This window comes from Phycodurus eques, chromosome 4 (assembly GCF_024500275.1).
Source record: "Phycodurus eques isolate BA_2022a chromosome 4, UOR_Pequ_1.1, whole genome shotgun sequence".
NCBI lineage: Eukaryota > Metazoa > Chordata > Actinopteri > Syngnathiformes > Syngnathidae > Phycodurus > Phycodurus eques.
Window position 1 is genome coordinate 3,117,272 of NC_084528.1, and position 144,179 is coordinate 3,261,450.

Here is a 144,179-nt window from a genome sequence, read left to right on the forward strand (position 1 = left end):
AGATCACGTACCAGCATTTCACCTTAGCTTGCTCAATCACATATTGTACAATTTCCAGACTTTATTTGATTTTGCATTGCCAAATATCAGAAGATAAGTCAGATTTACCTTATCTTTAAAGAAGAGCAGTTGAAAATTGCAGCTGACAAAACACTGACAAGGCACATTTACTGTATGAAGTGTGTCAGAAAGGTTCCAGTACTGGTGTCACAAAAGATATATTTCAAATCCAAACTGAAAACTACATGTTTAACTACACAAAATATTAAAATATTCCCCTTGGAGTCTAACTTTCGCACGCTTTCCCAACCTTCTCTGCCATGCCTTCATGCACATCGGGAAGGATTCTTCCGGGATCCTCCGAAGCACCGTCATCACGGCCACATTTTTGTGAATATGCTGGTTGATCAGCACATTAAAGGGGGAAACCCGTAGTTTAGGGTTTGAAATACAATATATCTTTTGTGAGACCAGTCTGGAACCTTTATGACACACCCTTACCGACCATTCACTGACGGGATGTGCATTTGGTAACTGGGTCATCAATGAGGACTTACTTGATGTAATCCACCTCTTATTACCACCACTATCATGTCTCAATTATAGAAGCCAACAACACAATACAAAACTGCAATATAACGCCATGCAACTGTGGAGCAGTTCAGGATTTATATGTATCTATTAACATGACAAAAACATTATATAAAAAATGGTAATAAAATACATCATACTCACCAGAGATGCTGATCATTTATAGACAAAATCCATTGCTACAGATGTGTTTTGCTAGTCAAAACATGGGCGGCTGTAGCTCCCAAGGTAGAACAGGTCGTGCAGTGACCTGAAGGGTCGTTGGTTCGAATCCCGTCTCTGACTGTCCACATGTCGAAGTGTCCTTGGGTAAGACACTGAACTCAAATTTGCTCCCAGTGGGCCTGGCAGCACCTTCTTTGTAAATGTAGGTCAGTGCTTTTGAGAGTGTTTTGCAAGCAGAGAAGGCCTTGCACGCCCTGACAGTTCACCACTGCTAACTTTCAGACCTTTGATTGTCCATCCATTAATGGACAATCAATTTTTTTTACCGCTTATCCTCACTAGGGTCATGAGCTGTTGGAGCCTAACCTAGCTATGTTCGGGTGGGAGGCGGGGTACACCCTGAACTGGTCGCCAGCCAATCGCAGGGCACATCGAAACAAACAACCATTCGCACTCAAATTCATGGACAATTTAGAGTCTTCAATCAACCTACCACGCATGTTTTTGGGACGTGGGAGGAAACCGGAGTGCCCGAAGAAAACCCACCCAGGCACGTGAAGAACATGCAAACTCCACACAGGCGGGGCCGGGATTTGAACCCCGGTCCCCAGAACTGTGAGACCAACTGTGCCAACTAGTCGTGCCAGCCCTTTGATTGTAATTAACTGTAATTGTAATGCCACATCTACTTTCCATTTCATGATAAATTTATTTTTTGGGCTCACTGAAATTATATAATACTATTCAAATATAACAGGTTCACAGAGGTGCTACAGGCTGAACATAAGCTGTATTTTTAACAGTTTAATTAAGTTGTTAATTTCATTAACACAAACCTCAATACTTTCAACGGCATACTTGCTTCCTTCACAGTTATTAATCTTGCATATAGCATAAAATAAGAGAAAACAAACTTCACGAATGGCACCTCACAGAAGTAGTTTGCTGATTCATACACTGATCTTTCACAATGTTAAGTGGCCATAATGATTGGATACAGACAATGCTGTCCATATTTTAAGAAAAAAAATTGGTGGTTATTTTGAGCCGATTGACTGAGCAACTAAAGAAAATTATAGACAATTTCCTTCCCATTTAATTTCTCCAACAAACATAGCCCACTCGCTCCAAATTTGTTGGTTGTATTTTATGTGGAAATTAGGGGCTTTGATAGTGTTTCTGCTGAACATTGTTAAGCCTAAAACTTGATACAGCAAAGTGAAGTAACATGGATGCCTTTTGTCCATATCAAAAATTTTTTGGCAGGGTTGTGATATCCCTGTGGGTGCCTTGTAATACGGAAGACTGTGCATGTCTTCTAACTGACAAGCCTATCATTACTGTGCCACTGGGCACACACAATTTCCTGAAACCAGTGTTTTCCTTGTTAAAGTGCCACCCACGCAAAATGGAGCTCCACCGATTTAGATTCAAATTTATGGTTGCCTTTTTAGGCAAATTAGTTCGAGTTCTCTGAGCTGCTGTAGATGGAAATAATTTGAGTTTTTTAAAAGCTTTGTAGTTTGCTATCTTAGCACTAGTCTGCCCCTGTTGCCCTGAGATCCCAAGCAGCTGGGAAACCAGGGAGGCTAGGTGAATGTTCAACAAGGATGCATGCTCGCGTTTGCTGTTCGTTCACTCCACCCATCTAACAATTGACAGATCTTCAGAGGTATCCATCACATGCTCTCCTTTCTAGAGAAAAAGCAGATTTTGACAGCACGTCTCCGTAACTGTAACTACAACGGTAGTTCTATACACGCGTATTTGATGACTTCCTAAATCCTTTGATTTACTACTAGATGACTACACGCTAGTCTGTGAATATTCTCATTCATCCATTCATGTCATTCTCAGGGCATTGAATCGATCACAGCTGGGCTATTCTGGTTGTCCTAGAAGAACTTCCACCTCTCCTCTGAGCATGCTTCATCAGTTCAAGGCACAAGGCTAGTTAAGGCAGCACTAACCTGTGGTGTTGGAGGGAAATCCAACTATTTCTCCTCCTAATTAGAAGTTCAGCATACCCTAAAACAAAGAACGGTATCACTCTTTTGGGATACAAAATAATTGTCGTTAAAATGCTTTGCAGAGAGGCCTTAGCACTCGTTGGGTGGAAACTCCCTCATTAATATTCCATTCAGTTATATATATATATTTTTAAAAAGGCGTGGAAGCCACCTCAAGGCCAATTAAGGCCGTGCTGTTTGTTATTTTTCTGAGGCTGCATCACTGAATCTCTGTGGAAGGGATGGAAGGATAGCATTGTCTTTGGGATATGAGTGGAGTCTTAAGCCTCCTCCTCTGTTTCTAGATGGTCTTTCGGCCTTAACATAAATGGCCTCTCTCACTTCTCTTTCTGAGTTTCTCGGACAGACCTGATATATACGGAATGGCAATATTGTTCCATCTGTCACCCTTTTTTTCTCATCCATCTTTTTCCTGTATTTTCCGGAACTAGGTGTTTTTACAAATGATCAGCTAGGGAACAAATTTTGTAGCACAACTGGTCCATATCTGGGCCAGTTAGATTTTTCTATCTGGAACAGCGGTTGAGGCCCTCCCTCAGGTGCCTATGCGCTTTCTCTTTGGCCTGTAGGCTTGCTGGAATCAGTTATGTGTTGCAGGGTCCTGATAACGCCCAGTTTGTGTTCCAGTGGGTGGTGTGAGTCAAAATGTATTAGTATTAGTATTGGTCAGTGCGTGGGGGTTTTCAGAAAACCTCAACCTGGAGGTCCCTGTCATATTCAATGTGGACATCACAATTCAAAAAAGGCTACTTATAGTTCTTGACATCCTCATGTGTGAACTTGATGGGTTTTTTTCTCAGTGAAGTCTTGCACTTCTTGGATTCTGCGTTTAACCCATGTGTCATCCACATATCTTTATATATATATTATTTGCCAAGTATGTCCAAACAACACACAAGGAATTTGTCTCCGGTCGTTGGAGCCGCTCTAGTACGACAACAGTCAATTGACAGAGAGTTCAGGGTGTACCCCGACTCCTACCCGAAGATAGCTGGGATAGGCTCCAGCACTCCCGCGACCCTTGTGAGGATAAGCGACTCAGAAAATGGATGGATGGATGTAGTTCGGAGCACTCGTTTCCATGTCCTCCATGTAAAAGAGTCATACAGTAGTTCCAGTAGGGACAAGATGAGATGATGAAATGGATGAGAAAGAAAAGAGTGACAGATGAAACTATATTGTCATTCCATATTTATAAGGTCTATCTGAGAAACTCAAGGATTTTCAACCAAACATCATTCTGGTACATTTATAACCTGGTAACAGAGATACAGATGAACGTCCTCTTTTCAATCGACAAGAAACTGTCAATTGCACTTGATTTGCTTTGCGAGGAGATCACCGAACTCAGAAAGAGCTTGGAATTCATGCAACAACAAGTGAACGAGCTAAGATTAGATAATACTGCGCTTCGATCAAACATGAATGCCAGCAGAACGACAAACTCTTAGACTGGAATATAAACTCATGAAAGAAACTACGTTGGACATTCAATCAAGAAGCATGCGTGACAACCTCATTTTCTCAGGCATTCCAGACAATGCTCCGGAAGACCCTGAGGTGCAGATTAAAAAGTTTATGATGTCCGTGCTCAAGATACAGCAAGATACAGTACGACAAGATTACTTTTCACCGTGTCCACCGATTGGGAGGCTCTCGTCCAGGAAACCAACCACGTCCCATCATTGCAAAGTTTGAACACTTTCAGAAAACGTGTTTGTAAAATCCAAAGGTCGGGATCTTAAAGGGACTTCGTTTGGAATGAACGACCAGTTCCCCAAGGAGATTAATGAGAGGCGTAGAGTTTTGTACTCGTTGATGAAGGAGTTCCGCAACAAAGGCAAACGAGATGGTTTGTTGTCGACAAGCTGTATGTCTTTGCAGTACTCAAATATAGCATCTCTATCACCCTCTCTAAATAACATTCGTCAACACAATACCAAAAAATCTCCCGAAATCTGTCAAAAAAACAACAAAGAATGCATAGTACCAAATCTATTTAAAATTATGATACACACATACTGTCTTGGAATGTCAATGGCATTCGATCACAGGCAAAGAGAATTAAGGTTATGGATTATATCACTAAACTTAAAACAGACCTCCTCCTATTACAAGAAACGCACCTTACTAAGTCAGAAGAAAAATGCCTCATTGACTCTAATTTCACTCAGGTTATCTCGGCCTTTTATAACTGTAGACAAAGAGGACTCTCAATACTAGTCCATAAAAGACTACTTTTCACAATAAATAGTACAGTAGTAGATCCAGAAGGCCGATATATAATTATATAGGCTACAATATTTGACAAGCTTTATACAATTGTCAAGATATACGCTCCAAATAAAGGTGATCCAGCCTTTTTTCACATGCTCTTTTCACACTTGTTAAACTTGTCAGCCACTTCTACAATTATTATGGGAGTTGATTTTAACCTTACGCTAAATCCCCTAATAGATCGCTCAAATCTCAAAAATAGTAATCAGCTACAATGCTCCAATATACTAGGGCAGTATATGGATGACTTTAGTCTCGTTGACATATGGAGGCTGAAAAACCGTACAAAAAGAGAATACACATTTTTCTCTTCAGTTAACCGCTCTTTCTCGAGAATAGATTTCTTTCTTTCAAACAATTCGGCAGCTCAAAGAATTGCTCCCAAAATACATCCAATCATCATCAGCGACCACACACCGATTTCTTTCAATCTAAAAATTTAATCAAATTTGGGATCCCCACCAACATGGCGCTTCCACACGTCCGTATTGAAGGACCCAGAGTTTGATTCTTTTGTGAGGAAGGAAAGGGATGAGTTTCTGAAATTCAACGACTCCCCAACCATATTCCCATCTCTGTAGTGGGAAACCGGTAAAGCTGTTTTGAGAGGTTTGTTTTCCACAACAACAGTTAACATACATTAACTTTGAGTACAATAATAAATCGGGAAAATTCCATGCAAACCAACTTCAGTGCAATAAAGAAAAAACATTAATTACAGCCATTCAAGATTCAAATGCCAACTGTACACAGTCCCCGTTAGAAATAAATTTAAAAAATTAAAATTTTTATAGCAGCTTATACGCATCTTCGAACAACCCAGATCAAAAAGAAATTGAAACTTTTATTAAGGATCTAAACATCACTCAATTAAATACACAAATTAAAGACAGCCTTGATGTTCCTTTAACCATCACAGAATTACATAACGCATTAAAAAATATGCAACCGAGACGGGCGCCTGGTCCGGACGGAATCCCTGTTGAATTCTCTATTTTTCAGAACAGTCAATGAGATAAAGGATAAAGGTAGAATTAGTAGCCACATGAACACAGCTTCAATTAAGTTATTACTAAAGCCTGGTAAAGACACCACTCTCCCGGCTAAATATCAGCCCTTATCACTGATTAATGTAGATATCAAGATTATATCGAAAGCCCTCGCAGGGAGATTTGAAAAGGTACTTCTGTCGATAATCCACTACGACCAGACAGTCTTCATTAAAGGTAGAAGTTCCACAAATAATGTCAGACGTCTGTTGAATTTAATACGCATGTCACAGCGTAAAAATCTAAACGCAATCATCATGTCACTTGACACAGAGAAAGCTTTCGATAAAGTTAACTGGGCTTTCCTGTTTGCAGTACTTCGCAAATTTGGCTTTGGAGATTCATTTATACATTGGATAGCAACACTATACAATTCGCCGAAAGCGAGAGTCACCACAAATCGGATCACTTCACAAAGTTCTACATTACAAAGAGGAACCAGACAAGGATGTCCACTCTCACCAATGCTATTTGCAATATTTATCGAACCTCTTGCTGCTGCTATATGTCAGAATGCTGATATTAAAGGTATCTGCTCGCCAGTGACAGAACACAAAATCAATCTATATGCTGATGATATTCTTCTTTACTGACAGGAACCCAAGTATTCTCTTCAGGCAGTCTTCAATCTCATTAAAACATTTTCACAAATATCAGACTACTCTATTAACTGGACAAAATCAACAATACTCCCAATAACAGCAAGCTCATGGACTCCTGCAGAACAAATCCCAGAGTACCCTATGCCTATAGGAAACATTAAGTACTTAGGTATCAATATTTCGTTAAAACTCACAACCAATTTAAATTACACACCGCTTCTGGAAAAAATCTTGTTGGATTTAAGACGCTGGAATAACTTGGCTATATCATTACTGGGAAGAATAGCTACAATTATTCAATTTAAGCCCACATTTAAATGGTTTCAAACCTTAGATTCTGCTCTAATACATAATTATTCAAAAAATGTATATAAAGAAAAAAAAGATTGCTGTTGGTAAATACCTGGAGTCACTTTCTTTAAAAACCAAAGACGAAGTCCGAAACCTTGGTGTTCTGATAGATTACGACCTGACTTTCAACAGTCATATCAAATCAATTCCTAAAACTGTCTTCCACCATCTGAAGAACATATCCAGAGTGAAGGCTTGCATGTGCCAAGCAGACCAGTAGAAGCTCATCCATGCTTTTATCTCAAGTAAACTTGACTATTGTTATGGTCTTCGGACTGGACTCCCCAAAAAGAGCATTAAACAGCTGCAGCTCGTTCAGAATAGATTTTAAAGTTCTGCTACTGGTCTGTAAATCACTAAATGGTTTAAGGTCCTGAATACATGAAAGAAATGCTAATGGAATATAAACCCAGCAGGGCTCTGGGATCGACAGACTCAGGTCAAATAGTGGAGCACAGAGTCCAAAGCAAACATGGTGAAGCAGCATTTAGTGGAGGAAAACCCTTAGTTCTAGAATTGGCCGTTGTTGTTTACTGGCTCAATCAATAGAAAGAGACTGGTAGTTTCAGCTTCTGGGAAAAGCTGCTGTTATCACAAATATGAAGACAAATAGATACACTCGTGCGTTATAGCAGCCCGGCTGCCCGATGTGGCTGCCACATTGGCAGGGGTGACGTTCCTGTCAAAGGCAACGCATGGAGATGAGCTTAGTGTTGCCGTAGGCACACAGTTTTCAAGGGGAGTGTTGTATCTAGTAACTAGTCATATCTATGGCTTTGTGTTTTGCTTAAGCGCTCATTGTGTCTCGTTTCTCGAACATTATATACTGATTTTGATGCTTCACTATGGCATCCAGTTGTAACAAAGGTGTGAAAAGAGCACACTTTAAACCTTAACACTGTTGAAAAATTTGAACTTATTAAGAAGTTGATGTCAGGCGTTTCCATGGGCAGAGTATGTGGGGATTATGCCGTGACAAAGCAAACTGTAAGAGACATGCAGTGTATGTGGGAGTAAGGAACAAACTACAAGCTTTCACCCTGGACCCTACCAAAGATAAGAAAGGTGTTGTAGATAAGCATAAACAAATGATAGTGTGTCAAAGGAGGTACCTGGAGGAAGCTGTTTACAAGTGGTAATGTGCAACAGCACTTTCATAACAGCAACCTTTAAAGGTCAGATATATAAAAATACATTTCTGGGATAATTATTGATGATAGAATTTCTTGGAACACTCATATAAAACACATACAAACCAAACTGTCGAGAAGCATTTCATTTCTGTCCAAAGCCAAGTACCGGTACATCTGAATAATAAAACATGCCATATCCTTTATAAGTCATTAATATTACCATATCTGAATTACTGTTCAGCGATCTGGGGAAACAGATACAAAAGCACTTTACAACCATTGCGCAGTCTTCAAAAATGAGCCATCAGAATAATACATAATGTAACTTTTTATGAACACACAAATAAATTATTTATACAGTCCAAAACTATTACATTTCCTGACCTGATTGAATTCAAAACTGCCCAAACAATCTACAAAGCTAGAAATAATATGGAACCGGCAAATATTACAGGCTATGTTAACTGAAAGGGAGGGGATTAAAAGTTAAAGGGATGGCTAATCAATAAGGTCCGTCGCACACACACAACCAAAAGAGCTTTTCTATCAGTATTTATGGAGTTAAACTGTGACATAAGTTAAATGTAGACATACAGAACAGCCCAAACAGTTTGACAACAAATATAAAGACATCATCTTCACAAAGTACATAAATCTAGAAAATCCTCTGTAAATGTACATATACTGTACATTGTATTGTATTAATATTTATTTGTATAAGATGCATATAAAGAGGCGGCACAGTGGCCGACTGGTTAGAGCGTCTACCTCAGAGTTCTGAGGACGGAGGTTCAATCCCCGGCCCCGCCTGTGTGGAGTTTGCATGTTCTCCCGTGCTTGCGTGGGTTTTCTCCGGGCACTCCGGTTTCTTCCCACATCCCAAAAACATGCATTGTCGACTCTAAATTGCCCGTAGGTGTGAATGTGAGAGCAAATGGTTGTTTGTATGTGCCCTGCGATTGGCTGGCAACCAGTTCAGGGTTTACTCCGCCTCTTGCCCAATGATTGCTGGGATAGGCTCCAGCACGGGGGTAGGCTCCCTAGTGAGGAGAAGCGGCTCAGAAAATGGATGGATGGATGCATATAAAGAAATATATTGTTTTGTAATATACATGGTAACATTTCTGTTTTATAATACCTATAGATAATCGTTTTTGTTATTTGTGTATTCCGTAGTTGCTTTAAATATTATTTATAAATATAGCTATTATTCATATCTGTATATTTTGAAAGTATTGTATAATTATAGTTATAGCCTTTTACAATACTGACATGAGACTTTGTAGATTAAAGTACCGGTCCGCGGCCCGGTGGCTGGGGACCCCTGTCTTACTAGATGTCTTTCAGATGATAAAGTCGGAAAATATACTGTAAGCCATCTTCGATTCAATGCCATGTATCCACATGTAACCACAACTCAAGACTAGTCTTAGTCCTGCTCAAATGATGAACTTGCTGAGAACTATCAATTCAGATAGTAATAATAATAATAAGACCAAGATAGATCATTTAAAAAAAATCCACCATTAATGTGACCTTTAACCTGTACAACACAAATGAAAAAATAAAAATGCTTTTGAGAGGTGTAGTAAAATTAAACAACAGTGATAATGTGGTTGCACAAGTGTGCACACCCACTTATTACTAGGGATGTGACCGTGTTCAGAATTAACAAATCACATTCAAATCGATGTTAAATGGGAGTCAGCTAACACCTCCCAATATATAAAGTGCCTCTGATTAAACCCACAAAATGTTCAGCTGTTTAAGTAGCCTTACATTCATTATTTGTAGAAGTCTGCGTAATAGTCAGCAATAGCCCTGTTGATAGTACACCTCAATAGCATATATACTAACAGCACAGTTATCGCTATTATTATATGCTGCATTGTCTCATCCCTTTTTATATGGTATGTTAATCACCTGTCTCTCAACTTCTTTTCTTCTTTCCTCTTTCTTCTCCCGTAGTATATTCATGGGCTTTCAGAGGTGCGTCCAACAACAGCAATGCCATTACATCTGCTATAATTAATTTATCAGTTACCACCATACCATTAATAGTTAATGTAAAAAAAAATGGTGCTGCCTCATACAGAATCTCGTCTGTTGTGCTGCGCTATACCATATTAAAAAAACTGAATTGACTTAAAGTTTAATAGTTTGTTTGTCATGCCCTGTATCTTTCTTAATAACATAACTGGATTCTGATGTCAGTTTGTAAGAGTTAAGCAATGACGACTGAGTTAACGTTCTTCTTGTGACTTCATATGCTCTCAAAAGCTCACTCAATGTTCTTGAGCTTATTGTATCATGACCGCAGACGAACACTGCATTCCAGATGTACTAATGGTTCCCATCACAGAAAGTAGACTCAGTTGTATCTTCCTCAGATGGCAGACTCCTCTCCTACCCAAGTAGAATCAAAACAATTATTTTTAATAAAACTTAAAGTTTGTGCTGCTCAGGTTTTAAGTTGCCCCCCCCCCAAAGTAATTGTGAACATCATCACTTGTGCTTCTTTGTGATTATTACTTCAAAATGAGACCAGAATGCTCTCCAAAAGTCATTCACACAAAAAAGCTAATTTAGACTAATGTCTTCCAAGCCTATTCTTACTAAGAAAGTTTAACTTTTGCCATCTAAATATGCAACCCCTCATCAAATTTTGTGAAAAATAAATTTCAAATATCTTAATCTAGAAACTGGAAAATGGAATGCCCTTGCTACAAGGTTCTTGTAAAACGCAAGTCTCTCATCGACCATTTTTTAAATGCTGAGCTGATTATCGCGATTGCAATCCTTTATGTTCCTCCAACATGCATTTGTTCATTTATTCAAACTAATGTTGATAAAGTGATCCTTTCTTTTGGGCTGAATTTCATTTCAGCACAGCTTACTGTTCCATCTGTTACAATATCACGCTGAACTTTGGCAGTGCTTTCCTGTGGAACAAACAACATTAGTGCCTTCACATCAGCATAAGATGACATTAATCAAAGCTGTTGTCGCTGACAGCAAGTACGGCCTGTCTTTTGCTGTACTACTAAGAAGGTAATGATGCATGTTTGATTTGGGAGACATTGAATCACTGAAGGCGGCACGGTGGAGGATCTGTCTCACAGTTCTGAGGTCCTTGGTTCAAATCTGGCCTCCCATGTTCTTCGCCTGCCTGCGTGGATTTTCTCTGGGTACTCCGGTTTCTTCCCACATTCCAAAAACAAGCATGGTAGGTTAATTGAAGACTAAATTGTCTGTCAATTACTTTTTTTTTATTTGCTTTCCACAGAAGCATGAAGGTTTTGTGGTTATACTGACTGGTATTTGGAACTGTTCATAATTACCTCCACCTTGACTGAGGCCCCACTTCCAGCTGAGGAAAACCAGCCCCAAAGCATGATTGTGCCACCATCCTACTTCACTGTAGGTATGATGTTCTTTTGGTGATGAGCAGTGTTGTGATTAGGGCAAACATACCTTTTAAGAATAGATCCAAAATTGTCAACCTTGGTTTCATCGGACCATATCATATTATACCGCGTTAGTTAAGAAGATTGTGTGTGTTTTGGAAAAATGGAGCTGGGATTGCTGTTTTTCTTTGTAAGCTAAGGCTCCGCCTTGCCACCCCAACCCATAGCCCAGACATGTGAAGAAGACAAGATTGTCACATGTACTAAACAGCTAGTACTTGCCAGAAATTCCTGTACCTCCTTCATTGTTGCTGTCAGCCTCTGAGCAGGCATCCCTGACAACTTCTCGTCTTACTTTAATTTTACAGGGGTGTCCAGTTCTTGGTAATGCCACTGTTGTGCCATATTTTCTCCTTTTCAATTCAATTAAACTCATTTACTGCCATTGACGGCTGTTGAATTCAAATATCCACGTTAACATGGAGGACTGGCAGTAAATGAGTTTTTAAGCACACATGTATGACTCGGCATCTTTTTTGGGTGTTTTCCTGTGAATGATGGAAGCTGGCAGAAGGGTGCTGAGCCACAATGACCTCAGACGAACGAAAAGGGGACTGTGGGTGGATATGGGCCACTTCCCCTCAAACATAGTAGAATACGAAATAGGAAGGCCAGCGAGAAAGTCAATCCATCATCCATAGCCAGACTGCTTGGGCAAGAAAGTTATACGATAACGGTCTTTAAAAGTTTGAATAAGTATGAATTATCTATTTAATATTTGTGGACAACAAAGCACTTCACAACATATTCGCTGTGTCTACATGTTTTTACTGACTGGTCTTCATCAGGACAGTGATGTTTTTACTGTCCTGATGAAGAAGACCTGATGAAGACCTCTGAATGCCTGGATCCACTTTTTCACCTTAATGATTTCACAATGTATGAAACAGAAAAATTCCAATGTTCAACACGAAGTAAAGTCAATTTTATTCAGAAAGCGCCAATTCAATCTCAAGGCACTTTAGACAGTGACAGTTCAAAAACCATGTGCCTCACACATTTTAAGAAAACCAACTGAACCACACATGAGCAAGCACTCAGTGTACCAGGAAATCGTGCACTGATTAAGGTTCTGTTTTTTTTAACTAATTAAGTTGTTTGTAATTAATTAATCACAATTAATGTATTAAAGTACTATATATATATATATATATATATATATATATATATATATATATATATATATATACAGACCCTTTCCAAATAATTTGAATATCTCAGAAAAGTTTATTTATGTCCATAATTCCATTCAAAAAGTAAAACTTTCATAAATTATAGATTCAGGGCCCCCAATTTAAATAATTTCAAGTATTTATTTGTTTATTTTATTTTAATTTGGGCTTCCAGCTCATAAAACTCACGAAATCAGGAATTTGAAAAAAATGTAATACTGTGAAGAAATCACTTCTCAGTTTTTGCAGGAAAAAAAAAAAGAAAGAATTTAGGGTCACATTAAATCAAACACAATATGGTACTTTCAAAATGATACGTTAATTTTCAATACTTGGTTGATTGCTTTAATCACTGCCTCGCATTGCCTGGGAGTTATGGAAGCCCAGATTTCCTTGATGCATACTATCAGTTCTTCATTGTTTTTGGGTCTGGTGCCCCTCATTTTCCTCTTGATAATACCCCATGGATTCTCAATGAGGTTTACATCCGGCAACTTGGATGGCCAGTCAAGTACTGTGATGGCATGGGCATCAAAGCAGGTTATGGTGCTTCTGGCAGTATGGGCAGGGGCCAGGTCCTGCTGGAAGATGAAATCTGCATCTCCATAGAGATCCTCAGCAGAAGGAATTATGTAGTCCTCTAAAACATTCTGGTAGACTGTTGCGGTGACCTTGGATTTTAAAATGCAGAGTTTACCAACACCTGCACTGGACATTGCACCCCAAATCATGACTGACTATGGATATTTCACACTGGACCTCAAGCACCTTGGCTTCTGTTCTTCACTCGTCTTCCTCCAACCCCTTGGACCTTGATTGCCGAATGAAAGCCACACTTTACTTTTATCGGAAAAGAGGACCTTGGACCACTAGCCAACAGTTCAGTCCTTCTTCTCCTTGGCCCAGTTGAGACACTTACTACGTTGTCTCAGGCTCAGAAGTGGCTTGACCCGAGGAACCCGACAGTTGTAGCCCATCTCCCGGATGCGTCTGAAAATGGTGGTTTTTGATAATCCGCTGAAGCCCACATTCATCTCTTTTGGCATTGCATCTTGTCCTTTCACATGTTGTCCTTCCACTCGATTTACCATTGATATGCGTGGACACAGCACTCTGTGCTCAGCCAGCCTCCTTAGCTATGAACTTTTGTGGCTTACCCATCCTATTGAGGGTATCAATGATGGTCTTCTGGACAGTTGTCAAAGTCTGCAGTCTTCCCCATATTGAACCCCACTGAGACAATTGAGCCAAACTGAAGCAATTTAATGACACCTGGGGAAACCTGTGCGGGTGCTTTGAGTTAGCAGATGATCAGTGTGTGACACTCAGTAAAACGTTTATGGCCTGCAACATTTGGGCTGATTTCTTCACAGTATTCAAATTTTTGGAATTCCTGATTTTGTGGGTTTTATGAGCTGAAAGCCCAAATTATGTAAAAATAAACAAATAAATAATTTAAATTGCTTAAATTGTGGGCCCTGAATCTATAATCTATAAAAGTTTAACTTTTGAATTGAATTATGGAAATATTTTTTTTATTTTTTGGAAAGGGTCTGTATATATATCAATCCATTTTCTGTAGCGCTTCTCCTCACGCGGGTCGCGGGCGTACAGGAGCCTATCCCAGCTATCTTCAGGCGAGAGGTGAGGTACACTCTGAACTGGTCGCCAGCCAATATGTGCAGGGCACATATAAACAAACAACCATTCGCAGTCACATTCACACCTACGGTCAATTTAGAGTTTGCAATTAACCTACCATGCATGTTTTTGGATTGTGGGAGGAAACCCGGGGAAAACCCATGCAGCCCCAGGGATAACATGCAAACTCCACACAGGCCAGGCCAGATATATGTGCCCTGCGATTGGCTGGCGACCAGTTCAGGGTGTACCCTGCCTCTCACCCAAAGATAGCTGGGATAGGATCCAGCACGCCCGCGACCGTAGTGAGGCTAAGCGTAATGGAAAATTAATGAATTAATATACACATTTTCCTTAAAGACGCCTTTCAGAGCACACAAAGACACCATACCATCAAATAGTAAAATCAAGGTACAAAATTAAGAACACAAAAACCAACAATGTAAAATCAAACGTGGGGGAGTGTGACATTCTGAACAAATGTGTTGTGTATTTGGCTGTGAAGAGAGAAATGGAGTCCATGTTGCTCATATCAGATGGTAATGAATTCCAGAAACGACCAAATGCTATGCTCCCCACAGTGATGAGGCAGGTAAGTGGCACAGTGAGGTGGAGAGATAATAAGTATCGAAAGGTGCGAGATGATTTCGCAATCTGTATTGTGTCTGACAGGTGTGGTGGGGCGAGATTATGGATGGCCTTGAACCTCACATTCAGGAGGATTTAGAAATGTATGAATAAATATAAATTCAACCGGGAGCCAGTTAAGCTGTTGTAAAACAGGGGGGATGTGGTAGAAGGAGGGGATTCTTGTAAGGAGGATCTGAATTCTGGACCAGATAGAATTTATGGAGGGTTTTGTGAGGGACAACAAAAAGGGGACTGAAGTTATCAATAAGTGACGAGGCTATGAGCAAGGATGGCATTGGAGTGGTAGTCAAGGATGGGAAAAGGTGATTAATATTGCATGGATAGTATACAGACCATGTTATGTTATTTATGTGAGCTTCAAATGATATGGTCTTGTCCAGGATGACACCCAGACTCTTAACCTGGGTAGAGGGGAAAACAGTGGAATTGTCTATGGTAATGGAGAAAATATTAGTTTTAGTTTGGATTTGGACCCAACAATAAGGAATTCATAGGTCTGCTGGATATGTAGAGCTGGTTTTCAACCACTTAGCAGTGAAAATGGAAGTTGATTTTGTGGAAGTAATTGCTGATAGGACATAGCCCAGGGGCACACCAGAGGGGGCTGGGAAAGGTTCGGAGGTGAATGATTTAAGATAAATAAACTGAGTGCGGCCAGAAAGGTAGAATTTAAAACTAGCTTAAAAGAGTATGGGATATGCCCATGGAGGTGTGCCCGTTGAGGAGGATGGTGTCGGGTATGGTGTCAAGGCTGCACTCAGATCAATGAGAAGGATTGTGAGTAAACTGGAATTAAATGACAGGAGGATGTTGTTTTGTGATTTTTATTAAGGCTGTTTCAGTGCGGTGAAGAGGACAAAAACTAGACTGAAATTGTTAAAATGGGTTGTGTTGTGTTAGGTGAGAATTGCATTTCTCATGCAACTATTTTGTTTAGTATTTTTGATAAGAAATGAAGATAGCAAAGGAGCTGAAATATGTTGAAATTGTAAGGGCCTGCACCCAACCCCCACCCATTAGAGTTATTGCAGCAGTTGTAAAATGAGTGGGCAATTCCCGTCTTGACAGAGTGGTGTATGATGGCTATGATAAGGGGGGAGAGGAAAGGCAGACTTGAACCAGGGCTGAAGGGAGAGGATCAAGCTGTTAAGTGGAACGTTTTGCTTGGCCAAAACATCCAGAGAACACTCTGCATTTATTAAAATGCATAAGACAGTGTACACTGAGCTGCATCCACTGGAGCTGGAGAAGTAGTCAAACACAGAGTGGACATGGAGAGACCTTCACACCCTAAGGAAGGTTCTGCCAGCTGTAATGCACTTTCATGAGGAACTCTTCAGCAAGTTATGCAATGGTCCATAAAAGCATCAATTTTTAATTCCGTTTGTGTCTCGAGATCAACTTGTCTTATGATCTCGGTGACTGCAATTGCATCAGATGCTTTGCAGCAGAAAGACTGATAACTGAATGCAGCATATAAAAAAAATGTTGATGCAGCTTTTCAGAGGGTAGCCTACTGCAGAACAGAGGAAACGTTTTGGAAAATATATGAACAGGCCACAAAGAAGGCTGCATCAGTGGGTGTGGACTTCCCAACTAAGATTCCTGGTTAAGCTAGGAAAAGGAAAATACCAGAAAAGTTATAGTTCACTGTCACAACTGCTACTGCTGATCATACTTTTTGCTACTTTGCAAAAGTACTACCATGTTGACGTTTATTTTTGTGGACGCAGTGACATGAGCTTCAGAGACATTTAAAGGAGAAGGTTATTTCACATGGGAAATCTTTAATGAACTCCATTGCTTGACAGAACTGGGAAACGGTAAAAATTGTAACAGAGACACTGCAAGCTGTGAAGAACCCCTGCCAGTTGTAAGACACTGAAGAGGAAGAAACATTGCAAAAAAAACCTGAATGTCTTCCATACTTCATACTTGTGCCCCTCACCAATCGATGTCAGTTATCTTCTATTCTTTCAGTGGTCAAAGAAAACAATGCGCATCTCATTTTCCCGAACTTGACTGAGCTGCGAAAGACATCATATACAAAGTACATAACACCTTAAGGTGGTTCAAACTCTTGTTCTCTTGTTCCCTGCATCCCCTTTTAACTTGGAGCACCTCCCCCTCCAATGGTCTGCACAACCCTGATAAAAGAGATGGGGCATATTGTTTAAATGCAAAACCACATGCTGTGTACACTTTGACCTCCTTGAAGCATATATACAGAGGCCTTCCCAATGGCTCTGTGGTCTTCATTGTAGTGAGGTAGGCCATCTCAACTCCTACTCAACAATGTCACCAACTTTGTTGGTGGGGAACGGGAGCTGAGAAAAACCTTGCAATCCATGGCCCCTAATCTTAGGGAACATCTTACATATCTCTGCGCTCTACATTTTGGGGGTACATGGAAAAGAGAAGTCGAGTATGTTCATAAAAATCACCATTTCGGAGTGTTATGTGTTATGGACTATGCTGGTAGAAGTGGAAGGTATCTTACATGCCAAGGCATTGCATTATCTGAAAAACCACTAGAGCTGGACCAGGTGGTACTCATTGTTGATCCACAGATTCCAACAACCAATTAGCCTTTTAAAATTATTACCATACTGTCCATCCCTCTATTTTCCGTACTGCTTATCCTCACTAGGGTCGTAGGCGTGCTGGCGCCTATTTCAGCTAACTTCGTGTGATAGGCAGCTTATCCCCCAGACTGGTCGCCAGCCAATCGCAGGGCACATATAGACAAACAATCATTCACACTCACATTCACACCTACGGGCAATTTAGAGTCTTCAATCAACCTACCATGCATGTTTTTGGAATGCGGGAGGACACCGGAGTACCCGGAGAAAACCCACGCAGGCACATGGAGAACATGCCAACTCCACATAGGCAAGGCCAGATTTGAACCCAGGTCCCTGGAACTATGTGCTAACCTGTCACCCACCATGCCGCCTGTTACTAAAATTATTATAATAATATTAACATGTAATGAGCACTGTACCGCAACCCAAAGCCAAAGGGTGATATTCGGTGTTTGCCAATGTGCCTTATCACACAGAGATGCTGTCGGCAAGTCGGGGAAAGGTCCTCAATAGAGTTTTTGAACTTGTGGAGGAACTCTGTCGGTTCATAGACAGTGAAGGAAAAGAATCCACAGTTCTGACGGAAGAAACGTGGAAATGCAATCAAGGCTGCGCTTATGGGAGACACACATGCACCAGTTCAACTTGTCTCACTTTCCCTGTTGCCAACTAATCTTGAGCCAAGTCAGCACCACTGTGTTCCCAAATTGACACCCTTCTGATAAACTAAGCCCACTTAGCACTGAATTCGAAAGGCGCTTTAGTGACTTTGAATCCCAGCAAAGTATTTCAGAGCTGCTTCACAACCCATTTGCCATCAGTGTGGAAACTGCACCTGTCCAGATCAAGATGGAGCTGCTCGAACTGCAGTAATGGGACACTAAAGGCAAAGTATGACAATGTGGGGCCCGCACAGTTCACGTTAGTTCATTCCTAAAGCAATGCTCCAGTTCCGTCTACATGTGGCTCAACATACTGCTCCTTCTCCCGGACAGTGAACACTGACTCCCCACTGACTCCTCTGTGTGTTGGGCTTCTCTAAAGTATACGCCCCAGGTTGCTGACATTACGGTGCTAGTTTTTAACCCCCATCCAACAAATCCGGCCAAAAGAGATGAAGAAAAAGAGTGTTAAGCTAAATTTCAACAATTCAGTACTACTGTATATTGTGCTCAGTCTTTACACTTTTTCAGCACTCACCTTCTCATTCATCTTCCATTCCGGTTCTCTTCGCTAGGGTCGCGGGCGTGCTGGAGCTGATCCCAGCTATCTTCGGACGAAAGGCGAGGTACACCCTAAACTGGTCGCCAGCCAATCACAGTGCACACATAAACAAACAACCATTCACACTCAGATTCACGCCTAAGGGCAATTTAGAGTCTCCAGTTAATGCATGTTTTTGGGATGTGGGAGGAAATCGGAGTACCCGGAGAAAGCCCACGCAGGCACAGGGAGAACATGCAAACTCCAAACAGGCGAGGCCGGGATTTGAACCCCGGTCCTCAGAACTGTGAGGCAGATGTGTTAACCAGTCGTACAACCGTGCCGCCCACTCACCTTCAAAGATATTTAATGTATTTACAGTAGAAACAAGGCACGACGATGAGTTTAGTTTAACTTTGAGAACCGTGTGTTTCATCCACTTCCTTTTTTATGATTTCTTAGTAAAACAAAGCCTGAAAGCAGGTCTAAACATACGACATGCACCGTCTGTGAATGTGTCCTGTTTATTGACCTGCCTCATGTTACTCCCGACTGCAGCCTAGTGGTGACTGCCTGCAATTGCTTAAAATGAGTAAAATTTTCTCCACAGCTAAAGTGCGTGCTTTCTACAGCCGAGTAATGCTATTAAAGTAACTTGAACCTGATTACCTATGTATTTTACAGTTAGACTGTTTGTTACCTCTGAAAGGCCATGATTTAAGAGTAACATGTGTCACTGTGCATCACACACTTTGGAGTTTGACCCGAGTCCTCCCTTTGCCACTGTATAAGAACTGAGTGGCTTTATTTGCATCAGCAATTGCGAGTTTCTTAGTTATAATTACTTGGCCAGTGTCTACCTGTACAGCATGTCATTTGCTAGCTATGCTTACACCCCAATGATGTGTGTTCCCAGCATGCCTCAATTTACAGAACAACTCAGTATCGTTATTTCAAGATCCAAAGGGTTATGTATTTTGTGTTATTCATAAAATAGGCCTAACGACGCCACTGGGTACCTGCGTTATTGAACTGATGTTCCAACACAACTAATTGTAAGAAAATCTCTGCTTGGATTGCATTAAATTGTACGACTATAACTAAAGAAACACAGTGAATATAATTCAGTTATATTAAGTACACAGATCCAGATACTGTTTGTAGTAATATTTTATAGATGTATGCCAATGATCATCAAAACAAGACCAATAACTTTTATTATTTGTTTTAAAATAAAACAAAATAAAAACCTTCATTTTTTGCAGTATTTTTCGACACACAAGACAGAACAGTCCAGATGCTGGTGTTGGTATTAAAACATGTAAAACAACGACTTGTTAAAATTCATGTAGATGGTTCCTCATTGGCATAAATGTTCTGTAATGGTAAAATAAAGTTTTAAAAAATAATGACTGAACATTTTGTAGCTTATTATTACCTCAACCAAGAATTTCATTTCATCGTTAACAATAAATCTGGTGTTGGCATCTGAGAGGTGTGTTTTATAACATCATGAATTGGAAACTTACCGTACATCTCACTCAATTTGCATACAAGGCAATTTGCATCTTATGTTTCACAAAGCATTATTCATAGCAAATATGTAGGCAACAATAACTTGTACTCCTATCATGACAATATGCAGTTTACCCATGGCTAATGTGCCAATAATCACACCTGTTATGGCTCCCAAAGTGCGTGGCCATGAAGAACACTGTCCTGCCATGGCTGCCACTGCACCCACAGACACCCCACAAGTACCCACCACCCCCAGCAAGGCTCCGGCTTCCCCCCCCTTTCCCAGTACTGGAGATAAAATCTCCACTCCACCTAGTAAACCCAAGGCCACTATTGCAGCCCCTACAATGACCTTGCCCCCTCCACCTGCATGCCTTACCAGGGGCCCCCCAACAGCGGCTCCCAAGCTGAGCTGGCAGAGTTTTGCTCCAATAATTGCTGTTTTCAAAGCTTCTCGAGAACAACGGTCAGTCATGCGATCGTTGATGCTTTTACCGTTTACATCCTGTGGTTGCCCTCTCAGATTCATGGCAGTCTTATTGACCTCGTCTCCGGCTTGTACAGTGAGCATGGCAATTACAAATGTTGCGAGCATTCCCATGCTTCCGATCAACATCCAGAACTTTAAATCTGATGACTTCAGAATCAAATAGCCAATGACTGCTACTAAAACTATAAGTGCAATGAACACATAATGGTGGCCTCCATACCCAAACAAGCCAAATAGTGATGTTACAACAGCAACCACAGTCATTGGAATCCCTGAGAAAGCCAAGAAGTCCACATATTTGACCATCACAGTTTTTATCCAGTCTTGAAGGGTCCGTTGTTTGATCTGTGCTTCTTCAGCCTCAGTCTTCTTCCTCTCTAATTTTTCTCTCAACTTCCGTTCAGTGGCCCAAGTCATCATGTCTTCTGTCTCAACGGTGTTCCTCCCATTATTTATTGTCAGGATCCTCTCTTCTATTTGCACAGCCACCCTTTCTCTCTGCTCTAAATCTGAAATCTCTAACTCTTTCCTTTCTGTTTCCCAAACCACAGATCCTTGAGTGCAACAGGCCTCTCCTTGTTTCCAGAGGACGTTAAATACAAAGCGCAGAGGTGGTTTGAGGATGCTGAAAATGGACAGCGCACACAAAAGACCAATCATGCCAGAATTATTCACAATCATTTCAATAAAAAAACCAAGTGTGGCTCCACTGAGTGTGGTCCCGAGGGCACCGGCAAGTCCTGCAGAAGCCCACAAGTTTGCATAGTTCTTCTGAGTTGTCCCACAACTCCTTGTGGTGACGAACACCGAAGATACTGCTGCTGCCATTATAACACCAGCTACAACTGAGGTCATGGCGATGGTCAGTGCGGAAGCTCCCATGAGAGTCCCTAGTCCGAGAGCACCCACAGTCTTGATATCGTCAATCAGTGGCTTCAGTTGACTCGCTGAAGTCATCGCAGACAAGGTCCTGTCGACAGGCTCTTCTGTGGCTCCCATTATGAAGCCTCCCACTGCTCCCAGTGCAAAACCTATAGCTGCTTCCTCTAAAAGGACAAGAACGAAGTGTTTTTTTCAACAACAAAGTAGTACAAAATATGAAAAATATACATGACATTTAATGTGACTGAGTGGCCACCTGCTATGTACTGTGGATGTCACATAAAAACAAAGAATACAGTAAACCCTTCTTTTATGGCGGGGGTTATGGTCCAGAAAACCCGTGCAATAAATGAAATCTGTGAAGTAGTGACCAATTATTTATTATTTATTACACAATATAAATTTATAAGTTTCATACATGCAATTCAATGCCAATATTTGATACTTTAGAGAAGTGCAGGTATTTTATTTATCCACTTGAGGTCACCATCCACACACTCAACACAAATACATTCCTATTTAGCAAGTGTGCTCAGCTTTTGAGTGTCGCGAACATCAGCCCATACGGACATGATGTGAACAGGCAATTTCCTGCCTTAAGCATTGACACCGTTCCACACACTGACGATCCTGGCAATGTAGTCAGCGAAAAGCATTATAGGAACCTAGAATTCATTGCGGTGATGATTTCAGCTACATTACTGGAGTTGTAGAAAATCCAGCTAAACGTTGCTCTTTACTTGCATTTGTTCCTGTCGACATTGTTAAGAGTATGGGCATTAGAGATTTGTTTGGGTGAGGTTAATATTTGTGAATTTAATAAAACTTTTGACTGTGGCTTGTGTTTTAAACAGTGGCTTTCCGGTCGTGTTGTTGCATCCTCAAGCAATTTGGTGATTTACGAAATGTATGAGTTGAGATTATTTATTAAGGGTTTTTTTTCTGCTATGAAAAAGAGCTCAATTTACCTTATGTGAGTAATTGGTGCCACATTCAAATCATATTCCCAATAAATCCAACTGTGTCAGAGATGTGCAGGTGAGTAACTGCACTGACCTATTAAAAAAATCCATAATGCACTGAATCCCCAATAAGTGAACTGCGATATAGCGAGGGATTACTATACAAAGAAAAACAGTCAAAAAACAAGGGGCTCTCAAAGTGTAAAGCATTGGAGGCCTCTGATCAATATGGTTACTGATAATACCTTTAAACGTGTGTAATGTTTTACAGTGCAAATCCATTCTAATCATTATTGTCTTCAATCATACTAACACCAGAGAGGGAAGCAGTCTTCTTTTGATTTTGCCAACAGTCATACCCTGCAGTCTTAAAAGACTGGTTGATCAGGTTTAACCAGCAAACATGCCATGTTGCTTTGTGTCACATCCTCCGCCACACTAAGTTAAGAATTGTGGATATGATGTAAAGTTTCCAAAGTATTCTATTGTCACTTAACATGGGCTTATAAGAAAGTAACAAGCTTGAAGATGAATTGTACAGTTTTTTGTACAGTTTATTTGTTAACCCAAGAAGACAACATTCTGTAACTGGTATGTTATCAAAGTTAGCTCTTAACACACAGTGCAGACTTAGTCAGTGAAGACGTACTTACTCGTTTTTTTCTTCCACATCATGTTGGTTGTGCAGAAACCTAAATGAGGGAATCCTCCAGACTTGTCCACCTTTTCTCTGGATTGGTCCCTGACTCGTCTCTAGAGACAGCACGTCTCCTGTTGCTAATGTAACTTTAGGACACACCCATTAACAGACCTACATGCTCTAATCGCCAGAATCTTCGTACAATACCGGTTTAGTTTCCTGTGTGCATCATAAGATCTGACCTTTTGTTACATTTCGACTTTCTTTCTCAACACTTTCTGAAACAGAAATTCTGACAAAGAAAACACAAGCATGACGCTGGCCGAAACGCAAAACCCATCCATCCATCCATCCATTCTAAACACCGCTTCTCCTGTCCAGGGTCGCGGGGCGCTGGAGCCTATATCCCAGCTGACTTTGGGCGAAAGGTGGACTAGACTCTGAACTGGTCACCAGTCAGTCGCAGGGCACACGGACAACGTTCGCATTCACATTCACACCGTCACTGAGTGGGAATTGAACCCACGCTGCTCGCACAAACGTCAGGCGAGTGTACCACTACACCATCAGTGACTCGAAACGCAACACCTTCTAGCTGGAAAAAAAACATTTTGGGAGATAACTAAAAAAAAATAATAATAAATAAATTTTAAAAAACTTGTTTTCATGCAGAATGCTTTTTGTCAAGATAAAATCCACCAATCAAAAAATCTTGCAGATAGGAGTTCCTACGTTTCCGCCACCGATGAGCGATGTCTCCCTTGTTATTGTCCTCAGGTATTCGAATTCAAATTATGCTTGTGTGTGCCTGCCTATATTTATATCATAACTTTAAAAAAAAAAAAAAAAAAAAGCCAGGGATGTTCGATTCCCCACTATGGTATTGCTTTTAGCCATCAGGGGCAAAATGTTTTACATTTTTTTTAATTCATTTACAGCTATTTATTTCGCTTTTAGTACAATTTATCTACAGGCAGGTACTCTACATCAACGAGGTTCAGGTTCTCATGGCCAAAGGGGAAAAGAAAATACTGAACACAGCATAGGCTAAATTAAGTGCATTTTTTTTTTTTTTATTGATGCGTGATTCATATCGATGTGTCGACTCAAAAAGGTGCTTTGTTTGGTGACTGGAACTAAACCTTTCCAAAAGGAGGTAGGCAACGTGGAAAGCACACATTTGCTCTGGAATGGATACCATTGCAAGTTCTACCAGAATAGATGCAAGTGTTTGCCTTAATGCCAATAAAGACCGTTTGTGGAGTTATCTCCGGAATACCCACAAATGTTACAGCAGGAACATGACGAAGCGAGCTTGAGGTTAGGTGCCTAAAAACCACAAGGAATCCAGAGAAATTTGATAGCTTGTGACTTATGATAGTTTAATGAGGATTGCCGCCTAAAATACATACAGTAGGATATCGTGAATGACATTAAAGATGTACAATTTCATTTTGAAAATCAGTTAATTTTACTGATATGAGTCGTTGCTATAATTCCAAAGGTCATAATTATTTCTAAGGAAACATTTTAAATGCGTATTTTTGACATGCACTTTTTAATGCTATAATGTCTTACCGTTCTTTTGTGCCAGGATGTGGCAGGCAGTTCCCATTTACACAATATCAGACACCAAAGTAGATGGTGTTATTTATGAGGTATGTATGGATTTGTGAATGTGTCAGAACAATTGCATGGCTTTACCCTATCTTATTACGAATGCACAAAGACAAGAGTGTAAAGGGTTTCATGAGTGGTTAGGATTATTCATGCACTTGTATCTGCAGAGTTTGAAGGGCAACACGTGTAAATTGTGCAACTCACATGGTTGCTGTTTATGTCTTTACCGTTATGCACTTTTGATGTTGCCATTATGCAAGAAATGTATTTTAGTGAGCCACCATCATTTGCTCCGTATATGGATTTAATCAACAACGCTGTGGCAACATTTAAGATGGGATAAACGCAGAACTTCAAACATTCTAATGGATGGGTATTCTTTAATCTGTGTATTCTATGTTTGCATAGGTCAATTACATGATTATATTTGTCAGTTATTCATAGTATAATGCTATGAAGTTTTATCATCAATTGGTAAAGTTTAGCCTTTACGTTCACTACTTATTTTGTGTTAGTATTGAATAAAGTTGTTCTTCATAAATGAAGGTTATCATTGTTTATGATTTTACCTATGCAAGATTAAGAAATATTGTTGTTCAGATTACATTCACATTGGATTGCCATGAAAATTGTGTATTCATCTCCACATTTTCTTTGATATTATGGCCTAAATTTTTAAATCAAATTCACGCATGGCCGTTTCAGCATGTGAGACATTACCCATAGAAATCCAAGGTGGGATATTAAAAAAAAAAAAAAAAACTAAATTAAACCATTAGTGGTTAACATCTGTGCAAACTGACATCAGAGTCAAGAGAAAATAAAGGCGTTAATATTGAAAATCCTCTTGACGTTTAGTTTGAGCTACAGTCCGGCAGGGGCCAGTAATGGACCTGAACGCTGGTTGCTTAGTACCACACAGAAGAAGAAGAGGAACCATTCGCAGTTGGTAGTTGCACTCGGAACCATTTCTTTGTTACTCTACAATGGCCGCTGTGGTGGGTACGCATGTGCGGATCATGGGAGATAGCGGTAACTAATTGAATTGTTCGTGTGCATATTGTATAAAACAGCATCCAGATTATCCATATTATGTTATCGTCAACGAATTCTTAAGGAAATTAGTTTTGTGTGACTCCTTTCTTGTTAACAATGACGTCGTAACGTTAGAAAATGTATTGGTGGAACATGTGTTGCTCATATTTAGCACTTAACTAGCATTTCACAGTATGAAGACATCCCTTTTAAGTATCGGCAAATAAAATTACAACAACAACATTAACATTTTACAGTAATCACGTGACAAATATGCGAAGCAATTAATCTGCATGGACGCGTAAATGAGCTGTTGTTGTCAAGAGCAGTTATGACGTTATTTCTTACTCAGCAGATTATACAGACTCTCATTTGGCGGACACAAATGATCTGAATAACTCAGATGCGGGGAGTGATGATCAAATGTCAACTGATGGAGAATCTGAGGGAAATGTTGATGGAGGGAGTGACGGTGCAGAGGATGAAGATGGAGGTCAGGAGGAGGAGGCTGAAGAAGGCAATGCCAATGCTGGCTGGGCAGAGGCAATGGCCAAGATCTTGGGGAAGCAAACCCTCAACAGCAAAACCACCATCTTAGTGAAAAACAAAGAAATGGACAAGGTGAAGGCAAAAGAAAGACAGGAGCAGTTGGAGAGGAAGGAAAAGGTAATTATCAAAGTACTAGTAAACGCAGGAAAAAAACAGTTGTTTAATGGAAACTCACCACTTCAGTGAATTGTTTACAGAACCTTTTTAATGATTTCACACAACAGAAATATCGATTGGCAATTTAAGTAATTCTTGGTATAAATTTAAAAATGTATAGTATACAAACCAACCTTTAATGCACAGTGAAACATAATGATCTATAAATACTAAACAAAACTTTTGAACCTTAATTGGAGGCAATTTTGGTACATGGTACTGATAAAGTGGCCAAGGTTTTGGACAGACATTGCAAATCTATTATGGTGCTTGCTTTTTATGCCCACCAGACTGACAAGAAGCGAGCATGGGAGATGATGTGCAGAGAGAAACCTAATCTAGTGAAGGACCGCGAGGCAGAAAAAGCTCTGCAGAGAATTGCAACTAGGTGTGTTGTTGAGTATTTTTGTGTTGTCACACTGGAAGTGAATGTGAAGGCTGATTCAGTTGTTTATTTTCCCACAAAGAGGAGTGGTGCAGCTGTTTAATGCAGTGAGAATGCACCAGAAGAATGTTGATAACAAGGTGAAGGAGGCTGGTGGCTCAGAGAGGAAGAAGGCAAAAATACTTTCCTCTGTTTCCAAAAAAGACTTCATCGACGTGCTACGGAAAACAGAAGGTGGCAGCAGAGTTCCAATCAAATGCTGAAAAAGACTTCAGCGTAAGTGATTTTCTTTCCCTTATGACTCCTGAGAAAAACAAACTTTTCAATATCCTATATTTTTTCTGAAAGAAGAAGGGAAAGAAATTATCATCTTGAATCGATGCATATTGTCTCACTGCAATACTTTAAAAAAATTGAAACCTGGTATGTCCACGATTAAAATAAATTCCAGATATATATATATATATATTTTTTTAAGAAAATATAAGAGTAGGACTGTCACTATTGACACTTTTTAGAATCGATATTTCGTCTCGGAAGAGTAATCACGCCCCCCATTTTTATATGTACAAATACACATTCATTCTCATTTATGGGGGATCGACTGCCGTCCTTTAACTGCATACATTGGTACTGAGTGTATAATATAAATGCATTGTGCAGTCTGTGAGCTCAAATAAATGAAGTACTGCACTGTCTTATTACTTAGCTGTACATATCTGTATATGCGTCATTGGCTGCAGACAAACACGATACAGTTAGACTTAACACTGATTTGATCGGTATCTGCCGATAATTCGAATTTTATGATGATCGGCTTTGTCATAATTCGCCGATCGTCATTGATCAGCACCGCAAAAGACATTTACTGCGCGTTGCTATCGTGTCCAGTATATTTGAATCCAAAAGCTAGTTTATTTTTAGCCCTGTCTAGTGTCTTTTGACATTGTACTGTAAAGATCTGACCACCAACAAAGTTATTTAAAAACAAACATGACGATGGTGTGGGACAGACAACACGTCTAAGACAGACAACACGTAATGCGTTGATCAGATTACAAGACAAATTTGGTCGTTCGCGATTGCACTTTTTTGGTCGTTCACGATTGTCAGATAACTGCAATAAAATCTTGTATTCCAAACCACCACATTCCGTCTTTTACGATCACTGGGCTTTATCTTGTCAGTCCAAACTCGTTACCATGGCGATGAAAACAATGGATTGCGTCGTGTGTATTATAAGAACAAAATGGGGTGTGCGGGTGGTCACCGGTGCTCGGGAGAGGACTTTAATTCAAGGATTGCTTGGGGAATGTTCATGTACTTTTAATACGATAACACTCGCAAGCAGGCAACAAAACGTTATGTAGCCTAGCAAGCTAGTGCTAGCACAAACATGCCGGCGTTGTGTCGAATCATGCTCTAAAGCAGGGGTGCCAAACATACGGGCTGCGGGCCAGAACTGGCCCGTCAGGGGGTCCAATCCGGCCCGTGGGGATGGAGAAGACATTCACTGCTATTTTTCAATAAATGTAACTTTTGTTGCTAATTTGTCCACTGGAGGGTGCACTGAGAATACTTAAATGACATTGATGCACTTGTGAAGGCCAAACAATGCTAAGTTTAATTGACTATTACACAATTTCAGTCAAAAGCTTAATTTCAAAAGAGGTTGCTTTGTTGGAACTTTTTTAAAAAAAATTTTTTTTATATATATATAATTTTGGGCCAAAAATTTCACACTGCTCATATGATTTTCAGCAACAAGATAATAATGAATAAATGTGAATATTTTCCGAAAGTACTTTTCATTATTTGCACCAAAACAATGGGGAAATTTTTGAATAACTGTTATTTATGGATTTTTAAGCCACACATATTGTAATCTGACCCGCTTGAGATCTAATTGGGGTAAATGTGGCCCGCAAATTAAAATGAGTTTGACACTCCGGCTCTAAAGTTTCGGTGTGTGTATGAAGCAATTTAATTACAATAAAGTAATTACAGTAAATTAGCCCCCATTATTTTATGTCGGTTTGACATGACTGATTAGAATACATGACTTGAATCGAGAATTCTTTTGAAGACACTCAGTATAAAGTACACAAGTATACAGTGTTCCCTCGTCACTCGTCGTGCTTCACGTTTCGCGGGTTTTTCCAAAATATTCATTAAAAAATAAAAAGTACAGCCATATCAGCAGCTATATTGCGGAAAGACGAGTTGTTTCATGTTGATGCGCGCGAGAGAAGGTTTCCCTGCATGCCAAACAAAGAGATGAGTTCATGCAGAGGCTTTCTACATGCCTGTACTGTACGGGCACTTATACAGGTCGCGTGATTGGTTCCTGGCGCGACATCGACCAATGACAGCACGAGTGGATTTATCCTGTGAGCTGATTGGCTACGCATCATCGCTGCCTCACCCAGCATCTTCCCTTGTTGTGTCTCGGCAGTGTCGTCCACGCTGTTGTGTTCGCAATAACTTATTTTGTTTCAGCGATAATTTTTTTTTATTAGTTAAGCATGCCCATACAATGCCGCCGAAGCGCTGTGCCCCTGCGAATGCTTCCTCCGGGGCGCCCAAGAGGAGGAAGAAGAAGATGATGACCATCAGTGAAAAAGTGAAACTTTTAGATTTGATCAAAGAGGACAGAAGTTATGCATCTGTGGCACGCCATTATGGCGTGAATGAATATGCAGTGCGGTACATAAAGAAAGAGGAAGCAAACATCCGCAAAACTGCTTCAATAACCTTCAATAAGGAAGCGAAACGTGTGGTAACTTTGTGGAAATGGAAGCTGCATTAGCATTGTGGATTGCTGATTGCAGGGAAAAGACAGTGAGTTTGGACACTAATATTATCAGGACAAATTACATGTTAATTACTGTATAAGGTTTTATAATTCAATATTTAAGTAAATGCGTGTACTGTTGTAATCTTTGTCTCAAATATGTATTGTATAAATACTGTTTACATATTTTAAACATTCTGGTACCCACATACACATCCACGAAAATGCCTAAGGCAAATCCTACTTTGCGGTTTTTCACCTTTCGCGGGGGGTCTGGTCCCCATTAATTGTGAAAAACGAGGGAACACTGTATACAGTAAATAAACAAGTCATTTAAATATACACATTGCGTCATCTTGTGATCGGTTATTGTTTTTTTTTTTTTTTTTTTTTTTAACTGATCGCTCCCAAAAATCCTGATCGTGTAAAACCTAGATGTAGTACGTCCTAACTAGCGGTGGTAGGGTTACAGGACATTTTAAGTTATAACTGGTGATTGTAGGGTGTATTACATAGGCTGATAAGTTATTTAAAAATAATAATAATAATTAAAAAAAAAAGCTCATCCAGCGTGCGTGTGAATGTTTTGTCACAAGCTGACGTATTAGGCCACCTCTGCGTTTGCAGTAATTGCAACCAATTCATTTTCGTCCTTTTTGGTTTAAAGTGATCCCAAAACTTGGGCGTCCTCTGTCTACAGCAGTGTAGTCCAGGTGGTCCCAAGTTCCCAACCATAGATTTGAAAACTATATACGCCAGCGCCTGGTTGCAGCCGGATTGTCCTGCCGCAATGGCGGCTATGTTCAGGAGGTCATGACGTTGCATGCGATGACAGTGACCAAACATGTTTCTGGGGGGCACAAATATAGTGGTATAAATAAAGTATTCAGACCCCTTACAATTTTCACGCTTTGTTTTATTGCAGCCATTTGCTGAAATCATTTTTTTCCCTCATTGATGTACACACAGTATCCCATATTGACAGAAAAACCAAACATGTTGAAATTTTTGCGGATTTATTAAAAAAGAAAAACTAAAATATCACACAGCCATAAGTATTCAGACGCTTTGCTGTGACACTCGTATTGAATTCGGGCGCTGTCCATTTCTTCTGATCATCCTTGATGGTTCTACACCTTCATTGGAGTCCAGCTGTTTGACTATCCTGATTGGATTTGAGTAGGAAAGCCACACACCTTTCTATACAAGACCTTACAGGTCACAGTGCATGTGAGAGCAAATGAGACTCATGAGGTCAAAGAAACTGCCTGAAGAGCTCAGAGACAGAATTGTGGCAAGGTACAGATCTGGCCAAGGTTACAAAAAAATTTCTGCTGCACTTAAGATTCCTAAGGGCACAGTGGCCTCCATAATCCTTAAATGGAAGACGTTTGGGGACGACCAAAACACTTCCTGAGCAATTGGGGGAGAAGAGCCTTGGTGAGAGAGGTAAAGAAGAACCCAAAGATCACTGTGACTGAGCTCCAGAGATGGAGATGGGAGAAAGTTTTAGAAAGTCACCCATCACTGCACCCCTCCACCAGTCGGGGCTTTATGGCAGAGTGGCCCGATGGAAGCCTCTCCTCAGTACAAGACACATGAAAACCCGCATGGAGTTTGCTATTAAAAAAAAACACCTGAAGGACTCCAAGATGGTGAGAAATAAGATTCTATGGTCTGATGAGACCAACATAGAACTTTTTGGCCTTAATTCTACATGGTATGTGTGGGGGGAAAAAACAGCCACTGCTCATCACCTGTCCAATACAGTCCCAACAGTGAAGCATGGTGGTGGCTACATCATGGTGTGGGGGTGTTTTTCAGCTACAGAGACAGGACGACTGGTTCCAATCGAACGAAAGATGAATGCGGCCAAGTACAGGGATATCCTGGACGAAAACCTTCTTCAGAGTGCTCAGGACCTCAGACTGTGCCGAAGGGTCACCTTTCAACAAGACAATGACCCTAAGCACAGCTAAAATAATGGAGTGGCTTCAGAACAAATCTGTAACTGTTGTTGAAAGACCCAGCAAGAGCCCTGGCTTAAACCCAATCGAGCGTCTCTGGAGAGACCTGAAAATGGCTGCACACCAACGTTCACCATCCACCCTGACAGAACTGGAGAAGATCTGCAAGGAGGAATGGCAGCGGATCCCCAAATCCAGGTGTGGAAAAACTTGTTGCATCATTCCCGAAAAGACTCATGGCTGTATTAGCTCAAAAGGGTGCTTCTACAAAATACTGAGCAAAAGGTCTGAATAGTTATGGCTGTGTGATATTTCAGTTTTTCTTTTTTAATAAATGTGCAAAAATTTCAACAATTCTGTTTTTTTCCTGTCAATATGGGTGCTGTGTGTACATTAATGAGGGAAAAAATTTAACTTAAATGACTTTAGCTAATGGCTGCAATATAACAAAGAGTGAAACATTTAAGGAGGTCTGAATAATTTCTGTACCCATTGCGTGTGTGTGTGTGTGTGTGTGTGTGTATATATACATACCGTATTTTCACGACCATAAGGCGCACCGTATTAAAAGGCACAGTCTCAGTTACGGGGTCTATTTCTGTATTTATATATATATTTATATATGTGTATGTGTATATATATATATATATATATATATATATATATATATATATATATATATATGTGTATGTATGTGTATATATATATATATATATATATATGTATGTATATATATGTGTGTATATATATATATATATATGTATGTATGTATATATATGTGTGTATATATATATATGTATATATATGTGTGTATATATGTATATATATGTATGTATATATATATATGTATGTATATATATGTGTATATATGTGTATGTATATATATATATATATATATATATATATATATATATATATATATGTGTGTATATATATATATATATATATATATATGTATATATGTATATATATATATATATATGTGTGTATATATATATATGTGTGTATATATATATATATATGTATGTATGTATGTATATGTATGTATGTATGTATGTATATGTATGTATGTATATGTATGTATATGTATGTATATATGTATATGTATATATATATATATATATGTATGTATGTATGTATGTATATATAGAGGCTCCACGGTGGTGGGCTGTTTAGAGCGTCTGCCTCACAGTTCTCAGGACCAGGGTTCAATCCCCAGCCCCGCCTGTGTGGAGTTTGAATGTTCTCCCCGTGCCGCCGTGGGTTTTCTCCGGTCACTCCGGTTTCCTCCCACATACCAAAAACATGCATGGTAGGTTAATTGACAACTCTAAATTGCCTGTAGGTGTGAATGTGAGTGCGAATCTTTGTTTGTTTGTATGTGGCCTGCGATTGGCTGGCAACCAGTTCAGGGTGTACCCCCACCTCCTGCCCGATGATAGCTGGGATAGGTCCCAGCACGCCCACGACCCTAGTGAGGAGAAGCAGCTCAGAAAATGGATGGCTGGATGGATATATATATATATATATATATATATATATAATATACGCACAGTGGGGCAAAAAAGTATTTAGTCATCCATCAGTTGTGCAAGTTCTCCCACAGGCTTGTAATTTTCATCATAGTTATACCTCACCTATGAGACAAGATGAGGGGGGGAAAATCCATTAATAATCTGCAAAAATGTCAACAATTTCGTTTTTTCTGTTAATACGGGGTGCTGTGTGTGTATTTAATGAGGACAAAAAAAATGAACTTTCATGATTTTAGCAAATGGCTTCAATATAACAAAGACTGACAATTTTAAGAGGGTCTGAATACTTTCCGTACCCACTGCATGTACAGGTGCTGGTCATGTAATTAGAATATCATGAAAACATTTATTTATTTCAGTAATTCCATTCAAAAAGTGAAAATTGTATAATGTATACATTCATTTCACACAGACTGACATATTTCAAGTGTCTATGTCTTTTAATGTTGATGATTATAACTGACAACTCATGAAAACCCCAAATTGAGAATCTCAGAAAATTTGAATATTGTGGAGAGGTGCAAAATTGAAGACACCTGGTGCCACACTCTAATCAGCCACTTAACTCGAAATACCTGCAAAGGCCTTTTAAATTGTCTCTCAGTCTCGTTCTGTAGGCTACACAATCATGGGGAAGAGTGCTGACCTGACAGTTGTTCAAAAGACGACCATTGACACCTTGCACAAGGAAGGCAAGACACAAAACTTGCGAAAGAGGCTGGCTGTTCACAGAGCTCTGTGTCCAAGCACATTAATAGAGAGGCGAAGTGAAGTAAAAGATGTGGTTAAAAAAAAAAAAAAGTGTACACGCAATAGGGATAACCGCACCCTGGAGACGATTGTGAAACAAAACCCATTCAAAAATGTGGGGGAGGTTCACAAAGAGTGGACTGCAGCTGGAGTCAGTGCTTCAACAACCACCACGCACAGACGTATGCAAGACATGGGTTTCAGCTGTCGTATTCCTTGTGTCAAGCCTTTCTTGTACAAGCGACGGCGTCAGAAGCGTCTCGCCTGGGCTAAAAACAAATGATGTGGTCCAAAATTATGTTCTCTGATGAAAGTCAATTTTAGATCTCCTTTAGAAATCAAGGTCCCAGAGTCCTGGAGGATGAGAGGTTAGCACAGAATCCATGTCTCTTGAGGTCGAGTGTAAAGTTTCCACAGTCAGTGATGGTTTGGGGTGCCATGACGTGCTGGTGTTGGTCCAATGTGTTTCCTTAGGTCCAGGGTCAACGCAGCTGTCTACCATGAAGTTTTAGAGCACTTCATGCTTCCTGCTGCTGACCAACTTTATGGAGATGGAGTTTTCCAAAATTTCAATATCACTGAAATGTTAATCTTTCACTTATCCTTGCTTTAAGTTTAAACAACAACAAAAAGTTGAGGGAGTTGCCAGGGTCAGCAGCATCTGTTATAAAGTTAACAGAAAATGTAAATAGTTAGTTACCTGAAGTTTACCCAGTTTTAAATGGATTTCGTATCGGCCATCAGATTAATAAAACAAACAAGCATATTGATATTTGTTAAATTGCCGAATATCAGCGCTGACAATCAGCCTGGATGATAATCGGTGTATCCCTAACTCCTGCACCTTGCTCATTTCAATTTCGCGTTGTATGTTAGCATTAAGCTAGTAGATTCACGTTACCCTAAAGATAATGGGAGTGGTGCTCTAATGAAAGTACTTTGAATGAACATTTATGATGACAAACATCTTGAAGCAAGAACACTATGCCTCTCATTTGGACAACTGTTGGTAACCGACCAAATTAAACAAAGCACATTCAGAGAGGCCAGAACATCCATCCATCCATTTTCTGAGCCGCTTATCCTCACAAGGGTCGCGGGCGCGCTGGAGCCTATCCCAGCTGTCATCAGGCAGGAGGCGGGGTACACCCTGAACTGGTTGCCAGCCAATCACAGGGCACATACAAACAGACAACCATTCACACTCACAGTCATGCCTACAGGCAATTTAGAGTCTCCAATTAATGCATGTTTTTGGGATGTGGGAGGAAACCGGAGTGCCTGGAGAAAACCCACGCAGGCACGGGGAGAACATGCAAACTCCACACAGTCGGGGCCGGGGATTGAACCCGGGTCCTCAGAACTGTGAGGCTGACGCTCTAAGAGGCCAGAACAGCGAAGGCAAAAACTGCCAAATGTTGGAAATGAACTCAAGTGGAGACCAAGTAACACAGAAGTGAAAATACTGCTACCGCCACAAAAAATATATACTGTTATGTTGCATTTTTTTTGCATTATGAGTGACTTTTAATCAAATTTGAATGCTTGAATGTGTGCGGATTATTTTTTTTTAATTATTATTTTATAGATAAAAAAAATAAATATATTAAAAGTAAATGTGACGCTATGGCAATCAGGAAAAATCTGTAAGTAAAGCATGTTGTTGTTTAAGCCACAGTTGTTTAAAGCTGTGTAAAAAAAAATAAAAATATGTGGCTCATAGTCTAAACTTTACAGTAATTGTGTCTGTGTGTCTACATAGACTACTGAGGTGGTGGAGAAACCTGCTTGGAGTGTCCTCAGTGATGACTACATGATGGGAGCGACTATGAAAGACTGGGATAAAGAAGAGGCCAAGGCACATACAGAAAGTGGTGCAGATTGAAATGATTCCGATTGACAACAGAAGAACGGACTCAAGAGACTTTAGCTTCTTACTGTGATTTGGTTCAGACTCTAACATGCAGGCAGGTGAAAATCAACAGGGGGCAGTGTTGTCTTCAGGGAGCTCCAGTACTGTACTTGGTTCTGTCATTGGAAAAAAATTGGTATGTTCTTCATCGGATTGGCACGTGCTCAGAAAGGATTGGGAGGTTTGAGAAATGTTGTCCTTTGTTGATATGACAGAGGCAGGTCATGAAAACAAAAACATGCAAAAGAGGATCGATAAAATATTTTCTGCTGGATGATGTACCAGTTAACTGGGAGCTGGTTTTAGCTGCAAAATTCAGTGATCATTTATGACCATGGAGTGTACAGCAGATTTTTATGTTGTGTAACCTCTGTAAATATCACTTTTGTACAGTACCGCTTTAATAAAAAGCTGGTTTGCCTACTAAGACTGCAATGTATTGGTGTGGTTCATTTTACTTTGCTCATGATTAATTCCCTGTGAAGCAACAAGTCAGCATTTCTTGTGGCTCACTGCGTCCAAAGTGTTTGCTGTCCTTTGTTTCATGAACTTTTTGTTTCTTCATTGAATGTCAAATCTTCTCATGAAGCCGCAAAGTACCTCTGAAAGAGACAAATCTATAAACCGAAAGGATCAGAACAACAAAACCACTTCCTGAACCCTTAACATGTACTTATGTGAGCTGTATAAAATGTATTTAATTTTGAAAGAATAGTAAGGAAAATGCCCCAACTAACTTTTAGCCCATCCCTAAATATTTTTGATTTGGATTTTAGTTGAATGCCTTGAGGAAAATTTAGGTGATTGAAAGCTGATATAAATTATGGTGTTTACCAATTGACAAAAATGCTGATTGAAAATCAAGAGAGAAATTTAGAGGACACACATGTTTTTGAATTCAGCGTTACATTAGTAGGCCTATAACATTTGTAACAGCAACTGGTTGTGAATTTGTCAACAGTAGTCGTAATATAGGCGAAGTGCAAAACCACAAAGTATTTTTGGGTGAGGGAGGAAACGGTTGAAATCACAAATAAAAGAATGCAATTTATAGTAATGCAAATGCAGGGAGGTGACTCACTAGTAACATGCAGTAATTAATGTCATGGAACCAAAAGCACAGAAAAAAACACCTTTCCTTTGTGTCAAGGTTAATTTATAAATACAATTGTAGTGTCCGAGGTTTGTAATGTGTAAATAGATGACAAAAATGAATAGATCCATAGTTCTACAATGAACACCAGTAAACTGGGATTCTGCCAGTGACGTGATGTGGTGACGTGGCACCAGCATTTGTGCTGACTCTTGTTTTACTCGAGCTTCCTGTGTCTACAAACGGGGGAAATATTTGCACATGGTGTTATCACCAGGACAGCGGCGAGTCAGGCTGTCTGCACTGTGCTGGATATGCATCTGTCATGGCAACACTGTGGCCTGCCATTCTGGTATGCCGCCTTTTATCCGGGCACGTTGACACAATCGGCCGAAGACACAGGACCTTGCGACGCCTCGGTTACCATCCCCACTCTGTCCCAAGCTGCCTGCTCAAACAGTGACTTCATAGCAAAGCTAAAAACTCAAGTTGATTGAGAGATTATCAGGAACAGTCTGAATAAATTTCCTTCAACTTTAACATGTTGACATTCTATTTCTTTTCTTACTTGCTGACCCGCAATGACTTCATTGACTGAAAAGCCAAGTGAACACGTGGAATGTATGGATGATCCTTGTTCCTATCATCGTTTCAACCTATTAAACAACAACTCAGGTTGTGTTGATTAATTCATCTTTTTTACATTTGATAACCTAAGGCGTAATAGAATCATTTCAATTCATTGATAGTGTTGGGAGGATTACTTTGGAAATGTAGTTGGTTCCAATTACAAGTTAGCCTGGTGAAAATGTAATTGCAATTGTAATTTCTATTCCAATTACATTCTCAAAGTAATATAACTAATTACATTTGGTTACTTTTTTATTATTTAATTTGGAATGAATGCATCAAGATGACCTTTGGATGTGTCATGTAAAAAAAAAAACTTGTGAGGAGAAGGGGAATGGAAGATGAATCAATGAATGAAAAACCAGATAAGTGAATGTTCCCTAAAAAAAAAAAGTCAAAAATTTTTCAAAAGTCAATGTGTTTTTATGTATTCAAAAGTGCAACTATAACTCTAATCTTTTTCAAAATCTCATATTTGGAAAAATATGCCATGTCTGAGACTATGGCAGAATGGCATATTACCAGAGAGCACCAATCACAGGCGTCAGCTTTATAAGAAGGAATTTATATGAATACAAATCTGACCTTTTGCAGCTATTTTTTCAAATGTAACTGCAATTCTAAGCAATTGTCATTTAATTACGCGTTTTCTCCCATTAATGGAATGAATTAAAACTACTTAAATTTTGTAAATAAATTACATAATCTCATTACATGCAATTAATTGCTCCCCAACACTGGTGATAATTTAGTGTTTTAAAAAATTTTTTTTTTTTTTTTTTTTTAACACTCGTCCTATTGACCCATTGAGAAATGTACTTTTTTAAACATCAGTGACAGAGGCTGGCAGTAGTGCGGCAGATTGAAGGACCAAGCAAGACTTGCAAACAACAAACAAGTCGGCTGCTTTCTGTGGGGTGTAAACATAAATCACACTGGCAGTTTAAAGCAAGTGGGGGGCTCACACATATGATGAGGCTGCAGGTTGTATCTGGCTATATTTGAGATTATTATTTCAGCTGTTTTGCCTAATCTCTTTTGAGAAATCTCCTAGATTTCGTGCCCAAACTACCTCTAACATCATAACTATTATTGAGTATAATAATAATAATACAGGCGGCGACTGGTAAGCCCATCTGCCTCACAGTTCTGAGGACCGGGGTTCAAATCCCGGCCCCGCGTGTGTGGAGTTTGCATGTTCTCCCCGTGGCTGGGTGGGTTTCCTCCAGGGACTCCGGTTTCCTCCCACATCCCAAAAACATGCGTGGTAGGTTGATTGAAGACTCAATTGCCCGTAGGTGTGAATGTGAGTGTGAATCCTTGTTTGTTTCTGTGTGCCCTGCGATTGGCCGGCGACCAGTTCAAGGCGTACCCTGCCTCTCGCCCGACGATAGCTGGGATAGGCTCCAGTATGCCCGCGACCCTGGTGAGGATAAGCGGTACAGAAAATAGATGAGTGGATGGATAATAATACAAAAATGTAAACATTAAACCCTACTGAACACATATTTTACTGGAGTTTTATATGGTGAAAAAAATGCTCTAAGGTCCTAAATGTGTTCCAGCAGTAATGCACTTTATTGGACAAACCAAGTGCACCACAATTTGGTTCAATGTAGAACTCCTAAAATAACTAAAAATAAGATGAGATCATATCATGCTTGCAAAGCTTAAAAAATGGCAGTGCCAATCATGCTCAATACAGTATATTATTTTCCTGATTTTCATTTCTAATGTTCTTTTTTTTTTAATTTATTAACAAAATAATTGCAGTGATTTCCTGTAGGGGAGGATCGAGGAGGGCAACATCAAAATACCCTAAGGATCAAGAATTGCAGCTCATTTTACACTCTTTTTTAAAAATAAATAAATAAATAAATAAAATAAATAAGCCTCGTGGAACTGAACCAGTTTTGAGAGGTACATTTCGTGAAAATGAACCAGTTCACCCTGCCCACTCTCTCTGTGAGTGTGCGGATTAGTGCATGTGGTGCATACAAGCAGGCACATAGCCAAACACAAATTCCCACCGGATTTAAAAAAAAAAAAAAAAAAAAAGCTTAAATAAGATGTTGCATAGCTACTTCACTCAAATATTTTTGATTGTATATTTCATGTTTTAATGGGTGTAAATTTGAATTGTATTCAATTCAGTGATTCTTTCGCATACCATTCGCGCACCACTCGTGGTACTCGTGCCACACTTTTTCTGTATGCGGTTTCAATGCCCCCCCCCCCCCCCCACCCCCAAAACATTTTTTTTTTTCTATGTCAAAGTGAAATGCACCAAAATATTGATTCAAACAAATCACTTTGTACTGCAAAACATACTGTGGCCGCTTTAATGATCTACAACACTCCATTATATCGCAAAGGCACGTGAGCCTTTCAAAGCAACTTCCCCGTTGGTGCAACGAACAGTCCAATTTCAAATAAGTCGCCTCTTAACGTGGAATTAAAGGGAAATATGCACTTTACAAACTGCTACCAATATGTAGCCCCATTTCAGTCCCCGCCCTTGGCCCCGCCCCCTCGCATCTCCGCCCCCCCCCCCAAAAAAAACGCTTGTGCAATAATAATTCAAAAATAATAATAATAAAAAAAAACATAATTCAAATGAGATTATGGTAAATGGCAAATTGTATTAGATGGGGCCAGAGAGGGGTGATTTTTCAAAAGATCATGTGCGTGTGTGTGTGGGGGGGGGGTTGAACACGTGGTCTAATCGGTCCTTGATAAATATGATTGAAGTGGCCACAGAGGTCCGCTGCCTGGCACGAGTTGGAGACGAGCTGCAGGGCGCAGGTGGACTGAGGAGGACGTGCGACGCTCGTTCTGTGTGGATTTTGCATTGAGGAAATCACAAGATAGCCCGACTGGTACAATTCGAACGTTTCAACGAGTTGGGATTATTCCGAAAGGCAACGCGTGGTTTCTTCTGACTTCGAAGCAGGGGGTCGACGTCCCCTGCCTCTGGTTTTCGGAGGCTGCGACGATTCCGGCATTGTGATGCGGTGAAAGTGTGCTCGAGTCCTGCGGGTAAACAGCACAGTCCACCAACTCTTACTCGGTTGTTGTTGTCCCCCCCCCGCCCCCTCCCCGATCCTTGTTTTCAGCGAAGACTTTTGAGCAGTTGAATGGCAGCCATCACAACTCGACTGCAGTACTTTTACGCACACTCGATGTGCCGTCTTGCTCACTTCAGTCACGGACTCAACGGTTTCTTCCAAAAGCATTGAATGAATTCTCCAGCCGCCTCCTATTTATGAAACGCGTTGAAAATATCGGAGGCGTCGTTGACTCGCGCGCGTATGAATGCGCTCAGAATCTTGCCATTTTTGTCCCTGAAATGTGTCTTGGTGGTGACTTTGAAGTCACCGTGGTGAATGCCGTTTTTGACTAGTGTTGTTCCGGCCCGAGTGGGACAAGATGAACCTGCGCTTTGTCAGCCTTCTCCTCGCTTTGGATTTCGTCACGGTTGCGCTCAGTTTGTCGACATGCAGCGTATTGGACATGGAGCAGTTCAAGAAGAAGCGCATCGAGGCGATCCGAGTGCAGATCCTGAGCAAACTCAAGCTCGCCAATCCGCCGCAGGACTTCCCCGAGCCCGAGGACGCGTCCAGGGACATCGTAGCCATTTACAACAGCACGCGGGACCTCTTGCAGGAGAAGGCCAATGAACGGGCGGCAACGTGCGAGCGACAGCGGAGCGAGGAGGAGTACTACGCCAAGGAGGTGCACAAGATCGAGATGCAGCCCATCTACCCGTCTGAGAGTAAGTGCATGTGTTCTATCGACTGCACAACTGCCCAGACCAAAGTATCGACGCGTGCATCTCGATGAGTTCGGTTAGATGACTGGAGAAAGCATCTTGAGGAAGCATTAGGGCAGGGGGGTGTCAAACTCATTTTTGTGGCGGGCCACATCGCGGTTATGATTTCTCTTGGAGGGCCGTTGTGGCTGTGAACCCATATGATATGAATGTATGATCGCCTCATATTATATGAGATACACGCGCATCGATGCATAACTACTTTTGGAATCAGAAGCCATCGACTGCAGTGTTATTGAAATTATTTTAGAAAGAGGATCGGCAACGAACAGAATGCTTGCAATAACTCAATAATTTGCAATTTTGGTATTTATGCAAGGATACATGAAGTGGATGCACGTGATTTGGTTTCGCGACGTGGCGGGGGCCGAATGTGCCCCCCCCCGCCCCCCGGGCCACCAGTTTGACCCCGGCGCATGAGTGGAATGTGGTCGAACTCGGCTTGCCCGCACAGAGTCCTGACCTCAACCCCGTCAAACAGCTTCGGTGATGGGATGAACGAGAGCGGGAAGCTTCCGGATGGTGACATGTCCAACTCCTTTTGTCAGAATCATCTTTATCATCTTTATCTGCCAAGTATGTCCAAAAAACACCCAAGGAATTTGTCTCCGGTAATTGGTAATCCCATTAATAACCCCAACATGTGTGTTTACCTGGATTTTGGTGGCAATTTCCTTTTGAAAATCCATGAATTTTACTGACAGGAGTATTTGAATTATCGGCAGTTGCTTTCCATCAAAAGCTCATCAAGTTTTTCTCCGAAAAAAATATTCCAAAATTATATTTTCCAAACTTTTAAGGCCAAAAAATGTCTTCACCGTTAGGCTTCCGAAATGAAGTTTCGTGGTTTGCAGCATGTTTTCTGAAGATGTCATTACATTTTTGCAGTCCTACCTTGTCAGTGAAGTTGTCTTTACCGCTGATGGCACTGAAGAAAGCCTCATTATGTTGTTGCAATACACCAGTGGGACCCGTGAGCGGAAGTGCCAGGCTTGTGGCAGCCATTTTGCGTTCACACAATAGCAGACACCAAAATAAATGGCGTTATTTCTGAGATATGAATGACTATGAGGTATTGCATGTCTTCCCCGTTATTACGATTATATAAAGACAAGAGTGTAATGGGTTTATAAGTGTGGCTGTTTCAGCGTGGGAGACTTTTACCTATATAAAACCGAGGCGGCATAAAAAAAATTGCTAAATTATTATTTTGAACATCTTCACAGTTTTTGATGATATATGAAAATGACCCATAAACTGAGCAGCAGACTGTATTGTTCCTCTTTTATGTACTATGTTGTGCAGTCATTAACAATGTCAGAAACCTCTTAAATGTTTTTTGGAGCTGTCCACATTTAAAGCGTTCAATTTCACCGCTCCGGCTATGGTATAATGGCAGCATTACTGTCAGGACCGTGTCTGTAAGTTGTCAGGAAGCCTTAAAAACAAAAACAAAAACAAAAACAAAAACATTGGGCTGTAACCCCAACCCACACACGTACACACGCACACACAACATGAGCCATTGTGGTGGCTACCTCCCATTAATCAATCTTCAGTTGAGGTAGTTATTTCTCGGCCAACTACAAGATTCAAATAAAAAAGCCCATTGTCATTGTTTGTAGTTCTACCACAAAACCTTTCCATCATTAATTAAAAAAAAAAAAAAACGATAACCGATCACCTATCCGATCACAAGATGGAGGAACGTGTCGATTTAAACGACCTGTTCATTTACTGTATATACTTGTCTACTGAATTGCTCAAATAATTATATTTACAATAAATAATGTATCTTTGTTCCTCTATTTATGCCAGTGAGGCATAATGACAGACAAGAACACATGAATGGTCTTCTATTCGATAATAGGAAGTAAATACAGTAATTAATATATCCACTTATTGTGACATTTTTGTTTGTTGGCGTGCCGTGAGATTTTTCAATTGCAAAATATGTTCCTTGGCTCCATAAAGGTCGGAAATCACTGCTCTAGTCAGATCGTGTATTCTAATCGGGTCAAACCAACATTACATGACAGAAATAATGGGTGCTAACTTAGTGTAATTAAATTGCTTTATTTTTAATTAAATTACTTCACCCACACCGAAACTTTAGAGCATGAGTCGACAGAACGGCGGCATGTTTACGTCCAACCGTTCGTGCTACCGCTAGCTTGCTAGGCTACATAACGTTTTTGTTGCCTGCTTCCATGCCGTATCGTATTAAAAGTATGTGAGCATACCTCAAGCAAGCCTTAAACGAACGTCCTCTCCTCTCCTGAGCACCGGTGAGCACCATCACACGTTTTTCCCCATTTTGTCCTTAGAATACAGTCGGCGCGATCCACTGTGGTTGTCGTCGCCACGGTAACGCCTGTATCCGGTCACATTTGAGTTGACAAGATAAAGCCCAATGATCGTAAAAAACGGGATGCGGTGGTATCGGAATAAAAGATTTTATTTCAGTAGTCTGACATCGTGCTAGAGCAAATTTGTCTTGTAGTCTGATCCGGCATTATGTGTTGTCTTTCCACACCGCCAACATTGTTTTTTGTTTTTTTTAAATAACTTTATTGGCCGTCAGATATTTCCAATACTCCATCAAAAGACAAGGCTAAAAATAAACTACCTTTTGGATTCAAATATAATGTGCATGATGGCGACGCGCAATAAATGTCTTTTGCGGCATTGATCGGATCGGGGAATTATGACATTAAAGCCAATCAGCCGATCAGCATAAAATGCTAATTATCGGCCGATACCGATCAGCCCGATAAAATTGGTGTAAAGTCTACTTTTCACACAGGAAATATAATCTCTTTCAGGGTTAACCTATCCCAATCATGAAACCATAATTAACTGTTCTAACAATGTTCAAGCATTTTTCCTTCTCATCGGTCATACAAGTGTAAAAACATGAGTTTAAGCTGCTAATAGTAAAACAAACAAATAAAAAGTAAAGTGTCAATGTGTATGGCAACATTGCATTGTTCTTTGAATGTAGGTCCGATTATATCATACGTTTGGTACATATTCGCTCACTTTTCTTCCCCTAACAACTCTTGTTGAGGCTTATCCATTTTATGGAATAAGCCACAAAAAAACAAAACAAAAAATAGTTAATCCTTTGATACTTGCTGAATTGAGGTTGTGTGAGGTACGCTGAGGTCACAGGTGATATGCTGGTGTGTCACATGACACCATGCTTGATTGGTATTTGAAAGGTTTTGTGATGGTTTTTGCTGTATACAATAAAGTGTAAAATGCCTACGCTCAGTGACAGATTTGGATTTTGCATGTGAAGAGTAAATTCATACTACAACCCCAATTCCAATGAAGTTGGGAGATTGTGTTAAACATTAAAAACAGAATACAATAATTTGCAAATCATGTTCAACCTATATTAAATTGAATACATGACAAAGACAAGATATTTAATGTCAAACTGATCAACTTTATTGTTTTAAGCAAATAATCATGAACTTAGAATTTTATGGCTGCAACACGTTCCAAAAAAGCTGGGACAGGGTCATGTTTACTACTGTGTTACATCACCTTTTCTTGCAACGACATTCAATAAACGTTTGGGAACTGAGGACACTAATTGTTGAAGCTTTGGAGGTGGAATTCTTTCCCATTCTTGCTTAATGTACAGCTTCAGCTGTTCAACAGTCCGGGGTCACCGTTGTCGTATTTTACGCTTCATAATGCGCCACACATTTTAAATGGGAGACAGGTCTGTACTGCAAGCAGGCCAGTCTAGTACCCGCATTCTTTTACTATGAAGCCACACTGTTGTAACACGTACAGAATGTGGTTTGGCATTGTCTTGCTGAAATAAGCAGTCCATGAAAAAGATGTTGCTTGGATGGCAACACATGTTTCTCCAAAACCTGTATGTACCTTTCAGCATTAATGGTGCCTTCACAGATGTGTAAGTTACCCATGCCATTGGCACTAACCCAGCCCCCTACCATCACAGATGCTGGCTTTTGAACTTTGTGTCCATAACAGTCCGGATGGTTCTTTTCCTCTTTGGCCCGGAGGACATGACACCCCCAGTTTCCCAAAACAATTTGAAATGTGGACTCGTCGGACCACAGAACACTTTTCCACTTTGCATTCATCAGTCCATCTTAGATGAGCTCGGGCCCAGAGAAGCCGGTGGCGTTTCTGGGTGTTGTTGATAAATGGCTTTTGCTTTGCATGGTAGAGTTTCAAGTTGCACTTAAGGATGTAGCGTTTTCTGAAGTGTTCCTGAGCCCATGTGGTAATATCCTTTTCACAATGATGTCGATTTTTGATGCAGTGCCGCCTGAGGGATTGAAGGTCACGGGCATTCAATGTTGCTTTTCAGCCTTGCCACTTACCATGCAGTGATTTCTCCAGATTCTCTGAACCTTTTGATGATATTATGGACCGTAGATGATGAAATCCCTAAATTCTTTGCAATTGTACATTGAGGAACATTGTCCTTAAACTGTTCGACTATTTTCTCACGCACTTGTTCACAAAGAGGTGAACCTCGCCCCATGTTTGCTTGTGAATGACTGAGCAATTCAGGGAAGCTCCTTATATACCCAATCATGGCACCCACCTGTTCCCAATTAGCCTGTTCACCTGTGGGATGTTCCAAACAGGTGTTTGATGAGCATTTCTCAACTTTTCAGTTTTTTTTGCCACTTGTCCCAGCTTTTTTGGAACGTGTTGCAGCCATAAAATTCTAAATTCATGATTATTTGCTAAAAACAATCAAGTTTATCAGTTTGAACATTAAATATCTTGTCTTTGTAGTGTATTCAATTAAATATAGGTTGAACATGATTTGCAAATCATTGTATTCTGTTTTTATTTATGTTTAACGCAACATCCCAACTTCATTGGAATTGGGGTTGTAGTTAGACATGTAACCAACATGAACGCCAGTGAGTATTTGATGGATGAATAACAAGAAACAGTGAGGCCGAGAGAATATGGAAAATCAATCAGAGCATTGGCCATAGCTAGTACAGTGAAACCGTTTATCGCAGGGATACACTGTAAACCTATCCGTTATAGGTGAAAAGGAGTGTTATACAGAGACCAGATAATAAACGTAAAAAAAAGTTCTTCCCCACACTTTAAACACATTTATAAAATATTCCTTTGTATTGAACTTGTACGTGAGCTTTATTCAAGTGCGCATTCATACAAGAGCTGCTATTGCCTACAACTCACGCCACTCCACAGACTAACTTGAGCCAACGTTCAAGCAAAATGATCCTTTACTCTTTCATCTTAGTTGACGTCACAAACAGAGATGTCATCGAGTAAGAGTAGCCTCTGTTGTCAAAATTACTGTACAGCAGCACTCCCATTTGAAAGACCCATTCCACATTTTGGCTATTTAGACTTCCAAAGGGTGACTTTCTAACATGGACTTAGTATAAATGTGTCATTTTCCTTTAAAAAAAAACACCTTGGTTTTGTCATACTCGTGTCCAGAAAATGCCCCTCTGACAACTACTTGTGTTTCACCCAGATTTGTCCATATTTGGCGAAGACCGCAGCCTTTCCTCTGATTGGTTGCCTCCGTGTAGAAGACCCACTTGTGAGAGCACAAGTGTTTGTTATGTTGACAGTGCTGGCTTGGGAGCGGAGAGGTAGGCGGAGCTCTTCTCTTGTGACGTAGATAAGCTCGAAAAATTCAAATGACCTGATTTCAGGCCTCTCGGCAGACAAAAACGTGTGGTACTCAGGAATGCTTGAACGATTTAAATTAATATTTCACGTTTACTGAGGCACCATAGAGACAATATTACCACCCAAATCCTCGAAAAATTTGGTTTGGTAAAATATTGCACCTTTAATACAGAGCTGCGCTCTCTCCCATGAAATGTCAAGAAAATAAATCTTCAAACACATTTCTCATTTACAATCACCTTTTGGAACTCTTCATTTCTTTCTGTTCACCTGTCAAACACACACAAAAATGTTTAAACAGGATATAGTCCAATTTCTTTCCCAAGACTTTCAAACTTTTGTTTAGTCAGTGGCTTGGTCAATATATCTGCTTTCTTGTCGTTTGTTGGACAATATTGCAGTTTTGTCCATTCTATACACATTCATTAATGTCGTGGTATCAAATGTCTGTGTGATTGTACTCGACTGGCTCATGGGATTCTTTGCAACTGCGATGGCTCCTTGGTTGTCTTCCCAGATCATTGTCAACGTAGCCTTCATTCCAAGATCACTCAATAATCGTCTCATCCCAATACCTTCTTGAGCAGTGTGACAGAGAACGATGTACTCTGCTTCTGCTGTTGAAAGTGCAACTGTTGGATATTTCTTACTGGGCCAACTTACTGCCCCTCCACTTCGAAAAAATGTTGCCTGTTGTTGAGCAGCGATCATCCTGATCACCAGCCAAGTCAGCATTTGATAATCCAATCAAAGCTTCTGAGTGTGACTGCTCTGACTTGGTTGAAGATAAAACTTGCACATCCATCCATCCATCCATTGTTAACACCACTTAACCTGGTTAGGGTCGCAGGTGCTGGGGCCTATCCCAGCTGACTTTGGGCGAAAGGCGCACTGCACCCTGAACTGCTCGCCAGTCAGTCACAGAGCACAAATAGACACGGACAACCATTTGCACTCACATTCACACTGTCACTGAGTGGGAACAGAGCCCACGCTGCCTGCACCAAAGTCAGGCGAGTGTACCACTACCATTATACAAAAATACCATTTTGACAGGCATGTGTCAGAATCGTTATTATTTGGGGTGTTTATATAGCATAATATTTAAGAATGTTAAAACTGTTATGGTTTGTTTTTGTCTGCATACTTAATTTCTTTAAAAGAAAGCAAACTATTGATGTTGCACTTTTCTAAAAAGATGAGATCAGTGCCAAAATATTCATTTTTGCTCATGTAGTTGTTTTTCATACTCATTTTCTAAGGTGCTCTGGAGAGCCCTTTGAATATATAACCATGTGTAGTTGTAACAATATTCTTTACATAGAGTATGTTTTCACAGGCTTTATTTGAATGATACATGTTCTTTACTATTCTTCACTTTTGCAAAAGTGGGTCGCAACTTAGCGACAATAAGAAAATGCAAGTCCAAGGGTGACCAGAGTTGTGAACCAATGACTTGGATGATGATCAGATCACATTTTATGGACAATTTATGCTGAAAAACAGGTAATTCCAAAGGGTATATATACTTTGTCTTGCAACTGCATAGAAAATAAAGATGCAATTGTTCACTAACCATAGTGGAAATGTGAGCACAAGAACCGAAGCAAAAATAAATTAGCAAGACATTCTGAGTGCCCTGAAGTGTCTTTTGCTTTTAATGTTATCCTTAGCTCTTTCTGCTGTGTAAATACCTTCAATCTGAGGCGATCGGGCCTGGATCCAAGTGCAGTTAGGAAAGCATTAACAGGTATAAATAATACCAAGGGGAGGAAGGGAGGGGGGGAGGGAGGGAGCCAAAATGGATCGCCATTCATGTGAACTGGTGACACTGGCCAGGTCTTTACATCCAGAGACAGATGCTTAATGTAGAAAGATTGTGTAGCTACTCCTTCAATTCTGCTGTTTATTTGGTCTCCTTCATTTGATACATGTTTCTAGTATTGTGAAAAGGAATATCACATGCTCACAGAGGCATCCACCATATTCGGTTGGCTGCCAGATAGTCTTCAGAGGCCTTGATGTTTGTCTTAACAGCTTTTCAGGACTGTTGGCTAAAGACGCTGTGCTCGGGGTAGTCTGAGGTGCTGTCTCACGCATCACAATCTCATATTCAAACCGAACAGGCTGTGTGTATAAGCCCTGTCTGCCACTCTGTACTGCAACTTGCTTCATGAAAAAAAAAAAAAAAAATCACCCCCACAAATACATATACGTAAAGTTTCTAACTGTCTGTTAGCCAAGAGCCCAGTGTCTTCATGGTAACCGATATTGCCCAAGGTCTGTGATACAGAAATCACAACCAAAAGGGGAATTCCAACAATTTTACACTCAAATGTCAGCTAACTTGTCAGTGGGAATTGTTCCAGTTACACAAGGTCCATGTGGCTCTGGAGCTGCTTTGTTAACTGTGACAAAATAAACACTATGATGTCACAGTGATGTCACTGCTTTGGTTTTCTAAAAAAAGAAAAAAAAACAAGAATCATGTTTGGGGAGAAAATGCAGTCTCTCATTGTTTGTTCAAGTCTTACTCTTAACTATTGGTTTCATAATAGTAAATAGTGATTGTAGTTTTTTCTCAGCCTTTCTCATTAAAGTAGGAAATGATACGAGTGAGTCCTCCAGCTTTATACACAAAAAAAACATAATTGCTTTGGCATTAAATGCAGAAACCAAACATTGTGCCCCTGCTCTGAAGCTGATTTTGTTTTGAGATTTAACGTGCCGCCCGTTCTGCTTTTTCTTCCGACTTAAGCTCTTATATTGTTTCTATGAAAATTTGCTACTGGTATTCACTGTCACTAATCCTTGTAAATTGTTAGAAAGCTCCCCACATCTTTTGTGGAAGTTTGTTAAATTTGATGATAAGCACAGAGCCTAGAATAAAATGTGGGGACTTGGAATGTTGGGACTATGAAAAATATGATAAATTTCGGGAGTTGGTTGACATGATGATTAGGAAAAAGGTTGATATATTGTGTGTCCAGGAGACCAGGTGGGAAGGCAGTAAGGCTTGAAGTTTAGGGGCAGGGTTTAAATTATTTTACCATGGTGTAGATGGGAAAAGAAATAGAGTATGGGTTATTTTAAAGTTAAGAGTTAGCTAAGAATGTCTTGGAGGTGAAAAGAGTATCAGATCGAGTGATGAGGCTGAAACTTGAAATTGAGGTTGCTATGAATAATGTGATTAGTGGCTATGCCCCACAGGTAGGATATGACCTTGAGGTGAAAGAGAAATTCTGGAAGGAGCTAGACGAAGTAGTTCTGAGCATCCCACACAGAGAGAGAGTCGTGATTGGTGCAGATTGTAATGGACATGTTGGTGAAGGAAATAGGGGTGATGAAGAAGTGATGGGTAAGTACAGCATCCAGAAAACGAACTTGGAGGCACAGATGGGGGTAGACTGCAAAAAGGATGGAAATGGCTGTCGTGAACACTTTCTTCCAGAAGAGGCAGGAGCATATGGTGACCTACAAGAGCGGAGGTAGAAACATGCAGGTGGATTACATCTTGTGCAGATGACATAATCTGATGGAGGTTACCGACTGTAAGGTAGTGGTAGGTGAGAGTGTGGCTAGATAGCATAGGATGGTGGTGTGTAAGATGACTCTGGTGGTGGGGAGGAAGATTAAGAAGACAAAGGCAGATCAGAGAACCATGTGGTGGAAGCTGAGAAAGGAAGAGTGTTGTGCGGCTTTTCGGGAAGAGCTGAGACAGGTTCTCGGTGGAAAGGAGGGAGCTTCCAGAAGACTGGACCACTACCGCCAAGGTGATCAGAGAGACAGGCAAGAGAGTACTCGATATATCTTCTGGCAGGAAAGGAGAGAAGGAGACTTGTTGGTGAAACCTCACAGTACAGGAAATCATACAAGGAAAGAGGTTAGCTAAGAAGAAGTGCGACACTGAGTGATCTGTGGAGAGGTGGAAGGAATACATTGAGATGTGACTTAGGGCAAAGGTAGAGATGGCAAAGGCCAAACAAGAGGCATATGATGACATATATGCCAGGTTGGACACTAAAGAAGGAGAAAAGGATCTATACAGGTTGGCCAGACAGAGGGATAGCGATGGGAGGGATGTGCAGCCGGTTAGGGTGATTAAGGATAGAGATGGAAATATGTTGACTGGTGCCAGCAGTGTGCTAGCTAGATGGAAAGAATACTTAGAGGAGTTGATGAATGAGGAAAATGAGAGAGAAGGGAGAGTTGAAGAGGCAAGTGTGGTGGACCAGGAAGTGGCAATGATTAGTAAGGGGGAAGTTAGAAAGGCGTTACAGAAGATCTAAAATGGAAAGGGAGTTGGTCCTGATGACATTCCTGTGGAGGTATGGAAGCATCTCGGAGAGGTGGCTGTGGAATTTTTGACCAGCTTGTTCAACAGAATTCTAGCGGGTGAGAAAATGCCTGAGGAATGGCGGAAAAGTGTGCTGGTGCCCATTTTTGAGAGCAAGGGTGATGTGCAGAGCTGTGGGAACTACAGAGGAATAAAGTTGATGAGCCACACAATGAAGTTATGGGAAAGAGTAGTGGAGGCTAAACTCAGGACAGAAGTGAGTATTTGCGAGCAACAGTATGGTTTCATGCCTAGAAAGAGTACCAGAGATGCATTATTTGCCTTGAGGATGTTGATGGAAAAGTACAGAGAAGGTCAGAAGGAGCTACATTGTGTCTTTGTAGATCTAGAGAAAGCCTATGACAGAGTACCCAGAGAGGAACTGTGGTACTGCATGCGGTAGTCTGGAGTGGCAGAGAAGTATGTTAGAATAATACAGGACATGTACGAGGGCAGCAGAATGGTGAGGTGTGCAGTAGGTGTGCCAGAGAACTTTAGGGTGGAGGTGGGACTGCATCAGGGATCAGCCCTGAGCCCCTTCCTGTTTGCAGTGGTGATGGATAGGCTGACAGATGAGGTTAGACTGGAATCCCCGTGGACCATGATGTTTGCAGATGACATTGTGATCTGCAGTGAAAGCAGGGAGCAAGTGAAGGAACAGTTAGAAAGATGGAGGCATGCATTTGAAAGCAGAGGAATGAAGATTAGCCAAAGTAAGACAGAATATATGTGCATGAATGAGATGAGTGGTGGGGGAAGAATGAGGCTACAGGGAGAAGAGATAGCAAGGGTGGAGGACATTAAATACTTGGGGTCAACTGTCCAGAGCAATGGTGAGTGTGGTCAGGAAGTGAAGAAACGGGTTGAAGCAGGTTGGAACGGGTGGAGGAAGGTGTCAGGTGTGTTATGTGACAGAAGAGTCTCTGCTGGGATGAAGGGCAAAGTTTATAAAACTGGTGAAACCAGCCATGATGTAGGGATGAGAGACAGTGGCACTGAAGAGACAACAGGAAGCATAGCTGGTGGTGGCGGAAATGAAGATGTTGAGGTTCGCTCTCGGAGTGACCAGGTTGGATAAAATTAGAAATGAGCTCATCCGAGGGACAGCCAAAGTTCGATGTTTTGGAGACAAAGTTAGAGAGCGCAGACTTCGATGGTTTGGAGATATCCAGAGGAGAAATAGTGAGTATATTGGTAGAAGGATGATGAGGATGGAGCTGCCAGGCAAGAGAGCTAGAGGAAGACCAAAGAGAAGGTTGATGGACGTTGTGAGGGAAGACATGAGGGCAGTTGGAGTTAGAGAGGAGGATGCAGGACAAGCCGAAAGGAAAAGAAGAGTCTTCTTGACTCAGGCTTCCTCCCACATCCCAAAAGCATGCATGGTAGGTTAATTGAAGACTCTATATTGGCTGTAGGTGTTAATTTGAGTGCGAATGGTTGTTTGTTTCTATGTGCCCCGCGATTGGCTGGCGACCATTTCAGGGTGTACCCCGCCTCTCACCCAGAGTCAGCTGGGATAGGATCAAGCACGCCCGCGACCCTAGTGAGAAAAAGCAGTACAGAAAATGAATGAAAAAGTAAAAAGTAGTCAGCAAATAATTAGTTGAGTAAAGTAAGAAACTACTCAGTGAAAAGACTACTCAAGTAGTGATTAACTTGTAACTCCGATTAATTTTCTTAAATCAGAGCATGAATGTCAAATAAAAAGACCTAAGTAAAATATGAATGTGCAAATGTGGGGAGATTCGCTGTTTCTTCTCTCTGTGGTCTTGCAGCCAGCTGGGCCGGGCCTGCAGGGGTCTCGCCTCTTACTTCACACATTCTGCACATTTTTATTACTCACGCTGTACATATTTCGCACATTGAGCACATTCACACCTCATTCAGAGTCCCGTGGGGTGCTGGCACGAGGCTTGTGCTGGGACCACTAATAATAACACATCTTATATTAAGATATCAACTCACAGGTTTTTACAAGGTGTTTAGACAATATAAAAGCATCCCACTGCACCAGTCATCAGTAGCACTGCCTTGCTCATTTCCCACGTCCTGTCCATTCTGCATGGCCAGGCAGCTGAAAAGGAAAGGTTAAAAAACCCAACAACAAAAAACAACAATATACAATGTAAGGGTGAAGTGACACTATACCATAGTTAAATACAAAAACAATTTTGACTGTCAAACTGAATGGCAAAAAGTGACTCTGCAAATGTTTCACGTGACCAATAAATTTATGTTTTTTGTGCTGTTTTGTGTAATGGCATTGGTAAGTAAGTAAGGAAGCAAATAAAATTATTAGTATTTCGCCCAGTAAAGTGGTTAGTGCCTCACAGTTTTTCATATAAAACACACCAAATCATTATTTATAAGAGCTTAAACATTGTATCGTGCAGCAGTAAATAACGCTCACACTGTTTTAATCGTCCTGGCTGGTTGACACAGTGTCTTTCTGTCAGTGTGAAGGTAAGTGGACAAAAAGGCTATTTGTTAACGGCTGTGTGTCCTCCAGTGTGCTACATGTCCCTTGGGTGCTATTTAGTTCCATAGACACTGAAGTCCATTATAAAGGTTTTCGTGGCAACCCCCAAAAAGAGAGCCAGAAAGCTGGTAGGGAAAAGCCTTTAAGGACCTGGCACTGATGCAATCTGGTCCTGCACCCTTGCTTTGGTGCGTTTTCTGTCATGTGAGGAGTTGGCACATCCTCATCGGTGTCACTCGTAGATGGTGTGAAGTGTGGTGGTTGTTGTGGAGGCTGAGCCGAAGGTCAACTCAATTTAACTCAACTTTATTTGTAGAGCACTAGGAAAAGGCCAATTTATACTTGCTTCTCCTCATCGGTGTCTCACATTTCTGGCTCCAGTGTGGTGAATTCTCCGTCCCATCTCCTATTCACATTCAGTGGTCGCACATTGTATGTTCGTTTGACTTTTTCTTTATCTTAAGCCAAATACAAGAGACACAGGAGCTCTGTTTCTTTTCGCTTTCGCAGGGTCGCCCCCCCTATGATTAAATGCACATGCATAGGACGGGGATGTGTGGCTCAATGCTCATGTGTAGAATGCGTCCGTACGTGAATCCTGAAATGTAGTATGAATAGAACCGCGTGCAAGTCTGCGATTTGCGGTCACGCAATTAGGATATTATAAATTGGCCTTCAGGTGGAGAAGGGGTACAGACTAGCAATGAACCTGCTGCTGTCGATGGTCAAAAGGGCTTCGGAATGGTTTGGGTTACTGTGTTGCATTGTGGGATGTGGTGGCCATGTTTCAGCGCGTAAACAGGCTTTGCAGTTGCTTTTTGATCACATATTGAAAGATATGCTCAAATGCAAGAAAGGGAGGGAAATTACCTGAGGAAAAATGTATCACAAAGCCAGAGACTTGGCAAAAATAAGCATAAATGTTTTGGATCTGTACAAAATTCCAAATAAAGAGTGAAACAGCGATCGAAACTTACTATCTCCACTTTAGTGGATAACTTCACTTACCTTGTGTGTCATGTGGGTTCGTGCAGGATCACATGATGAAACTGACAAACAATGCCAACACCTGTCATTCAGACTAAACCTGTCATTCAGACTAAACCTAGTAGCATGTCTGTTTGCTTTTTAACCGTCTGTTTTAAACGTCCAGTTAAGAGAGGACACAGTGCAGGAAATAGAGACAGACAAAGCTCTTGAGGAGGCTGTGAGATACAAGCAGTATGTGAGACAGAAAGAGTAGGAGCATCCACAAGCACTGGACCATCAGGTTTGTGAGCTTGAGGGGGGGGGGAAACCCCAAAAAACATTTTCCTGCTTAATGTGTCTGTGTTACTTCTTATTTTAATGATTTTATGATTAACATTAAATTAAAGTTTATTAACAGGGACGATAAACATTAGCTTTAAAAAAAAAGGTCAAATGTGATCCATAAAGACATCGAGCTTCAGCTAATTTGCAGTCATAGTCTACAGTCAGACATTAGAATACAATGAAAATACTGAAAACAAAAATAAGATTAATACAATTCATTAATAGCATTCAAAAGTAAATACAGTAAAGCAATTTAGACAACACTGTATGTATGTCTCAATTTTTAACTATAGACAAAAAGCAAGAGAAGAACATTTCAGCATTGCGGTATTTAAATAACATTTCGCAGACTTTGACTAGACTCGCATCTCCGAGAGTAACACTTATCAAGAAACCAAAGAAAAAAAGTTTAATAATAATACTTCATTTTCCGCATGGGGCACCGTTACACCAATCCAACGTGATCACTCGTGTCATATGACTAATTCACCATTCAGACGGCAAAAGGCAGTCACATGACTGCACACAAAGCCTTCGTGGGTCAATCAAAATGACTCATTTTTTGGGGGAAAAAAAAAATAAAAAAAAAGAGCCTGAATGTTAACTTTACTGGCTCCAAAAACCGATGCAATGTAGTCTTCGGAAAAGAACACCTTCAGTAAGTTGCAGATGTTTGTATTGTTGTTTTGGTAGTGCATCTGCCAACATTAGCCCCATTTTATGGTCATAAGTCACTGTAAAACATGCCTCTTGGAGAAACATGCCATACTGTATTTTTAATCAATCTTTCTCTCTCTCTCTCTCTCTTTCTCTCACTCTCTCTCTACCTCTCTCTCTCTCTCTCTCTCTCTCTCTCTCTCTCTCTCTCTCTCTCTCTCGTGCGCACCCACATTCACACACACATTTACACACATTTCGTTTTTTTGTTTTTTGTCCTCTTCGGCTGTTAGGTCAAACAGAATGGAGAATCTGTTTCCCTTTTATGCCGGAACAATTTTACTGTGTCACAGTGGAGTTTTTAAGCTGCCGCTGTGGTTTCTTCGTATTATAATTGATATTTATTGAGAATCAGAGTCGATCATTCGAACAAAGTTTCGATAGGGGAGTGATAGATGAAGACAAAAGACAAAGCACTAATTGTAAACAAGATGAGAAAAGTAAGTCATTACATGTCTAGAACAATGACACATTAGATATGAGTGTTGTATGGGGCAGTAGTGCTACACTGTGTGAGGGAAGGACAGGACAAGATAGGACAGGACAAGGACAGGAGAAGAAGCATGCAGGACAAGGGTCGTGAACCCGGCTGTACAACTGAAGTGTCGTGGCATTGACTATGTAAATTATAAAAGTCTATATGAGATGAGTGTGAGTGAGGGAATACCCAAGCAATTCGCATATTCATGAGTTATTTGTCACAATAAGTGAGTGAGCCCAGCGAAAAGGTCCTAGGGGTGTGTGCCTGCAGACACATGCAAGTGAATTGACACAGTTTCGCATGCACAATGACTGACAGAACTGACCCATAATTGCTGTGCCTGCATCGTGGAGGCTGAGGACCCTACCCAATCAATTGAGAGGCAGTCCAGACCTGTAAAATAAGCGGAAAATACAACAACGGAGACCCTGGACTGTTGAACAGCTGAAGCTGTACATCAAGCAATGGGAAAGAATTCCACCTACAAAGTTTCAACAATTAGTGTCCTCTGTTCCCAAACGTTTATTGAATGTTGTTAAAAGACAAGGTGATGTAACAAACACAGTGGTAAACATGACCCTGTCCCAGCTTTTTTGGAACGTTTTGCAGCCATAAAATTCTAATCAAGTTTATCAGTTTGAACATTACATATCTTGTCTTTGTAGTTTATTCAATTAAATATAGGTTGAACATGATTTGCAAATCATTGTATTCTGTTTTTATTTATGTTTAACACAACACCCCAACTGCATTGGAATTGGGTTTGTATATTTCAGGAGTATATTTCTGTGGGACACTGATAAAAACTGATTGGTCCTTATAGGCCAACAGTCAGCTCATGGCTGAACTGACTGTCTCCCTTCAAAACCACATTTTCCACAGTCACGTAGTAACGATATGAAATGTCTGATTTATTCTTTTGTGTGCTTTGGAAGTGCCGTGGAAATGCACTTAAATGACAGTGCACACTTCATCTGTGCTTCAGTTACTGAGACAGTTTGCCCACAACAGTAAATCGTCTTTCAGAAAAAGAAAAAAAAACTGGGACAACATTCAGTCAAAAGAAACTGAAAGACATAGTGACCGTAGTGGGCCAAAGCCTTACTGCTTATTTACAAAGCAAATGTGGACCACATGTTGCTGTCTGCTATTATTTAGTGAGCTGGATTCAAAAGCACTAATTAGCTCCCCATTAGCTCTTAATTCACTACATTGGAAATGGTTTAAACAGCTATAATGTGCATCATTTGTGTTGGCTAAATAATTCAGAAACATAATTGTGATTCAGTCTGTAGCATGAAAAACTGCATACAACTTGGAAAGATTCTTCGACATCTACTAACCTTACAACCCATGATAGCTTGTCAAATATCATCATCATCATTCAACCATCATTATAGATCTTTGGGGTTTATTGTTTTCTATAAGGTTGCTTTTATTAGTCTTAAAATGTTTAAAGAGGTTGTTATTTGCAGCCAACTGAGCTCTGAAATAGAAAATATACATACTGATCTTTATCATGGGTTGGATTCCCTTTGAATTCAATCATGCAGAATCCCTGAAAGCACCAGGAAGGTGTCTTGGAAGCATCAATAGACTCACAAGTTTTGCCCAGGGCTTTATGTGGGACCACCACCCCACTCTGCCAATCCAGAGGCAACTTTCCAGACATCCATGCGATATAGCAGAGGCATGTCAACCAGGATAGCCCCACAACATCCAGATTCTTTATGAACTCGGGGCCCTGGAGCTTTTTAACCACCTCGTTGACTTCAACGCCGGAGATAGGAGACCCCACCTCAGAGTCCCCAGACTCTACTTCCTCATAAGATTGTGTGCTGGTGGAATTGTCTTTGAAGGTCTTCAAAATATTTGTCCCACTGACTCACAACATTCTGAGTTGAGGTTAGTAGTGCCTCATTCCTACTACACATAGTGTTGATGGTCCACTGCTTCCCCTTCCTGAGATGCCAGATGGTGGACCAGAATTTCCTCGAAGCTGTCCAGACGTCGATCTCCATGGCCTGACCGAACTGCTCCCACGCCCGAGTTTTTGCCTCAGCGACCACCAATGCTGTGTTCTGCTTGGCTAGCCAGTACCCATCAGCTGCCATCAGTCCCATTGGCCAAAAAGGCCCGTTAGAACTCTTTCTTCAACTTAACGGCATTCCTCACCGCTGGTGTCCATCAACTGATATGCACTCAGTTTGACATAGCTCCAAAAGCATATTGCTAGCTAGGGCGTCCGAGTATGCTACAGAGGCATACTGGATATAATGACATGAACCATTACACCCTAAGTTCCTGACAGATGCCTATGAAAATAATCTTATTTTACTACAACACCAATTCCAATGAAGTTGGGACGTTGTGTTAAACATAAATAAAAACAGAATACAATGATTTGCAAATCATGTTCAATGTATATTTAATTGAATACACGACAAAGACAATACATTTAATGTTCAAACTGACAAACTTTGTTTTTAGCAAATAATCATTAACTTAGAATTTTATGGCTGTAACACGTTCCCAAAAGAATTTGGAACAGGTGGAAAAAAAGACTGAGAAAGTTGAGGAATGCTCATCAAACACCTGTTTGGAACATCCCACAGGTGAACAGGCTAATTGGGAAAAGGTGGGTGCCATGATTGGGTATAAAAGGAGCTTCCCTGAATTGCTCAGTCATTTACAAGCAAAGATCGGCCGAGGTTTACCTCTTTGTGAACAAGTGTGTGAGAAAATAGTTCAACAGTTTAAGGACAATGTTCCTCAACGTACAATTGCAAGGAATTTAGGGATTTCATCATCTACGGTCCATAATATCATCAAAAGGTTCAGAGAATCTGGAGAAATCACTGCATGTAAGCGGCAAGGACGAAAACCAACGTTGAATGCCCGTGACCTTTGATGCCTCAGGCAGCACTGCATCAAAAACCGACATCAATGTGAAAAGGATATCACCACATGGGCTCAGGAACACTTGGGCAACTTGAAACTCTACTATGCAAAGCAAAAGCCATTCACGCCGCCGGCTTCTCTGGGCCCGCGCTCATCAAAGATAGACTCATGCAAAGTGGAAAAGTATTCTGTGGTCTGACGAGTCCACATTTCAAATTGTTTTTGGAAATTGTGGACGACGTGTCCTCCAGGCCAAAGAGGAAAAGAACCATCTGGACTGTTATGGACGCAAAGTTCAAAAGCCAGCAACTGTGATGGTATGGGGCTGTGTTAGTGCCAATGGCATGGGTAACTTGCACATCTGTGAAGGCACCATTAATTCTGAAAGGTACATACAGGTTTTGGAGAAACATATGCTGCCATCCAAGCAACGTCTTTTTCATGGACGCCCCTGCTTATTTCAGCAAGACAAGGCCAAACCACATTCTGAATGTGTTACAACAGCGTGGCTTTGTAGTGAAAGAGTGCAGGTACTAGACTGGCCTGCTTGCAGTACAGACCTGTCTCCCATTGAAAAAGTGTGGGGCATTATGAAGCATAAAAGACGACAACGGAGACCCCGGACTGTTGAACAGCTGCAGCTGTACATCAAGGAAGAATGGGAAAGAATTCCACCTACAAAGCTTCAACAATTAGTGTCCTCAGTTCCCAAACGTTTATTGAATGTTGTTAAGAGAAAAGGTGATGGAACACAGTGGTAAACATGACCCTGTCCCAGCTTTCTGGGAACGTGTTGCAGCCATAAAATTCTAAGATAATGATTATTTGCTAAAAACAATAAAGTATCAGTTTGAACATTAAATAGCTTGTCTTTGTAGTGTATTCAATTAAATATAGGTCGAACATGATTTGCAAATAATTGTATTCTGTTTTTATTTATGTTTAACACAACGTCCCAACTTCATTGGAATTTGGGTTGTAATTTAAAAAAAGTCTACACAGCCATGTTAAATAAAATGTAAATATTTTAGAGAGGGGAAGTAAAACAAACAACTGACGTGTGAATGCATAAGTGGGCAGATCCCCTTACAACTGGCGATATGGTTGTGTTCGGAGTTAAATCACGTTAAATGTGAGTCAGTACGCAACTGCCACCATTGAAAGTGCCTCAGATTTACCCCAAATAAAGTTCAGCTGTTCTGGTAGGCTTGTCCTGACATTTTCTATTGCTTCCTAGCAGAAGCCTGAATGAAGGTTTTGTGCTAAAAGTGACTAGTTTTGGGAACTGTTCTCCACCTTGACTAAGGCCCCAGTTCGAGCTATAGAAAAACAGCCCTGAAGAATAATGCTGCCACCACCATGCTTCACTGTAGTTATGGTGTTCTTTTGATGACAAGCAGTTTTATGTTTGCACCCAGCATATGTTTTAGAATTATGGCCAACATTTTTAAACCTGCGGCACGGTGGCCGACTGGTTAGAGCGTCAGCCTCACAGTTCTGAGGACCCGGGTTCAATCCGCGGTCCTGGCTGTTTGGAGTTTGCATGTTCTCCCCGTGTCTGCGTGGGTTTTCTCCGGGCACTCAGGTTTCCTCCCACATCCCAAAAACAAGCAGTAATTGGAAACTCTAAATTGCCCGTAGGTGGGACTGTGAGTGCGACTGGTTGTTTGTTTGTTTGTATGTGCCCTGCGATTGGCTGGCAACCAGTTCAGGGTGTACCCCGCCTCCTGCCCGATGACAGCTGGAGTAGGCTCCTGCACGCCCGCGACCCTAGTGAGGAGAAGCGGCTCAGAAAATGGATAGATGTTTAAACCTTGGTTTCATCTGACACATTTTACCACGTGTTTGGTCGATTTCAAGTGCTTTCCTTTCTTTGTAAGAAAATCTTTCTTGTCATCTTACCCCATATCCCAGACACATGAAGAAGACGCAAGATTGTCGTCACATGTACTGAAAAAGCCAGTACTTGTCAGATTCACCCGAGCCTGTCTTCAGCCCATGATCCTTGTCCCAGCCGTTATTGCAAGTATGCCTTTGAACCTCAAAATGAGTGATTTTTAGTTTGTAATTTTAACAGACTTAGCACACGAGGGTATATTTTCCTTCCATCCCTTCCACGCCCTAACTCACAAAGGTTCTGCTAGTATAAATTGCCTAGGACGTACGTGTGTTAGGGTTAATATTAGTATGCTTTTTTTGAGCACATAAATAGGTGCTTTGTTTCATGGTCTACAAATTAAGCGCTATGGCCATCAGGGCCACGTTGATATTTTTGTAGATAAATTACGTTAACGTTAGGCAACTCTTTTCCAGTTACATATATTATGTGTCCCGAAACAATGACAACATTGAATGGCAAAACTATGTTGTGTGAAGTATGTTGGGTGTGTGCATGATGGATCGTGTTTAGTTAGTTCGAGTGAAAACTCTGGTTTATCTCCCCCGTACTCTAAATAAACCCAGTTGTTTGGTAGCTGTGGGTTTGTAAAGGGAGGCTTAAAAAAACAACCAAACACATGAAAGAACACTAACACTTGGGTAGGTTTCAGTGCTGGAGGGATAGTCATCACCGAAATGTGTTTTCTTTTACCTAAAGGTCCTAAGAGTAGGTTTGATCTTAATACTGTATGTAATCATGATCAAACTGTAGCAGCATATTACAAAAAAGAAAACTTTATATTAGATACCTGATTGGATTGTCCAATTCTTTAGTTTCACTGACTTTATTAGAGCACTCTGTAGAGTGCAGTCCTTCAACAAGACCAAAGACCTGTTTTGCAGTTTGTGTAAAAAAGCCTTGTCTTCCATGTTGTTTCTGGGATGATAAATAATGAATTCATGCATTGTTAGGGATCTGCAGCAATGTTTTATTGTTTCTTCCTTGAAGCCCATACCACACATCTACATTTGTTTCTCTCTACATTTTGTTAACCTGATAATAGCAGGTAATAGCATAATAACAATGTACTGTAAATGAATATGTGATCAAACGTAGGCAAATACATAACATCCTCTATTGGTGGAGGTTAAAAGCCATACTCTTTGGGTCAGTGTTGTCGAACTGTCGAACTACAGTTTTATACCATTCCTTTATTTTAACTCTCATGTTCTAACTACGTTAACTCCTACAAAAATGAATTGTTGTGCACTAGGGCAACTGGTAACCACCCTCAAAAAAATAATGATTATTTTTTTTTAAATATACTGTGGTACCAGATCTTAATTGATAATTGCATACATTGTTTGTTATATTTATGTTAGCGTTATCTCCACCAGCCTCAAAGCACAAGTCAGGTGGTTGTGAATTGATTGCCGTTTGTGATATAATTAATTACATAGTTACAGTAGGTAGCAGTGATGCCAATTGAGGATTTATTGTTTCCTCTACAGAATAGTATGTCAGAATTATATACAGTACTCTAGTGCCGTCTTAGTTGTTAGCCAACATGTTTGTGTTTTCATAAAACAGTCTGAGATGACTGAGAAGGATTGTTTTTGTATTACATTCTGAATTGTTGAATCACACTTTAGAGTGTTCCAGGTGAGAAGCCAGCTGCGAGAAAAACTAGGGTTGTAGTGGAGAGCTTGCTTTCTGTTCCCTTACGCAAGACCTGGACACTGCTGCCATTTGAACTACTCCACCACTGTGGCCAAGTATCATTGCATAATAGAGCATGAGAAAGTGAACAATTGAATGAGTTAAATGAAAAACAAGTTCTCCTCCAGAACTTACTTTTATTATTTACAGAAGTAGCAAAGTCTTGTGTCAGATGATATTCTTAACAGGAGTGTAGGTGCAAGCAGAGGTGAGTGCATGGTGCACATGCTCAGCTGTGGCTCACATGCACGGCATGCACTCAGTTTCGGATTATGCAACAGCCTGTTTGAGAAGAGCCTGCTCCATTGGTGAGAACAATGGTGTGTGGCACTCACAATTTAACGATTTAAGGAAGCGTGAGTGAGTGAGTGAGTGAGTGAGTGAGTGAGTGAGTGAGTGAGTGAGTGAGTGAGTGAGTGAGTGAGCGAGTGAGTGAGCGAGCAAGCAACTGTTCCAGCATACTGTTGAAGTCTAATCAGCAAGAAATGTTCCCACTTAGTCAGTCATAGGTGTATTGACCGTTTTGAGTGTGTATCAAACAAGTTATTTCATGATTTAAAAAAAAATACACAGGAGTATTTCAGGCTGGTATTCATTGTAGTAGTTTAAGTTTGATTAGACCGCTTAGAGCATCAGCCTCACAGTTCTGAGGACCCGGGTTTCCTCCCACATCCCAAAAACATGCATTGATTGGAGACTCTAAAAATTGCCCGTAGGTGTGACTGTGAGTGTGAATGGTTGTTTGTTTGTATGTGCCCTGTGATTGGCTGGCAACCAGTTCAGGGTGTACCCCGCCTCCTGCCCGATGACAGCTGGGATAGGCTCCAGCACGCCCGCGACCCTAGTGACGAGAAGCGGCTCAGAAAATTGATGGATGGATAGTTTCTTGCTTCACTGACTTGAGCCGATTGTCCAGTTTGGAGGAGGATGCACAATGGGTTAGTTTTGGTTTTCTGGGAACCGTGAAGACCCTTTAGTTACAGTAAAAGGGGACATTTGCACACCACTGCCTTGCGCAGACCTGTTAGCTTGGGCTTCAGAGCAAGGCCCGAAAATTCACTGTTGGAGGAGTTAGGTGAAGAATAACTTGCAGAAAGTATATAAAGAAAACAATGGGGTTGAAGTTGTGACTCAACTCCAGTTATACTTCAAACTGGAGGGAATAAAAATTACTCCAAAACTCTGTCAACTGAAATCCATTAGCTGCACCTATAATGCATTTGTCTAGTTTTGTGAACAGGAGATTTATTTGGAGACTTATATTCCATTTCAGTAAATCCATTTACTTGTACTTTATGGTTAGGTATGATTCACCTGTATTAATCACATTTTATGGACCATTTAAATATGTTTACCATGTAATTATTCTTACATTTTGTACAGTATTTGACAAACGGCAGTCTTGTACTGTGGTTTTATGCTTGCAAGAAGAGGATACCAAGAAAAATCGTGGAATCATTTTGGAATGCAGGAAGTTCTCGAGTTACGACGTACTCGACCTACGCCCTTTGGACTTTACGACGCCCGTGCCTTGTCCGCCATTTTGTCCCCAGCACTACAGTGTTTCTGCTTCGCTAGTGCATAGTGCTTGTCTGTGTTTGTGCGCCGGGAGTATCTTTTTCACCCTCCTTTTTTCACACTCTTATCAATAATGGTCAGTACAGCATCTTTTTTTTATTTTAATCTATTTTAGTTTTTTTATACAAAGTGTGAATCTTTCCTGCTTGGGAGACGCAGGGGAGACGCCTTCTCCAGGGCAGAGGTTCTCCTCCTCGGGGTTAACTCCCTTCTCTCGTTGCACAGCTGAGCCGGGTGGCGGCATCAATAAAGGCACGAAGCACCGATTTACTGCTTTAATTACTTTACTAGCTCCTCTGTACATTCAACGTCAACGGGCACTCCGCTAATCGCTACTCTTTCCCGGTCGTCGTCACTATACTTGCCACTGTACACACTCGCACTTGCGCGCACTCCTTCCTCCTTCACAGTCCCGCCGGACGACGCCTGCGCAGTCCCGTCTCACTCACACATCGACGCCCACGCGAAGAAGACACATTGAATAAACCAAAAATGCAAACAAAACATGACTGGTAACTGAGACGTGGCACAGACAGAGACAATGACATACTACAATGACAATGAACCGACAAGAACTGAAAGAAACCAGGTAACTAAATACAAATAGATTGACGAGACAACGAGGAACACCTGGACAAGACACGAGTGGATGGAGAGAGCTGATTGGTCGACACAAGGTAGGAGGTTGACGAGAACAGGTGGACACAGTAACTAAATGCGCACACGACATGAACAACATGGAACACAGGAAAACATGAAACAAAACCCAAACCAAAACACAGACCATGACAATTTGTTGTAATATTAATTGGGCATGGCTTTACATCTGAATCTATGCCAGTGTTTCCATTACAATAAATTAAAGGTGCATTTTTGGCTTGCCCTGAAGTCACGGTTTCCTGAGCATTCGGCAATTCCGCCAACAGAGCGAGCCAGCCCTGATAAGTATTTTGATTACTGTATTTACATCTTCCTTGAGAGTTATTTCTACCACGATTTATTATGTTTTCCCAGGAAAGTAATTGCTGTTCTAATGCTTGCTGCATGCTGGATTTTTGTCTGTAGACCTTATGGCAATCCTGGTAGCATCTAGTCTTCTTTTCTTTTTTTTAGTCTTTTTTCTTTTTCTTTTCTTTTTTTCGGCTTGTCCTATTAGGGGCCACAGCGTCTCATCCTTTTCCATGTAAAAAGCAACTTCTCTCTAATGCCAACTGCCCTCATGTCTTCCCTCATTACATCTATCATCTACCTCCTCTTTGGTCTTCCTCTAGCTCTCTTTTCTGGCACCTCTATTCTCATCATCCTTCTACCAATATACTCACTCTGATGTCCGATGTCCAAACCATCGAAGTCTGCTCTCTCTAACTTTGTCTCCAAAACATCTAACCTTGGCTGGCCCTCTGATTACCTCATTTCAAATCCTATCCAACCTGGTCACTCCTAGAGAGAACCTCAACATCTTCATTTCTGCCACCTCCAGCTCTGCTTCCTATTGTCTCTTTGGTGCCCTGTCTCTAATCCGTACATAATGGCTGGCCTCACCACAGTCTTATAAAATTTGCCCTTCATCCTATCAGAGACTCTTCTGTCACATAACAGACCTAACCCCTTCCTCCAACCGCTCCAAACTGCTTAGACCCGTTTCTTCACTTCCTTACCACACTCACCATTGCTCTGGACTGTTGACCCCAAGTATTTGAAATCCTCTATCCTCGCTCTCTCCTCCCGGTAGCCTCACTCCTCCCTTCTCATTCATGCACATATATTCTGTTTTACTTAAGCTAATCTTCATTACTCTCCTTTCCAGTGCATGCCTCCACCTGTATAACTATTCCTCCACCTGCTCACTGCTTTCAATGCAGATCACAATGTTATATGTGTACATCATGGTCCATGGGGATTCGTCTAACCTCATCTGTCAACCTATCCATCACCACTGCAAACAGGAAGGGGCTCATGGTTGATCCCTGATGCAGTCCCACCTCCACTTTAAAGTCACCTGTCACACCTATAGCACACCTCACCACTGTTGTGCTGCCCTTATACATGTCCTGTACTATTCTAACATACTTCTCTGCCACTCCAGAATTCTGCTTGGAGTACCAGAGTTTATTTCTGGGTACTCTGTTGTAAGCTTTCTCTAGATCTACAAAGACACAATGTAGCTCCTTCTGACCTTTTCTGTAATTCTCCCGCCACACCTTCAAGGCAAATGCATCTGTGGTACTCTTTCTAGGCATGAAACCATACTGTTGCTTGCAAATACTTATGTCCTGAGTCTAGCCTCCACTACTCTTTCCCATAACTTAATTGTGTGGCTTATCAACTTTATTCCTCTACAGTTCCCACAGTTCTGCACACCATACTTGTTCTTATAAATGGGCACCAGCACACTTTTCCTCCATTATTCAGGCATCTTCTCATCCACTAGAATTCTGTTGAACAACTTGGTCAAAAACGCCACAGTCACCTCTCCTCGATGCTCCACAGGTATGTCATCAGGACCAACTGCCTTTCCATTTTTCATCCTCTTTCGTGCCTTTCTAGCTTCCCCCTTACAAATCATTGCTACTTCCTGGTCCACCACACTTGCCTCTTCTACTCTTCCTTATTTCTCATTTTCCTCATTCATCAACTCCTCAAAGTATTCTTTCAATTTTTCCAGCACACTACTGGCACCAGTCAACATGTTTCCATCTCTATCCTTAATCACCTTAACCAGCTGCATATCCGACCCATGGGTATCCCTCTGTCTGGCGAACCTGCATAGATATTTCTCTCCTTCTTTAGTGTCCAACCTGGCGTTCAGGTCATCATATGCCTCTTGTTTGGCGTTTAACAGTTCTACCTTCACCCTACGTTGCATCGCCATGTATTCCTTTCTCCTCTCCTCAGTTCTCTCAGTGTCCCACTTCTTCTTAGTTAACAACTTTTATTGTTGTCTTACACAAAGTACTATCGTGCCTGTTTCTCTGATCACATTGGCTGTAATGGTCCAATCTTCTGGAAGCTCTTCCTGTCCACCGAGAGCCTGTCTCACCTCTTCTCGAAAACCCACACTCCTTTCGCAGCTTCCACCACATGATTCTCTGCTCTGCCTTTCTCTACTTAATCTTCCTCCCCACCTCCAGAGTCATTTTACACACCACCCTCCTATTCTGTCAAACCACACTCTCCCCGACCACTACTTTACAGTCAGTAATCTCCTTCAGATTACATCGTCTGCACAAAATGTAATCCAGCTGCATGCTTCTACCTCCGCTCTTGTTGGTCACCCTAGGTTGCTGCCTCTTCTGAAAGAAAGTGTCTACTACAGCCATTTCCATCCTTTTTGCAAAGTCTACCACCATCTGTCCCTCCAAGTTCCTTTCCTGGATGCCGAATTTACCCATCACTTCTTCATCACTCCTGTTTCCTTCACCAACATGTGCATTACAATCTGCACCAATCACGACTCTCTAGCTAACTCTTTAAAATAACCATTTCTCCATTTCTATTTCCATCTTCGTCTTCTTCTTCTTTTCCTATTGGCTTGTCCCGTTAGGGGTCGCCACAGCGTGTCATCCTTTTCCATGTAAGCCTATCTCCTGCATCCTCCTCTTGAACACCAACTGCCATCATGTCTTCCCTCACGACATCCATCAACCTTCTCTTTGGTCTTCCTCTAGCTCTCTTGCCTGGGAGCTCCATCCTCATCATCCTTCTACCAATATACTCACTATTTCTCCTCTGGACATCTCCAAACCATCGAAGTCTGCGCTCTCTAACTTTGTCTCCAAAACATCTAACCTTGGCTGTCCCTCTGATGAGCTCATTTCTAATTTTATCCAACCTGGTCACTCCGAGAGCGAACCTCAACATCTTCATTTCCGCCACCTCCAGCTCTGCTTCTTGTTGTCTCTTCAGTGCCACTGTCTCTAATCCATACATCATGGCTGGCCTCACCACTGTTTTATAAACTTTGCCCTTCATCCGAGCAGAGACTCTTCTGTCACATAACACACCTGACACCTTCCTCCACCCATTCCAACCTGCTTGGACCCGTTTCTTCACTTCCTAACCACACACACCATTGCTCTGGACGGTTGACCCCAAGTATTTAAAGTCCTCCACCCTTGCTATATCTTCTCCCTGTAGCCTCACTCTTCCCTCACCACCCCTCTCATTCATGCAGATATATTCTGTCTGACTTTGGCTAATCTTCATTCCTCTTCTTTCCAGTGCATGCCTCCATCTTTCTAACTGTTCCTTCAGCTGCTCCCTGCTTTCACTGCAGATCACAATGTCATCAGCAAACATCATGGTCCACGGGGATTCCAGTCTAACTTCATCTGTCAGCCTATCCGTCACCACTGCAAAAAGGAAGGGGCTCAGGGCAGATCCCTGATGCAGTCCCACCTACACCCTAAAGTTCTCTGTCACACCTACTGCACACCTCACCATTCTGCTGCCCTCGTACATGTCCTGTATTATTCTAACATACTTCTCTGCCACTCCAGACTTCCTGCATGCAGTACCACAGTTCCTCTCTGGGTACTCTATCATAGGCTTTCTCTAGATCTACAAAGACACAATGTAGCTCCTTCTGACCTTCTCTGTACTTTTCCATCAACATCCTCAAGGCAAATAATGCATCTGTGCTACTCTTTCTAGGCATGAAACCATACTGTTGCTCGCAAATACTCACTTCTGTCCTGAGTCTAGCCTCCACTACTATTTCCCATAACTTCATTGTGTGGCTCATCAACTTTATTCCTCTATAGTTCCCACAGCTCTGCACATCACCTTTGTTCTTAAAAATGGGCACAAGCGCACTTTTCCTCCATTCCTCAGGCATCTTCTCACGCACTAGAATTCTATTGAACAAGCTGGTCAAAGACTCCACAGTCACCTCTCCTGGATGCTTCCATACCTCCACAGGAAAGTCATCAGGACCAACTGTCTTTACATTTTTCATCCTCTTTAATGTTGAACCAGAAAGCAAGTATGCTATTGCGTTTTGGCTACTGCTTCTCCCTCTTGAAAATTGTTTTCTTTTTAATTTAAAATGGCTTACTTTAACCAGGATCCATCGCCGTACCATGGCCAAAGGTAGAACTTAGGTTGATTTCCTCCTATCTCAGTGCCGTAAATCCTCGCTGGCTAGCACCAGCTGCCTCATTTCTTGTTAGATAGTTAGCTGACTGGCAAGCTAATGCAGCTCTCATCTGCCACGCTGTGTTGGATCCTGCGCAACTTTCTCCCAATCATTCTTCCGCAGTGGCCGTCCACCTCCAGCGATGGCTCCTTTCCTGCTTGGGTTGTAGTGCTGCCATGTACATCTGTACAGCTCCTCAGGCTATTGGACACCTCCTTCCACAGAGTTCTTGGTGGAGTGCTATGGCTATTTGCAGCCTTGAACTACAACTGCACCACTAAGGCTGCACAGAAACTTAAGCGCAGTAAGTCAAAATGACGTCAGCCATCAACGCAGGCTAAAAATTTTGAAATATTTTGTATTTTTTAAAGTAAATGTGACGTGGCAGCTGTTGCTGCTCTTCTCTCTCGTGTGATATTCTAAGATTTGTTCTGATTCGTGTCTGAAAATTATATATATATATATATATATATACATATATATATATATATATATATATACAGCGGCTGAACTAAGTATTTAACATCCATCCATCCATCCATTTTCGCTTATCCTCACAAGGGTCGCTGGAGTGCTGGAACCTATCCCAGCTATCTTTGGGCAGGGGGCGGGGTACACCCTGAACTGGTTGCCAGCCAATCGCAGGGCACATACAAACAAACAACCATCCGCACTCACATTCACACCTACAGGCCATTTAGAGTCTTCAATTAACCTACCATGCATGTTTTTTGGATGTGGGAGGAAACTGGAGTGCCCGGAGAAAACCCACGCAGGCACGGGGAGAACATGCAAACTCCACAGAGGCGGGGACGGGGATTGAACCCAGGTCCTCAGAACTGTGAGGCAGACACACACACACACACGTGTGTGTGCGTGTGTGTGTGTGTGTGTGTGTTTGTATATATATATATATATATATATATATATATCCATCCATTTTCTGAGCCGCTTCTCCTCACTAGGGTCGCGGGCGTGCTGGAGCCGATCCCAGCTATCATCGGGCAGGAGGCAGGGTACACCCTGAACTGGTTGCCAGCCAATCCCAGGGCACATACAAACAAACAACCATTCGCACGCACATGCACACCTACGGGCAATTTAGAGTCGCCAATGAATGCATGTTTTTGGGATGTGGGAGGAAACCGGAGTGCCCGGAGAAAACCCATGCAGGCACGGGGAGAACACGCAAACTCCACACAGGCGGGGCCGGAGATTGAACCCCACTCCTCAGAACTGTGAGGCTGACGCTCTAACCAGTCGTCCACCGTGCCACCACACTTGTATGTATGTATTTTAATTTCTAAGAGTATGGCAATGAACTTTATGTGATCGTCATTCTGACACATCAACATTTAACTTTGAATAGATGTACTTACTCCTGCACCATTGTCCTTCTCACCCCTGTGCATGTCTTACTGTAGTGAGAAATATTCAAAAGTAGGTCAAATAGTTTTACTCAAGTCATTCCCAGAACTTCGGTCTTGCAGACAAGTCTGCAGTCTGTTTCCATTCTAAAATTCTGAGGTTGTAGACTGTTGCATCCACTAGTAAATCACAAAATCCATGCACAATGTCCAGCCGCAGGATAAAGCAACAGACAATCTTCAAATAAAAAATATATAGTTACATAATGTTAGGCATATTTTAATACAGTGTATTCTCGTGCAAGGATCTCCACAATAACTACAATGATCAAATGATTAGAAAAAAACACCCAATAAAACTACCATCTGAAAGAAAAGAAAGATGATAACAATCAGGATGTCGAGGACAGAAGCCACTCACTACACAGAGGAGTCACAGAGCACATGTGGATTTCTTCAGGCCAAGCCAGTCCTTCTGAAACATCTGCAAAAGCAGTCACAGCTGAATTCCTAACAGCTCAGGATCACAGCGCAATTATTTCACTGCAAATGTTTTCATTTGTGTATTCCCACACTTTCAATCTGTTTTTGTTAAGCTCATGGTTTGGGTTGAATATTATGGCTGTCACCTGTTTAGGTCATTGAGGGGAGCTGAGGTTTGGAAAATAAAACTGGAAATGGTACAAAAATGCTCCCATGGCCTGATGTCAGTAAAAAAGATCTGAAGGGCAGTATACAGGTTGCCTAAATCCTCATATCAAGACTCCAAATGAAACAGTTTTACCTCAAATTGTTCTTCATGTCTTCTTGAGCAGATGTTTACCCACTACAGGTTTCCTACATAGTCAAGGTTATAATGATCCTTTCATGTCGCGACCTCCAGCTCCCTGACAGTACTTAAAATGTCCTGTAAAGTTGGGTCAGCTGAACTATAACATCCTTTCCACAGAAACCATGGAAGTGTGGAAAGATCAAAAAGTTTGGTCAGCTGAAAAATGTAACACTTAAAGAGCTCAGGAAGTGTGACTCTGGGCAGTACAGTTAAGAGGACGACAGTGTTACCACGCTTGCATACATTGTGTTACAGCAGATTTGATGTGGTGTTAAATCTAAAATTAAACTAAATTATTTCTAAGCCTTTTGATTTCAACTTTACATGAAATGCACATTTTAACATCAAATAAAAACAAATACTATCGACAACCCATGGAAAATGTGGGATCGAGGTACAAAAAATGTTATGCGTTATCGATGAACTTCTTATTTACCTTGTTTTGAGCATATCTGAACAAAAGACATCTCAATCACAAATTCACAGTCCTTGGTCAATTGACACTTCAATTGACCCTGCATTTTTATAACTTTTGGTAAGAGCAAGAAGCAGAAAACAGTAATGAAATTTGGATTCAAGCCCAAAAATCACTGGTCTTTCCCCATGATATGAGACTCTACGCTGCTCACCAGAATTCTCTCTCTCTACTCACTATTGGTGCAGCCCGCTCGCTATCGGATCCGCCGGGAGGCGCTGGTCTATGAAATTACCAACACCGGTCTAACCCGCCCCTTGCACATAGTTGCGTTGCCCACCAAGCCAGATTTACGCCAGTTACGAAAGAGACCAACTGAACAGCAAGAAATTACAAAAATACACACATGCTGTTAGTCACTTAGTGACTACAGCTGAGTCAAGACAAGCAGGTATTTTGCAGTAGAAAAGCGTCGACTTGCGGCTCATTGTGGGTCTCAATGCCTCGTGCCTCGGTCGGGGCCCCCTTCTGGCCCTGTTCTGGTCAATGGGCTATGTTTGGCTTGGGGGGTCGGAATCAGCTGTAGGGTGGCGGGCCTTCCTCCCTTTTCTCTGTGACCCGGATTAGTCTAGCCTCTTACTTCACACACTCTGCACATTTTTAGTACTCACAGTGGACATACTCCGCATATTGGGCACACTCATATCTCATTCAGGGTCTCCTGGGGGACTGGCACCAGGTACGGTGGGGCGGGCACCGAGCCGGGTGCTGGCACATCTGTGCCGGCTTTCGGTCTGGTCCTCCAGTTTTAATGCATCATACACCCATCTGTGGGGGGAGGGCAGGGTTGTGCTGGGGAGGACAGTTGGCCAGGTGTCCTAGCACTACGGCCTGCTCTCTGGCCCGCCATGCCTTTCTCCAGTGGATTTTTAATGCATTACATACATTCGCATATCCTTGGGGTCCTGGTTGGCCTGGATGGGGGTGACGGTTGCGGGTCAGTATTGTCCTGTGATCGTCTCGCCTCACCCCCACCAGTTTCTCCAATTTTAATGGATTACACCCCACCACACACAATCACAGTATAGGGATAATGGTTGCCAGTCAGGGACTGGTCGCCCACCCCCTCCCATAGGGCCCCGCCTTCCTCTCTCCTCACTTGGCTCCCTTTGGGACTGGTCGTGGCGCTTCGGTCGGGCTCGGTACCTCCTTGGGCCCTGGGGGGTCGGTAGCGTCCCCCTGGGACTGAATCACTGATTCCCCCCCCCCCCCCCCTCTTTTGTGGGTGGAGGTGTGGCTTGTGGGTGGAGGTGAGGTTCACCGTTCCTCGATATAACTCCGTACACCAGTTGGCTAACATGCATGTTATAAGGTGTTCATTCACTAATAAATTCAATAGACACACTAACACACTATAGGCTTTAATTGCAACATCACAGGTTATATTAACATATCAACTCACAGGTTATTTTAGGTGTTTACTGACGAAAAGAAGAATCCCACTGCACCACTCGTCAATAGCACTGCTTTGCTCATTTTTTCTGCCCTTTTCTGTCCTCTCTTACAGTATCATGTTTTCTTGGTTAGTTATTGCATGTCCTCACCTCATTATTGCCGTTCTAGTTTGCAGTGTCGTAGATTAGAATAGTACTGCATCATACCGACTCTCTCATGTACAGTAATGAATTGATGTAACCAAAATATTAGACACATCGTGCTCACTTGCCTTCATCCAGGGCTTTCTGATGTGACTCATGTATTGTTTTGAATGAAAACATATATTTGTAAACATATTATCAATGTAGAAATGTGAATTTGCTCACTGTCCTCTACATTTGTATATTTATTCTGGGTTATACTGTATTTGCTGCTGGTTTCTTGGCAGTGAGTTCTACTCTGATTTATTTGAAGTTCTTGGTTTGTTAAATTTCCCTGGCTCTTGTAAAATCTGGGTTGTTTCTTTACTTAATCTTTGAAGACATATTTAAGTGCTGTAATCATACCAATCCGTACCAATTTCTGTCCAAAAGTAACAGTGAAATAATATTTGGCTGCTAAATATCACTCCACCTAAACTTTGTTAATTAGCACAGTTTACTCCTTGAGGCTCATCCAAGAATAATAATATATCATAGAATATTCCAAATACGTTTTAATCACAGAGTAGTATATTTGTATTGGAGGATCCCCTCAAGATTCTAAAGCTAACGCTGCTGTTCGCATGCCCTCCAAAGGCATTCAGTACATTCAAAATTGTCCTTCTTTTATATATGTACTTTTATATTATGCCTATCTGTCTGTCTGTCTATCTATCTATCTATCTATCTATCTATCCTAATTGTATACTTTGTATGTATCATTTTTTTGTATATACTGTTTGTATTATTTTCATGCTTTGTATGTAATTTTCTTGGTGTACAGTGGACCTCCGCCATTCGCGGGGGATAGGGACGCACTACAAATAGATGCGCACAATGGATAAATAAAAATAGCAAACGGCTTTTCGATCATTGTAACGGAGTAAAAGTATCGATCCTTCACATAAATACTCAAGTAAAAGTAAAAAAATACAGTGCACTTAAAGTACTCTGACAAGTACAGTTTATCGAAAATGTAACGGAGTAAATGTAGTGAGTTACTACCCACCTCTGTGTATATATATATATATATATATATATATATATATATATATATATATACATATATATATATTCACATTTTACAAAAGAACAATTCCTCTTTCATGCCGTGTAGTTAATCTCCTCAAGTTATTATGAATTACTAGATAGTATTGTGTCACATAAAAGATTTATTACTTAGGCCATTTAACAAATACATGAACTTTCAGTGCTCCTTTAACATTTGGCCAAATAACAGATGCTTTCGTACTTTACCATTGGTATGTGAGGTAATGGGAGTGATGAGTCATGAAGTGACGGATTACAGGAGTCAAGGGGCCTTGTGTCGGCACTGTGACAGCTCTACAGTGACATCAGCCCAAAGGGAGGAATAGGGGTGTAGCAATGCCATTTGTTATGTGATGTCACCTCCCTCACTCTTGTTTAGACCCATCAGTGCATTTCACCCATACATTAAGACTAAATGTCACCATTTGCTTTAATTTTTTTCATGACAAGTTTATATATCATTTTAAAGTGTATTCTCCTGAAGACAGTGATGTAATGACCTGCTTAAAGTCCACCGCTTCCATTAGCCTGTGAATGTGCCTGCGTGGGTTTTTTCCGGGTACTCCGGTTTCCCCCCATCTGCCAAAAACATGCACGGTAGATTGATTGAAGACTATAAATTGCCCGTAGCTGTGAATGTGAGTGCGAATGGTTGTTTGTTTATCTGTGCCCTGCGATTGGCTGGTGACCAGTTCAGGGTGTATCCCGCCTCTCGTCCGAAGAGACCTGGGATAGGCTCCAGTACGCCCACGACCCTAGTGAGGATAAGCGGTACAGAAAAGGGATGGATGGATGTCACTTGTCTAAACATTTTCTCATGTATCAAACATGAACAGTGTTCTTACCTTTGAATTTGTAATCGACACAATCCAAGACATTTCAAACAATACAATAGCATATATTTCTTACTCACCCACAATTAGCATGGTAAAAGCAAAACCTTGGTAAGGAAAATAATGTGGCTTAATTGTCATGGTCACTGGAATAACAGCAATTAAAATATAGTTCGGTATTCAGTGTTTGACAACAAGGGCTGGATGATGTAACAATCTCTCAGAGACCTTAGTCCGTTTAATCGAGGTTCCACCATGGTCAAATTAAATATCACAATTGCACAAAATACGGCACTGATTTCGTCTTTTTAGGGAACGCAACAGCCAATGGTCTGAATTATTGGCATTTATGTGAACGGCCGTGTAAATGCTGCTTGAAGTTGCGTTTTTACCGCATTTTTTAAAAAAAGTTTTTTTTTTTTTTATCAAACTCATATTTAAAGGAGTTTGACTTGCCAGGATCTCCGCAGGCACAGGTTGAGCTGCACTGTGTTTGTTTAAGGAGTAGCCGTTTGGCTGGAGCGCGACCCACTTAAACTTCCTGTTCCTTACCTTACACTGTATATGGTCCGTGTGGGAATACGTATGGTCGATAGATGTACTGTACTGAATGCGAATAAATATATGAATACACCCCAAGTCATCATGTTTCTGATCAGCATGTCAGTCAAGGAAATGTAATTTTCCAAATTAAAAGAAAGTCTGCCGCAGGCTGCACATTAAATATACTGTGTCTGGGGGTATATGGTTTCTGTTTCTGTTCCATTCCTACACCGGTGACCCAATCCGAATTTGTATGTAAGTCAAAACACACCATAGTCTATCACTAAACTATGCTCACTTTGCATTCAAGTCATAATAGCATAACAGCAAATATTATATGAAAAAACTCTTTTAGACCCGATTCCAATCTGGGGACATCCATATCTGTGCATTGTTTTTGGTTTGTTTTTGTTTTATCTTTACACTGCTATAACCCATAATGAAATTGGGTTACTTGTTGTGTAAATCCACATTAGTTTTTTTAGGCTCTAACTTCCACACCCAATCAAATGGATGGATATGTGTAAGTTCTATTATCTCAAATAATTTTTCCACTATTACACAGAAAATATTGGTATTGCGATATTGAGCTATATATTAGGATTGTGTTTCTGCTGAATGTAAAAATGTGTCTTCTATCCAAAATTTGGATCAGTGTGGGTGAAACCTTGTAGTGAACTTCTACTCAATGCAGCCAGTGTTGTGTCAAAGGACAGCACACTCATTCACAAGAGTCTGAAGCTGTTTGTGTAAACGGTTTTCATTCAAATCCCCTTGGGGCTGGAAGTTTGACGTTGTCTGTTGACAGATGGGAAAGAAATTAACAAGAGCATCATTAGTCTTGGCTTATCGTGCTACTGCTGCTTGCTTTATAATGGTTAAGGATGTCAAGTGGTCAGCACCAGAACACCAGGAGGATTAATGGTTTTCTGCATGTGAAAGGTTCCATCCTCAGAACTCCTTTACACATTTCACATTAAGTAGGGAGTGTCTGTTCTATTCAGGGTTAGTGCAGGTAAAGGCCCTGCTTTTCCATGTTCTGCTCTGTGTAAAACTATATGCTGTTGTCAAATGGTTCTTGTTCATTGTGGTTAAAATGTTCAGACAGTAACAACCTTAGTTTAAGGTGGACTGAAAAACTGAAGTTTATCCAGAGTTTAAATTATCAATCATTTCATTTCAAACCTTTATTTAACATCCTTGAAGGTAAGACCTCATTTTCAAAGATGTCGGGCGAACGTACAGAAACGAAAGAGAGTAAACATTATTAAAATGTTAAATTAAATCAGTTACATGATTATAAAACACTAATATTCAAAAGAAAAATAGTTATTTTATTTTATTATTATTAAAATGGTACATGGTAACACTTGTATTGTTGCGTTTGAGTGACTGTTGTAAAGTCTTCCAACAGTATGTCGCAGAATGTTTTTTTTAAAGCAGTATCACTAAGTTAGTTCAAGAAATAAGAACAGTCACTCGAACGTGATGAGTGGTTATTATGAGGCCTGTTAAATAAACTGCTGACATCTGTTGGCATGTTGCCTTTCAAGACTTCAAAAATGAAGATGAGCTAGTGGATATCTCATTGTACAGATAAAAGGTGCCCATCCCATCTTCCGATATAAAGTGCAGTAATGCGTGGAGTAGCTGTCGCCAGTAATGAATCTTAAGTGCAGAGTGAAAAACAGTCCAGTGGTTTTAGTGTGGCGACAGAGGCATGACTATAGATAATGTCACCAATTACCATAACCCAGAACTAAGAATAACTGATTCAACCAACCATTTCATCCACAGTTGTGTCAAATTTGTTCGGTTCTGGTATAGATACCCAACTTTTTGCTTCGGTTTACTTGGGAGTGTATATACTACATGAGTTTTAAATGTACGTTTTTGGTTGCAGATGGGAATACCTCGTGTTGGGTCTTATCCGCATTAAGGACCAGTTTCATGTTGAGAAGTGATTGTTGTAGTATGTTAAAGTCTTGCTGGATGATTGTGATGGCAGAGTTTGCGGTGTTGGAGGAGCAATACAGAATTGTATCATCTACCTAATGATGCGCATTGCAATCTTTTATTTTTTATGTAAATAGTGAACAGGTGAGCAGTTATTGAGCCTTGTGGAACACCCTAGGTTATTGGTTGGAAAACAGACAGTTACCGTGAGTCACACATTGTTACTGTTGGAATACACTGCTAGATAATTTTGAAACAAGGAACAGGGGTTGAAGCTAACATCAGTCAGCCTTTATAGCAGCAGAGCATGGTCAACAGTACAGTATCAGTATCATTGGTAAGATCGATAAATAAGGAGGGCACAGTATTTCCAGAGGTCCACAGCACATGTGATTAACTGCTGTAGTAGTGCTCGTGGTGCTATTTTTTGGAAACCAGACTGATGAGGACTCAGCACGTAATTTTGTGAAAAGACGACGTTCCTTTTGCTCCTTTTCAAACTTTCAGAACTAAAAAATGCCAAACGTTTGCTGTCCTTGACCATTTGAGTTGATGGAGAGAATGCTTAGTGTAGTAAGCTCTGCTGATCTATTATTTCTGTTTACGCACATCTTTTGCGTCAGTTTCCCGCACCAGTACACACCACATTATCCACTTGCCTTCTCTCGCACCTTGACTGCTAAGCTGGGAAGGAGTTTACAACCATGGAGAGTATCAAAATCGTGTGCCGCTCCAGCAGCCCATGGGCTTCCCCCCTACATATGGTGACCAAGACTCACAGCAGTTGGCGCCCTTGTAGTGATTTCCAGGACAATGCCACGACCCCCGACAGGTACCCTGTGCTACACATACAGGACTTCTCTGCTCACCTGGTGGGCTGCACCCACATTTCCAAGGCAGTTGGACAGCGTAAGGGGCAGCTGTGGCGAAGAATGCCTTCTGAAGTCCACGATCATCTCTAAAGTCTTGAGCGTGTTCATCTCCAGGTTGTGTCGCTGCACCACAGCTCCAGCCGCTCCAGGCGCTCCACTTCCTTTCGATACGCCGACTCGTCACCATCTTTGATGAGGTCAATGGCTGTGGTGTCGTCTGCAAACGTCAGGAGTTTGACAGCCGGGTGTGTTGAGGTGCAGTCATTCGTGTAGAGAGAGAAGTGCGATCCGATTCCCGGCTAAAGAAGCTGGCTCTAGGGACGTGGAATGTCACCTCTCTGGCAGGGAAGGAGCCCGAGCTGGTGTGTGAGGTCGAGAAGTTCCGACTAGATATAGTCGGACTCGCCTCCACACACAGCTTGGGCTCTGGTACCAGTCCTCTCGAGACGGGTTGGAGTCGCTTCCACTCTGGAGTTGCCCACGGTGAGAGGCGCCGAGCAGGTGTGGGTATACTTATTGCTCCCCGGCCTCCCTCCGCCTTCGGGTGGGGGGACGGGTCCTGACTGTTGTTTCTGCCAATTCACCAAACAGCAGTTCAGAGTACCCACCCTTTTTGAAGTCCTCGGGGGAGGGGTGGGGGGGTGGGGGTGCTGGAGAGCGCTCCCGCTGGGGACTTCAGTGCTCACGTGGGCAATGACAGTGAGACCTGGAAGAGCGTGATTGGGAGGACCGCTACCACCCCCGGATCAGAACCCGAGAGGTGTTCTGTTACTGGATTTCTGTGCTCATCACGGATTGTCCATAACACCATGTTCAAGCATAAGGGTTACAGTTCGATGATCGACTTTGTGGTCGTGTCATGGGACTTGCGGCTGCATATCTTGGAGACTCGGGTGAAGAGGGGCGGAGTTGTCAACTTATCACCACCTGGTGGTGAGTTGGCTCCAATGGTGGGGGAAGATGCCGGTCTGACGTGGCATGCCCAAGCGTATTGTGAGGGTCTGCTGGGCACGTCTTGCAGAATCCCATGTCAGAAGGAGTTTCAACTCCCACCTCCGACAGAACTTTGCTTATGTTGGCCTGTGGGACTCCTGAGGCTGCTGAAGGGTACCCGGTGGCCAAGCGGAATGCAGCTTTGGTGGTCGCTGAAGCAAAAACTCGGGTATGGGAGGAGTTCGGTGAGGACTTCCGATTGGCTTCGAGGAAATTCTGGTCCACCATCTGGCGTCTCAGGAGGGGGAAGCATTGCACCATCAACACTGTGTATAGAGGGGATTGGGTGCTGCTGATCTTGACTGGTGGGGAGAATACTTCGAAGACATCCTCAATTCCACCGATACGCCTTCCCATGAGGAAGCAGAGTCTGGGTTCTCTGAGGCGGGCTCTCCTATCTCTGGGGTTAAGGTCACCGAGGTGGTTAAACGCGTTGGGATCCCCCTGGAAGAGCTGTATGAAGTGGGTCTGGGCATCCCTGCTAAAGTTACTGCCCCCTGTGACCAGACCTCGGATAAGCGGTAGAATATGGATGGCTGGAAGGACTTCATAGTTTCTCTTTGCAATGTTAATTTCTTGAGTCAGCTGGTTTCTAGCGCGATTATACAGGGCCCTGTCCCCACCTGAGTACAAGGTGGGTGAGACCATTTGCCTTTCCTCCCGTGACCTCCCGCTCCAAACAGAATCCGACAAACTCACCTCGTGCTTTATCACTAAAATGATCAATCCCACATCCGTTCAACTTCAGCTCCCTCAGTCTCTGAAATTTCATCCAACCTTCCACATGCCATTGCTCAAATCTGTCTCCACCTGCGCTCTGAGCCCTCCAGCCATACCCCATCCGCCCCCCACCCCGTGTTATCGACAACCATCTGGCCTACACGGTTTCGCGCATCCTCAATGTGAGGCCCAGGGGAAGGGTTTTCCTGCACCCGGTGGACTGGGAGGGATATGGTCTGGAGGAGCGTTCCTGGATTTCCCAAAAGTTGATTCCTCGACGACTCCCTTCTTGGACTTTTATGGGGCTCACCGGGGAAGCCTGGCAGGACGTCGGGGTGCGTCCGTTGAGAGGGGTGTACTGTCAAGAGCTGTCCTGCAGTACTATTGTTGGAGCCTGGGTGGCGCTTTGCGCCCTCTCACCCTCTCTCTTTACAGCACTTCCTCAGCCACGCGCCTGTCACCAATCAGCCCTTGTTACCACCTGCATTTAAGCGTGCCTGATCCCGGAGATCTTCTCCAGAGCATTGAAGCTTCACCAGTGCTACAAAGGCTCCCCAGTCTCCAAGTAAGCTACGCAATTCCTAGTTATAGGTCTGAACCTCCGTGTTTTTCCTTGTCCTCAGTGTTTCCTCCGTGTCCCTCGCCAAGTGGATTTCTGCCACCAAGCCCAGCCGCCTGTCCTCATCACTGCCTGACACGCATTCTCTGCCTCAACAACCCACCAGCGCATCTCAAGGACCATCTCCATTTCTCTTTTCAATAACCTGTTCATCACAACCTCTCAGCCTCCACCTGCTCTTGGGTCCAGTCCCAATCCATTCATGACAGCTTGGTGTTGTTTCCTGCCTGTTGACATGGCGACAGTGATCTTCATCATACAAGATCTCAGTTATAAGACATTTCTGACACAAATTGTGCTAACTACCACAATACATCCATCCGTCCATCCATTTTCTGAGCCGCTTATCCTCACAAGTGTCCCCACCCAGCAGTATCATAATGGCACCACACATTTGGTGAGCCAGAAGGTAGCCTGAAGGAGAAACAAACAATTGCTAGTGTCACAGCTAACACTGCAAAACTCGTGTCACCCTAAGACTTTGCAACTGTACCATACAATGGAACAAAGTGTTGAGCATAAGTCTGGAAAATACATAATTTTCATCATGTCAAGTTTGGAAGAATATTGACATATATATATATATATATATATATATATATATATATATATATATATATATGTATATATATATATGTATATATATATATATATATATATATATATATATACACACAGTGGGTACGAAAAGTATTCAGACCCCCTTAAATTCTTCACTCTTTTTTATATTGCAGCCATTTGCTAAAATCATTTAAGTTCATTTTTTTCCACATTAATGTACACACAGCACTCCATATTGATAGGAAAAAATTTAATTGTTGAAATTTTTGCAGATTTATTAAAAAAGAAAAACTGAAATATCACACAGCCATAAGTATACAGACCCTTTGCTCAGTATTTAGTAGAAGCACCCTTTTGAGCTAATACAGCCATGAATCTTTTGGGAAATTATTATTATTTTTCACACCTGAATTTGTGGATTATCTACCATTCCTCCTTGCAGATCCTTTCCAGTTCTGCCAGGTTGTTATGGTGAACGTTCGTGGGCAGCCATTTTCAGGTCTTTCCAGAGATGCTCAATTGGGTTTAAGTCAGGGCTCTGGATGGGCCATTCAAAAACTGTCACGGAGTTGTTCTGAAGCCACTCCTTCGGTATTTTAGCTGTGTGTTTAGAGTCATTGTCTTTTTTGAAGGTGAACCTTCGGCCCAGTCTGAGGTTCTGAGCACTCTGGAGGAGGTTTTCATCCAGGATATCGCTGTACGTGGCCGCATTCATCTTTTCTTCGATTGCAACCAGTCTCCCTGTCCCTGCAGCTGGAAAACACCCCCACAGCATGATGCTGCCACCACCATGCTTCACTGTTGGGACTGTATTGGACAGGTGATGAGCAGTGACTGGTTTTCTCCACACATGCCACTTAGAATTAAGGCCAACAATTTATATCTTGGTCTCATGAGACAAGAGAATCTAATTTGTCACAATCTTGGTGTCCTTCAGGTGTTTCTTTTAGCAAACTCCATGCGTGCTTTCATGTGTCTTGCACCGAGGAGAGGCTTCTGTTGGGCCAGAGCTGCAGTGATGGCTGACTTTCTATAACTTCCTCCCATCTCCGAACTGCATCTCTGAAGCTCAGCCACAGTGACCTTTGGGTTCTTCTTTACCTCTCTCACCAAGTCTCTTCTCCTCCAATTGCTCAGTGTGGCCGGACGGCCAGCTCTAGGAAGGGTTCTGATCGTCCTAAACGTCTTCCATTTCAGGATTATAGAGGCCACTGTGCTCTTCGGAACGTGCAGCAGATTATTTTTTTTGTAACCTTGGCCAGATCTGTGCCTTGCCACAATTCTGTCGCTGAGCTCTTCAGGCAGTTCCGTTGAACTTATGATTGTCATTTGCTATGACATGCACTGTGAGCTATAAGGTCTTATATAGACAGGTGTGTGGCTTTCCTAATGAATGCGATGATCCTGTTCGTGGACTTCAGATCAGCGTTCAACACCATCATCCCTGAACTCCTTTCCTCCAAGCTTCTCCAGCTCAACGTCTCGCCTGCCCTCTGCCAGTGGATTTACAGCTTCTTGACGGGCAGGACACAGCAGGTGAGGCTGGTAGAGACCACCTCATCCACACGCAGCATCAGCACTGGGGCACCTCAAGGTTGTGTCCTCTCTCCGCTGCTCTTCTCTCTCTACACGAACGACTGCACCTCAATGCACCCGGCTGTCAAACTCCTGAAATTTGCAGATGACACCACTGTCATCAGCCTCATCAAGGACAGTGTCGAGTCTGCATATCGACAGGAAGTGGAGCGGCAGGAAGCTGTGGTGCGGTCGACACAACCTGGAGCTGAACACGCTCAAGACTGTAGAGATGATTGTGGACTTCAGGAGCCATCCTTCGCCACAGCTGGCCCTCACGCTGTTCAGCTGCCTTGTGTCAACAGTCCAGTTCCTGGGAATTTCAGGCTCTCAGGACCTGAAGTGGGTGATCGACATCAACTCCGTCCCTAAAAAGGCAGAGCAGAGGTCATACTTCCTGCGGCTTCTGAGAAAGCACGGCCTGCCACGGGAGCTGCTGAGGCAGTTCTACACAGCGGTCATCGAATCAGTCCTGTGTTCTTCCATCACAGTCTGATTTCGGTGCTGCTACAAAAAAGGACAAACTCCAACGGACAATCAAAACTCCTGAAAGGATTGTCGGTACCCCCCTACCCACCCTTGAGGACTTGCACGCTGTCAGAACTAAGACAAGAGCGTGCAAAATCCTCTCGGACCCTCCGCATCACTGGCTCTTCCGGCTCCCTCCCTCAGGTAGGCGCTACCAATCAATGGAAACTAGAACTAGCAGACATTCCAACCGCTTCTTCCCTCTTGCAATCAACTTCTCAAACAGCTAACTTACAATTCCATTGCAACATGCTGCCAATTTATTTCGTCTGAGTTCGTTGTCACATTTCTGTGGGGCCAATTATATATTACTCGTGCACTCCCTGTAGTTGTCTCGCCACGCTGCACTATTTGCATATCTGTTGTTGACCAATACTGGCCACTCATCCCAGAGTAGCATCTTCCCCATTTGGCACACTGACTGTGGAGTATCTGCAACATTTGCACAATCAACATTGTCCCAGATTATTGCACTACTCGTCACTTTAAACTGCATACACTCCTTGAAGTCTCGGCGCCCTTTGCACAATGGTCATTGCAACGGACTATTGCGAGATTAGTCATTCGAACTGCTCTAAGTGCTAGAGGACTCTGCATCTTTTTGCACAATTGTCAAAAAAATAAATTAGAAAATTGTACCAGCATTACCAGATAACTAGCAACCCTTTATTGCTTAGTGACTGTTTTTCTCAATGTCTTTATGTCTCAAAAGTGTTCTCTGTCAATTGACTGTCTGTTGTCATACTAGAGCAGCTCTATCTACCGGAGACAAATTACTTGTGTGTTTTTTGGACATACTTGGCAAATAAAGATGATTCTGATTCTGATGAAGTCCAATCAGTATAATTAAACACAGCTGGACTCCAATGAAGGTGTAGAACCATTTTAAGGATGATCAGAAGAAATGGACAGCACCCGAGTTAAATATGTCACAGCAAAGGGTCTGAATACTTATGGTTGTGTGATATTTCAGTTTTTCTTTTTTAATAAATCAGCAAACCATCCATCCGTTTTCTACCGCTTATCCGGGTCGGGTCGCGGGGGCAGTAGCTTTAGCAGGGACGCCCAGACTTCCCTCTCCCCAGCCACTTCATCCAGCTCTTCCGGAGGGATCCCGAGGCGTTCCCAGGCCAGCCGAAGGACGTAGTCTCTCCAGCGTGTCCTGGCTCGTCCCCGGGGTCTCCTCCCGGTGGGACGTGCCCGGAACACCTCACCAGGGAGGCGTCCGGGAGGCATCCGAATCAGATGCCCCAGCCACCTCATCTGGCTCCTCTCAATGCGGAGGAGCAGCGGCTCTACTCTGAGATCCTCCCGGATGACCGAGCTTCTCACCCTATCTCTAAGGGAGAGCCCGGACACCCTGCGGAGGAAACTCATTTCGGCCGCTTGTATCCGGGATCTCGTTCTTTCTGTCACGACCCACAGCTCATGACCATAGGTGAGGGTAGAAACGAAGATCGACCGGTAAATTGAGAGCTTCGCCTTTCGGCTTAGCTCCTTCTTTACCACAACGGACCGATACAAAGTCCGCATCACTGCAGACGCTGCACCGATCCGTCTGTCGATTTCCCGTTCCATTCTTCCCTCACTCGTGAACAAGACCACAAGATACTTGAACTCCTCCACTTGGGGCAGGATCTCATCCCCGACCTGGAGAGGGCATGCCACCCTTTTCCGACTGAGGACCATGGTCTCAGATTTGGAGGTGCTGATTCTCATCGCAGCCACTTCACACTCGGCTGCGAACTGCTCCAGTGAGAGTTGGAGCTCACGGTTTGATGAAGCCAACAGAATCACATCATCAGCAAAAAGCAGAGATGCAATACTGAGGCCACCAAACCGGACCCCCTCTACGCCTTGGCTGCGCCTAGAAATTCTGTCCATAAAAGTTCTGAACAGAATCGGCGACAAAGGGCAGCCTTGGCGGAGTCCAACCCTCACCGGGAACGAGTCCGACTTACTGCCGGATATGCGGACCAAACTCTGACTCCGGTCGTACAGGGACCGAACAGCCTGTATCAGGGGGTTCGGCACCCCATACTCCTGAAGCACCCTCCACAGGACTCCCCAAGGGACACGGTCAAACGCCTTCTCCAAGTCCACAAAACACATGTAGACTGGTTGGGCGAACTCCCATGCACCCTCGAGGACCCTGCCGAGGACCAGAATTTCCTCGAAGCCGTCCGGAAGTCTTTCTCCATGGCCTCACCGAACTCCTCCCATACCTGAGTTTTTGCTTCAGCGACCACCAGAGCTGCATTCCGCTTGGCCAGCCGGTACCCATCAGCTGCCTCAGGAGTCCCACAGGCCAAAAAGGCCCAATAGGACTCCTTCTTCAGCTTGACGGCATCCCTCACCGTTGGTGTCCACCAACGGGTTCGGGAATTCCCGCCACGACAGGCACCGACCACCTTACGGCCACAGCTCCGGTCGGCCGCCTCAGCAATGGAGGCATGGAACATGGTCCACTCGGACTCGATGTCCCCAGCCTCCCCCGGAACATAAGCAAAGTTCTGTCGGAGGTGGGAGTTGAAACTCCTTCTGACAGGGGATTCTGCCAGACGTTCCCAGCAGACCCTCACAATACGTTTGGGCCTGCCACGTCGGACCGGCATCTTCCCCCACCATCGGAGCCAACTCACCACCATGGTGGTGATCAGTTGACAGCTCCGCCCCTCTCTTCACCCGAGTGTCCAAGACATGTGGCCTCAAGTCCGATGACACGACCACAAAGTCGATCATCGAACTGCGACCTAGGGTGTCCTAGTGCCAAGTGCACGTGTGGACACCCTAATGCTTGAACATGGTGTTTGTTATGGAAAATCCATGACGAGCACCTAAGTCCAATAACAGAACACCGCTCGGGTTCTGATCGGGGGGGCCGTTCCTCCCAATCACGCCCTTCCAGGTCTTACTGTCATTGCCCACGTGAGCATTGAAGTCCCCCAACAGAACAATGGAATCCCCAGCGGGAGCGCTCTCCAGCACCCCCTCCAAGGACTCCAAAAAGGGTGGGTACTCTGAACTGCTGTTTGGTGCATAGGCACAAACAACAGTCAGGACCTGTCCCCCCACCCGAAGCCGGAGGGAGGCTACCCTCTCGTCCACCGGGGTGAACCCCAACGTACAGGCGCCGAGCCGGGGGGCAATAAGTATACCCACACCTGCTCGGCGCCTCTCACCGTGGGCAACTCCAGAGTGGAAGAGAGTCCAACCCCTCTCGAGAGGACTGGTACCAGAGCCCAAGCTGTGTGTGGAGGCGAGTCCGACTATATCTAGTCGGAACTTCTCAACCTCATACACTAGCTCGGGCTCCTTCCCTGCCAGAGAGGTGACATTCCACGTCCCTAGAGCCAGCTTCTGTAACCGGGGATCGGATCGCCAACGTCCCCGCCTTCGGCCACCGCCCAGCTCACACTGCACCCGACCCCTATGGCCCCTCCCACAGGTGGTGAGCCCATGGGAAGGGGGACCCACGTTACCCTTTCGTGCTGTGCCCGGCCGGGCCCCATGGGTGCAGGCCCGGCCACCAGGTGCTCGCCTTAGAGCCCCACCACCAGGCCTGGCTCCAGTGGGGGGCCCCGGTGACCCGCGTCCGGGCAAGGGAAAACGAAGTCCATTGTTTGTCGTCATCATTAGGGGTCTTTGAGCCGTGCTTTGTCTGGTCCCTCACCTAGGACCTGTTTGTCATGGGTGACCCTGCCAGGGGCATAAAGCCCCAGACAACTTAGCTCCTAGGATCACTGGGACACACAAACCCCTCCACCACGACAAGGTGACTGCTCAAGGAGGGGAAATCAGCAAACATTTCAACAATTACCTTTTTTCTGTCAATATGGGGTGCTGTGTACATTATTGAGAAAAAAAATGAACTTAAATGATTTTAACAAATGGCTGCAATATAACAAAGTGAAAAATTGAAGGGGGTCTGAAAAATTTCCGTACCCACTGTATATATAGGAAAATGAGAGAGAAGGAAGAGTAGAAGAGGCACGTGTGGTGGACCAGGAAGTAGCAATGATTAGTAAGGGGGAAGTTAGAAAGGCACTAAAGAGGAAGAAAAATGGAAAGGTAGTTGGTCCTGATGACATACCTGTGGAGATATGGAAGCATCTAGGAGAGCTGTCTGTGGAGTTTTTGACCAGCTTGTTCAACAGAATTCTATCGGGTGAGCCTGAGGAATGGAGGAAAAGTGTGCTGGTGCCCCTTTTTAAGAACAAGGGTGGTGTGCAGAGCTGTGGGAACTATAGCGGCATAAAGTTGATGAGCCACACAATGAAGTTATGGGAAAGAGTAGTGGAGGCTAGACTGAGGAAAAAGGTATTTGCGAGCAACGGTAAGGTGCCGTAGGTATGACAGAGGAGTTTAAAGTGGAGGTGGGACTGCATCAGGGATCAGCCCTGAGCCCCTTCCTGTTTGCAGTGGTGATGGATAGGCTGACAGATGATGTTAGACTGGAATCCCCGTGGACAATGACGTTCACAGATGACATTGTGATCAGCAGTGAAAGCAGGGAGCAGGTGGAGGAACAGTTAGAAAAGTGGAGGAATGCACCGGGAAGGAGAGATATGAAGATTAGCCGAAGTAGGATAGAATATAAGTGCATGAATGAGAGGGGTGGTGTGCGAAGAGTGAGGCTACAGGGAGAAGAGATAGTGAGGGTGGAGGACGTTTAATACTTGGGGTCAACATCCCAGAGCAATGGTGAGTGTGGTAAGGAAGTGAAGAAACGGGACCAAGCAGTCTAGAATGGGTGGGGGAAGATGTCAGTTGTATTATGTTACAGAAGAGTCTCTGCGAGGATGAAGGTTTGTAAGACAGTGGTGAGGCCAGCCATGATGTACGGATTAGAGACAGTGGCACTGAAGAAACAACAGGAAGCAGATCTGCAGGTGGCAGAAATGAAGATGTTGAGGTTCTCTCTCGGTGTGACCAGGTTAGATAGGATTAGAAATGAGCTCATCAGAGGGACGACCAAGGTTAAATGTTTTGGAGACAAAGTTAGAGAGAGCAGACTTCGATGGATTGGACATGTCCAGAGGAGAGATAGTGAATATATTGGTAGAAGGATGATGAGGATGGAGCTACCAGGCAAGAGAGCTAGAGGAAGACCAAAGAGAAAGATGATAGATGTCGAGAGGGAAGACACGAGGGCAGTTGGTGTTAGAGGGGAGGATGCAGTAGATAATCTTACATGGAAAAGGATGAAACGCTGTGGCGACCCCTAACAGACCCCTAAAACGGACCCTGATATAATGGATATCGGCTATAACGGACCGTCGGGGCTGAACAATGTGTCCAAAAATAGTTTCCATTTGTCATTTAAACTGCCGTTGACAAAGTCTGTTAGTTCCAGAATGGGACATTGTAGTTTACTGCCACTGTGGATCAATGTAGGCAGAGAATGGGACTGATGTTTTTCCGGGTCACAGATATGCCGTGCCTACGTGGCGACCATGTTGAATGTGGGGCATTAACATGGCAGGCGTGTCATGATGGATATATCTATTGCCTATTGTACATAGAATTGCAGGAATTGTACCCCGGTCTCCAGAACTGTGAGGCAGATGTGGTAACCAGTCGCCCACCGTGTGTGTGTGTGTGTGTGTGTGTGTGTGTGTGTGTGTGTGTGTGTGTGTGCGTGTGTGTGTGTGCGCCATGTCATTGAGTGACTGGAGGTTTTTTGCTTTGCTGAAGAAAATGTAAGGATAAAGAGATGGACACTCTGGCAGCAGAGATATTTCACAGGGGACTGTAAGAAACCCAAGACTTGGCTGAACAAACCCTCCGAAGCTGAATCAGTAAATCTGACACAATAAATCCTTCTTTTGCTGTATTTTTGCCTTGCAGTCTTCCACATGGAAACTTCAATTCCACTTGAATAGTAACGATTCTCACTGGATTGGCGGGCTCCAAGACAAATGTATGATAAATTATAGTGATTTAATAAATAATATTAAATGTGTTTTACAGCAGGCCCCAACTATACAATTTGGCCCATCCATATTGTATATTGCACACAGAATAAAAGGAAAGTGAGGGTGCACTCACAGTGGGACAGTTCATTCGTGCCATGACTCCCTTCTTCTGTCCCTCGTTGTTCTGCACTCACACGTCATCCGTACTTCACCACATTTACATGTGCAGTAACTTCATAGTACTACACTGTCTTACTTTACTGTTGGTGCAACTTTCCTCACTTTCTGGCTTATTTTGAATCATGATGGATATTTATAATGTGCATATGGATATTTTCATTAATAATTGGTGAGTTATCTTTAACAAATGCAAATAGAAATGAGAAATGTAAACATGGTTTAAGAGTTATGCTATGCAACAATGTTCATGCCTGTGGACAGTTGATCATAAATTAGTTTTATTTTTTTTAGTTTTATATTTTTTTTATATTTTACTCAATTACGGGGGCTATTTCTGTACTTAAGCCATACATAAGGCACACTGTATTATTCAGTGCATGCTAAAACAAGGTAACAGAAGCAAAACAGTGAGTTTGGTTGAACTTTATTCTATTACGTATTTAAAAATACACTCACATTATTTTTTTATCAATCTTTTGTCACAAATCCATCGAAGTCCTCATCTGTATCTGAATTGAACAGCTGGGCAATTTCGCCATCAAACATGCCGGGTTCCCTCTCATATTTGTCGGAGTCAGTCTCATTGCCGGGTGGCTGTTCAGCAATGATGCCGGCTTTCGCGAAAGCTCGGACAACAGTCAAAGCAGATACCTTAGACCTGACATCCAGAATCCATTCACATATGGTGGCGTAACTCGCCCGGCACTGCCGCCCAGTCTTAGTAAAGGTGTGTTCGCCGTCTCTCATCCATTGCTCCCACGCCGCTTTCAACTTCACTTTGAACACCCTGTTTACACCAATGTCCAGCGGTTGGAGTTCTTTTTTTAATCCTCCCGGAATGATGGCAAGCTCCGAATTAATTTGCTTCACTTGGTTTTTCACAGTTAGCGCTGGTATGTGCGCGCATGGAGTCGCAGATCAACAGAGACGGTGATGTGTGAAAAAAAACATCCAGTCTCTTTACATACACCTCTCTCAGTCACTCTCTCATTTTCTCCTCGTCCATCCAACCCTTTTGATTGGCCTTAACGATGACTCCGGCTGGAAACCTTTCTTTGGGCAGCGTCTTTCTCTTAAAAATTACCATATGTGGTAGTTTCTGTCCATTACCGTGGCAACCAAGAACAACAGTGAAAGCAGACTTCTCATGCCCCGTGTTGCGTTTGGATACCGTGCTGGTCCCTTTTTTCTCCACAGTATGGTTCAAGGGGATGTCAAAAGTGTTGGTCCATGTTGGTGTTGTCGTCCATGTTGGTGATGTGGTTGGGCTGGATTTTTCTGTCGCTAATCTTGTTGCTGCAGTCGGTGCGGAGGATGGTCAGCTTTTCTTTGTAATCCGCTGGCAGTTGCTGCGCCACGTCGTCCTTGTGCGGATGGCGAGATGGCGCCTTTTCATAAAACGAAAGCACCAAGACGGACCTCCTTGAAAATGTTCGATCTTCATGTCTTGTGGTATCGATCTTCATGTCTTGTGGTATCGTTATTGCTTTCAGTCGAATGATGACTGTAGAGATGCTTCTCCCGGCCGGCTTTTCTTTGTTCAAGAATCCATTGTTCAAGTTGGTCTTCCAACTCTGGCCACCTCGCCTTGTTCCCGCGGAAACTCTATTTTGTCTTTTTAACTTGGCGCAGTTCATTCTCCTGCTTCCTCCACTTCCGAACCATTGCTTTTGAATTCTCTAACGGCTGCTCTAGCCTGTAGTTTGAATTGTGCCTCGTAAGCATGTCTCTTCACGGATGCCATTTTCGGGGGTCCTTAGCCAAACAAATGTTGTTTTGCAGCATACTGGTAGTACAGTATACCTACCGGAGGCGTGGCGGAGGTAAGCGTACGTACTGTACGTCGCTTTACGTAATGTTCTATAATTGGTTTATCGCTGCCAGCGTACGTCGTGCTACGTATTACGTCCCTATGTCGGCGGGAAATGTTCCGACAGTCAATCAAGCGGAGCGTTTACCAAACTCGCACAACATTTTTACAGATTTTGGAACTCAGTGCACACATAAGGCGCAACGGGTTGAAAGGCGCACCGTCGATTTTTGAGAAAATTAAAGGCTTTTAAGTGTGCCTTGCAGTGCTGAAAATATAGTAATATTGGCTCTATGTTGTCTCAGTAAACATGTGACATGAATTAAAATCCAATCCAGACACTTTTCTGCCGAGAGGACTGAAATCAGGTCCTTCAAATTTCTGGAGCTTATCTATGTCACTCGTGAAGATTTCCGCCTTCCCTTTCCATTCCCCGAGCCAGTGCTGTCAACATAACAAACACGTGTGCTCTCACACTTCTACATGGAGGCAACCAATCAGAGGAAATCAGAATCAGAATCATCTTTATTTGCCAAGTATGTCCAAAAAACACACAAGGAATTTGGCTTGGAGCCGCTCTAGCACGACAACAGACAGTCAATTGACAGAGAACACTTTGGAGACAAAGACATTGACAAAAAAACAGTCACTGAGCAATAGGGGGCACTCTTAGCCAAATATGGACAAAGCAGATACAAAACTGTGTCAAACTGAAGGAGCTGTCAGAGGAGGCTTTCCTGGACACGCATGGCAAAACCAAGGTGTTTGTTTTAAAAAAAATAAAATGAAATTGACACTTTTATACTAAGTCCATGTTAGAGAGTCACGCTATGGAGGTCTAAATAGGCTAAATATGGGACCTTTAAATTATGTAAGGGCTGTTAGATCATTTAATTATTTCACATATTGTGCATAAGAATCTCTTTCTCACTGGGTACTGAGATTGTCTACTCTCTCAAAACACACCAAGGAACCTCATGTTCAGGCCATGTGTTAAAGACCTCAGAGATACCTAATTCACTGTGTTGTGGGGCACTGTCAAACACTTCCCCACAACACATGGTTTCCAGTGCTACAGAAATTGCTAATGACAATTGTGTGTGTTCCGGAGCATCTGTCAGACATGTCTACACGTACTGTATGGCTGTCAGTGCTACACGTGTCACCCTGCTCATGTGGAAACATCTGTCAAACCCTTGCAGACACTAGTAGTGTTTGTGGGACTGCTACTATGCATAGCTGCTGTCATTCTGTGAAAGTGTTCTTCTACTGCGGTTCTGTTACACTAATATTAGTACATTTAGCTAAACTGATCTTCAAAGGGGCGGCACGGTGAGAGACTGGTTAGCACATCTGCCTCACAGTTCTGAGGACCGGGGTTCAAAAAAAATTTCTGAGCCACTTCTTGTCACTAGGGTCACGAGGGTGCTGGAGCCTATCCCAGCTATCATCGGGCAGGAGGCGGGGTACACCCTGAACTGGTTGCCAGCCAATCGCAGGGCACATACAAACAAACAACCATTCGCACTCACATTCACACCTATGGGCAATTTAGAGTCGTCAATGAATCTACCATGCATGTTTTTGGGATGCAGGAGGAAACCGGAGAAAACCCACGCAGGCACGGGGAGAACATGCAAACTCCACACAGGCGGGGCCGGGGATTGAACCCTGGTCCTCAGAACTGTGAGGCTGACGCTCTAACCAGTCGCCCACCGTGCCACCACATTGAGTAAACTTCATTGTTAAAACTAGAAATGTAGGATTGATTGAAATGCAGGTAGTGCCGGTGATATCAGGATAGGGGTGCAGAAAGTAAAGTTGTATTTCTGTTGTTTTACAATTAGTTCTAATAATTATTATTTTTTTAATCACCAACCTTCAAGTGTCCATGCCAGTCAGACACTAATTAATCCGTCTATTTCCTGTGTTTCAGATGTTATTTCTCCAACTCTCTTCAACCCTTACTTCAGACGGCTAATGTTTGATGTGTCCTCCATGGAGAAGAATGCCTCCAACCTGGTGAAAGCTGAGCTGAGAATCTTTCGTCTTCAAAATCCTAGTGCAAGAGTATCTGAGCAACGCATTGAGCTATACCAGGTAATACTGCTACAAGGACTAACATTATTTGACTGAGATTGCTGATGGAGTTACGATGAAGGAAATGGTTCTCAATGGTTGTCAAAGTGGAGGCGGTTTGTTTTCAGTACTCATCTTACTGATGAAATGCATCCAAAACTTTGACAACCGTGGAAGTATAGTGGCTAAGTCATTCGTGCAATAAATACTTTGTTAACATTGTGGTGTGATGTTATAAATAAAAGGCCTCACAAGTGGTAATTGATGCCTCAGTACAATTTACTTTCATTTTGTCAAAGAACCTTAAAATGCAAGAAAAAAGGCAAAACCACCTAGCTTACCAATTTAGAATTAACATCTTCTCGACTAAATATCTTTTTTCAGCTGCTTATTATTATAAGCAGTTATCCCTTATTTTAGTGCTAGTGCTTAAGGTCTAAACCCACAGGATAGCAAAAGATGACTTTTTGCATAACAAAAGATATACTCTTATTATACATTTGGATTAATATACTCTTAATCCAAATGCTAGCATTGAGAAATCACACACAGGAAGAGAGCACAAGATCGACTGAGCAAGTGGCAACATTTGAGCCTCATTTTCGCCAAGTAGTGCAGTTTGGTTCATTTGAGTTTGACAGTCATGTTTTTCTTAGAATTAAAAGCCAGATGTGAAGATGGCTGCAGGCTCTTCACAGACCTTTGTTTCCTGGGTCGCATTGCTCATGCTGTTGTTTCACTGGTATGGTCAGAATCAGAATCATCTTTATTTGCCATGTATGTCAAAAACACACAAGGAATTTGTCTCCTGTAGTTGGAGCCGCTCTAGTACGACAGCAGACAGTCAATTGACAGAGAACACTTTTTTGAGACAAAAAAATTGAGAAAAACAGTCACTGAGCAATAAACGGTTGCCAGTAATTCCGGTACAATTTCTTTGTTGTTGGTTTTTTTTTTTTTTTTTTTTTTTTTTTACTATAATGGATGGATGGATGGATGTGCAAAAAGTTGTAGAGTCCTCTAGCAATTAGAGCAGTTTGACTGACTAATAGAGCAATAGTCCGGTGCAATGACCATTGTGCAAAGGGCGCCGACACTTCAAGGAATATACATGCAGTTTAAAGTCACTAGTAGTGCGTTAATCTGGGACAATGTCAATTGTGCAAATGTTGTAGATACGACTCAGTCGATTGTGCAAATGGTGCAGATAGTCCTCAGGGACATGAGTGGCCAGTATTGGTCAACGACAGAGATACAAACAGTGCAGCGTGGCGAGACTACTACAGTGAGTGCATGAGTAATTGGCCCGACAGAAATGTGACAACAAACTCAAGACAAAAAATTGGAATTGCAAGTTAACTGTTTAAGAAGTTAATGACAAGAGGGAAGACGCTGTTGGAATGTCTGCTAGTTTTAGTTTGCATTGTTCGGTAGTGCCTACCTAAGGGAAGGAGCTGGAAGAGGTGGTGACCAGGATGGGGAGGGTCCAAGTGGATTTTGCATGCTCTTGTCTTAGTTCTGGCAGCGTGCAAGTCCTCAAGGGTGGGTAGGGGGGTACCGACAATCTATTCAGCAGTTTTTATTGTCTCATGGAGGCGGAGTTTGTCCTTTTTTGCGGCAGCACCAAACCAGACTGTGACCAGGATGTGGAAGTTAGCGCTAAACTGTTTTTCCAACTTTACTGCATAGTTTCTCTTTGCAATGTTAATTTCTTTAGTCAGCTGGTTTCTAGCACAATTATACAGGGCCCTGTCCCCACTTCAATATGTGTCCTCTTTAGCCTGACGAAGTTGCTTAAGTTTGGCAGTGAACTACGGATTGTTGTTATTGAATGTGCGAAATGACTTTGTTGGTACACACACCTCTTCACAGATACTGATATAGGAAGTGACAGTGTCCGTATATTCATCCAGACTGCCAGCTGAATTTTCAAAGACCCTCCAGTCTGTGCAGTCGAGACAGCTTTGAAGTTCTATATTTGCTTCGTTGGTTCACCTTTTCACTGTTTTCATCGTAGGCTTCACACATTTAAGTTCTTGCCTGTTTGTTGGTATTAAGTGATTTAAGCATTGATCAGACGAGCCCAGGGCTACACGAGGTATGGCACGGTATGCGTTATTTAGCGTAGTATAGCTTCTTCTTTTCCTTTTGGCTTGTCCCGTTAGGGGTCGCCACAGCGCGTCATCCTTTTCCATGTAAGCCTATCTCAGGCATCCTCCTCTCGAACACCAACTGCCATCATGTCTTCCCTCACGACATCCATCAACCTTCTCTTTGGTCTTCCTCGAGCTCTCTTGCCTGGCAGCTCCATCCTCATCATCCTTCTTCCAATATACTCACTATTTCTCCTCTGGACGTGTCCAAACCATTGAAGTCTGCGCTCTCTAACTTTGTCTCCAAAACATCGAACCTTGGCTGTCCCTCTGATGAGCTCATTTCTAATTTTATCCAACCTGGTCACTCCAAGAGCGAACCTCAACATCTTAATTTCCGCCACCTCCAGCTCTGCTTCCTGTTGTCTCTTCAGTGCCACTGTCTCTAATCCATACATCATGGCTGGCCTCACTACTGTTTTATAAACTTTGCCCTTCATCCTAGCAGAGACTCTTCTGTCACATAACACACCTGACACCTTCCTCCACCCGTTCCAACCTGCTTTGACCCGTTTCTTCACTTCCTGAACACACTCACCATTGCTCTGGACGGTTGACCCCAAGTATTTAAAGTCCTCCACCCTTGCTATTGCTTCTCCCTGTAGCCTCATTCTTCTTTCCATAACTTCATTGTGTGGCTCATCAACTTTATTCCTCTATAGTTGCCACAGGTCTGCACATCACCTTGTTCTTAAAAATGGGCACCAGTACACTTTTCCTCCATTCCTCAGGCATCTTCTCACGCACTAGAATTCTATTGAACAAGCTGGTCAAAAACTTCACAGCCACCTCTCCTAGATGCTTCCATACCTCCACAGGAATGTCATCAGGACCAACTGCCTTTCCATTTTTCATCCTCTTTAATGCCTTTCTAACTTCCCCCTTACTAATCATTGCCACTTCCTGGTCCACCACAATTACCTCTTCTACTCTCCCTTCTCTATCATTTTCCTCATTCATCAACTCCTCGAAGTATTCTTTCCATCTAGCAAGCACACTGCTGGCACCAGTCAACATATTTCCATCTCTATCCTTAATCACCCTAACCTACTGCACATCCTTCCCATCTCTATCCCTCTGTCTGGCCAGCCTGTATAGATCCTTTTCTCCTTCTTTAGTGTCCAACCTGCCATACATGTCATCATATGCCTCTTGTTTTGCCTTTGCCACCTCTACCTTTGCCCTGTGTCGCATCTCAATGTATTCCTTTCGCCTCTCCTCGGTCCTCTCAGTGTCCCACTTCTTCTTAGCTAACCTTTTTCCTTGTATGATTTCCTGTACTGTGAGGTTCCACCACCAAGTCTCCTTCTCTCCTTTCCTGCCAGAAGATACACCAAGTACTCTCCTGCCTGCTTCTCTGATCACCTTGGCTGCAGTGGTCCAGTCTTCTGGAAGCTCCTGCCGTCCACCGAGAGCCTGTATCACCTCTTCCCGAAAAGCTGCACAACACTCGTCCTGTCTCAGCTTCCACCACATGGTTCTCTTCTCTGCCTTTGTCTTCCTAATTTTCCTCCCCACCACCAGAGTCATCTTACACACCACCATCCTATGCTGTCTAGCCACACTCTCCCCTTACAGTTGGTAACCTCCTTCAGATTACATCGTCTGCACAAGATGTAATCCACCTGTGTGCTTCTACCTCCGCTCTTGTAGGTCACCCTATGTTCGTGCCTCTTCTGGAAAAAAGTGTTCACTACAGCCATTTGCATCCTTGTTGCAAAGTCTACCACCATCTGTCCCTCCAAGTTCCTTTCCTGGATGCCGTACTTACCCATCATTTCTTCATCACCCCTATTACCTTCACCAACATGTCCATTACAATCTGCACCAATTCCGACTCTCTCTCTGTCTGGGATGCTCAGAACTACATCATCTAGCTCCTTCCAGAATTTCTCTTTCACCTCTAGGTCACATCCTACCTGTGGGGCATAGCCACTAATCACATTACACATAACACCCTCAATTTCAAATTTCAGCCTCATCACTCGATCTGATACTCTTTTCACCTCCAAGACATTCTTAGCCAACTCTTCTTTTAAAATAACCCCGACTCCATTTCTCTTCCCATCTACACCATGGTAAAATAATTTAAACCCTGCCCCTAAACTTCTAACCTTACTGCCTTTCCACCTGGTCTCCTGGACACACAATATATCAACCTTTCTCCTAATCATCATGTCAACCAACTCCCGAGATTTTCCTGTCATAGTCCCAACATTCAAAGTCCCCACATTCAGTTCTAGGCTCTGTGTTTTCCTCTTCTCTTTCTGCCGAAGAACCCGATTTCCACCTCCTCTTCTTCTTTGACTTCGACCCACAGTAGCTGAATTTCCAACGGCGCCCCGCAGGTTGACGGCGCCGGTGGCGGACGTTGTTAACCCGGGCCACGACCGATCCGGTATGGAATTCTTTGGATGAACGCTCATATTTGTTTGGCAAGGTTTTAAGCCGGATGCCCTTCCTGACGCAACCCTCTGCATTTATCCGGGCTTGGGATCGGCCTACAGTTTGCACTGACTTGTGCCACCCATAGGGCTGCATTATTTAGCGTAGTATAGCAGTGGTCTAAAATGTTATTTTCCCTGTTCGGACGGTCAATGTATTTAGGGCTTGTATTTAGGGCGTTCGTGGTTAAGTTTAGCTTTGTTAAAGTCCCGAAGAATAATGAGGGGTGAGTCTGGGTGAGGTTTTTTTTCAATTTCGTTTACTTGTTCAGCGAGCGTTAGTTAGTTAGTTTTGACCGGCGTTCATGTTAGCTTGAATGAATGATGCGAACTCACAAGGCGAGTAGAATGGCTTACAGTTAAAAAACAGCGACTCTAAATGCAGGCTGCAGTGTGTGCTGAGCTCCGTGAGCTCCGTACACCATTTTTCATTGATATAGAAGGATATGCCGCCGCCTTTTGTTTTCCCCGATAATTCCATGACGCGGTCTGCCCGGTGAAGATGGAAGCCGGGAAGCATAACTGCGCTGTCTGGGATGCATTCACAAGCCAAGTCTCCGTGAAGCACAAGGCGGCGGAACGTCCGAAGTCTTTACTGGTCTTTATCAGAAGCTGAAGCTTGTCCGTTTTGTTGGGTAGGGAGCGTAGATTCGCGAGGTGGATTGATGGAAACGCCAATCTGTATCATCTCTTGCGGAGCTTCACTTGGATGCCGGCTCGCTTCCCTCTGTGGCGTCGCCCCCATCTCCATGCGCCATAGACCGCAGCCGCCCCCACGCCTGAGTGGATTTGCGAAGGTTGGTGAAAGAAAGTCCGGAGTAGACTCCCATATGTTTAGCAAGTCTTCCCTTGTGTAAGTGAGTCGCGTAATGTCTCCAAAGACGAACGAAAAACACAAAATACAACAATACTAGAGAGCACGTAACCGAGGCGTCCACATGGGTAGGCCCCATCTTGGAATCACCCTATCTACTGTATGTAGCTGCAATTATCCACATCCTGTATATACTGTAAATTCTGCCATTCACTATTCCAAACTATCCTGTGATGAGCTGAATTAAGCAGTGACTACGGAGAGTTGAGTTGATATTGGAATTTCAGCCAGAGGAGGGATGGACATCAACTAATGTACATGGGAACCAATAATTTGTCAAATGACTCTCACTGGGGGCAACTCCAGAGTGGAATAGAGTCCAACTACTCTCTGTGACTACAAGGTTGAATGTTGAAATCCTGTTGTGGAACAAAATATGAACACTTGTTTGAGATACCGACCACTTTAGGGTGCACCCCATCAGCTGCGATAGTCTCCAGATAATATAGACATGGGAAGAGAAGCAAGACAGAAAATGGATGGCTAAATGTCTGAGTTGCTGGGCTGCTTCCTGGGCACTTTTGAGGTACATTTGATCAAGGCCTCCCAAACTGTAGTGGGTGGTGACATCGTTCAGTTCCTCCACTATTTAAAACATGCTTCATGTACTATAGATTTGTACTATGTGTCACCCATACGACATACATTCAACATTGTATAATTATTAATAATGTACGATGAATTTAATTAGGTTGCCATACACCATAGATGTTTGAAAAAGCATTGTACAGAATAGAGAACTCCCCCCTCCAAAAAAAAAAAAAGCACTAGAAGAAAACAAAATAAATAACTATGTTTTACAACATAGACATTGTTTGACCTTCCATGATCCTTTTATACAGTGTTTAAGGTTGTTACTACTTCATTAAATAATTGTTTCCAACACATTGGAAAATTTTGATTAGTGATTTGATTCTGCAGTCACCCAGGGCTGGCTGTCGGTCAGCCTGTCTGCACCGGCTGGTTTCAATGCTATGTTTACATCCAGACAAGAGGATGACAGTTGAACTAAACACACCTCCAAACAGGGAGACTCTCAAGAAAACATAAAGCCTTTAAATGTGTGCAGGAGGAAGGGACAGAGCGGTACCACACAGGAGACTTGATAACATCCACCTTACACACATTTATCACACACAAACACTCACTCATGTCTATCTATACATAGGCAAACACAACACTTAATCTAGACGTTTAAAAATATATGAGCCCCTGAAATGCCTTGAAAGACTTTGTTGTGATGAATATGTCAGGATTATTTTCAAGACAGATAGGTAGGTAGAGGGTCAGGGTGGGTGGGTGTTTGTGTAACCAGGCAAGGCAAGGCAAGGCAGATAGATAGATAGATAGATAGATAGATAGATAGATAGATAGATAGATAGATAGATAGATAGATAGATAGATAAAGATTATTCTGATAAGCCAATTCATACTTACTTTTACTTACGTGCCTGGATGCAGAAGCCAGTCATACTGCAGCGGGGGGTGTTCTGCCTAGAACTGTGGTATTCAGGATAATACTTAGCCTAACGGTTGTGTGAAGAGATGTGTGAAGAGTGTGAAGAGATCCGTCAGTATCCCAATCTTTATAATGCAAATTCCAAGGAGTGTAAAGATAGCTAGATGGCTGAAAACAGAACGTGTTTGTTGTAATGTTTGGGATAGTACACGCCAGGAGTTTTGAGTATGGGCTCCACGCACAGGGGTTGCTGAAGATATTTACACTGCATCATGTGGACCAATGCGAAACCCTGTGGACATGCAAATGTAAATTGGTCTCTAATTGTTCTACGCAGAGGATAAATAATACAGCCTGACCGTGAGTACTGTTTTCCTTCGTTGCTGTATTGTTTGTGTTCATATATCTAATGCTTAAAGGGTTATCGCACAGCCACACTGTTAAGGGCTCCTCAGCAGATTATAAAGATGATATATTTATTGCAACAAGTGTGGTTGAAGTAGCTATGGGCGAAGGTTCCTGGTTCCTGGTTGGTGAAGGTGTCCATATGCTGAGTCCAGCCTGGCAGGGAATGTGATGCAAATCGGTCGTGCAGTTAATGAGAACAGGAAGCAGGCTGGAGACAAGAGGCATGGACAGGGCAGGATAAGTAACACAAAGTAAAAAGAGTGAATATAATAAGTGGCTGGAAGAACAAACTAAATCAACACAGAGTGTTGATGATCTGGTGGCGTCCCAGAGTGGATTAAGAGCAGGCAGCTGTAATCAGTTAGATCAGGAGCAGCTGCTAGTGATTCCAACACACCAAACCTGCAAAACATACACATACACATACACATACGTAAGGGGGCAGGGCTCAGGGTCCTTAGACAGCAGACCTGACACACACATGCTACGTCATTGCCTCTGTTAGCATTACTCTTAAGCAACCAGACTAAACGCGAAGCTATGTAAGTTTTTTTAAATACATGTGTAACTCTTATTGTCTTATGTTTAGTTCGACAGTAAACTTGAACTGAGAGAGGGAATAAACAGCTTGAAGCCTCTTTTTTGAAGACTATTATTTACTAATCCTTTCTGACACTGCCATCATACAACGCTTGTATCTCAAATTTTCACTTGGAAGTCAAATGAAAAAAATCGGTCCAACAATGGCACATCTGTGGAAGGGAAAGACACAGAGGTATTTAATTTAATTTAATCCCAAACCAAAATTGACACAATGGTCCTCATTCACTAACTGTGCTTACACAAATCTGTGATTCATCTATATGTTTGTACTTGTTTTTGTTTTTTTGAACCTCAGACCATGCATATGCACAAATAATGCAAGATCATCCATCCATCCATTTTCAACACCGCTTATCCTGGTTAGGGTTGCGGGACGCTGGAGCCTATCCCAGCTGACTTCGGGCGAAAGGCGGACTACACCCTGAACTGGTCGCCAGTCAGTCACAGGGCACATATAGACACAGACAACCATTCACACTCACATTCACACCGTCACTGAGTGGGAACTGAAACCACGCTGCCTGCACCAAAGTCAGGCGAGTGTACCACAACACCATCAGTGACTTAATGCAAGATCAGCTTTCAAAAAAATATGTCAAACACACATCTTTTACCCAAGACGCACATATTGAAACTCGAGTAATTTATACAAATACAAATAATAACTTTTATGATAACTTAAGGTGGCATGGTGGACGACTGAGTAGCACGTCGGCCTCACAGTTCTGAGGGCCCGCGACCAAATCCGGCCTCGCCTGTGTGGAGTTTGCATGTTCTCCCCGTGCCTGCGTGGGTTTTCTCCGGGCACTCCGGTTTCCTCCCACATCTCAAAAACATACATGGTAGGTTAATTGTAAACTATAAATTGCCCATAGTTGGTGGGTGGTGGAAAGGAACGATGGCTTGAGGGGCTCAATGAGGTCAGTGGACATTTAAGTCACCAGTGATTTTTCACCAGGTCATTCTGTATTTAATAAGACTGTACGGCTAAAGTTCATGTTCATGTTCAATGCTCCAGTCTCGCATGGGTCGCTGAGTCCTCTTCCACATATATGACATCACCATGCAAGACTGTTCGCGCCGCTTTTAAAGGGTATGTAATAACCTGCTTCAATTGGAGAGAATTGAAGTCAGCTGCAGTGACACCCACACTAGCGCAGACGTCCCATTATATGGCACACCAGTCCACTAAAGTACCAAAACCAGGTCTAGCTTGTCTTGCAGGAGTGGAGTTTGTGACATTCTGACAACCTGGTGTAACCTGCTCCCTCGTAGAGTTGCGACACACACTGTGGTGGATTTGTGCTAGTCAGAAAAACAGAGCCCTCAGTCTTAAATGTTAACAGCTTTACTGAGTATGAAAAATAACTAATAGACATAATAAACAACAAACACTTGCCATTATTGTGAGAGCATTTAATAGTAGTATATTAAATCCCATTATCATGAACATGCAGCATGTTCCCTATTCCCAATAAGGAAAATAACTAGAATTTGTGCCAATAAAGTGCTATTACTATATTTGCAGCATGCATGCAATTTGTTGCTTAATAGGTTTAAATTAAAACAAAGGTTAATCATACAAACCAGGCAAAAACAAAAACAATTTTTTAATGCAATAAACATGTATTAGTATTTACTTCATCTCAATCTAAATCCCAATCCCAGCTAAAAAGAAATCTGAGTTGAAGCTGCAGGAGTTGTGTTTTTAATTTGAGATGAGCCAAAATAAACACACGGTTCTGAAGGCCAGGATAGCAGAGTAATAATAGAAGTCCTTCTGCCATCTGGTTCAGCTCTTGCTCCTGGGCAACCAATCAAAGAGAGAGAAGGCTAGGTAGAGCTCAATTAATGCTTTGGCCAACAATCATGCATTGCATTCTAGCTTGTGTGTTTCCTATTTTTATACATTGGATATGGAATGATGACCAGTGAGAAACTCTCTTTTCAGTTGGCTGTGTATTTATATGTGCATTATGCCACACAAACAATCCATTTACATATCACATGAAGAGTTCAGCTAAGGGGGGGTGGTCTGTGCCTTGCACGTTGACACGTTGTGACGTTGTTAAAGAAAAAAGTATCTCTACCACAACTAGTTGCAGCTCCCCTTTTTTGCAGGGGACTGCAATGGGATTCGCACCTGCAGTTCTGAAAAGAATGAGCTAGTCTTCTTCTTTATTGGTCTTCAATGGTAGTCAGGCAGCCTACATCATGTGTGGCACACGATAACTGATATGTTGTTGAAGCCAACGGCACGGTGAACGACTGGTTAGAGCGTCTGCCTCCCAGTTCTGAGGACCGGGCTTCAATCCCCAGCCCTGCCTGTGTGCAGTTTGCATGTTCTCCCTGTGCCTGTGTGGGTTTTCTCCGGGCACTCCAGTTTCCTCCTGTGACCCTTGTGAGGATAAGCAGCTTGGAAAATGGATGGATGGATGTTTAAGCCAAAAAAGAGATCCTGATCCTCATTCAAATAAGACAGGATTTTTGTCAATTTTTTAATACAACAAAATATGTAGGACTAAAGGAGACTGTCCTACTTGGAGGAAGGGAGTTATATCTTGACCATTGGAAGTTTTTAATTGAATTGAATGGAAATGACATATGGTCTTTCTAAAGGGTCAATAAATAACTGGATGAACCAAAATTTATTTCAATTAAACCACAACAAAGCTGAGGGGATTGTTTTGGGCTGTAAAGAAAATAGGACTGCTGTCATTAAACACTTGAGTCACTGTCTTTAAAAACCAAAGTCAAACACCTTGATATGCTGATAGATTCTGATCTGACTTTCAGCTGTCATATGAAATCAATCATCAAAACCGCCTTCTAGCAACTGTAAGAACATATCCAGAGTGAAGGGTTGCATGTTCCAAGCAGACCATCGTCCATGCTTTTGTCTCCAGTAGACTTGATTATTGTAATGGTCTTCTGACTGAACACCCCCCCCCCCCACACACACACACACAAAACAGAACATTACACAGCTGCAGCTAATTTAGAACACTGGAGCCCGGGTTCTGACCAGAACAAAGACATTAGAGCATATTAATCCAAGTCTTTACATTGGCTCCCAGTCACCAATAGAACAGACTTTAAAGTTCTTCTACTTATCTATAAATCACTGAATGGTTAGGTCCTGATTATATTATAGAAATGCTAATGGAATATAAAACCAGTTGGGTTCTGAGATCTGCAGACTCAGGTCGGTTAGTGGGGCCCAGAGTTCAAACTAACATAGTGAAGCAGCATTTATATGTTAGCTGCACATAAATGGAATAAGCTGTCAACAGAAGTCAGTAAATGTTTTTGAATGCAGGTTCTCATGCTTAAGATTGAGCTCTTTTAAAGCGTTTTAAAATATATATTTGTTTAAATCTTTTACTTGCACTGTGAGTTCTTTTAATAATTTTACTAAGATGTCTTTACTTTCTGTACTTTGTTTTTAAATGTATTTTGGTCTTTGTTTGTAAATGCTTTTAATTGTACTTTTAATCATGTCCTGCACATTTGGTTACCTTGTGTATGAAATGCACTATATAAATAAAGCTGCCTTGCCTTGCTTAATGTCATGTTGTGGGGGGGGGGAGAATGCTAACAAATAAAACTGAATCACAATGACTTCTTTGTATCTCTGGGAGAACCCATTGCAAATTTAACAGATAAGGGAGTTTGAAAAGACATTTTGATTTCTGGCTGTTGCCAAAATAGCCCACAACTAAATTACACAGTAATGCTTTTGCACCAATATTAAGATATCAAGAAGGCTAGGAAACTAGACGAATATATACTTTACCGATTGTTTTGTTTGTTTGTACAGTACAGTGCTACAAAAAAGTATTTAGTCAGCCGCCAATTGTGCCAGTTCTCCCACTTAAAAAGATGAGAGAGGCCTGTAGTTTTCATCATAGGTGACCTCACCTATGAGAGACAAAATGTGAAAAGAAAATCCAGAAAATCACATTGTCTGATTTTTAAAGAATTTATTAGCAAATTATGGTGGAAAATAAGTATTTGGTTAATAACAAAAATTCATCTCAATACTTTGTTATATACCCTTTGTTGGCAATGGCAGAAGTCAAACGTTTTCTGTAAGTCTTCACAAGGTTTTCACACACTGTTGCTGGTATTTTGGCCCATACCTCCATGCAGATATCCTCTAGAGCAGTGATGTTTTGGGGCTGTCACTGGGCAACACAGACTTTCAACTCCCTCCAAAGATTTTCTATAGGGTTGAGATCTGGAGACTGGCTAGGCCACTCCAGGACCTTGAAATGCTTCTTACGAAGCCACTCCTTTGTTGCCTGGGCGGTGTGTTTGGGATCATTTTCATGCTGAAAGAACCAGCCACTTTTCATCTGCAATGCCCTTGCTGATGGAAGGAGGTTTTCACTCAAAATCTCACGATACATGGCCCCATTCATTTTTTCCTTTACACAGATCAGTCGTCCTGGCCCCTTTGCAGAAAAACAGCCCCAAGGCATGCTGTTTCCACCCCCATGCTTCACAGTAGGTATGGATTCCTTTGGATGTAACTTAGCATTCTTTCTCCTCCAAACACGACAAGTTGAGTTTTCACCAAAAAGTTCCATTTTGGTTTCCTCTGACCAAATGACATTCTCCCAATCCTCTTCTGGATCATCCAAATGCTCTCTAGCAAACTTCAGACGGGCCTGGACATGTTCTGTCTTAAGCAGGGGGACACGTCTGGCAGCTGCAGGATTTGAGTCCCTGGCGGCGTAGTTTGTTACTGATGGTAGCCTTTGCTACTTTGGTCCCAGCTCTCTGCAGATCATTCACTAGGTCCACCCGTGTGGTTCTGAGATTTTTGCTCAGTCATTTTTACCCCACGGGGTGAGATCTTGCGTGGAGCCCCAGATCAAGGGAGATTATCTGTGGTCTTGTATGTCTTCCATTTTCTAATAATTGCATATCAAGCTGCTTACCTATTGCAGATTAAGTCTTCCCAGCATGGTGCAGGTCTACAATTTTGTTTCCTTTGACAGCTCTTTATTTTTGGCCATAGTGGAGTTTGAAGTGTGACTGTTTGAGGTTTAGACAGGTGTCATTTGTACTGATGAGTTCAAACAGGTACCATTAATACAGGTAACAAGTGGAGGACAGAGGAGCCTCTTAAAGAAGAAGTTACAGGTCTGTGAGAGCCTGAAATCTTGCTTGTTTGTACGTGACCAAATACTTATTTCCACCATAATTTGATAATAAATTATTTAAAAATCAGACAATGGTGATTTTCTTCCTCATTTTGTCTCTCATAGGTGAGGTTTACCGATGATGAAAATTACAGGCCTCTCCCACCTTTTTGAGTGGGAGAATTTGCACAATTGGTGGCTGACTAAATACGTTTGTGCCCCACTGTATATTATGTCTTATATTTAATGTCTCATGCCTCTCTACTGTGCTCAGATTTTAGCACACAAAGACCTGACATCCCCAACCCAACGATACATTGACAGCAGAGTGGTACGAACACAAACAGAGGGCGAGTGGCTTACCTTTGATGTGACAGAGGCAGTGAGTGAATGGATGAACCACAGAGGTGAGTGCAGTCCAACTCTCATTCCTTATTGGATGTAGAGCACTGTGACATTACATTGATGTCATATTTGTCTCTTCTCAGACAGAAACAGTGGATTCAAGCTCAGTCTACATTGCCCATGTTGTACTTTTGTTCCATCAAATAACTACATCATTCCAAACAAGAGTGAGGAGCTGGAGGCACGGTTTGCAGGTTATTTGATCTGAAAGCTTCTTAAACAATGTTAGGTTAATATTAATGGAATATTAATAAGCAATGTCTCAATAGCTTTTTGCCGCAGCCTACTGTGATCAATTTGCCCCGTATTTGTTCTCTAGGTATTGATGACAGCTTCATCAACGGTGGTGATCTAAAAGTATTCAAGAGGCTGCGCCATAGTACTCGGCCTCCACACCTTCTAATCATGCTGCTACCCTCATACCGATTGGAGTCTCCATTTCACCACAAAACACATCGAACAAAGAGAGCCCTGGATGCAGCTTACTGCTCTAGGTACTGAGCTACAGTAGATCATCCATCACCAGGATAATATGAATGAATTAATTTGCTATTTCTAGAAATTACCTACTCAAGTTACAGCCAAGTACTGTACATGATGTATTGTTTGGATGCTTGCGTCATTTATTATTTACGTTTTATGTTTACCTGCAGGAGTGTCTGTTGAGCTATTGCATGCATCATCACTGTTGATCCCTTTATTGGATTGTTTCTGCTCTGCCACATGTATTTGTCTCCTAAGTGGTTGACCAGTAGCAAGTCTCAACTGATCTTTAATTTTTAAAGGGGACATATTACTTAAAGTTGACTTTTTAATTGCTTGTATTTTTCTGGTGATAGGTTGGGCATTTGTGTTTGGGAATGCATCTGCTGCATGCGCTACATATGCAGAGTCACACATTAAGGGCCATATTTCTGTGAATGCCGTAAATCCTAAAAACGGTGCGCCAGAGGTGGGTTAGGCCAGTGGTTTTAATTTCGTAGATGAGCGCAAGCCAGCGGCTCTGACAGTGGGCGTGCTGCGCCACTGTGGGTGTGTTCACAGCTGACTTCAGTAGCTGCAAATCAAAGCAGATCCTCTCATTCCCTTTAAATGCGGTGCAACTGTCAGTCTCGACCGAGACATGGCACAGCATTCTCTGTGTGGAAGAGGATGTTTTTTTCCATTTATTCGAGGTCGGGTCGTAGGGCAGTAGCTTTAGCAGGGAAGCCCAGACTTCCGTCTCCCCAGCCACGTCGTCCAGCTCTTCCGGGGGGACCCCAGGCGTTCCCAGGCCAACCGGGAGACATAATCTCTCCAGCGTGTCCTGGGTCGTTCCCAGGGGCCTCCACCCGGTGGAACATGCTCGGAACAACTCACCAGAGAGGCGTCCAAGAGACATCCTAATTGGATGCCCGGGCCACCTCATCTGGCTCGACTCTGAGCCCCTCTCAGATGACCAAGCTTCTCACCCTATCTCTAAGGGAGAGCCCGGACACCCTGCGGAGGAAACTAATTTCGGCTGCTTGTATCAAGGATCTTGTTATTTCCGTCACGACCCACAGCTTGTGACCATAGGTGAGAATAGGAACGTAGATCGACCGGTAAATTGAGAGCTTCGCCTTTCGGCTTTGCTCCTTCTTCAACACAATGGACCGATACAAAGTCTGCATCACTGCAGACGCTGCACCGATGTATCTGTCGATCTCCCTTTCCATTTTTCCCTCACTCGTGAAGAAGACCCCAAGATACTTGAACTCTTCCACTTGGATCAGGATCTAATTCCCAACCCTGGAGAGGGCACTCCACCCTTTTCCGACTGAGGACCATGGTCTCAGATTTGGAGGTGCTGATTTTCATCCCAACCGCTTCACACTCTGCTGTGAACCGCTCCAGTGAGAGTTGGAGATCAGGGCTTGAGGAAGCCAACAGAACCACGTCATCTGCAAAAAGCAGAGATGCAATACTGAGGCCACCAAACCGGACCCCCTCTACGCCTCGGCTGCGCCTAGAAATTCTGTCCATAAATGTTATGAACAGAATGGGTGACAAAGGGCAGCCTTGGTGGAGTCCAACCCTCACAGGAAACAAGTCCGACTTACTGACGGCAATTCGGACCAAACTCTGACTCCGGTCGTACAGGGACCGAACAGCCCGTATCAGGGGGTTCGGTACCCCATACTCCCGAAGCACCCCCCACAGGACCCCCCGAGGGACACGGTCGAACGCCTACTCCAAGTCCACAAAACATATGTAGACTGGCTGGGCGAACTCTCATGCACCCTCGAGGACCCCACCGAGGGTGTAGAGCTGGTCCACTGTTCCACGGCCAGGACGCAAACCACACTGCTCCTCCTGAATCTGAGATTTCACTTCCCGATGGACCCTCCTCTCCAGCACCCCTGAATAGACCTTACCAGGGAGGCTGAGGAGTGTGTCGTTAGAACACACCGTCCGGTCCCCCTTCTTAAAAAGGGGGACCACCACCCCATACTGCCAATCCAGAGGCACTGTCCCTGATGTCCACGTGATGTTACAGAGGCCTGTCAACCAGGAGAGCCCCACAACATCCAGAGCCTTTAGGAAACTCCAGGTGAATCTCATCCACCCCCCGAGTGGCCAAGACAGCGGCCGCAAGTCCGATGACACGACCACAAAGTTGATCATCAAACTGCGGCCTAGGGTGTCTTGGTGCCAAGTACACATATGGAGACCCTTTTGCTTGAACATGGTGTTCATTATGGACAATCTGTGAAGAGCACAGAAGTCCAATAACAGAACACCGCTCGGGTTCTGATCGAGGTGTGCATAGGCACAAACAACAGTCAGGACCCGTCCCCCCACCCGAAGGCGGAGTGTGGCTACCCACTCGTCCACCGGGGTGAACCCCAATGTGCAGGCACCGAGCCGGGCGGCAATAAGTATACCCACCCCTGCTCGGCGCCCCTCACCGTGGGCAACTCCAGAGCGCAAGAGAATCCAACCCCCCTCGAGAGGACTGGTACCTGAGCCCAAGCTGTGTGTAGGCGAATCCGACTATGTCTAGTAAGAACTTCTTGATCTCACACACCAGCTCGGGCTCTTTCCCTGCCACAGAGGTGACGTTCCATGTTTTTTTTGGTTTTTTTTTATTGTACTTCTAGCAATTCAGAAGTACAATAAAAAACAAAATACATTTAAACATTCATTTGTTTATTCTGAATACCCTGCTAAGCTCTTCGCACTTTGAAGGATAACGGTCTATGTCCATGAATATTCACCCCAAGATGTTTGGTGAAGCTGTGTTCAGTCAGTATTTTGGGAGTATCAGATGCCACTGCCATAGTTTTCTTCCCCACTGTGACAATTTTCAAGATAATAGTAATATGAATGATGGACTAATCTGCAACAATATAACTCATGATTTACATCCTCATTCAACTCAGTCAAGCATTGCAGTTAAGTTTGGCTTGCCTTGGTACAGTAAATGTGTTTGATGGAAAAGGGGCTTAAGTGTAACGTAAAAGCAGAACTGCGCTGCATTTCATCTCTCATCTTCTCCTTTATGAATTGTAGAAATGTTCAAGACAACTGTTGCTTAAGGACCCTCTACATTGACTTTAAGAAAGACCTTGGCTGGAGGTGGATTCATGAGCCAAAGGGCTATGAGGCCAACTTCTGTGCTGGAGCCTGTCCTTATCTATGGAGTTCTGACACACAGCATGCCAAGGTACTGTAGGGCTTACAAAGGGTCGGAGTTTAAACAATCTACGAATTGTGAGTGAGGAAAGTTAACGAGAAAGTTACATTTAAAACTATATACAGTGCCTTGAAAAAGTATTTGCCCTGTTCTCAAGTTCTATTTTCTTTGTATCTTAGAAAGCTGAGTTCATTTTCACATTTCATTACCTCCAGACCCGTTTACCCATTCACTTAAATTCAACGTCTGACAAAATGAAGTCGGCCAAATGAACTCCAAAAGCTGCAACAAAATGCCACGATCCAAATTAATTAAAGAACATCCATCCATCCATTTCCTGTACCGCTTATCCGCACTAGGGACGCGGGCGTGTTGGAGCCTATCCCAGCTATCTTCGGGCGAGAGGCAGGGTACACCCTGAACTGGTCGCCGGCCAATCGCAGGGCAATTCAAGAACAAATGAGAAATAAATGAATTGACATCTGTCAGTCTGGAAAGGGTTACAAAGCCATTTCTAAAGCTTTAAGACTCCATCGAACCGCGATGAGAGCCATTCCTTGCTAGCCTACAAAAATTACCCCAAGAGCACAGCGACAACTCATCCAGGAGGTCCCAAAGGAACCCGGGACAACATCTAAAGAGCTGTAGGCACCCCTTTCCTCCTTTAAGGTCAGTGTGCATGACTCAACAATAAGGAAGAGACTGGGCAAAAATAGCATCAATGGCAAAGGTCCAAGATGGAAACCACTGTTTACTAAAAAGAAAAAGGCTTGTGTTCATCTGAATGATTCATAGGACTTTTGTGTAAAAATTCTATGGACTGACGTGACGAAAGTTGAAAATTTTTTGAAAGTTTGTGTCTCGTTAATGCTGACATAAATGCGACACGGCATTTCAGAAAAAGAACATCATACCACCAGTTAAACATGGTGGTGGTAATGAGATGGTCTGGGGCAGCTTTGCTCCTTCAGGAACTGAACGACTTGCTGTGATTGATGAAACCATGAACTCTGCTCTTTTCCAGCAAATCCTGAAGGTGAATGTTCAGCTATCAGTTTTTGACCTCAAGCTGAGGCTGACTTGGGTTCTGCAACAGGACAAAGATTCAAAACGCACCAGCCAGTCAACTTCTGAACATCTTAAAAAAACAAAATTAAGGTTTTGGAGTGGCCTAGTCAAAGTCCGGACTTGAATCTGATTGAAATAGTGCAAGGAAAAGTAGGCCAAAATTTCTCCAGAGAGATGTAAAAGACGCATTGCCAGATCAAGAAAATGCTTGATTTCGGTTGTTGCTGCTGAGAGGGGCCCCAAAAGTTATTAGGTTTAGGGGGCAATTACTTTTTCAGACAGAGCCAGGTGACTTTCAGTTGTTTTTTAAATCAACAAAATCACTATTTAAAAATTGGATTTCATGTTTACTTTGACTGATTGATGTTGTTTGATGATCTCAAACAAAGTGGGGAAACTATGCAAAAAAAAACATTTGAGAAGAGGCCAAATATTTTTTCACGTCACTGTAGATGACAATTTGATTGTTATTCTTGTGTTTCCAGGTGTTAGGCCTTTATAACACCATTAACCCTGATGCATCAGCGTCACCCTGCTGTGTGTCCCAGGACCTTGAACCCCTCACCATCCTTTACTACATCGGCAAGACACCGAAAATAGAACAGCTCTCCAATATGAAGGTCAAGTCTTGCAAGTGCAGCTAGAAACTAAGCCAGCACAAGCCACTCCCACCTTCCTTCACACAATAACGCACACACACCATTTGCAACCATGCTCTCTCTTCTATTTTTGTACACACAGTCCAGTGTCATGTGATCAAGATTAGAGGTACTGAACAAATAAACCTCATTCCAAAATGGCACTGCAATGCTCTTACGAATACACTACACAGACCATGATTCCATAAAGACTTTTCCACCATGTGCCTTGAATTTGTTTTTGTTTGTTTCTATGCTGTTTAACAGACACCGAATCTGTCTCATGGTTCAATATTTTGATGATGAACATTCGTCCAAGTTGAAGTGTGCCTTCAGTTTGTGGTGCCCTGCATGGCTTTCTAAGCATCAGCCCCTGTTGGCTATCAGATGTTAAGATTCAACCTGTCATATCCAACCAAGCCTCTTCTTTCGAAAGAGAAACAGCGCAGTTATTTTGGTGCAAACATAAGGTTGGGGTATTGTTTTAATGCAGCTAAACAATCTAAACGAAAGGCTAGATGAATAAGAAGTCCTCAGTTCTTTTGTTTTTTGTTTTTTTGGGGGGGTTTTTTTATAATGAAATTGACAACCGTGAAATGACTGGCATTATCGGTGCAAGATGCAGTGTAGGCAATGACGTTGCATGTTTTGTGCAGTATGTTTGCCATGGAGTTTAAGATGATTAATTACCACTGTCTTTCAGTGAAACACACTGGAATTGACAGAAACGCAGTTTTAGGGAGACTGACAAATACTCAGTCTTGACTTCCATCATTTTCCCCTCAAAATAAGAAATGTACCAATTATTGTTGGTTTAGTTTAGGAGAATTGCTATATTATACAGCTTTTTAAATTGAAGCATTTTTAAGTCAAAATTGCATGATTGGCAGAATAGATCAGTTATAAACTACAATAACTTTTAACTTGTTGCTACGTGAGCTGTAATTTACTGTATCAATAGATGACACCCTAGAACATTATTGGACCAGGATTCTCATTTCAAATTAGAAAATCCCACTGCGCACCACCATACGGAATGTGCATTGCTGCCACACCAGAAAAAGAAAGTTCAGTATCGCCTTATAACATGATCAATTTCACGTTTTAATATGATTACTTATCCCGTTGAAACATATCTTTGACTTCTACATTTGGCTAAACAAAATAAAGCAATTTCTCCTGGTTCAGGTCACTTGCAGAGCTTCATGAATGTACATATGCGTGTCTTCTTTTTACGTCTTAAATCTTTGTAAACACTTGGCCTTGTCTTTTAAAAACAAATTTTTAAGTAGGCTATTATAGACGAGCAGCGTAGTTACGTGGCTAGTAACTTTGATTTATAAGATACAAAAAGAAGACACAAGGTCTTCATAGTGCTACGCCAGTGACCTGAACTAGAAATAATTGCTTTGTTTTGTTTTGACGAATGTGAACGTGAAACTTATCACGTTAAAACGTTAAAATGTATCTCCTTTTAATGTGAAATTTATCATGTTAAAACATGTTATTTATCACGTTACAAACTGATACTGAACTCTTTTTTTCTGGTTTGGCAGCAATATGCTTCTGTACCAGCAGACAAAAATGTTACAGAAAGTATACAGTAAATACTGAAATAATGGTGATCTCATCTCAATTTACTAACAAATTCACATACTCAGTGTGAAATCTGGGTCTGTTTAGTTGAACACAAAGCTGATATACTCGCAGGAAGCCATGACTTACACCATGAATGGCAACAGAACAGGTTCATTGTACCTAATTGTTCTGCCTGCCACTGTACTTCAATGGCATAGATAGATGAACAAAGCTATATTCATAATGATAAATAATGATATTCTGACAAATAAAGTGAAATTGGATTTCATCCCTGATGTTCACTCACGGCACACCTGGTTGGAAATCATTGCCCTAGATAACCTTGTCACATGTTGCTATTAATGTTTGAACAACAATGACCCTGCCAAGAGGTGATTGAATATATCCATCCATTTTCTGAGCCTCTTCTCCTCACTGCTGGAGCCCATCCCAGCCGTCATCGGGCAGGAGGCAGGGTACACCCTGAACTGGTTGCCAGCCAATCGCAGGGCACATACAAACAAACAACCATTCGCAGTCACACCTACGGGCAATTTAGAGTCACCAATTAATGCATGTTTTTGGGATGTGGGAGGAAACCGGAGTGCCCGGAGAAAACCCACGCAGGGACGGGGAGAACATGCAAACTCCACACAGGGGGGGCCGGGGATTGAACCCCGGTTCTCAGAACTGTGAGGCTGACGCTCTAACCAGTCGTCCACCATGCCGTGATTGAATATATGAATCAGAAAAACCCTGGTAGAAAAAAGCATTTGTTAACATGAAAGCGTTTTAATGTTATCAATGTATTGACAAAATGTTGATTGTCATCATCACAATGTGCAGGTGGCTTTGCAAGGATACGGCCTTTCTTTCATTCTCCTTCTATAGAAGGCCAAGTCAACATGAATCAACTCACGCACTTGTCTCATGAGACGCGAGAGTAAAGGCAAACACTGGAAGTTTATGTGATAAGTGTCTATATGTGAAATGAGTTCTGGAACATGACACAGATCCACCCTCAATTCCCATCCACCTTTAGCGCTCTCCCTTATTCAGTCACATCACATCCTCATTTGCATTTGTCTTTGTTTTGTATCCTTTGTATGTTTAATATATTCATTGTTTTGCTATTTAAGATGTTCGTGCTTAGGTGCCTCACACCCAAGAGATTTTGAATATAGTTGAGATGTGGACAGTTAACCTTGCATTGTGGAAATGCAACCTCTACATCCATTTGTATCTTTCAGGTGCTCTATTAAATATTATTTTTGTTGTAAAATGTTAATAGTTTTGGACAAAACTACTGTCTGTTGATATGGTGAAAGGGTAAACAACTTCAATGTACAAAACGTTTTTTTGTTTTTTTTGTTTTGTTTTTTTCAAACTGTTGACTCTGTCGAATATGTGTCTGTCATAAAAACATGGTTTGGGAATGAAACTTTGCAAGTGCTGCAATCGGATTCCTGCAGCACATAGATGGCTATTCTGTATAATTGTTTTGCATTACAAAGCGATAAGCCGTTTTAAAATTGTTACGTTTTTGACAGCCCCGAGACCTTTGCGGGCCAAGTGCATCTTACTAAAAGGCATTGATTTGCTGTAGCTTCATAAGGAAGAGACTTTAAATTTGTATTTTTTTTTTTACAGGAGATATTTCAGACCACTTACTGTAGTGAGTATGTTGATAACATGGGCATTAAAGCAGTTTTTATGATGCATGTCAAAATTTGATATTTGGCAGTTCCGCAGCATTTGTTAAATGCGAAAGCCATCAGCCAGATGTAAGAAGCTACTGAAATTCCTACCATTCACAGTTTAGGATGATTTAAACAGCAATCATACAATTCTTAAAACATTCTTGGATCCAAGAAAAATTGAGGTGTTTCGCTTTGCTCCTCTGGTATTTTCTGGAAAAATAACAACATTGCTTCCTCATTGCCTCCTGTATGTCAATTTGAAAAAGGCCTAGCTGGAGGAAATACAGCAATTTGAAACAGGGATCAAGGAGCAAATATAACAACTTTCCTTGGGAATTAATGGGAATTTATGAACATTTTGAGGAATTAATCTGCAGGACTAAAGTGGAAATTTGAAGATTTGTTTATTACAGGGAAGTTTTTTTGTACAAAAGTAATAACTTCTTGTGGCAGTATATTTCTTCGCAATTAGATTAAATTTGCAATTTCCAAATTTTTCCCAATTAAAGCACTTCTTTAACAATTACAATTTACAAATAGTTTAAATAAAAAGTTATTTACTTCTATTCCTAAACAGAAAACGTTAGTGGTTGAATGTTATGCTTTATTAATTCCAGACTTCTCAGAAATGCCTAGTGAGGCAGCTCAAATGTCCGTATAAAAAAAGTGTATTGAGTTTGAAAGTCCTTATTTCTGTTCAAGATGGTAAACGTTGAAATCTCAGAGAAACAGGAAGAGTCTGCATTAAAGAACAAAATGATTCTAGTCTCTTCTTGTGGTCTTATCAATTTGTTGTTCCGTATATGTACAGTAGATGATGTGAGTTTGTATGAGTCATCACAAATGTCCAGTTAATTTGCATCGATGATCTTTTATTCTCAAGGAAAGTTAAAAACTGTATTTCCAAATTCCTCCTAAAAAAAAAACTCCATTGGTAAGTCCCTTTTTTCGTACCTTCTGAAAGAAAACTCAAAAGTTCCTGTGATTATATTTTACAAGGAACTCTGTTAAGTAAACAAATCTGCATAGAATATATCCCTAACATGACACAAATGCCTTCTGCCATTTATGTCCCTTCTACTGTACTCTATTTGGATTTGGATTGTTTCGCTTGTGTCCTCGGTCACAAAGAGTTGAACCTTCAGCAGTAGTTTGTGGTTAGTTTAAGAAGCTTTCCACACTTGGAGAAAGTAAAAGAAGTGATGACTGTTTTATACACATGAGGAGAACACTGGTGTCATGTCACGCACTCAACAGAGTCATGTGCTTACCCCACAGTGGTTTGGAAAGCTCTGGGTTCAGAGAGGGGTTGTCTTTTGGCAAGTGATGACAGTACATAGGGAGAAACACTGAGTACGATCAGTGTGATTTGACCCAATTTAGGAATGTTGCTTACTAGAAGAAGAGACCTTTCAAATGTTTTATGATCCAAAAACATTACGAAATATATCGGTCAGTCAATGGTCAAGTGTTCCACTTTGTTCAAGCTTATAATAATGTCAACACTGAGGCATATTCCTGCCAATATAAAGCTTTTGTTAACCCACAACGTCTGTCTGTCATTAGCTTTTCAAACAAATTGCACTGATGCTGTTTTATTTTTAGTATGTTGAAAAAGAGTTCTTCCTTTTATATTTTAGTGAGTTAAACACCCCTTCCCCCGTCCTTTATCTAACGAGGCGTGTCGATGACCATCCCAACAGGGCAATCGGTGCCAGTGGACATCCTGACTAGCAGGGAAATAGGATTTCTACACGCCTAGTTTGTCATGGTAGAGCCGTTGTTGTATTTGTATTTGTATTTGTTGTTTTTAATTATGTGATTGTGACCCACTATACTGTACTCTAATATGGTATACTGTGGTGCTCTAGTGCTAAATAAATTATTTATGTTTGAATTAATCCTTTGCTGTGTTGTGATCATTTACATTGCATCCTCCTGATTTTAGAAGAGAAATGTTTTCAGTTTTATAACCTGGTAAGTGATCTAAGAAGCAACATGTCGATGATTTTAGCACATACAGACTGCAACTACTACTACTGCTACTGTATGTTTTTCCTCTCCACATTTTGCACACAAATAAAGAGAAAATGGAAAAGAACAACTTTTGCACTTCAGTTAATCCTTTTTGTTGGACTCCATAATACCAACCTCCATATTCACAGTGATGGGTTTTTTTCCTTCCTGCCAATCCCCTGATTTAAACTGCAGTTCAGTTAAGGCAAACTTCATAAATCAAAGCTACATGCCAATGCTGGAAGTTGTAATCAGTTGCTTAACCATACAAGTATGAGTAATATAATGGCCTGGTTTATAGTGGGGTAAATAATAGTACATAAATCTGCAGCGAAAGGTTCAGACACAATTCATGCCACATTCATATTTTCCATGTTTATCTTCTGAAGTGGACGACAGCTGCTGTGATGAACTTAAAAATCATACTTTTATTTGAGGATGTCAGAAAAGAGGCGCAAAGTGTAATATGGAATTTTTTTTCTTCATTATATTTAAAGCAACATCTTGGTGAGAAATGAATCTAGTGTGTCTCATCTGAGTCAATTGCAACCAAACTCAATTGAATTTAGTACATGCTCAACAATGGTCATTTGGGGATATAAAAGAATACAGACTGCAATCAGGTTTGTATTACTTGTCCAGAATCAACAGAGGCATCTTCAACCAGTTTTTTTTCCACCAGCTGTGTCTTGATTCAAAATTAGTCGATTTGAATTTAGTCTCCCAGTTTTGCATTCTCCTTGTTGGTTTCTTTTCAGGCCCTGTGTTTTGTGCTGGGTGCGCCATGGCTCATTTTATGTTAGTGACTACATTCATTTTTTTCTTATCTGCACCTGAGTCCAACCATCTTTCCATGCCCGAAGGACAAATTCATTTACTGTTTTCTCAACCACCCTAGCTTAAAACGCAGAGAATAAATAGATGATGTATATGGTGATCATTAATGTAATATTTTCTTATGAATATACATAAATACAACATAAAACATAAATGTAATCGAACTTACTGTACGTAAACCTTATAACCTCATGTTATTGTGCCCTGTAGGATAATGATCACTGTATGCTGGTTAGATGTGATCAAGAATGCTTTCAATATAATGACAAATAGTTTTAATATTTAAGTAGCGCAACTACAAATTATTTGGGTTCTTTTGTGCTTTTCCATACTGTCACGATACTGTATTGTACTGAGATCGTTCTTACTCTGCCTATTGTATTAATGTAATTATGGCTTATGTGATTTTGCCGCTAGAACTAACTACATCCAAAAAAAGTAATAAATAAAAATTAGATGCTGTTTTGTCTCCTCACGTCCCCTTTCAGCTCACGCTCCCTATTAGTGTGCCAACAACCCAAGGCTTGGTGAATTCGGCTTCACACTGATAGGAAGACCCACACATCGGAGGATCCAAATGGGATGTCGCTATGAACGCTTGGCTGCCACAAGACGCTGTGATATCACAAAGGACCAATAAAGCTGTATTTGAATTAAGAATAACAGTGATCCAATCACAGCAAACCTTATTTACATATCAAATATTAATGACAAATCTAAATCTAGTCTCGATTGCCAGGAGTAAAAGACCAACTCGAATTGGTTGAAAAAGGGCATCCTGGGTATTTCATCAAAGATTATGAAAAATATATATTTTTAAATTGATGGCATGGGATGTGTAAGATTATGTAGGTATTTCATTTAGTGGCATCTTTCTTACACTGTGGTGTCATATACTGCCCTGCAGTTCCATTATAGTAGCCTAGAGGGCTCTTTGCGTCCTCTCTGTCTCCCCTCTCTGTTTTCAGCACCTGTCTCCAATCAGCCTCATCACCACCGGTATTTAAGCCTGCCTGCTCCAGGAAATCCTTGCCAAAGTATTGCAGCCTCTTCATAGCGGTACCATGGCCCACTGTACTCAAGTAAGCCACTTAACTCCTCGTTCCCTTCTTAACTCTTGTGTCTCCTCGTTCCAAGTGCTTCCCTGTGTTCCTGACCCATGTCATTCCTGCCAGCTGCCTGCCAACACATCCAGGACCACCTCCATAACCTTTCCTCAATAAACTGTTCAGAATCAGAATCACCTTTATTTGCCCAAGTGCGTCCAAAAAAAACACACAAGGAATTTGTCTCCGGTAGTTGGAGCCGCTCTAGTACGACAACAAACAGTCAATGGACAGAAAACACTTTTGAGACATAAAGACATTGACAAAAACAGTCACTGGGCAATAAAGGGTTGCTAATTATCTGGTAATGCCGGTACAATCTTTTTTTTTTTTTTTTTCTTTTTCTTTTCTGACAATTGTGCAAAAAGAGTGCAGACTCCTCTCGCACTTAGAGCAGTTTGAATGACTAATACAGCAATAGTCCTGATGCAATGACCATTGTGCAAAGGGCCCCGATACTTTAAGGAATGTATGCAGTTTAAAGTGACCAGTAGTGCGATAATCTGGGACAATGTTGATTGTGCAAATGTTGCGGATACTCCTCAGTCAGTGTGCAAATGGGGCAGATGCTACTCTGGTATGAGTGGCAAGTATTGGTCAACAACAGATATGCAAATAGTGCAGCGTGGCGAGACTACTACAGTGAGTGCACGAGTAATATATAATTGGCCCGACAGAAATGTGACAACAAACTGTTCATCATTTTACATCTGCCTCCGCCTTCTCTTGGGTCCAGCTATTACCCACACATAACAGAATACTTGGGCCACTATGGACCCAGCAACTCCGGAGGCACTGAAGAACGCATTAACCCTCCAAGGCGCCCAGATTGGACAACAGGACAAAATACTGCAAGAAATCACCAAACCGCTCCACTCCCTTTCGCAACAAGTCTCCCTCCTTTCCCAACAGATGCAATCCATTCAACCCCTGTAAGTACTCCTCTCGTGCCAATAGCCTCTGAGCCACCCCGCTTCCCGTACAAATAACCTCATGTCCCTCCACCCAAGCCCTACTCCGGGGACCTAGGTGCATGTAGCCAGTTTATTCTTAATTGCTCACTCGTATTCAATCTCTAACCGTACAGTTATCCCACCGAACGTTCCAAAGTAGCATATGTCACTAACCTCCTCCGTGGCAAAGCAGCAAAATGGGCCACTTCTATATGAAACAACTCCTCCCCGGTCCTCCTTTTGTTCGATTCCGTTTCTGCGGAAATCAGTAAGGTTTTTCTTTACTCCGTTCAGTCAAATAAGCCACTCGTCGTCTCCTCACACTCACTCAGGGCGCTAAATTCGTCGCGGATATTCCATCGATTTCCGTATACTTGCTGGTGGGATGACGCAGCCCTTAGGGGGGTCTCTCCAAACAAATCAAAGATGAGCTTGCGATCCGGGATGAGCCCTCCTCTCTCGAGCTGTAATCGCCCTCTCCATCCGTCTGGATAACAGACTGCGAGAGAGAGACTGTGAGAGAGGGCTATGCTTGCGTGAACACTCTCCCACTCTGAGCACCACACCGTCAGCTTCTCTCCCGCCTTCTGCACCGTCTTCTGCACTTTTGTCACTCCCCGTTGCATCCGATGAATCCATACAACTTGGTCAAACACATTTAGATCCACAAGAACATCAGCGTCGTGTCATCCAGCGGTTGGGCATCTACTGCGGTCAATCCGGTCACTTTATTTCCTCGTGCCCCCTCCGATCAGAAAGACCAGGCTCACCGCGTCCCGAGAGCGTCACGATGAGCCAAACCTCCGTTCCCTGAAGCTCTCCCTCGCGCTAGACCATTCCCGCTTGCATTATCATTTCTGCTCATAACACCCCCATCACTGCCCTTATTGATTCCGGTGCCGATGAAAATTTTATTCATGAAGAAATAATTCACCAGTTCCAAATCCTTCTCCAACTACTTCCATCCCCGGAAAAAGTCACAGCCCTGGATGGCCAAGTAATTTCCTTGGTCACCCACCAAAGATTGCCCATCACACTCCTTATTTCAGGCAATCACCGTGAAAACATTTCCCTTTTTGTCATTCCTTCCCCTGAGACCCCCTTAGTTCTTGGTATTTCCTTGCTCCAACTCCACAACCCCGCATAGACTGGACTTGTTTATCCATTACCGGATGGAGTCCTCTTTGCCATTTCCATTGCACCATAGACCTCTTGCCGGGAGCTCCACTTCCCACCAGCCGACTCTACAATCTCTCCCGTCCCGAAAAAATGCTATTGAGGATTACATCCGTGACTCCTTGGCTGCTGGCCTCATACGCCCCTCCTCATCGCCGGTCAGGGCTGGATTTTTCTTCTTAGAGAAAAGAGACACCCCTCTCCACCCATGCATCGACTACCAAGGACTCAATGACATTGCAATTAAAAATAAGTTACCGCTACCCCTGATTGACGCGTCCTTTGAACCCCTCTGTGAAGCCCAAATCTTTCTTTACCACCTCATCCGTATCCGAGAAGGGGATGAATGGAAGACCGCCTTCCATACCCCTCTCGGACACTTTGAGTATCTGGTCATGCCATTTGGTTTAACCAACGCCCCTGCAGTTTTCCAAACATTAATTACTGACGGCTTCCTGACCGCCTGTTCGTACCGGAATCCGCACGTTCGTAGGTTTGCAGTGGGCCCACAACTCTAAAGTAACTTGTCACCCTGGCATCACCCTTCCTACCCAGTTCATTCAACAGTACTTCTGGTGGCCCAGGCTCATCAAAGACACCCGAGAGTTCATTCAGGCCTGCTCCGTCTGCGCTCGAGGCAAGTCTTCTCACCGACCTCCAGCTGGCCTGCTGCGTCCCTTGCCAGTTCCCAGCCGCCCTTGGTCTCACATCGCTGTGGACTTCATTACCGGCCTGCCCCCCTCTGAAGGTAACCCAATTATTCTCACAATCATCAATCGTTTTTCCAAGTGTGTCCATTATGTGCCGCTCCCCAAACTCCTGTCTGCCCTGGAAAATGCTAACCTCCTTGTCTTACATGTCTTCAAACTCCGTGGTATCCCCATCGACATAGTCTCCGATCGAGGTCCCCAGTTATCCTCTCGGGTCTGGAAGGAATTCTGCAAGGCGGTGGGCTCAGCAGCCTGCTTATCCTCGGGGTATCACCCACAGACCAACGGCCAGATGGAGCGGGCCAACCAAACCCTGGAATCGGCACTCCACTGTGTGGCCGCCCGCAACCTCTCATCATGGAGTTCCTTCCTCCCATGGATTGAATACGCTCATAATTCCCTCACCAGCTCTGCTACCGGTATGTCCCCATTTAGGCTTGCTACGGTTTCCAACCTCCACTGTTCGACCTACAGGCGGTGGCAGTCCCCTCCGTACAAGATCACCTCCAGAGAGTCCAGGCGGTTTGATAGGACGTCCGGGCAGCGCTGAACCGGTCCGCGGCATGCTGCGTTACAGAACACATACATAAGCGCAGACGTACACACTTACACACACCATATTAAAAAAGAATAATTCTTAGGAAAATAAATTTACATTGTACTCTTCCAGCTGGTTGTAAATGGTTGTTTGACTCATTTTGAGTTCCAACCCAATGGTTAAGAAAAGCAGCATTACACAAAAGGTCACTGGGTGATAATGATCAACAAATTAGCGGTTGGTATGTTGTTTGCCTGATAGGCTGAGGTTGTTTTGCTTCGTTGTCAGTATAAGTATACAGTGTGCAAACCGGAGAACTAAAACAAAAATGGAAAGTATTTATCCCTCAAGTCTTCGTTTTACCGCAAACGAAAAGCAAAATAAGTATAGAAATGTATTTTGAGCATTCCAAAGGCTTAACAGGCATTAAACCAAGCGAGAATTACGAACTAAACCATGTAATGATAAAGGCAAAATTTTAAAGGCAAATGACATGGTGCCACAGAGAGCTGAGATCCAGAAAGAACTAGAGAACTACTATGCTTACTATGGGCCAATTCACTGCTTCAGCCTACCGCTTCAGGAAGTCATACACATAGTATGTGTACGGCCTCAAATTCAGCCAATTTAATTTCTCTCATTTCGCGAGTCACATGACTTGGACTCGAGTCAGACTTGAGTCACGACTTTGATGACTTTAGACTGGACTTGACAATATGTTAAAGGACTTGTAACTCAACTTGGACTTGAACAGCAATGACTCGTGACTTCACTTGGACTTGAACCCACTGAGTTGAAAAGACTTTCTCCTTTGACCAAAGCACTGAGAAACCAACACCTTGTAGTTTTCTCTGTCTATAGTTATATGTGCAACATTCTGTTTTACTATAGGAAAATATGTTAAGTAACAACATAGTGCTGAAAGTCTTAACGACTATCTGTCAGGTCAAAGTGTCCCACACCATTATTGCTACCATGTAGTTAGTTCTAACAACAGTATACGGCCTGTTGGGCATGCTCAGGTAGATTAATTGACCAATAGGTCAGTCTTTCACACACTACCTAAAGTAATGGTTTCAATAATTAAAAAAGGGGAAAAAAATAAATAAATCAATAATAAATTCAAAATAAATCTACAATAAATGCAACAGCTAAATAAGTTATGCATTCCAAAAACCACGAATAACATACACAGAAACGACAACGAAATTTAACGTAACAATAAGGACGTTAATTATTGCAAAACAAAACAACCCAAAACTAAAAAAAACATTGCATTGGGGGAATTGGCTTGATGTCACGTATGCTTGTTTTCGTTAGCATTAGCAAATAACTTTGTGAGCGATCACACAAATAAATACACGCCGGCCGTCCGCTATCTGGGGTTCCTTAACACTACAGTCTGGTTTAGTCAGTGTAGTGTTATCAATTATCAGTCTTGTTCTGTATTTGTTTTTTTTATTCACTTTGTTTCCCAATCAAGCAGCACACAGCTAACATCTATTTGACATTTGACACTACATTCTTCTTCGTGTCCTTTTCTTTGCCTGTTTTTGATGTAAAATTTTATATAGTGAGCCCTAGTGTTCCTACTGAGATACCACAGTTGGATAAAATTTTACCTTTATAACAAGAAGACAAACTTGTGTTCCTTTTTTTTTTTTTTTTGATTAATGCCTTATGTTTTTGATACAAGAAATGTGTGACGTTTAAACTAAAACCTATTTATATTTGTGTTTAAAATTGCCTTTCGCGAGAGAGAGAGAGAGAGAGAGACGCTTGGAGCTAAAGCTAACAGTTGTTTCAGTTGTTTCTGGCGTCAGCTACGGCCCACAGTAGCTGTGTTTTGTTGTCACAATAAACCCAAGATATCATCATCTCACGTGATCATTGAAGATGCTACAATACAATTAATTCTCAATGGAAATATTGTAGTTGCAAACTACAGGGCATGACCTAAAATACTTAACAAGCTACCTTAGCTCTTTCTTTACCCATCTTGCTACTGTAAGCATGTTAGCATTCTACGCATCTCAGGATTGAGCATTATGGTGTGCTGCATGTCCACTAAGGGACAAGATGCTCCAGAATTGACATTATGGGTCTATGTGGGTTGTTTCAATTCTTGCCAAGGTTAAACTAGATCTTAGTAGACACAATGCCGGATTTTCACAAATGTAGGATAATAGGTTAGCAGCAGTACACTGACAATGGCAACGACATTATTGACAATATTTTGACTTGTGTTATGCTTTACCACCAACCGTATAGAGTCAATGTCCTCCATTTGCTCACTATTGTTCTTTTTAGTCAGTCCGTCTCTATCTCTCCAATACCCTGCTTTCCTCCACCACTTCCGCTCTTTCTTTATCCTGCTTTCACTGATAAACAGGAAAAACAGCGGAAAGCTTACAGGCCAGGAAACCATTGTGGTTCAGTCAGGGAAACCTTTCTACTTGAGGCAGGAAACTCTTGTTAATATAAGTGTCTTTATGAGCGTTTTCAGAGTAAGACTGTAATATATAAGTATAGTGTTTTGACCCCTGACAGTCGTGGGAAAACAAAGGCCAGCTAAATTTGGATATATCAACTCATATTTCAGTTGAGAACAAAGCATAAAAGCTTTCTCAAGTGAAAACACCGTTATATATGTTGTCTCGCTGGCGTGCGGCCGAAGCCTCCCATGTCTAAATTTGGTCAATTTCATATTTTTTCACAAATCAATAGTATTGGTCCGTCCCCACATGGGTATGTTATTTTTGCAGTTTTCTGACCAAAATAAAATGCCCTGCTCTCTTTGATGATGCAATGTTCACGGCTCAACAAACATGCTGTTTTTTTTTTGGTTTCCTAAAAAGTGATGGTTTTGGAGATGCAAGGTTTCCGCCCGAGGCCAGCGATATGTAAATACCTCACATCTCATTCAGGGTCCCCTGGGGGACCGGCACGAGGCATGATGGTGTGGGCACTGGCAAATCTGTGCTGGTTTCCGTTCTGGTTGCTCCCCCCTTCTCTGCCCTGCCAGTCCTGCAGTTTTAATGCATCATACGACCCTAGTGAGTGGAGAGCGCCACCCTTCCTCAATCTGCCGGCTCACCAACTCCGTACACCAGTTGACTAACATGCATGTGATATGGTGACACGCTATAGGCTTTAATTGCTTGTGCTTGGACCACTAATAACAACACAGGTTATACTAAGATATCCACTCACAGGTTATTACAGGTATTTAGACACAAAACAAGAATCACACCACACCACACCTCTCGTCAGTAGTACTGCCTTGCTCATGTCCCACATCCTGTCTTGTCCTTTTCTCTTTCTCTCTTTTTTTTCCTCTCTCATCATGTTCTCTTGGTTAGTTATTGGATCTCCTCACCGTGTGTGTCCCCCATCCTCAAATACGAACACGATTTGACAGTTGTAACATTACATGTGCTCAAATATCTAGACTGTCTAACTATTGTTCTTCTGTGGTTCGCACTTCTATTCCCTTTGTCCACTCTGTCCCTCTGTCTCCCCCCTAAAACCATTTTCTGTCTGGCTGCATTTTCAATAAACATCAGAATAATTAAACAATTTAAAAATAAGCAGACTCCCCTGTTGCACAGCAGAACTGTTTCAGCACAAAAGGCATACAGAGCCACTATTCTGCAAGGCCATGCAGCTGAACAGTTTAAAAAAAAAAGTAACTACCTCTAAACTGCACCCCATCACACTAGGGTTCTATCAACTTTCTGCATACCCAAATTGTCAAGCTATATTTATGTGCCAGGTCACAGGCTTCATCTTAGCTTTTCACAGAGATGGACAGGGACAGTTGGGTTTCCTGGCTCCAAATCTAGGCCAGTTTGAGGGACAATGCTCCATTCAATAAGGGAGTACATCCCACAGGCGATAGTTGAGCGTTATTCACTGTACTGTTGCTGCTCTCACATTGCTTTGCCCAAACAACACACTAAAATAGTTTCAAACAAACAGTCTATCGCATTGTGTGCATTGAATTTACACGAATGAAAAGTAAGTCAGGTAAAACTTGGCAGTGCTACAAAGATAACACAAATGATTGTAGTGTGACTAATTATCCTGCTGATTTAGATTATTATTAGGATTAGATTAAACAGCAAATATGATGGGTTCACAGAGGAAGTCATGCATTTGCTCAGTTGCAATGAATTAACCCATTTACTCAGGCGCCAAGTTTTTATTTTGACAATACAATTGTCTGCTCTCATGCATACATAATTTCTGACCTATTCTTTGGGAATGTGCATTTCTTGAGCAAGGCATCAACAGTCATCTATTCCAGATCCCAAAAAGGTTTCACACACATACTGTATGTCTTTCCTTCCCTGCATTGCCATAGGGTCTGTTTGAGAGTTTTTTGGGTTTTTTTTCGTTTGTTATTGTGTACATGGCGGCACGGTGAACGACTGGTTAGAGCGTCAGCCTCACAGTTTTGAGGACCCGGGTTCAATCCCCGGCCCCGCCTGTGTGGAGTTTGCACGTTCTCCCCGTGCCTTGCGTGGATTTTCTCCGGGCACTCCGGTTTCCTACCACATCCCAAAACATGCATTAATTGGAGACTCTAAATTGCCCGTAGGTGTGAATGTGAGTGCCCATGGTTGTTTGTTTGTATGTGCCCTGCAATTGGCTGGCAACCAGTTCAGGGCTGTACCCCGCCTCCTGCCCGATGACAGCTGGGATAGGCACCAGCACGCCCGCGACCCTAGTGAGGAGAAGCGGCTCAGAAAATGGATGGATGGATGGATATTGTGTACATTAGATCTCACTGTGAGGTTTCTTCATTCAAGAAGAAACAAATCTAATCAAAATTCTTATGTAGACCTTAGGTCTGGTACAGATAAGGATGTTTAAAATCTTAAAATGTAGTTTATTTGTTACAGAGCCCACACATGAATATAAAAAAAATCAGGCATGTAACAATTTTGGCTGTATTGTGTGTGTGTGTGTGCTCCGAAAACATACATCACACACATAAAGATTCTATTCCACCGACGATCTAGTAACAAGACCTCCAAGGCAGAAGTCTTGCGTGATCACACGTGATCTAATAAAAATGAACACCGGATAGTTGCGCCGATGTTTCCCAAGTATTGCCAAAGTGCCGAGAGGCGGGAATGTTGTAGAATGATGATGTCGTCAATAAAGACTTGCTTTGGAAAATGCTGTTGGCCGTCTGGGGAACCTACTTTTATACAAAAAATTACACACGGTAGGACATGTTTGTTTATATTTACAGCAGCTTCCTTATTCTTTAGTCAGCTTCTTTGATTGCCTACATTCTGTCATGCCTCAAATGACTTGACTATTGAGTAGTCGGCTTTGCCCACACACATGAAAATGTTTGGTCGTAAATATTGAACATGTTTAAGAATTTAAGATTGTCAGCCCGGACCCATTTCGGACCCTAAAATCGGGACAAATTCACTCTTAACACACTGCAGACCTAAGGATAATCTTATAAAGCCTCAAATAGTCTGGCGTTTGTCATCTTTGGTCAGGAACGGCCAAATCGGGACAGAATTGTTATCAACAATTATTTTCTACGTATGTATCAGACCTTAAATTCCTTGTGTGTTTTTTTTGGACATACTTGGTAAATAAAGATGATTCTGATTCTGATTCTGATTAATGGATGAACCCTGAGCACTGGAGTGCTTGACTTTTCACATACAAAGACTCAAATGTTGGCATTAAAAGAATATTGTTTCATGGTGGTTCCCTGACTAGCTCAATCAAAAGTAACTCACGAGATTGAGATGAACTAAAATGGAGAAAGTTTAGCAGCAGTTTTATCATAACAGAAGAACAAAAAAAAGAGCAAAGAGCAGCACAGAAGGCTTTTACTGATGAGAAGGATGTTTTAAAGCTTTCCCGTTTCTTTTTCAGCAAAAGACACTGGCTGCTTCTCAGGCAGGCAATACATAGTTTACGCTTTGTTACTGTTGGCTAACTCCTTTCAATAGACAGAACGTCACGGTCATAGCCAGGGCAACATTCAAACTTAGGTGCAGTGGCATAAGTAGAGGGATTTATTTTGTCCTTTTCAAACATGACTTTGGAATCCCCTCGAAAAACACTGAATGTAGTTGTAATTAGTGCAGGCCCTGTGCTTGTTTCTTTTCAATGAACAGGCCCCATCTTGGGGGAGGGAGACAATGACAAGTGTTACTTGTATCCAGTCAACTTGATAATTTTGTCTTGTTCGCTGGCATTTCATAAAATTCTGCTTCACAAAGATATGATGTTGTAATGGAACCAAGGAATTAACTGCTTTTATAGCAATCTCTAGATATTCTGCATTATTTGAATCCGGAACACAACTCTATGTCCCAAAAGCAGTTTTGAAGGCTTCATTGCCTTATTTGCGACCCTGTTCGAAAATATTGCGGTAAAAATGGGTGAGAATAATCTGTAGCAATAAACCGGTATTTTAAGTCGGACTGCTGTGCTGATATTGTGCCTCAAATGCATCTTTTCTTGGACGTTGTAGGCTTTTCTTCTTCTGTCATCATTTGGCCTTTTTCCCTTTCTGAAGCGCTCCAAAGTAATTTGTCATGACTATGTACAGAGGCACAAGAAAATATACCTGATTTTCAAAATAACACTTATTTCAGACTCTGATGTCTATAGAATACATTTGGTTTAGTCTCTCTGTGTGGCCAGTACAAAATGGTTGTGGTTGGGGACTTCTCATGTAAAGATTAGAATGGTATGCACCTTAAAAAAGTGATGTATTTACATGAGTAAGTGTTTAAATCCAGTTGATATTTTTTACCATTCTACTTTCATGTGTTTGTTGTCTGTTACAATGAGTGACACAAAATGTTAAGCAAGATATCCTTTTATTGTCAGGTGTGGGAAGTAGCTGAACCCAAGAGCAGGCGGAGGCTGATGTAAAATGATGAACAGTTTATTGAGCAAAGGTTATGCAAGTGGTCCTGGATGTGTTGACAGGTGGCGGCGTGGACAGGTGGCAGGCAGTGGACAGAAGAGGGGGCTGGCAGGAATGACGTGGGTCAGGAACACTGGGAACGAGGAGACACAAGAGTAAACAAGGGAACGAGGAGTTGAGTTGCTTACATGAGTATGGTGGGCCGTGGTACCGCAAGGAGAGGCTGCAATACTTTGGCGAGGATTTCCAGAAACATGCAGGCTTAACTATAGGTGGTGATGAGGGTTGATTGGAGACAGGTGCGTGGCTTGAGGAGAAGCTGAAACAGAGAGGGGAGGAGAGGGAGAGGACGAGAGGGTGCAAAGCGGAGGTCTTAGGGTGCAGGTGGAGACAGGTTTTTTTAGCTGGACGGAAGTGGTATTAATGATTTTGGTGATGGGAAAAGGACCAATGAAGCGTGGAGCGAGTTTACGGGACTCTGTGTAAAAGGGAAGGTCGTGGGAAGAGAGTCAGACGGATTGACCCACCTTGTATTCGGGCGTCGGGGAGCGATGACGGTCTGCGAGCTGCTTCTTGCGTGCCGCGGACCAGTTCAGCAGTGCCCGGACGTCCTTCCAAACCGCCTGGGCTCTCTGGAGGTGATCTTGTATGGAGGGGACTTCCACCGCCTGCTCCAGTAGGTTGGACAGTGGAGGTTGGAAACCGTAGCAAGCCATGAATGGGGACATACCGGTAGCAGAGCTGGTGAGGGAATTATGAGTGTATTCAATGTATGGGAGGAAGGAACATGAGGAGGGGTTGCGAGCGGCCACACAGCTGAGTGCCGATTCCAGGGTTTGGTTGGCCCGCACCGTCTGGCCTTTGGTCTGCGGGTGATACCCCGAGGATAAGTTGGCTGCTGTGCCCACCACCTTGCAAAATTCCTTCCAGACCCAAGAGGAAAACTGGGGACCTCGATCGCAGACTATGTCGATGGGGATACCATGGGGTTTGAAGACATGTAAAACAAGGAGGTTAGCAGTTTCCAGGGCGGACGGGAGTTTGGGGAGGGGCACATAATGGACACACTTGGAAAAACGATAGACGATTGTGAGAATAACAGTGTTACCTTCAGAGGGGTGCAGCAAAGTAACAAAAGTCCACAGGGATGTTAGACCAAGGGCGGCTGGGAATTGGCAGGGGACGCAGCAAGCCAGCTGGAGGTTGGTGAGAAGAAGAAGAAGAATCATCTTTTATTGTCATCAACATGCATGCATGCACACATAATTTGTTCTCTGCATTTAACCCATCACAGTGAACACATACACATGTTAGTGGAACACACTGGAGCATTTTGGGATATCAGTGTCTTGCTCAAGGACACCACAGCCGTGAGTCTGGGGGATGTTGGCGGATGGTCCAGTCGGGGTTTTGAACCTAGGTCCCTCACGGTGGCAGGCGATAATCTTAACCATTGGGCCATGGCTTCCCTCGGGCGCAGATGGAGCAGGCTTGAACAAACTCTCGGGTGTCTTTGATGAGGCTGGGCCACCAGAAGTGCAGATGAATGAACAGAGTCGTACGGGTGATGCCAGGGGGACAAGTTAATTTTGAGTTGTGGGCCCACTGCAAGACTTCCGAACGTGCTGAATCCGGGACGAACAGGTGGTCAGGAGGCCCGGTCTTGGGATCAGGTTGGGTCTTTTGGGCCTCCTTGGCCACCTGCTCGATCTCCCACGTGGCCACTCCAACGAAACAGGAGGCAGGAAGGATGGATTTGGGTTCTGCTGTGCTCGAAGGAGGTGAGTGAATACGGGAGTTTTATGGGAACCTTCTGATGAACAGTGCCCAGCGTGCTTGTCGGGGGTTGAGACATTTAGCGGTACGGAGGTAAGCAAAGTTTTTGTGGTCAGTCAAAATGAGAAATGGTTGTTGAGATCCCTCCAGCCAGTGCCTCCATTCTTCCAGGGCCCATATAATGGCCAGCAGCTTGCGGTTTCCGTCATCATAATTTCTTTTTGCTGAAGATAGGCGACGGGAAAAAAAAGCACAGGGGTGAGGTTTATGGGTCGTGGGATCTCGCTGCGAGAGGACTGCTCCAGCTCCAGCATCCGAGGCGTCAACCTCCACCACGAACTGGAGGGAAGGGTCAGGGTGGCGCAGAATGGGAGCAGTGGTGAACAAGGATTTGAGTTTATTGAATGCTTGTGAGGCTGCTGGGGACCACTGAAAGGGGGAGCTGGTGGATGGGAGACTGGTGAGGGGAATAGCGCCCTTGCTGTAATTACGGATGAATCATCGGTAGAAATTGGCAAATCCAAGGAAACGTTGCAATTCTTTGCGGGTCGTGGGGAGGGGAGAGAGGACAAGAGGGCGCAAAGCGCCATCCAGGCAACAAAACGGTATTGCAGGGCAGTACATGACATTTATATAATGAGGCGCTGTGTTATGACCTCCACTTTTTAATCACATTATCACTATTTATCTTAAAATCATGGATTTTATGTTGATAAAAGGGGTGAGCATAGGGGGATCCAGCCAACTTTGAGTCGGTGCAGAGGGGATACCAGTTGTTATGTATGGTCACATCAATACAGGGTTGGAATTTTTTTTGTTATTATTATTTACTTATTTTGTGGACCAGGTGTCAACATCACATTTTTGGGTCACATGACACAACAGACTTCAGAGACCTCATGCCTGTTATTCCTCCCACAACCCAAAAACATGCATGCGAGGTTAATTGAAGACTCAAATTTCCCGTAGGTGTGAACATGAGTGTGAATGGTTGTTTGTTTCTATGTGCCCTGCGATTGGCTGGCAACTGGTTCAGGGTGTACCCCGACTCCTGCGTGATGCTAGCTGGGATAGGCTCCAACACTCCCTTGTGAGGATAAGCGGCTCAGAAAATGGATGGATGGACAGTTTTTCAAAACTACTAAACTATACATAATTGTGTGATGGCTTGGTTTTAGCATATTTGATAAATCAAAGTCAAAGAATTTCAAAGCGGCCCTTGCATCCCTTCATTTTTCTGAATGCAGGTCGTGGAGGAAAAAAGTTTGGATACCCCTGGTAGAGGTTTCTTGGTCTCTGTAGAGTTCATCGCAATCCTCACTGCACTGTACTGCAACAACATTACTGAGTTTGCCTCTAGGAATTTGTTCTTATGATGAATCTTTATTTTCTGCGGTTTTGATGGGTTTGTCGTGCATAGGAATTTTGGGTGGAATTTGTTTTAAGAAAATCCTTCGTAAGGGTCCACAACATTCTGCTTCCTGTTTTTGTTGTCAGAGTTGGTTGTAGTGGTCCTTCTTTTCCTGGCGGATTGGGAAGAAGACGGAGTTATGATGCCCACTGATAGTAAGAGCTTCACTAATGTGTGTTTGGTATTTCTGTCTTCTGTTCTCTATGGAAACGTCTTTGACAACAACCAAGAAGTCAATTTGTTCTGTTCCACTTTTGTGAATTATGTTTAGAACTGTAATTAGCCACGGTTTCCTGAGTCGATCACAAAGAACTATCATGATTTGTAATGTGAATATACAGTACAAATTCATAAAACCGGAAGTATAATTTTCAAATGCGGAAACACTTTCACATTCAAAGGTTAAACTTCTATTTAAAAGGCTCTTTAAAGTTACTTCACTAGTTACATTCCATTTTCCATTAAAAAAATATCTGCACCGTGACCTGAAAAAAAAAGCAGACAGTTTCCTACCACATAATGTCAATAAGGTATGACGAGAGGAGTTAGTTGTGTGTTTTTGAAACATTCTGGTGGAAGGTTGAAGTATTGTGGTCTGAGTGGTGGATAGGTTTACTGCTAAATGTTGGAGTCCATCTTCAATTCCAACTCAAAAAAGAGATTCCTTTTTTTAGCCAGTCTACATCAGCCTAACTGTCTTAAGTGTCGTCTGATGCTGTTAGTCACAACCAAAAGTAACATACAGGTTCCTGCCTCTTGCCAAAGACAAAACTCAGACATGAAAATTATTGATAGAAACAAGAAAAGAAGATGCATATGAAAGCATAAAGGTGGTCCACTGGCACTTTAATAAGGGTAACTGACTGACTTGTCAGTTTGTGGTGGAAACATCACTAGTGGACCACTTACCGCGTTGCCTGTATACTTAATAAATGTCTTGTGATGGCGGGGGTTTTGATTCTGCAACTAATTATTCCATATATAATTAATCCCCCCTCCCTGAGCCATCACCTTATCATGGTGTGTTTCCTGGTGATCCTAGGAGCTACAGTAAGTTGTATGGGGCTTTATGCCCCAAGCAGGGTCACCTGTTCAGACTTACTGTAAGCTTGGCCACATGTGCACTTAGCAATGAAAAAAAAACCAACACAAATTTCGAGAGGGACAGTAAAAAATTAACAACTGAGATAATGTGGTTGCACAAGTCCAGATGCCCTCTTTTTAATGGGGATGTGGGGTGTTCAGAATTAAGAAATTACATTCAGTCATGTTACATTGAAGTCACCACACAACTTCCACCATTTAGTGCCTCTGATTGACCGCAAATAAATCCCAGAAGTTCTAGAAGGCTTTTTCTAACGTTTTGTCATGTCGCATCTTACAACACAAGCCATGGTCCACAGAGAGCTTCTGCAGCATCAGAGGGGTCTTATATTTGTAAGGGTGTCATGCCAAAACATGTTGGGTGGAATTGATGACATAGAGGGGAATTTTTATTCTTTCAAAATCTTCATGAATGAATAAAAAAATGGGTTGCAAAAATACAAAGGGGATTTTCTTTCATCCAGGGCAAAAGGGTAGGTGCTTAAGCACCACTTGGGGTCTATATGTGCAACTTAAAGATTAGTGTAGTTGAACCTACATTAAATCAGAATCAGAATCAGAATCAGAATCATCTTTATTTGCCAAGTATGTCCAAAACACACAAGGAATTTGTCTCCGGTAGTTGGAGCCGCCCTAGTACAACAAACAGTCAATTTACAGAACACTTTGGGGACATAAAGACATTGACAAAAAACAATTGTGCAAAAAGATGCAGAGTCCTCTAGCACTTAGAGCAGTTCGAACGACTAATATTGCAATAGTCCGGTGCAATGACCATTGTGCAAAGGGCGCTGAGAAACAACAATAAACAATAAACAACTTAGTGCAGACTTGACATGCCAACACAATACAGTAAGTTCCTAAATGGAAACAAGCACACCATTCTCAGTATACTGCCGATTGTGGTCCATGAAGGCAACTGTGTGTGTGTGCATGCCTTTGTGCGTGCGTGTACGTAAATGTGAAAGTGAGTGAGACACACACTATTGCTCCCACGACAGTAATTTTGATGCGAAGAGAGAGAAAAGTATTTTTCTTACTACGTGACTTTAGCCGTGCAGCGCGTTCAACCAGCTCACAGACGAAGTTGAGAGTACTCACTTTTCATCGTAAATATTATTTAAGCTAAGTATTGCAAGTCCTTCAGTGGATCATTCCTTACCCTCCATGACCGATTTATGATCGCGCACTCGGGATGAATAATTAACCCACAATGCATTGCGCGTTTAACACACCAGTAACATTGTATTCTTAATGTGTAAATAAAAACGTAACAACAATCCAATGCACTTTTTACAAGGAAAAATAACAAAAATAGTGTGGCGGCAGTGAAAACATGCATTTCTTTGCACTTTTAAGGTACTGCACTGTCACTGCGCATTGTGTAATAAACAATCACTTCCCAATTGCTTTCTACTATTCGGTGGAAAACAGGGGACTGCTCTTTGTTTGACTCATCAGTTACAAATTATTGTTTGGTGAAAATAGTCTCAAAACAAGTGGATGCTTAGTCTACTGGTTCGTTTTGAACTATTTGTAACCCAACTGAAAGTGAATACTTGATGTATTTTTTTCATTATTATTATTGTGCTCAGAGGAATGTTTTGTGCATTAAAGGAAAATGCTAATTGCAATTAGCGACACAGCATGTTAACGTAATGCTAGCGTTTTTGTTTTTTGTTTTTTGTTTTGTTTGCCTCTTGTATGCAAAACAAAGAGGTTTAAATTAGTTTTAAAACTTAAGATTTTTTTTTATGTACAGCGGACTATGGATACTTGCAGACACACATTTTTTTTTTCATTTACATTAACATTAGTTACAATTACATTAGTAATTATTGTATGACTATCTTATGCTACAGAAACGCAATATAATATTTTTAGTGAGGGTTTTACAAATACGCTCCGCCCTTTGCTCGGCAAAATGCCTCATTTCCGTGCCATCATTTCCTTCTAAGTATTTTCGGTGCACCACCAACTGGGCCAGCGCAGGAAATGAATCGGGCATTCACTAAATATAAAAAAATAAACTATTGAAGAATAGGCAGCATGGTGGGCGACTGCTTGTGCCTGCGTGGATTTTCTCTGGGTACTCCGGTTTCCTCCCACATCCCAAAAACATGCATGGTAAGTTTATTGAAGACTCTAAATTGCCCGTAGGTGTGAATGTGTGTGCAAATGGTTGTTTGCTTATATGTGCCCGGCGATTGGCTGGCGACCAGTTCAGGGTGTAACCTGCCTCCCAAAGATAGCTGGGATAGGCTACAGCACATCTGTGACCCTTGTGAGGATAAGTGGTACGGAAGATGAATGGATGGATGGATTGAACAATACAGCAAAATGTTAGAGGAGCTGACAAGCTTAATCAGCATTTTTTCATCTCCTCTAGTATTGACTTGTGTGAAAATATTTTTTTTAACAAAAAAAAAGTGTGGATTCCAGCTTGAAGCTGCTTTGGTCAGAGGCCTGCTCAGTTGTATCTGCCATAGCTCGAGTGGTCACTTCTCTTGCCGCCACCATCTAGCGACTGAACTGAGGATTTTTGAGTACCATTCTAACACTGTTGCAAATGCATTTTATATTGTGCCTGCATTGCATGTGAAGTGGCCCATTTTTAAAAAAATAATTTTTGAGGTCAGAACTCACCTAAGCAACATCAGGCCTGCAATGAAATAACACTGAAATGAAATATAAGAGGGAGGATACTTAAAGTGAGTGTGTGAACACCAGAACCTAGCTACATGCTGTTAATTTAAACAGCATGTTATTTTCTTCCACTAAAATGTATATTCTTGCATTTGATTTTACTGTTTCTGTCTTTTATTATTTGAAAGCGTAAATTAATAATGAGTACAATGCATACCACTTATATAGCGCTTTTCAAGGCACTCAGATGCTTTACAATAACATAAATTAACAGAGATAATGCTTATAAGCAAATTGCATGAATCTTTGTGAGCTTTAAAAAATATATTTATCTTTAAATTTCCTACTGAGTTGAGGTAGTAAAGTTTTAGGATTACTCTTTTGTTCAATCTCCTGTTTACCAAGTTGACTTACTTAGTATATAGTATAAGTACCCAGGATCCCGCTCATAATACTACCACCACATTAACAAGAGTGTTAATACATTAACTACATGGGACAGGTGTTACATAACATAAACATGGGTCATGTAATGCTTAACAAGTTAAATGCATGAGTGTGGAATCATTTTTAAAACTAGTTCTCTGAAATTACATTCAACTTATGGGTAAATGAATTCCATTTCAAGCTCAAATACCTGTGGATATTCATCCATCCAGCCATCCATCCATTTTCTGAGCCGCTTCTCCTCACTCCTCAAAAACATGCATGGTAGGTTAATTGAAGACTCTAAATTGCCCGTAGAAGTGAATGTGAGTGCGAATGGTTGTTTGTTTATATGTGCCCTACGATTTGTTTGGCAACCGGTTCAGGGTGTACCCCGCCGCCTGCCCGATGATAGCTGGGATAGGTTCCAGCACGTCTGCGACCCTTCTGAGGATAAAGTAGTACAGAAAATGGATGGATGGATGTAATTGACCCTCCCCTAAAACTGATTATAATTACCAACTGTATATACAAATCTTAAACCATATGTATACCACAAACTATGATCCCAAAACAATTTAATAGCATTTCCTTGTGAGGAAAAGCGGTGAAGAAAATGGATAGACAACTGTTAGACACTTACTTATAAGTCAACACTTTTCCTGGGTCTCCCAACTTACCCCCCAACACTGCTTTGGATTTTGGACACCAATTCTTACATTTCAGGGTTCTACAGTAACTTCTGCACTTGGAGCACTGGTGCTCCCAACTGAAAAAGTTGATCGCATTAACACATGATTTGGTCACACCCTTTTTTGAGCAGGTACAGCATAACCATGGTATACCATAGTTTCGTATGAAGTAAAGATTAACAGTGATTCAAGATATGATATTTGCAAAATATTTTACTGTGAACAAGAGGTTTGCAACAAGCAGTGGAAAACAAAACAGGTAAATTACATTTAAAAAAAACAGAAAAATACAAAGTCTTTGCTTTTATTTGATAATTTGTTTGACTCAGAGGAGCCAGTACTTCATTCATAAAAATTATTAAAGCCCTTCTTTCATGCAACATATTTATTTTTTGTAAAATTTTCTAAAACAAATCTAATTAACAATTTATACATGTACTTTTTGTTAAGCTGACGTAATAGTTTCACTTTGACATTCATGAACTCAAAACAAATGTGTTGCATTTGAAATTTCAATTGGGACCGCCCTTTGCAACAACACTTGTTCCTTGCGCTCTCAGCTTGCTTTCTTTGCAACATTCGACAATTTGTGGCGGCGCTGCTGCGGAGAAAGACAGCTGTAATTTCCCTCCCTGGTGAGTACTGATTTAAAAAAATATTTTTTTAAAATAACCTTTCCCAAAAGACCGCGAAGACCGTCAGCGTGGTTGTGCAGGCATTATGGGCGAGCGAGCTAGCTATGCTAGGTTTAACTGCTAAGATGGTCTACATGAGAATGGAGTTTGAGTAGGACTACTCGTGTTTGTAGTTGCTCTAACTAGTGTTTTAATCGCAGAACGTGTTCTGGAAAAAGTGTACACGTACGTACGGAAGCTACGAACGTGAATTATTAACTAATCATTTATTTTGGCAGATGCCCCCTCCGCAAAGCGCACCACCCCCACCACTCGGGGATTCTGTTGAATGTATGTTGTGAATTGAAAGTTCAGTGACGTTTGTGCTTTATTCACTTATCTAAAATCGCCCAATGAGAGACGAGTAGCACCTGGCACGTGTTCTCCTTCCCCATCACCCCCTTTTTTTCTTTCTATAAGTGAATCAAGTTGTGCGAAAGCATTTAAGAGTTTGTGACCAAGTGTTGTGCGTACATTGAAGTGAGTACAGTACTTACTGTTTACATTAACCGCACTGGTCTGTTAATGCAGTATTTTATTTACTAATACTGAATCAGTGATATTTTTAGCTGCTGCGCCACTGTTGCGTTAAGAGCTTACAAGACGGCTCGCGCACACATTTTATTCTATCCCACTCTTTTGACCATAACAACTGATAAACCGTTGCTTTAAACTGCTGTATGTAATTTTGTATATGAATTTCTGTTTGTTGTCCCCCGTGAGTTGCATTTTAATTAATTTGTTTTCTGTGTTTCTGTTGTTGTTCAACCCGCAGTAGCTAAAGATGCAGAAAGGAACCTCACCACCACAGTCATCAAGATTTACACAATCCAAAAAGATGGACAAGAAGAGCCAGAGGATGTGAGAATTGTGATCGAGGGCATTAAAGTTCGTAACAACGCTGGCAGTGTCATTTTGGGCTGTTTGGGCTCATCGGGGCAATTCAGCTAGTCTTTCCAGAAAACCTGAAGTACACCTCTGATTTTTTTTCCAGACAATCATTATGAACTTGGATGGACCCAAGCTAAATGCAAAGGTACAGCAGCTGAAAAAAACCTTTTTCATAAGGGACAGTCAGGGTGTGTGCTCACATTCCCTCTGTCATCAAATATGCTTTTCTTGTACTTAAAATTTTTTATTCAAGATGCACTAACCTGCATTGCTAAATGAATGACGAGACACAAAGGTGTTTTATACAACTACAAAGAAGCTTAAAAATGTAAGCATGTAAAGTTAAAAATGCATTTCCAAAAAAATGTAGCTTTCAATAAAAACACATTTACTAGATTTTGTGTTGTGTGAAATATATTGTGGAGAGGGGTAAACGCTAAAATAATTTATTTTAGACTAATTATAGTAATTTGAGTTGGACTGATGTGAATCAATTTAGTCCAATAAATGTACTTATTTTACTTTGGCTGTATTTGATGAAAATGGGTTTGGCTGACTCAATTATATCACATTACACGGAATGACTAAGTTTGAGTTGGAGTCACACAAATAAAATGGATGGAAAACCTGCACAAAATGTATTTGTGTTCCTCCAATGAGTCATTTTTGAGTGTATAGTGAAGGTTCCTAAACCTCTTCTCCTGGGAAAAAAAAAAACACTTAATTTTGAGCATTACCACAACCCTATGATTGACATACAGACCCTCCATCCATCGATCCATTTTCTGAGGCGCTTCTCCTCACAAGGGCCGCGGAAGTGCTGGAGCCTATCGCACCATGCCGCCACATACAGACCCTTTCAAAAAATTAGAATATCATGGAAAATGCACCCCTCCTTGAGCCGTCACCTTATCATGGAGCAGGGGTTTGTGTGTCCCAATGATCCTAGGAGCTAAGTTGTCTGGGGCTTTATGCCCCTGGCAGGGTCACCCATGACAAACAGGTCCTAGGTGAGGGACCCGACAAAGCACAGCTCAAAGACCCCTTATGATGACGACAAAAAATGGACACAGGTTTCCATTGCCCGGACGCGGGTCACCGGGGCCCCCCTCTGGAGCCAGGCCTGGAGATGGGGCTCGAAGGCGAGCGCCTGGTGGCCAGGTCTGCACCCATGGGGCCCGGCCGGGCACAGCCCGAAAGGGTAACGTGGGTCCCCCTTCCCATGGGCTCACTACCTGTGGGAGGGGCCATAGGGGTCGGGTGCAGTGCGAGCTGGGCGGTGTCCGAAGGCGGGGACCATGGTGATCCGATCCCTGGCTACAGAAGCTTGCTCTAGGGACGTGGAATGTCACCTCTTTGGCAGGGAAGGAGCCCGAGCTGGTGTGTAAGGTCAAGAGGTTCTGACTAGATATAGTCGGACTCGCCTCCACACACAGCTTGGGCTCTGGAACCAGTCCTCTCCAGAGGGGTTGGACTCTCTTCCACTCTGGAGTGGCCCACGGTGAGAGGCGCCGAGCAGGTGTGGGTATACTTATTGCCCCGCGGCTCGGCGCCTGTACGTTGGGGTTCACCCCGGTGGACGAGAGGGTAGCCTCCTTCCGCCTTCGGGTGGGGGGACGGGTCCTGACTGTTGTTTGTGCCTATGGACTAAACAGCAGTTCAGAGTACCCACCCTTTTTGGAGTCCTTGGAGGGGGTGCTGGAGAGCGCTCCCGCTGGGGACTCCCATTGTTCTGTTGGGGGACTTCAATGCTCACGTGGGCAATGACAGTGAGACCTGGAAGGGCGTGATTGGGAGGAACGTCCCCTCCGATCAGAGCCCGAGCGGTGTTCTGTTATTGGACTACTGTACTCATCACGGATTGTCCATAACGAACACCATGTTCAAGCATAAGGGTGTCCACACGTGCACATACCTCGAAGACCTCATCAATTCCACCAACACGCCTTCCCATGAAGGAGCAGAGTCTGGGTTCTCTGAGGCGGGCTCTCCTATCTCTGGGGTTGAGGTCACAGAGGTGGTTAAAAAGCTCGTCGGTGGCAGGGACCCAGGGGTGGATGAGATTCGCCCGGAGTTCCTCAAGGCTCTGGTTGTTGTCGGGCTGTCCTGGTTAACACGCCTCTGCAACGTCGTGTGGACATCAGGGACAGTGCCTCTGGATTGGCAGACTGGGGTGGTGGTCCCCCTTTTTAAGAAAGGGGACCAGAGGGCGTGTTCTAACTACAGGGGGATCCCACTCCTCAGCCTCCCTGGTAAGGTCTATTCAGGGGTGCTGGAGAGGAGGGTCCGTCGGGTAGTTGAATCTCAGATTCTGGAGGAGCAGTGTGGTTTTCGTCCTGGCCGTGGAACAGTGGACCAGCTCTACACCCTTGGCAGAGTCCTCGAGGCTGCATGGGAGTTCGCCCAACCAGTCGACATGTGTTTTGTGGACTTGGAGAAGGCGGTCGACCATGTCCCTCGGGTGGTCCTGTGGGGGGTGCTTCGGGAGTATGGGGTACCGAACCCCCTGATACGGGGTATTCGGTCTCTGTACGACCGGTGTCAGAGTTTGGTCCGCATATCCGGCAGTAAGTCGGACTCGTTTCCAGGTGAGGGTTGGACTCCACCAAGGCTGCCCTTTGTCGCCGATTCTGTTCATAACCTTTATGGACAGAATTTCTAGGCGCAACCAAGGCGTAGAGGGGGTCCGGTTTGGTGGCCTCAGTATTGCATCTCTGCTTTTTGCAGATGATGTGGTTCTGTTGGCTTCATCAAGCCATGACCGCTCACTCTCACTGGAGCAGTTCACAGCTGAGTGTGAAGCGGCTGGGATGAGAATCACACCTCCAAATCTGAGAGCATGGTCCTCAGTCGGAAAAGGATGGCGTGCCCTCTCCAGGTCGGGGATGAGATCAGGCCCCAAGTGGAGGAGTTCAAGTATCTTGGGGTCTTGTTTACGAGTGAGGGAAGAATGGAACGGGAGATTGACAGGCGGACAGATGCAGCGTCTGCAATGATGCGGATTTGGTATCGATCCGTTGTGGTAAAGATGGAGCTAAGCCGAAAGGCGAAGCTCTCGATTTACCGGTCGATCTACGTTCCTACCCTCACCTATAATCACGAGCTGTGGGTCATGACCGAAAGAACAAGATCCCGGATGCAAGCGGCCGAAATGAGTTTCCTCCGCAGCCTTTCCCTTACAGAGAGGGTGAGAAGCTTGGTCATCTGGGAGGACCTCAGAGTAGAGCCGCTGCTCCTCCACATTGAGAGGAGCCAGATGTGGTGGCTGGGGCATCTGATACAGATGCATCCCGGACGCCTCCTTGGTGAGGTGTTCCGGGCACATCCCACCGGGAGGAGACCCCGGGGACGACCCAGGACATGCTGGAGAGACTACATCCTTTGGCTGGCCTGGGAACACCTCGGGATCCCCCCCGGAAGAGCTGGATGAAGTGCCTGGGAGAGGGAAGTCTGGGTGTCCTGCTAAAGCTACTGCCCCCGGGACCCGTCCTCAGATAAGCGGTAGAAAATGGATGGATGGATGAAAAATGTATTTATTTCCATAATTCCATTCAAAATGTTAAACTTTCATAGATTATATATTCAGGGCCCACAATTTAAGTAATTTCAAGTATTTATTTGTTTATTTTTACTTAATTTGGGCTTCCAGCTCATAAAACCCACAACATTAGAAATAATGTGACGAAATAAGCTCTAATTTTGCAGGCCTTAAATGTTTTAAACTGAGTGTCACACAATAGTCATCTACTAGACACAAAGCACCCACACAGGTTTCCCAGGTGTCA

General features: G+C 42.5%; 3 protein-coding genes across 3 annotated transcripts; 2 read left to right on the forward strand and 1 right to left on the reverse strand.

Moving 5' to 3' along the window:
* Positions 1-20,072: 20,072 nt before the first annotated feature.
* LOC133401967 (uncharacterized) lies at positions 20,073-23,546 on the reverse strand. The gene is made up of 2 exons (XM_061675501.1): positions 23,426-23,546; positions 20,073-21,974 (listed from the first exon to the last, which is right to left on the reverse strand). The coding sequence occupies exons 1-2, from the start codon at positions 23,445-23,447 to the stop codon at positions 20,497-20,499; spliced, it is 1,500 nt and encodes a 499-aa protein (XP_061531485.1). The 5' UTR covers positions 23,448-23,546; the 3' UTR covers positions 20,073-20,496.
* Positions 23,547-25,996: 2,450 nt separating this feature from the next.
* rrp15 (ribosomal RNA processing 15 homolog) lies at positions 25,997-36,550 on the forward strand. The gene is made up of 5 exons (XM_061673628.1): positions 25,997-26,064; positions 26,423-26,733; positions 27,063-27,160; positions 27,240-27,433; positions 35,966-36,550. The coding sequence occupies exons 1-4, from the start codon at positions 26,019-26,021 to the stop codon at positions 27,418-27,420; spliced, it is 636 nt and encodes a 211-aa protein (XP_061529612.1). The 5' UTR covers positions 25,997-26,018; the 3' UTR covers positions 27,421-27,433; positions 35,966-36,550.
* Positions 36,551-40,600: 4,050 nt separating this feature from the next.
* tgfb2 (transforming growth factor, beta 2) lies at positions 40,601-118,388 on the forward strand. The gene is made up of 7 exons (XM_061673629.1): positions 40,601-41,613; positions 94,239-94,402; positions 107,747-107,879; positions 107,961-108,071; positions 108,197-108,371; positions 111,412-111,565; positions 113,089-118,388. The coding sequence occupies exons 1-7, from the start codon at positions 41,268-41,270 to the stop codon at positions 113,245-113,247; spliced, it is 1,242 nt and encodes a 413-aa protein (XP_061529613.1). The 5' UTR covers positions 40,601-41,267; the 3' UTR covers positions 113,248-118,388.
* The last annotated feature ends 25,791 nt before the right edge of the window (positions 118,389-144,179 follow it).

Coding starts and splice junctions, on each gene's coding strand:
- LOC133401967 (XM_061675501.1), bottom strand. CDS start 23,447: ATGATGTGGAAGAAAAAAACGA. Junction 21,975..23,425: donor GATGTGGAAGAAAAAAACGA/GTAAGTACGTCT, acceptor TTGTCCTTTTAG/AGGAAGCAGCTATAGGTTTT.
- rrp15 (XM_061673628.1), top strand. CDS start 26,019: ATGGCCGCTGTGGTGGGTACGCATGTGCGGATCATGGGAGATAGCG. Junction 26,065..26,422: donor GCGGATCATGGGAGATAGCG/GTAACTAATTGA, acceptor CTTACTCAGCAG/ATTATACAGACTCTCATTTG. Junction 26,734..27,062: donor AGTTGGAGAGGAAGGAAAAG/GTAATTATCAAA, acceptor TATGCCCACCAG/ACTGACAAGAAGCGAGCATG.
- tgfb2 (XM_061673629.1), top strand. CDS start 41,268: ATGAACCTGCGCTTTGTCAGCCTTCTCCTCGCTTTGGATTTCGTCACG. Junction 108,072..108,196: donor GCTGGAGGCACGGTTTGCAG/GTTATTTGATCT, acceptor TTTGTTCTCTAG/GTATTGATGACAGCTTCATC. Junction 108,372..111,411: donor GATGCAGCTTACTGCTCTAG/GTACTGAGCTAC, acceptor TATGAATTGTAG/AAATGTTCAAGACAACTGTT.